Source organism: Melopsittacus undulatus, chromosome 3, assembly GCF_012275295.1.
Source record: "Melopsittacus undulatus isolate bMelUnd1 chromosome 3, bMelUnd1.mat.Z, whole genome shotgun sequence".
Classification (NCBI taxonomy): Eukaryota; Metazoa; Chordata; class Aves; order Psittaciformes; family Psittaculidae; genus Melopsittacus; species Melopsittacus undulatus.
This window is the reverse complement of record NC_047529.1, coordinates 86,112,035-86,256,213: the sequence shown is the minus strand read 5'-3', so window position 1 is coordinate 86,256,213 and position 144,179 is coordinate 86,112,035. Positions and strand designations below refer to the sequence as shown.

The 144,179-nt window shown below is 41.0% G+C and overlaps 4 protein-coding genes across 7 annotated transcripts; 2 read left to right on the top strand and 2 right to left on the bottom strand.

Annotated features, from left to right (window-relative positions):
• Positions 1-45,182: 45,182 nt before the first annotated feature.
• Positions 45,183-66,496, top strand: UNC93A (unc-93 homolog A). 4 transcript variants are annotated; one of them, XM_031048526.2, is made up of 9 exons: positions 45,183-45,207; positions 47,737-47,889; positions 50,243-50,424; positions 51,158-51,387; positions 54,365-54,484; positions 57,638-57,855; positions 58,983-59,118; positions 60,540-60,671; positions 66,024-66,496. In XM_031048526.2, exons 2-9 carry the CDS (start codon positions 47,803-47,805, stop codon positions 66,287-66,289), a joined length of 1,371 nt encoding a protein of 456 aa, XP_030904386.2. In that variant the 5' UTR covers positions 45,183-45,207; positions 47,737-47,802; the 3' UTR covers positions 66,290-66,496. The 4 variants fall into 4 exon arrangements, with proteins under 4 accessions (XP_030904386.2, XP_030904385.2, XP_005148665.2 ...); XM_031048525.2 differs by lacking the exon at positions 45,183-45,207 and adding an exon at positions 47,574-47,629; XM_005148608.3 differs by lacking the exon at positions 45,183-45,207 and having other exon boundaries at positions 47,583-47,889.
• A 5,107-nt stretch (positions 66,497-71,603) lies between these two features.
• Positions 71,604-72,567, top strand: TTLL2 (tubulin tyrosine ligase like 2; the record flags this gene model as incomplete). The annotated part of the gene is given in 6 exon segments (XM_013128924.2): positions 71,604-72,153; positions 72,156-72,204; positions 72,206-72,304; positions 72,306-72,415; positions 72,418-72,472; positions 72,474-72,567. Coding segments are annotated over 6 exon segments (957 nt in total), but the record flags the coding sequence as incomplete, so codon positions are not given.
• Positions 72,568-75,738: 3,171 nt separating this feature from the next.
• Positions 75,739-106,634, bottom strand: LOC117435931 (centromere protein J-like). The gene is made up of 15 exons (XM_034060765.1): positions 106,182-106,634; positions 105,776-105,872; positions 103,898-104,128; positions 101,931-102,069; positions 100,069-100,177; positions 97,631-99,050; positions 96,446-96,569; positions 92,239-92,404; positions 90,538-90,753; positions 81,802-81,960; positions 78,939-79,037; positions 78,009-78,149; positions 77,152-77,236; positions 76,666-76,786; positions 75,739-75,928 (listed from the first exon to the last, which is right to left on the bottom strand). The coding sequence occupies exons 1-15, from the start codon at positions 106,632-106,634 to the stop codon at positions 75,739-75,741; spliced, it is 3,750 nt and encodes a 1,249-aa protein (XP_033916656.1).
• Positions 106,635-118,035: 11,401 nt separating this feature from the next.
• Positions 118,036-119,127, bottom strand: CCR6 (C-C motif chemokine receptor 6; the record flags this gene model as incomplete). Its single annotated transcript, XM_031048481.2, has 1 exon — positions 118,036-119,127. A coding segment is annotated over one exon (1,092 nt), but the record flags the coding sequence as incomplete, so codon positions are not given.
• Between the last annotated feature and the right edge of the window lie 25,052 nt (positions 119,128-144,179).

Genomic DNA, 144,179 nt, shown 5'->3' with positions numbered 1-144,179 from the left:
TTTCTGGTCCACGGGTTGCACACAAACATCAAACTAAGTCCAAGGTATTTATTTTCTAAAAATCAGCAGATAATGTCTCTGGAAAGGTGTTAAATGGTCTAGATATAATTCTTATCATAGCACTTCAGATATGTAAATATCTGTCTTTGATCTGGGGAAATTAAGTTTGGGGGTGATGGGATGATGTCATGCTTCAGATTACAGCCTCATTTCCTCTTGGTGCTTTCCCTCACCAGGCACATACTGAGCCTTTCTATTGTTAAACTATGTGTGGCATGCTGGTGAGCAAACCAGCCATAGACCAGGATGAATTTCTATTTTTCCTTTGTCTTCTTGAAATGAGATTGCTGCACTGACATAAATAAACACAAGTATGTCCATAAGGCTGTGTTTTCAGGGTTTTCCCTCCCCAGTACAATAAGCAGCAAGTTATTCTTCTGTCAATAAGAAAACAAGAACACCCACAGCCATTTGGTCAAAGCAATTTCCTGCCACTATAATGCAGCACATGCTCAAAATGATGGCTGAGCTTGGGGATGTATTCATAGACCCCTAAATACCAGCTCCTGCTTCCAGGTGGGCTCTGGCAGCCCAGCCGAGGAACAGCATGGCTACCTCCCTCAGCTGCCCTCTCTCACTGACTCCTCCTTATCCCTTCTCCTCCTCCCTGCGAGGCACACATGCGGGCATGCAGCTGAGTGAGGACCCCGGTGTCACAAAACAATTCATTTGTTCAGAGCCACAGAACCAGGCTAATCTGAAGCACACTCGTGTTTGAAAGAGTCAGGAAGCATGAAGCAGAGCCATGCAGGTTACAGCTGAAAACTCAGACACAGAGCTGAAAATCATTTTGTCTTTAAACCCACAGCCGAGCGATAAGGCAAAAGAAAGATAAGAAAAAAGAAAGGTCAGCATGCAACCTCTTCCCTGGAGATAAGTAAGAAGGACAGCGTGTATCTCCCTCCTGAAGCTTTGTTAATTTGAGCAGGTTTGCTAGCTGGAAGATTTAGAGGGAGGGAGGGTTAGCAAATTCTTCTGCATCTCTGCTGTGCCAGAAATTTCCCTAGAAGCAGAAGACTTTGTATGACATCGTCAGCTTCACAGCAGATTTAAAAGAATACTCTGTGACAAGCACAATCAAATCCATGCACAATGAAATCAGATGTAGAGAAACTGGTTTATAGATGCACACTAACATGTGTTCATCAGTGTGCTGCAGTGCCAAAAAGCCTAAAGTTGTGTGAAAAGGGAGAAAAATCAACTCCAGAAAAGCAAAACTGTTACAGATTATGATCAGCCAGTGCCAGGCCAGTCTGTCCTGGTGCAATTTGCCTTCTCTGCAAGAGGAAAGGGTAACAGAAAATTTGTATCTGTAAAATAAAGAGGAGAGAGAGCAATTGGCTTGTGCCTGACAGGAATTTCTCCAGCAGCACGGAGAGACTCATTAGAATTTTTCCCATGACACATCACAAAAGATGGCTGGAGAAAACAAAGTGAGATGCTGGAGCTCAGTATATTTCTTTGTCCTTGAGAAGCCTGGCCTTGCTGAATCTCACGGGCTAATGCATGCATAATTTGGGGCAGCTGATGAAGTTTATTGTGTTCCTGACTAAGTCGAGAGGAGGGAGAGAGGGAGGGGGGAAAGAAACAAAGTTGGCTTTAATTAAAGTTCTGCTATTGTCTTTAATATTTACATAATGTGCTATCATAATTGCACCTGATTGGAGACTTAAGATGTGCAGAAGAAAATGACACTCTGGAAGTCTCCAGCTGAGGAAACAAAAGGCAGGACAGCCCCTTCCCTCTCCTCCGATCTCTTGAAGCCAAATCAAAAGCCACTGAAGAGGAATTGCAGTAGAGTGTTTTATAAAGCTGAGAACTCTCCCATAAGCTCAGCCCAGCACACCTCCTCCCACACACCAGTAGGCTGAGAGCAGATGGCTATGCTGGCAAAGACCATAGCATCTACTGACTTCCCACACCTGGCCAGATGTGTGCTGTTCCTCTGGCACGGGGCTGGATACTTGGCAAAGTTTGGGGAGAGATGCTAAACCCACTGAGGGTGTCTGGTGCTAATTCCCAGATTTAACTGGGAATTTTCCAGTGGGGAGGAGACTATGAGATCCACAGAAGAAGGAGCAATGCCACCTCAGTGGAAGGAAATAATTCCTTAATATCCATCCCACTGATGTCAGTCATGAGGAGTTTTTTAGGTAAGAGGTGAACATGTAATTCTATTGGAAATTAATAGATCTGTCAGTGTTGCTTAAACTTAAGAAGAATGAGAAATCTACCTCTGAATCAGATGGGGACCTCCTACAGCCTGGGGTTAATCTCCAGTCTGGGACCGAGTGCTTTGGGTCAGTCACCACCGCTATAGTGTCCCAAGCTCCTTCTGTTTGACTGTGGATGCCTGTAACAATTTGAGCATGCAGCAGAGGTAGCTCCCAAAGAGGTGTTTTAAGCATCTGTGTGAGGTCCCTTTTGACTTTGGATTGCAGACATTTTGTTTGTGATTACATGCAAAGGCAGGCTTGATTCTGATCTCAGTGTTGCTGCAACCACTTGGCAGGAAATATATTCGTTGCAGTCTCCTCCATGAAAAACTCTCTTCTGTTTTCCCATTGACCTTCCTCACAGAAAACAGTAAATAAATACAATTTATGTTCTTTTTGTGAAAAGAACTATGCCAAGGTTGATGGTGATAAAGAGGATTTCTTGAACTGGGAGCAACAATAAAGTTTCCATGACATTCATGTTCCTCCACTTTGTTACAGACCATGGTGTCATCCAAAAATAAGGTTTTGTCTCTGCATGTTTTTCTCACATTTAAGATTTGTATCTAAAAAAGAGTCACAGTGGGCTCAATGTGTTCCTGTAGTTTGTGCAGGTCCACAAGATCTTCCACAAGTTCACCTACTGAGAAAAATGCTGACATGCTTTCATTATTTAAAGTGTCATCATAGAACATCTTGCTACTGATTTTTTCCTAGCAGCCACAGAAAAACATAATTTCATAGATACATTAAGTGCCATAGTTCACATTTAATGGTTTAAGAGTGGAAATGCTCCTCCCCAATGGCTGAATGAAGGAGAACTGGCATACAATGTAGTGGCATTTCCAGGTTGTACACTGCCTTCATTACAAGCAGCTGCTGTCTGCATCTGCTGCAGCAAGGGACTGAGGGAGAGCAGAACATTTTTGGTCAGTCCTTAAGCCAGAATGCCAATTACAGCATCCGACATCTAACTGTACCTTTGCACTAGTGATCCTGCTGAGAGGTGTTTGCTGTATTGCAGAGATTCTATGCAATGCTTTTTGGCTGGATTGCTGTTTATAGTGATTTTTCTATAAATGGTATGATCTCACCAAACAATAGCAGTGAAGCTGCTGGGACATGGGAAATATACCTGCTGTTACCAGCCATTCTTGGAGTAGAAGCTCTCCTGGAGCACATGGATTAAACTGCACTAATCCAACTCACTTTTCTGTACTGGATTTTTTTTTTATGTGGGCATCAGTGTAGCTATTTACCAGACTTTGACTTTATATTTTTGGTTGGTTTTCTTTAGCTTTCCAATCACTGCATTACAGATAAACCAAAAAAAGAGTTTCTGTCCGTCCCTTCAGAGTATAGCTATGACTCATGAAGTTTGTGCATTCACTTGGAAATATGGTGCTGCATCATTCTCGCTATATATCAGCAATAATGTACAGAAACTGCACTGGTGCTTCAGGCATCAAATAACCTATTTACTGGCAGGGAGGGCCTATACTGCTGTTTTCATTAGCTCCTGACTCAATATGTTAGCGACCATTAACAGACTCGGGAACTGCTTAGTACCCTGGTCTAATCCACTCTTTACATTTTTGTCAGTGTAAAACTTGCAGTGCTAGAAGTGCATTAGCATCATTAGATATGCAAGACACTACAAAATGCCTGGGAAACTATGTACAATATCTCTCTAGATCCTGTAATATAGTCATCACAACAGTATCCAAAATAGTGCAGTTGCTGGTACAAGCAAGAACTTTTTGCTAGCAATCAGACCTCGTAGAAACGGATGCTGGTAGTAAAAGTTTTCCTAGAGGCTAATATTGCTGAAGTTCAAGAACCAAATATTGCCTTTCTCTTTCATATTATCCCATTTCAGTCAGGTTTAGGCTTCTCTCAGTGAGGTCACATTTTGCCTAAAATATGATCTGAACAGAAAGGTAATTCAACAAGAACATAGGCAAGTTTTCAGGGGAAATGCCAAGTGGGACATAAAGAACAGTGTGGAAGGAGTATTTCTACCCTAACCTGTACTGATTCTGGAAAAGGAAGTTGTAAAAGTTTGAGGTTTAGCACGGGCTGATGCTTTATTCCAGGCCTAAGCATTCACTCAATTCTATAAAAAAACCTGAGCATAAAATAAGCTTGAAAAGTTGCTGTAGGTAGGAGCCAAATTGTCAGCTGAAAGGGATATTCTCTCCTTTTGGTGGCATGCAGCCCATTTTATGCTAGCATATATTTGGACTACATTTCCAGACATGTAAAAGTTAGTAGCTGGACAGGTGATCCTTTTTAAAACTCTATTTATTTCAAAGTGGAGATGAACATGGATCACTGGTTGAGGTATGAACTCTTCCTGTAGCTCACCATCTGCCATTGCGCAGTGCGTTACATTTATTGGCTTTACTTAACTGTTAATGAAAAACTACCATCAACAGCTGCCATAACTCCCACTACAGATTGTAATAAATAATAGCCTGGTTGGCTCATAGCCCTCATTCTCCTGCTCTAGAGAAATAAGAGCCAGGGAGTCCACAGCTTCCTCAGGGGGCAAGAAAAGATGGCTAGAACTCTGTGATTGACTTGACTTTTATTGGAGCTGTGTTTGGTTGAAAACTATCTAAATACACACACACATATATGTAAATGTATAAATGGACAATTAATGAGATCCCAGTCCTGCTTTTTCCTGTAGTAATTTGCATTGGCTGCAGTGGGAGCAGGGACGGTCCACTGGCACATTATAAATATTATAAAACATCCACTGGCCTGTTATAAATGTAAAAATTTGGTATACATGCAATCTCAGACTCTAAATTTTTAATACTTTTTCTTTAATTCAGCTTTGGTTTACCCCACTTTTAATTAAGTTGTGAAATCCTCTGCTTCATTTGTTCTGGGGTTTACTGGCTAGATACTCAGAAAAGCTCTGTTTCTCTTTAAGCACCTCAAAGAATTCACCAGAGTCTGAAGGGTTCTCCAGAATTTCCACTGGAAATTAGGCTGATCAATATCATTTTGGCCAGTCTCATTTTCAGACTGAAGAAATGCAAGTTTTTGAAAACATATCTTTAAACATCTACTTGTAGAGTTTGTTTCTAATCCTAAACCGGAGTGCTTCCGTATTCACACTTTGAAGAGTAATATAGGTGGATCACTGTCAGTGTGATAAAATTATAGTGTTTAATTTTATGTAAAGTTGTTAGCAATGCAGACACATTCATGGCTCAACATCTCCTCCAAGTGAAAAGAAAGGCTCCACCCGTGTTCTTCACAGATCAGTAAGAAGATAAAAGACTGGATAACTGAACAACCAGCAGCTGTACAGTGACACGCACATGAGGATAAATCCCAACAGGGATGCAGACACAGAAAGCACAGAGCTGCAATAGGGTGGACTGTGTTTTATCCAGGCTTCATTTAGATCTCCTTACATTGTTGAGAGAAGTACATGGAGAGTTCATCCAGTAAAAGACTAGCCTAAGAATAGGTTTAGAGATATGGGAAATGAGTTAATATCAGATATATTCTAGAACAGTTAGCTATTTTCAGGTTTCTTGCCTTGTTTCCTTTACCTATCTAATATATTTTCATTTTCTACTTTGAGAAAACCACACCACATAATTCCAAGCAATTAGCTATATTTAGAACTAGAATAAAGGAATTTCCGCTTTCATTTCCATGGTTCTTGACCCTATACAATAAGAGAGGAGTATCTAAACAGAGGAGGAGTGAGCAAACATTTTTATCAAGAGAATGTGAGACTGGCAAGACCAGTGCTGCAATACTGTAGTCAAATCTGTTACCTAAGGTTTAAAAAGGTATTAAAAAATGGAAAGAAAGGCAGAAAATAGCCTGAAAAGTTTTCAGAAAATCAGTGAAAATGTGTTATAGTGGAAGAATGAAGAAGCTCATCTTGCTTAGGACAAGGAATTCAAGATAAATGACAAACATCAAGAAATGACCTGACAAAATATAAGGAAGTTATATCCCTAGGATAAATAAGCAGCTAGCAAACCTCTAGAGTAAAGGGCTAAACATTCAAGTCACACAGTTAGGTATAAATAAACCTTATTTTCAGTTTTTCTTCTTACCAGGCTCATCCCTAGCCCATCCAGTAAGAGATTTAAACTCAAAAGGACATGGTGACTCCTGCATCTTTGACATCCTCAAACTTGCATTAGCCAAGCAGAAGTTACTGAAATCGGTATGCAAGTAAACAGATTAAGTGTATTGGGCTTTTATAGGGAGGAAGTTAAAGCCAGGATATTCCATGGTCCTTTCTGGTTTAACACCTATGGTTCCCCACAGTCAGCATATTTGTATATACGTAAGTACTTTATTGATAACCTGAAGTGCTCAAAAGAAGTAAAAATCCGAGCTAGTGAGCACTAAACCCTCTGATAATTCAGACACCTCTAAGCAAGAGCTATGTCTTCCACTACAGATCCACTATGATCACTTCTCCTCATAACTTAATGAGCTTTGGTACCCATTCTGAGTTCCAAAGTTTCCAAAGTTCCCTCCTTTGGCACAGGACTCCAACACTCAGCAGGAGAGCAAGCTGAGAGCCCACTGTTACACAGCTGTGTCCAGCTCATTTGGCAGCCTCCACCTGCTTTCCTGAGCCTGGAACATCCCTGGACACAGGGAACATAGGGACCCTATTCCCACCTCTTCCGTCATAGATTTAGTGGGAAAATTATTCCTCGCTTCCCCCCTACCAGACCAGTTGTTTGTAGGCATGAACTACTTCATGTATCACAGTCCCAGCTCCACAGCTGGGTCACATCTGCCCACAGCACTAAGGAAACTTCTTATTTTGTGAAGTTGCTGTCAGTGAAGGCACCCACACATTTACTTTCACAACAGGGCTGAGGCTTTGTGTACCACTCTGGGGATGCAGCTGCTGTCAGACCCACAGATACTCCCTGGAGTGTGCATTAACTCAGAGTTTGGGTTTGTAAACATTTGAACTCCAAGCTATCTAACACAAAATTTACTTTTTTCAAAGGATATATCTGGGATGCCAATTGTTGCTAGAAAGACAATTGACACCTCGCTTTCCTCAGTATTTTAGTCACAGGTTTGGCATCAGAACTGTCAGAACATGTTGCAAACACTCAGATGACTAATACATCAAGGTATTTCTGTGGCAGAGGGCTGGAATACTTTCCACATTTCTCTTTTTGTCTTTTCAATAGAGGGAGATTATCCCTTTCTTTCTCGTTCCCTGTTAGGTCCCTAAAATGTATACTACACTGAAACACAATGTCCAAGGATGTTGAGAGCTATACATTATATACAGTACTCAGTGCAATCTGCCTTTCTGGGAGCTCATCATCTGATGATGAACCAGGAATCAGCTTATGGGAACAAGGCTCTGTATGTTTGTTGTCCCCAAACCAGCAATGCTTTAGTTGTCCAGCTGCAAAATGGGAAGCTGAGGCCAAAGACCTCTCAAATCTCAGAAAGTGTCTGACAAACTGGTGTCAGCCAGGATGGTGATGGTTGCCCAGGGCCCCTTCAGGCTTGTGGTGCCTAGAACAGGCAGCTTCTGAGATTTTTTAAATGCCAATACAAATGCCCACTTCCTCTCAGGAGGGATCAGCTCCACGAAAACATCAGTGCCTAGAGTACATTAAAAATGTTTATTGTTTTACTCATGTGAGAGCCAAATTTCATACATGCACCTAAGAAACTGAAATTCAAGGTCCAGCCTCAGCCCTTACATTTCTGAATAGACAACATATTCTCATCTCTTCTCTCTCAGTTCAGCACTGACTTCTGAAGACAGGGCATGTGTAAGTTGCCCCATAACAAGAAAGCCATGCTTATTTAAACTATTGCACAAACCTTCATTTGGTATTAGCTGTACATGAAGCACAGAAACCATCTCAGTTGTCTGAGGACCTGTCCTGACCTGTAAGGTAGGCCAGCTCCTACACCTCCTGCCCAGGTTAACAGCTTGCACTGACCTACTGTCAGTTACCCTCCCTGCCAAGGGATCAGCTGTCTCCCTTGTAATGAGGAGGAGATACAGACCTTGCAGGCTGCATAGCAAGGATTGTGGTTTATATGGTTTACAATTGAGCCAATTGGTGTAAATCTTAAACAGTCTCAATCTCACTTTTGGTATTTGAAAGGGCTATCATGGATTATCATTTTCATTTACCAGTATTAACCACTAACTAAGTACCACACAGCTGTTTGCTTGCATTCCCTCCTCCCCACAGTGGGATGGAGAGGAAAATCAGAAAAAACGTAAACCTCACTGGTTGAGATAAGAACAGTTTAGTAATTGAAATAAATAATAATAAGTAATAACAATAATAATAATAGCAATTAAAAGGAGAGAGAGGAAGGAATAAAACCCAAGAGAAAACCACAAGTGATGCTCAACACAATTGCTCACCACTCACTGACCAATGCCCAGACTATCCCTGAGCAGCAGTCGGTGGATCCCAGAGAACTACCCCCAGTTTATATACTGAGCATGACACTGTATGCTATGGAATATCACTTTGGCTAGTTTGGGTCAGCTGTCCTGGCTGTGCCCCTGGCTGTGCCCTCCTGGCTTCCTGTGCCCCTCCTCACTGGCAGAGCATGAGGCTGAAAAGTCCTTGATCAGGGTAAGCACTACTTAGCAACAAGTAAAACATTGGCGTGTTATCAGCATTGTTCTCAGAGCCAAAGCCAAACCACCACACTGTACCAGCCACCAGTAAAAAAGATAACTCTATCCCAGCTGAATTGTTCTTGCTTGGTCTTCTGTGGTTTTGCTCTGATGCTTCTCCAACTGCTTTCTCTGAAAAACCTCACAGAATCATTGCCTTCCTCTCCTCACCTTTTTGCTGGGCATGTGCAAAGACAATGTTTATTTTATAGAGGTGTGTGAGGTCACACTAATCCCTGTGGTTTATGTGTTACATAATGAAATCTATGATTGCTGAAAAGGCTTTGGCATGTGCTTCACACTTTTGGTTTCTTTTCCACATATTTGGTACTCTGCATGGACTTCTTTGTGGTGTGAAAATGATTTTTCATTCCAGTGCTCCTGCACAATAAGGCCCCGATTCCATAAAAGCTTCTGAACTCAGCTGGGTAAATCATCTGATAGATGCAGCATCCTGCTGCAAGTAAAGATAGCCATATGAACAAACACGTCAGGGCTTTACATTATTCTGACATATTTTGGGCACAACGCTGATCTCCTTTTGATATAAATCCAAAGTAAATCAGTTTAATAGATTTTTCTTTCTGTGCAAAGACAATGGAAATACTAAGCTGAGTGCCTAGCATAATATTAACTAATGCTATGTAGCTGAAAACTCTCACTTTGAAATACAGTGATTGATGTTTTTATTAGTAACTTCAAGTACAAATATTTCCCCTTTACAGTGATCAGCAGCTTCAGGGCCTTCTGATTATTATTGTTGTGTATCCTCTCTGTTTTAATTGCAATGTATTTTGCACTTCTCTATCAGTTTTTATCTGAAATTACTTTGTAAGCATGAATTCATTAAACCTCACCATGTTCCTCTGAGAAAGCTGTCTAATTAATACACCAAGTTATGGCTGGGCAAACTCGGGCACACAGATACTAAGTAATCTTCCCAGAGTCACAGAGTAAATTATGAAACAGAGCAGGAAGATGATTTCGGGGCCACAGGCTGCCAGGTCACATGGATATCAAGGTGGAGAAATATCTGTGAAGATAACATAGAGCTTGCAGATTCCCACCAATCTGAAACCAGCTCGGGGTACCCCCTCCCCTACTGCCTGGCAGACCATGGACCCCTCTTTCAGATTTAATTGTTTCAACCAATCTGGTCAAAAAACCATGCTGGGGTAACTATAGTGTGGCACCACTACCACCACAAAGTGGTTTAGGTCAAAGGAAAATAGGGCTTTTGGTTTTGCCTGTGCAAAAAGGAGCCCAGGATGCAAAGGATTTTGGCAGTGACAGATAAATTTTCACTGCCAAAGCTCTGTCTCTCCAATGGCAACAATGCTAGTACATGATCATCTGATATGCTGACAGGTTTTGCAGGTCTCTTTTGCTCAGAGCTCTTTTCCTTGCAGGAATTGAAATCCACAAGCCAGGCAGCAACACAGGGAGGGTGCAGTGACCATGCAACATCATGAGTGCGGTACATGCAGGGACACAATGTCCTTACAGCTGAGACAGTATGCACCCACATTACTGACTGAGATCAACGGGTCTTAAACTGGACCCCATATGCTCCAAACTGGATCATCACTGTCAACTTACTGTTTCAGGAGTAACTGCATCCATGTTAATAGAACCCCAAGCACTTTCAGAGCTTCACTCATTCTGTTTCTTTGAATACAATTCTGAGTTACAGTCATATATTTACAACATCTCAACCCTTCTTCCTTCCCTTTTTTCATAATTTTCCTCTTAAATGCTACAGAAATTGCTTCCCTGGGACATCAAAACTAATGTATGCAAATTGTTACACAGCATTACCACTGCCATGGTGCCACTATGTTGCTGAGATAGTTAATTACCAGGATAATGCAGTTTGTCTGCTCTCTATCCCCTTGTGCTGCTCCTAAAAGGAAACAAAGGAAACAACATCAGACAGACAGAGAGGGAATTCAGTCCCCTATTAATAACCACCATAAAGGAAATAAAGGATTAAAGGCCATTCGCAGCACACATGGCATACAGCTTTGTATGGCACAGATGCTGAAGAGGGTCTTGGAGCTGGGTCTGCACCTGGCCATGTTATTCATCAAGAGACAAACCTTGAGATCCTTGCTTAATTTACATTGAATTGCTTTTATGCCAAAAGGAATTTCACAGAAATGAGACCAAAGTGAAAACCAAGGCCAGTGGCAACAGCATTGTTTGGATTCACACAATGCCTCTAGTCTTGCTGCTTTCATGCAGCTATCACATTAGCAGGTGACATAAATTGCTGTTGCTCTCCTTGTCTGTAAAAGGAGAGGCAACTTTGACCCCCAGAAAGTACTTTCCAATTTACCTTAGAGCTGGAATCCTAATTTCCTGGTGTCTCCCAACACAGCAATATGTTCTCAATAACTGAGAAATCAGGTCCTCACAAGAGGTAAGGAATGTCATCACCAGGCTTTTCATGCTCACTGTAATCAGTGATGACTTTTCTGAAAACCAATGGCAAAGGGTGGTCATGAATAAAAATGACATGATTTAGCCTTAGGAAGTATACAGAGACCTATGAAAAAAATAAAATCCAAGAAGCCCTATGTATTCTAAGGGCTACATAATTTCAGAGCTGTTCTGTGGAATTTAATAGCAATTTTAAAAGGATTGTTAAAACTTCCCTATTGAATGCACAATTGCTCATTGCATTTAAAAGGTATTTTATTTATTTTTAAATTGTTTCTATTGATCTCATTCAATCCCTTTATGATCACATTTGGGCTGCTCCTCCCAGGTTCTATAGGACGCTTCCACAAAGGCAGGCTGTCCCTATAGGTGACATCCATTAAAAGGGTCAGTTTGGAAAGAAAGAGAAAGAGATAATGAGAAAATCCAGTGCTCACCAAGTGGGTAGGCACCAGCACCCCTCCTCCAGTTATCTCTAGCCAATAACACTGCGTGGTGATGAGGTAATACTTGCCTTTAGTACACAACAGCACTGCTTCCTTGGTTTGTAATTCTCCTAAATGAGACAAAACCGGGAAGCTTCTCTCTGTTATGCTGGTGCAAATAAGCATCTGAATTCAGATATTCACAGTCACAGGGAAAGGGAAGCAGCAGGGAAGCATGCCAGTGCTCAAGCTTTTCTTCCCTCTTTGTAACACATAAGTGAGTTTGAAGTGTTTTACTCACGTGAGTTAAAGGAAATCCAAGCAAGTGGTTTGGTTCTTGCTGCAGGCAAATCCCAGGAGAGACAGGTTCTGAAGGCTTCTGAGTAAATTAAGAAAACTCCCCTTTTTGTATCCCTCACAAAGCAGCTCACTCTCCGTTCATCATCCCAGTGCAACCAAGGGGAGGAAAAAAAGGATTTTGTGACTCAGTATTTAAAACACATCAGTGGAGGGAAAGACCAGAGGAACAGCTTTGTTTTCCTCAGCCAGTGTATGCTGCATGCACTTCAGTCACGCCTGTATATTTTCTTTGACAGGAAGAACAGCTTCTCCTGTTGGGGCCAGTGCTGCCACAGTATGCAGTTGGTATACGGGGCAGGCTCCCGAAACAACAGGGCATTGTCAGCTAAACCTTGGAAGCAGACTGTGTATTACAGGCTACACTTTGGGAGGGAGAGAATAATCCCTCTCTTCAAGCTTATGTCCCAGGCTTCCTCTGCAGGCTTGTAAGGTGGAATACCACATTCAACTCAGAAGTAACAGCAAGGAAGAGGGGTTGAACTCAACAAGCCTGGTCCCAATCATCAACATGGTTCCATTGACAACACCCAGAGCAACAGCCAGCATAGTGGTGTTTTCCAGTCACTCATCTGACAGCAACAGAGGTTTAAAATGAATTAACTGCCCTCTGTACTTGAGCATCACCAGCCAGATAATTGTCCTCGGCTGGCCAAACATTTTTAAGTGCTCATTTTTCTGCTAGAAAAAGTATTTCTTCCTTCAGTCAAGCACTAGTTCCCCAACAATCTCTTTTAATCATTTTCTTTAGAGAAGATATATTCCCTAGGGCTTTCTTGTCAATACAAGTGGATGTCTTATTAGGAGATTATATTGACCTGCTGGGGATGGTGGCCATCTTTCATTTGCAGCAAGTCACTGTTGAAACTTGATGGACATGGATTCTAGGATGCCTTGTGGGTATATGGAGATGGATGTGGCAGAAATGGAGACCCTGAAAAACACATGTGAATAGCAGTTGTGTCTCTTGAACTACAGCCAAAAAGCCACAGATGCCCAGCTAGGCAAGTCCATATGGAGACACTGGGGCTGGGAGCCATGGAGATGTTACTTATTTTTGAGATGTCTTCCAATTTAATCACTAAAGTAGCCCCTTTTCTTGATCTCAATGTGACTTACAGTGGGAGACCAGAGATACACAGCTTGGCTGTTATTCTAGTATAAATCCACCCTGTCAAGGGCAGTGGGAAATAAAAATTTGCTGTCACTTTACACAGCTCTTGGCTTCAGTTCTATCATGAAGAAGAAAAAAAGAAGTGGAAGCACATCTGTTTCAGTGCACTCAGATACATAGATAAAAATCCAGTGAAAAGACTGGAGTAAACATGAACTTAAAGAAATCCTACCATAAGCATGGAGCCCAATAGCCTTTAAGGAGGCAGGAGATACACTGGCTTTGTACAGTACATTGGGAGAATATTCAAATACAAGCAGTAGGCAAGCTTTTGTACAGAAAAAAATGAAGAACTCAGTCCTGTTCAATTAAAATTGAAAGATGATTTTGAACTTTTTTTTTCTATGAAATTTACATTACGGTAGACATATTAATGTCTATCTTTCTATTCTGTAATTGGCTTGGTAAAATATATATTTCATTGTACAGGGGTTTCTCCTTTACCCCTTCTCTTTCTCGACACTAAGTAGAAAAGGCTTTTTGGACAGATTTCTTCACCCATCTCCACTACAGTCGTTTTGCAACATGAATGTAGCATTACTGCTGGCAACGGCAACTTGCCCTAACTCCTCTTCACTAAGCAGTGCAGCAGAGATATGCAGCGCCATGATGAGCATGTTCTTCAGTGTTCACTGATATCTAAACAGCATAATTGCACATTGGTGAAAATATTTGTCAGTCTACCCTGTAGGACCCTGTTCTATAAAATGACTCCGCCGTTGCATGGATGCTGCCTTTCCAGAGATATCTATTTACCAGTTCAAGGATGTTCTAGCCTGTCTGTGTTACAGGGGGCTATAAAAAGCCACCAGAAAGATGGCAACAACTGGAGAATATAGTCAAACAGCCAAGTCTCCCTTCCTGTTGAGTTACCACCTTACTTGATCCTTATTCCTGAGTCCAGAAGGGGAATTGGTTTCTCTGTGCTGTAGAAAGAGTGGAAAAGAACGAAAGTGTATTGCAAAGCTGGATCATCTGAAATTTTCCTTGCTTCCAGCTTCATGAGAAGTAACACACCTAGTCTCTAAAATTCAGAATGGGATCCTGATTTTAACATATCCCGGTGGGTACAGGGTTTTGAGTCAGCAGATCTGTATCAGCTCACGACAAGGATAGACATAGACTCAGGTATTGACTGTCACTCAACATGCACTGATGTGCAGGTACCACACTTGATTTGGGCCCATGTTTAAGTTAAACTTTGCATGTTCAAGGGTGATTCCTCCTACAGAAGAATATTGTGAATAAGAGTGGAGGGTCAAGAGTATGATCCCTGGAACATATACAGGTATGTAAAACTTTCATTCTGAAGATCTGCAAAAAACTGTTACTGATGTTGGAGGAGGAGGAGAAGAAACAAAGCCTCCTGCAGAAACCGGAGTTGGAATAATGTCAGTCACAACTAAGAAAGGAACATTGAGAAGAAAAAGAGAAGTATTTTTTTGAGAAGCAGTGAGATAAGAACTAGATCATTCAGGCAAGGGAGCCAAAATGTATACAAGCTATTTAGAGAATAATGCTCAGGGAAAGGAGAATGATATGCAGACATCTAGTTGGCATGACCTAGAAAAGACACACATCAGGAGAAGTGGACTCTGTTAAAGAAGGGTGAAGAGTGGGAGAGTGAAGGGAAGCAGTGAAGTCAGTTTGTTTATCAAGGATCAGAGCATGCATCTGATGATATGGAGTACCTCACTTTATGGTTTACCCGCTTGAAACCTCTTAGTACAACCTGCTTCCCAGAAATGCATGAACTCTCAGCTCCTGATGGTCAGGGGCCCTTTAGAAAGGCAAACAAGAGCATGAGTGATTTTAACCTTCCCACATAAAAGAAGTAAAATTGCATCACCACTGCCCAGACTGCCTCTCCACAGAAGAGTTGGCTACCACTGCCTCAATGCAGAAGGAAATCAGGAATTGTCCAGAGAAGCTGTGGCTGCCCCATCCCTGGCAGTGTTAAGGGTCAGTTTAGATGGGGCTTTGAGCAACCTGGTTTAGTGGAAAGTGTCCCTGCCCGTGGCAGGGGGCTGAAAATGGATGATCTTTAAGATCCTTTCCAACCCAAACCATTCTGTGATTCTATGAAATTTTGATATAAAAAGAGGCTCCTCCTGCCTGAAGGAACATGCCATTTGAGGATAGGCAGCACAGCCTAGCACAGAAGTGGGAATCTCTAGGGGTTAAATTCCTGGGTGCAGATAGAGGGTGACATGGGAAGGAACCATGGACATTTATTAGCAGGCAAATGCCATGAGGCCATTGTCAGGGAGTCTAAGATATCGCAATGAGAAGGAGGAACAAGTCCAAATCCTAGGCATCATCTGCTTAGTGTGAGTGTAAGGAGCCTGCAGCTGCAATGCCTCTCTCACTCCATTATTCTGTGGGAAATATCTCCTGACACAGCCTCACACACATACATCACATGAGGAAGGAACAGCCATACCTTGTCTCAGCTTTTTATCACACCTGCGTTCAGCACTAGCTCTACAAAAGGTCTTCTAGTGTTTCATAAACTACAAGAAAATCTAAGCATTTTAGCTGTATGTTTACAGCATGGTATCCTCCTGTCCTTATTTCATATAACTTCTTTTGCCATTGATGATAATATTTTATCTTTCTTTATCCATACACCTTCAGCACTAAGTGCTGATTTAATGCACATCTTCAGAGTCTGTTCATTAAATGCTGAACTATGTGTGTGTTTTTCCTTCAGCAAAACAATCTACCTACTGAGATCCTTTGCCCTGCAGAGGTGACTATTGCATCCTTGAAAAATGAGGATATAGCACTAAAAGGAAAGCTAACAAGCAACAAGGGAAAACTTGGGGAGCACAGAAACTGGATGTCTGTAATGAGATACAAACTGAAAATGAGACAGCACTGACACTCTGCTCTTCTACAGACACAACATCATTCACGTTTCCTTATGATCAGAGTGCCACAAAATGGGCGAGAACTGGGATTCAGCTGCCCTGAATAATCTCTGGTGCAAGACACACTAACAGGTAAACTTTGTCTGGTAGAAGAGTGAACATACTTAGCAAGCACAGCAGAAGTAGCCCATGATTATTACACAAGGGGGGGGGGGGAATAAACTAAATTGCATTTATTTAAAAAGACAAAGACAAGAAGTCTTTCAAAATTCTTAAAATAATCATCCCTGTTCCATGGTTTTTAAGAGCTGCCTCATGCAAGATTGGGATTGAAACATGGTTCCCTAATACCTTCTGTGATTACCATTCAACAACCTTCACTTTACTTGCTGGGCTCTGCCTCTGAGGTCAGAGGAAGATATTTGTGCTTTGCACAAGCAGCAAGTGTTTTTATAGTGGGATGTTTCAGTGGCACAGCTTAATGGCCCCACAAACATCTCAGAGACAAAAGGATCAGTCACTGACACAGAAAACAAGAACATCCAGCACCAGAAATATTCTCAAAAACGATGCGAGAGCTTTGGAAGATGTGTACATTTGTAAGCTTCAGTGCACTAGGGAGCTATTAAATATGGTGGGATGGAAGGAGTCCTAGCAGCAATCATCCCACAACTAAATAATGTGGAATGAAGGATTTTTTCGCACCTTTCTTTTAAGTGGTTTATTTTGATCACTCTTGGATACACTGTACCAGACAACATAAGTCACTGGGCTAGCTAAATACCACAATTATATTTATCTTCCTACTTTCATAGTACTGATCTGTGCATCTGTAGTACCTTTCATGCCAAATTCCTAGAATGCATTACAGGTTTAAGGACAAAATCTTCAAAAGCTACCATACGTCTTGTTCTTGTTATGTGTCAGTGGGAGCCGGGAGCACACTATTGGCCTGCACAGGAGTGGCTTTGTGCCACTTGGTCTTGCTGACAATCATCAGGAATTCAGTATGTGCAGCACCATACCAAAAGAAGATTGAACTCCCATTAATGTTAATGAAAAAGCTTTTATAAACTTCAGTAGTATGTCCAGAGTCCTTGCTGATTCAGCTTTGCTAGGCACTGTGAGGCTGGCAACCCAAAAGGTAATGTCTTAAAGCCCTGCCCTGGATACAGCATGTAAGACAAGGCGCTGTGCTGGTGGTGGAGGGGCAAGCAAAGGAGAACAGCTCATCAGATTGAATCCATGGGGATAAGTAACAAACAAAATGCAATACACAAGTTGCAAATTGGCCAGAGCAACAGCAATATCTGTCCTGCAGGGGAAAACCACTCATCTGAGATTCAGACTAGATACCGGTGCAAGGCATGAGTAATAAGGTCTTACTTATCACAACTGTTTCATTCTTGTTCCAAAGGAAGGGAATAAAAACAGCAACTGATAAAGAGTAGCATTTTTGTGGCACTGCTAATTTCAAATTGCAAAATTGTAATTTGAACATTTTGGTGGAAAAGCTAGTTCATATATGGGTCACTGAACCGCTGAAATGCAGCCTCTGCAAGAATAACGCAGTTTGCAGTGACAGTGGGGAAAGGTTTTGGTGGAAAAATGATGGAACAAATAGCTGTTTCAGGGAACAATGTCAGGAAATGCTCTGTGACTGCACAGGACTTGGAAGCCCCAGATGCCCAAGCCAGCATCCAAAAGACACCTGTACAGTACGTCACCTGGCATGCCCCTCAGCATCCCTAGGAAGAAGGGAGGTTGAGTCACAGAGAACTCGAAAATAGTTCCTGCCTGTTGATGCGGTCTCTGAGCACTGGAATTAAATGAAGGGGAGACAGGCTTAGAAGTACCCAGATATGGGTTTGGGGTTGCTAAGCCTGTGTTGGTAGCAATCAAAGGACACTGATGTGTAGTCAAGGCCTGATGTGCTGCTCATGTGCACAATACAAAGACAGTGATTGTCTCCTTCTTAGCAATTACTGCATTACACTTATCAGAAAGTATTTTTATCTTCACCAAAAAAACCCATCAGCTCACCACTCTTCATTTTGTTGTGGCTTGCAAGACACTTGGTTTGAACAATGAAATTACTCTGGGCCAGTACTTCTACAAATGGAGAATGGCACATGGTTGAGGAGGGCACCTGTTTTCTGGCTTGTCTCGGAGCTAGGTAGCATTTCTATAGCCTTTCTGCTCCTTAGGGTGTACTTTAGGAAAAAAGAAGCAGGACTACATGTCAACTGTGCAGTGTGAGTAAAGAGGTGTGCCTTTTCCAGGATGTCTTTAAAGGACAAAGCAGAGAGCAGGAAGAATGGCTTCAAAGTACAGAATGAATTCCTAACACCATCTAAATGAAACACACTTCTCCTCATTTATGCTGTCAAGTTATTATTGGCTTTTAAAACTGGTAAATCCAAGAAATAACCAAGTGCAAAGAGAGGACTGTCATTGCTGATACTCCTTTTATCCTCCTATTTCTGGTCCTCTGACTACAAGCTGTTTCCTGCCAGCTGGAGGAGACATGTCAAATGGTACTAGCCCATGACTCATGGTGACTCAGCCTGCAGTGGGCTGGGCAAGACCTTGGTGGCCTTAGAAGCCAAGTTAAATTTCTTCCATCACAGGAGAGGAAAAGAGCTGGAAGACATCCCTGACCAAGGCATCACTCCACCCTTCTCCTGCCTGAAACACCACAGAGAAACACAGGGGAAACAAATCCTGAGGATTCCTTGGCAGAAAGCCCTCCTTTGGACTGCTTCCTGTAGTGGATGGACCATTGTTGTGTGCTACATGGATAGCAGGCACTGGAAAAGGACTGGCACAGATATTGGGCACAGGCTGATGTTCATGATGCACACAACTTCCCAATCTCTGAGGAGGTCTTTCCAGGTACACTCCCTTGTGGTGTCAGCAAACCCCACAGAAACACTGGTTGTGTAGAGCAGCACACAGACTGGAGGCAGCCATCACAGGCCAGTCCCTTGGAGTTTAGCATAAGCAATGTAGATTGCACCAGACACTACCCTACCCTAAGAGCTCCCTTGAAAAAGACTCTCTGCTTTCAAACTTGATTTAGGCATAACAAACCCCAAACAAGTTTTATCTTATTCCAGACTGGGTTAATCCTTGTGAGCAAAATATTTTGCATATATGCACAATATGTGTTTTATATATGCCTCTGGTAAGTGCCTACTTACCTGGTTAGTGACTCTGGCTAATCAGAAAACCTCTCGCTCTCCAGCATTGAAGGCTTGCCTAATACTGAAAGATGTCTGGTTGGCATCAGACAGTAATGATGTCCAAGACCTGTTTTTCTGCCAGAGTCCCTCAGATAACACGAGTATTTTACAATATTTCTTGGCACTTAAAAACCCCAGCAGTGCACATCGAAAGCAGTATTTGCACACATTTAAATGTGTCAGTCAGCAAGCTTTTCTTCATTTTCTCCCACTCTCAGAAATTAAACCTCTAGAAAATATTGGCAACTTTCATGTAACATTTGAGTTAAAAGAAAAAACCCAACACACCCAATGGTGAATTCGATAGTAGGAGGATTATTGTGTGACTCACCCCTATAAGTGTAACAAATGAGAATTTATAAAGTATGTATTTGGGATCTGGGCTGCCCACCTACACTCAATTTCCTCTGAATGTGGAATGTCCCTTGGCAGCTCTGCAGCTAATGGATACCCAGGAGTCTGAGGAAAACACTACAGCTTCTATGGTATTATTGGTCTAAATGCCATGGGTTCATATTTCAGCCAGCCAGCTCAAAGTTACTTGTAAAACACAACCACACCTTGTGAGAGACAAGAATTCATAGGCCCATGTCTGGAAATTGTGCGCTCAGATAGTACAGAGATTAATACATCAAAACTAGATAGATATTACACCAAAGGGCATCTGCAATTTTTAGCTTTTCTGCCACAGTCTTTTGGTTCACAAGCCAAGCAGCATTCTAGTTAAAGAAGAACCTGTCTGCTACAAACCCTGTACATGGTGTTGTATGAGGGCTGATGGAAATACTGCTCCTAAACTCCAGGCCCCCTCTTCATTACTGGAGTGCCACACCTGATCCACATCCATCACTCCTACATCATGCTCCCCACTGGCTGTGGCCACCCCTATAGAAATCCCTCGCTGGACATTCAACATACTTCTGTTGCACTTTGAGCTGCCCGTGACAGTGAGCAGATGCTGCTGCAACAGCACTGTTCTTTACTTCTGACATCCTTCTTTAGCTGGATGAGTATAAGCCATCCTAAAGAAGAGATCTGTGTTTAGCCTGCTTGTGGGCCTCCTCAGCTCAGAGGTGGCCCTCACAGTTATTCAATGTATACCTGGATACAATTTTTGGTCTTCTTTGGTGTTCATTGAAGCTATCTTATACCTGTTAAGCAGTTCAGTACTTCTCCTACATGCAGCTTTTCCTGGAATCAGTTCTGACAGAACCAAGACTCTCTCTCTATAGAGGCAAAAGCTTCTCTTCTTCTGTCAGTCTGGTACTGCCCCTAGCTTGTCCCAGCCACAGTACAGACATTAATCCTAAAAGCTTCTGTTTGTTTTTTAACCTCATGTCCAGTGAAAGGGAGGGGGATATTGCTTGATTCACACGTCAAAACACTTCATCAAAGCTAGTTCTGTATTTACTACCAAGAAGTCCTAAGAAGTCATTACAGGTTTCCCCTCTGTTTGTCAGAACAGTGGACCCATCCTGAGAGATACAGTCTTTATACTTCAGCAGCTGCTGGTCTGGCCTGGACTCAACGCATCCAGTAAAATCTCAAGTAATAGCATCCCGGAAAAGACACACAAAAATACAAGTATGAAAAATTCCAAACTAGGGACACAGTGAAACCAGTTTGTAGCAGAGCACTTCAGCACAGTACTTTAGCACTGGAGAGTCTGGAGCCGCAGGCCAGTAACACCCACCTGGCACACTCAATGGCTTATTTGACCTTAAAGAAAAACAAAGGTTCACTTCTAAATCTAGGCGCATGAAAGCACAGACTGATTCTACATTTAGATAGACATTGTGACTCTCACTTGTTTCTTTGCCATTAAAAATAAAAAGTAAGTTATTTTTGGTTTGTTTTGTCTTTAAAAGAATTAATAAGATTCCAAGACTGTTTTTTCCTCCAAGATACTCAGAATCATAAAGGTCTGTCCAGAAAACTGAAAACAGGGAGTGGGATGGGAATCCACAGGTTTGACCTTGCATCTCCTCTCTGCTTCTCCCCTTTCCTTCTGTAGATGGGCAGAGAAAAGGATGGTATTTCCCTATGTCTGTAGACCAACCGGGCTTTTTTTGCTGGAGGTTTTGTGGTCTCTAAAGTAAAGATTAGCACAACTTCAGCCCCACTCCAAACCTTGCAAAAAACCCAGAGCAGAGTCCTCTTCAAAAGCTACAGGTGCCACAGAAGAACCTGTACTGTAAGTGGATAAGGCTAGGGCATGCCTCTGCTCCCAGCATGGGAATTTGCCCTGAAGCAGTGCTTGCTCGGCAGGGCAGATCATTCCAGCTCCTTCCTGGGGTTCACCTTCCAGAGGATTGGCTCATGGCTGTGTCCTCTGCACAAACTCCTTTGCTGAGGTAAACCCAAAACCAGCATTTTGTAAATAAACAGTGTTGGGTAAATAAACACCATGTGGCTGGGTCCACCCATTTGCTTCAATGGGTGCAGCTACAACACATTAGGTGCTTTCTGAGCTGAGGGGAAACATGCTTTTCCCATGCAGCAGTTATTTAAAGTAACAGGTAAAGGGACAGATATATGTCAGCAACTGAAACAGTTGGATCTAAAATCCCTTGAAAGCAGTGGAAAAACTCCCACTGACTTCAGAAAGGACCTGCCTTAATAACAAAGTGAAATATTACAGTGAATGTTACACATCTTAGTTTATCTTCTTTATGGAACCAAGTTCCACCTTTTCTACACACTCCAGCAAAACTTCCCACGCAACCACCTTTAGTTTCTGTATCTCTTCCTTCCCTGCTTTGAAAAAATTATTTTTCAGTGCTGCAGCTTAGTCATGACTGCCACTTGCTCCAACAAAGGAAATCAACAAGCACTCCCCTCTTCCAGAAACCTCCATGGCAGTCATGTAGTGAGAAAGCACCGTGACATCTGCACCTATGTCATGGGGATGGAGCTACAGTGCTCAGCAGCAAAAAAAGCTGCAGTGTTATGTGAGGAACAGATCACCTTCTCCTATCACAGCCTCTGTCTGTGCAATGAGCTCAGAGATAGTCAATAGGCTGCCCATTATCTCCTCTGTTTCAGTCAATGCTAAACACAGTGCTAGTGCTTTAAAACACAGAAAGTAACAATAATAGACTGTTATATCAGTGTTCTGCTCCACTGGAGCTAACCAGACCTGTTTCAGAACAAGCAATAAAATTTAACGTGGGGATTATACTACCCGAGGACATTAAACGCTGGGGAAAAATAGTAAACCCCCTAACCACCAAACCACAAACCAATCCTGGAATCACCTGCAAAAAACCCCACTCTCATAATCTAGGGGTTGCTTTCCCAATTCACATTCAAAAAATAAAGAAACCCAAACATTATCTCTATCTCTTTCAAATAGAACAGCACCAAATGTCTGAGCACATGCTCATGTGCATGTACCTGCTCATGCTGCATGTGTCCCAGGATCACAGGACAGCTAATTCAGTGTGAAGGGCAGCCCATATGACTGGCAGAGATGTGAGAAGTGAGAAGCCGAACAATTCCAATTCTCGGAATCCTTTCACCTCTTGGGAGGCTGTAAATAAAAGGGGAACTATCATCTTTGCCCTGAAGATTGTGGTGTTGTGATAAACAGAAAATCCAATTAATCAAGAGCATTATGTCTGATTTGTGCAAACTTGTGGTTGAGCTACTATAAATTATATCACCATATTCAATTACTGGAAACAACATTTCCTGCATAAAGCAGCCTCTGCAGTCTGTAGGGAGATATCCCAATTTCAGATGTACATTTGTTAATCACGGCTTTAATTTTTCCACTTGAAAGGGAAAGAATAGAATCTGTGCAGAGCAGGAAGTTCAAAAAGTCTTTCAATCTGGAGTATTAAACTATTTGACTACTGTTGTGATCCTTGAGCTCTTAACAAATAAACAGAGTAAATAGGCATCTTAAAGATACCTTGATTGATGTGCACAATTAATGAAAACATTTTAGTTTTCAGACATTCTATAAAAATGCTGATTAAGTCCAAGCAGAAATGTTTCACCAAAATATATTTTTAAGGAAGTTTGTAACTGAAGTCTCAAAGCCCTAATGTTGGCTCTAGCCATTTCTTGAGAGACAGCGTGACCTGAAAACCTTATCTTTTCAATTGAAAAGCTTTGAATTCATTCCAAAGCAGAGAGGAGGCAAAATTTAGCACTTCAAAAGTTGTTCCAAAAATCCTGAGGTATTGTTTGGAGGCTATGCCCTAGCATTTAAGTCCACCTTCAGTGTATATTCTCACCAGGAATTCATTCAGGACTGTATATACATGCAGGCACACACATATGAGTGTGAGCAATGGCAGGCCTAATAAAAGGACTCAAATGGACATACCTTGAGATTACTTTATAAAGAATCTTATTATACATCCAGCCAGCAATTGCAGAACATCACCGCACCACAGCTAAATGTTAGAGCAAAAGCAGGAACTGACTGGCTTGCAAGTTGATGCCTCAATACAATCAGTGTCCCAAAAGGTATTGGCAGAATCAGGAAAATCATCTATCATGGTGGCACTTTTTATGGTGCCAGAGTGGATATCGTGGCAAACACTGTCCCTTAGCAGGATGTCATCCAAAGTAACCTCAGGCACAAAAGCTTATTATCCTGGCTGCTAAGCCTCCTGGTGTATCCTCTTGGAGAATGGACAATTTTCTTCAAGAAAGCAAAGCAGACAAAACTGAAGGTACAGGCCACAGAGGCATCAACACAAAGGAGCTTGAGCGCAGCAATGAAACAGGGTACTCTGAAGCCTGCTTTTATCTTGGCATCCTCAGTGCTTGAAAGTAAATCCTATCTAACACCTCTGCCACCGGTCCTGGGAGTCTGGCATTCCTACGTGCTGATGAGATCATCTCTGCCTTGAGTCTTGCTGTATTGCATTGCATGAGCCTTTGCTCTGGCTCCACTTCCCTCATCTCAGACTACCAGAGTCCTCTCCTTCATATCTCAGCACTTTACTGGTATTCACTGCACTAAAGCAAGTGAGACAACAAAGGCAACAAGCAACGGGTTATTGCAAAGACTTTGTGAACTGTAAAGTCCTATGCCTCTTTCTTCCCTCATGCAGTCTGTACTACCTATAACCTGTGATTGATATCAAGTTGCTCTGGCATGACAACTGGCAGTAGCAGGTGCTTTTGGTTTAAATTCCAGGAAAAAAACTGATTGCCCTTGTCTACTTTGGATTTATCTTCTTCAAACTTCTGAATGTTCTAACTCCAGCATTGCCAAGAAGGAAATGTAGTGTAGATAAGACACTGGCTGCTACTGTGCTACCAAATGTGAATTTGAGCAAGTGTATGAGCTGAGGTGGTTGAAAGGCTGATAGCTGACACCCACTTGCACTTGCACTATTGCCAGCTCTAGAATAGAGGTTATGGATTCTACTTTAGATCACTAAATGCTTTGGGAAAAAAACAACATTGTCACTGGGGCCCACGGTATCTTTCAAATAAAGGAAAAGGCAGGGAAGTGCAGTAATTTAGTAATGGGCAGTGAACTCCAGTGGTAAGACTCCTCGTACTTTCATTGAAGAAGAGCTGTCAGAATACACAGTCTAGGGAGAGAGATGGATCTGGCTAATTCATGCTTAGCAAGGCACCCAGATGGCTGGCTGTTTGAAGTTTGAAAGCACTGAGTTGATCTGAAAGGCCTGCACTACAGTCACTGCTCTTCTCCTAATCTTAAGATTTCCTACAAAACTGACTAGGAATGGACAAACTATTGGGAAGTGAATTACATTAAAAACCCAAGAGATAGCTCTTATCCATATCCAAGAAATTACAAGCTCAGTGGAAGACCCTTTACTCCTCAGCCAGCTCTGAACTCAAGCACTCTTCTAAATAGCACTGATTACTCATGATCAAGAGGGACTTTCCAAGTAGCAGGAACTTGCGGGGTCAGACAACAGCCTCCCCTTCTCTCCCTTCTGATGTTTTGGGCAAGGAACCATCAGGAAAGATATGTCTTGCTGGAGCTCCAACTTGGTTTCTAAAGCTGTGAATCCAGTATCTTTCATTAGCCCTGCTGTGGCTGACATACTCAAATTAAAGTAATGTAGTGGAAATAAACTGGATAGCAAACAAAGCAAAATACTGCCAGGGAGCGATTACAACAGCAGTTGAAGCTATAACTGGGCATTTATTAATTGCCAGATACTAATCACAGCAGGCAGGGCTGGGTTCAAAGCGTCTGTGCTTCTTATCCACTGTAATAGATGACACTGCAGCAAAAGGCCATGCAAGATCTGCAGGCAGTACTTTTCCTGGTAAAAATAGTTTGTAAGCCTCAATTTCTTATCTATTCATTCCTTAGTCTTTCCTTCATATATTCTACCATCTGCTGTTAGCAGAGTGCTACCAGTTTCATTGAGTCTGCCTGGGGACCATTTATGTTCACAAGGCAGCACCTCATTTGTACACTGTTCAGGTAACTATCCATTTTGCATGTGATCATATTAAAGCAGTTTGCCCCTCACACATAAATGGAGGGCTGGAAAGCCATTTGCCTACAACTACTTTAATGTGTCTCATCATGGGAATGTCATTGAGATATGCAGGCAGACTAAAGGGTCATGCTTTTCCCAGAACTGCAAGAGGGTGAAGATAGCCCTTGAACAAGTGTGGGACAGATCTTTTACTGGAGTGAAATATCTTATCCAACACGGATTTGGGAAATAAGGCTCTAACTATACAAAGAAAAAAAACAATAAATAGTCAGTGTTCCCTATTCCATCACTGTTTTCTTCAATATTCTGAGATTTATCAGCAGATCTTCAGACAAGTAAGTAAGTGCACAGAGGTACTTTTTTTCATGGATAATGAGTACATCGCTCTACTGCTGTCCTGTCCTTGCCACCCCAAATAGTCCCCCACCAAGCAGACCTCCAGCAGACCAGCCTTCCACATCTGAGTGCTGCCAATCTCCTGTCCTGTCAGTCCCATGTACTGCCTAGAAGTAGCAAGAACAGTATTAGTTACTGTCAGGTGACACAAGGCATGACACTGGGAATGAGGAGATAACCAGCAAGCAGGATGGCTATGCACATTGTGTTTTGCTAGCTGAACCCTTCAGCTGTGCAGTGAAATCTTAAGAGAGGCAGAGGCAAAGAGCAGACTCCTTCCTGGTTATGTTTCTCAAAAGGAGCAGCTACAGAGCCTGCCTTGTGCTTACAAAAGATGTGCTGGAACAACCCCTTCAGTGCAGCAAGATTGTAACATGATCTTCTTCCAGTAGTGGCTGAAGGTCAGGATGACCCTTCTCAGGGCTCCAGCCACTGCAGTGTGCCATGACTGATGGTTACATAAATACTCCCTACCACGGATGAGCATCTCATGGGCTTTTATGTAAGGTACTCTGATACACAGAAAGAGATAGTAGGAATTAGTCCACCTTGTCAATAGCTGTATATGACAAGCCTGGTTTTCACTCTGCTACTCACAGAAAGGAGTTCCGAGTCCCATGCAGTCTTACTATTTGGAGATAAAAAAGACAGAGGCTGTAGTAGACCTGTAAATTTTAGCTCTTAATAACCTCAGTAGCAGATTTCTTTATTAACTAAATACTTGCTAGAGCTTTATGGAAAGAAACTTCCACAAAAAATCTCCCAGAAACAGGAAAAAAGCCCTCGAGACCTGCTTTAGGAAAAAGCTTGGGATGCAAGACAAGCTGTCAATCTCCATTTTCAGCTGACCTCTGAGACAAAAATGAAGGCTTTAAAAATACGTTACTGAATCATTCAGGTGAGATCTACAACATAGAACACCTCTGGAGCAGTATGGCCATTGTGGGTTAGCGCTGGCTGGCAGCTAAGTGCCACGCAGCTGCTTGCTCTCATCCCCCTGGCTTCAGCAGGATGGAGAAGGGAATCAGAAGGGTAAAAGTTAGAAAACTCATGAGAGAGATAAAGACAGCTTAATAAGTAAAGAGAGGAAACAAAAACAAAACCAAGAAAAAACAAGTGAAGCAAAAATAACCCCCAGCAACTACTCAAAACCAGCTGACTGCTGCCCAACTTGTCCCCAGGCAGTAGCAACCCTGGCAAACTATACCCCCCAGCTTTTGTTGCTGAGCACGGCACCACATCATATGGAATATCCTTTTGGTCAGTTGGGTCATCTCTTCCAGCTCTGTTCCCTCCCAGGGCTTTATTGCTGCTCCCCAGCCTACTTGCTGGCACAGCACCATCAGAAGCAAAACAGGCCCTGATGCTGTGTGAGCACTGCTCAGCAAGAACTAAAACGTCCCTGTGTAATCAACGTTGTTTTCATCACAAATCCAAAACACAGCCTCATACCAGCTATGATGAAGAAAATTAACTCTATCACAATTAAAATTAGTACAATGGCTTTCATGATGGATAGTGCAATGTTGGCAGCGTTTTTACACCAATTTTTGCACCCTATAAACTAACCTTCCCTCACTTCAGAAAATGCTGGGCTAGGAGCAGAGAAAATGAATTGACTTTCTGCATATTTATCCCTTCTGCTTCTTATATTTGTATTTAGAACTGCCTGTGATATGCTTGAATGGCTGCTGACAGGTATGACAGTGTCTCTGATTATAGGAATGTTATCAGTTGAGGCACTGCCATCAAATGCTGCACAGCGAGTGCCTGCATTCAGCTGCCCTTCTAAGACTGTTTGTGTCTCACTTCTCTCACTCTCTCAGTCATTTACCTTTCAGGCTGATTTCAGCATCACTCCTTTCTCCTCCCTGAAAGGGTATTTTGGAACGTATCGCTGTCAGCTGTAATTCCTCAAAAATGTAAATGTGCTTCAGAGAAGAGGAAATACGGTATCTGTGACTCATCCATACGTCAGGCAAATTCTCTAGTTCAAGAAGGAAATGTAAAGACTGGTGCTAAAAAAAAATGGTAGAGGTTAGAATAGCAAAGTTAAACAGGAAGAGATATTGAATACAGTCAACAGGCTTCAGAAGTAGCAAATGTCTGATCCTCAGGAAAGTAACAATAGGCTGAGAAATTAATTATTCCAGATGTACTGTATATCCTGCACACAAACGGAATAGCAGACCTGAGCTCACAGAAACATACAGACTATTTTGGTTGCATGAGGACAGGCCATGTTCTGACACACATACAGTGAGCAGCACCTGGCCCCAACACCGTGCCATCAGCTGCCATGTGAGGCAGGGTATGAGCACCTGGCTTTCTACCAGAAACCCTCTTGGTGGAAACAATTGCGTGGCTCTGAGGTATTTCCTTTCCGTTTCACTGGTATCCCTTGTGTTGAGTCATTGAGGTCAGACATAGTAGCTTTAAAGGGCCACGAGCTGTGTGCGGGGTTGGTGCAGCAAACCCTTGTCATCCTTCCACTGCTGCTCAGGAGCAAGACTTTCAGCCCTGTGAAACAGTGTCTCTTTGTCACTGCCTGCCTCACTGGCAGCTCCTATGCACTCTCTGTCCCTGGACGTCCAGAGGACGACAGTTCGTGCAGCACATCCACTCTGGCTTCTGGGCAGCTGCTGGTGACATCAGGGTGTTTGCTGATGCATGCAGCATTTAGTACTGTGTTTCATGAAAGACATCAATAGTTATTAAAGCCAGGGTTTGGGTGCACAATTCTACCTGCTGTGGCATGAACAGAGTCTCATGTGATGCAGGGAAACTTGCACCAGGCTCTGCTAGCACGAGCAAGAGTGAAGGCAGTCTAATCCCAAGGCAGTGCAATACTTCACGCTTCAGATCCCAATGCATGCATCTGCAATCCACCAATCCACGTTTTAACATCTCTCTAATGACCTAACGGCAGTTGCTGGTGGGCTGGAAGTGTTTCCATGGCAGACTGGCTTTGCAAAAAGAAAGCATAACAGGTAGTTGCCCAGGGCAGCAAAATATTAGGAGCTGTACAATATCAGTGCGGCAGCAGGTCTGGAAAGGCTGGAACTTCTCCAGTCATGCAGTTGACTGCAGTGTCGGATGCTCTGCTTGTACACACCTCTCCTCAGTCCAAAAGGTGCAGTGTCAGTGAAGAGCTTTCACAGCAAAGATAATGGTTAGTGAATACACAAAAGGACCTATATTACTGAGCATTAATAGGCTTAAGGGGAAGCTACTGCTTTAACGGATTCATCAACAGAAATATTTTTTTTCCAGGCAACTAAAAAAGGGCCTATCCCCAGGGTATCTGCTACTGTCCCTTTCACTGAATACCTAGATGGAAGGCTATTGTATCACTTAAATAAAACTGATTCCCTGCAGAGAAATCTAGCCACACATCTGCATTTAAATGCAAGTTTTCACTGAATTTGATTGAATGTTCTCTGTGCTTAAGGAGGTCAGTCCAAGCATCAGGTTCAAATCTTCCTAAATCAGTGTTCAGGCCTATTTTTTTCAATATAAATCTATCTCTAGGTTTTGCTTTTATTAATCTATTTATATTTATTTTATTTTTTACTTTCCCCTGGAACAAGTCAATACTTTCCCCTGGAACAAGTCAAATTCCACAAAAGTGGAACAAGTCCCACTACCACCAATTATATTGCAAGTTTCCTAAGCCTGGGAATTTCAGGGAAGGGCTGACACACTGACACTGTGAGGGGGGAGGCTTTCCCTAAGGTCATGATCGTCATGGTGTCATTCATACCACTGCCGGTAGCCCACCAAGCAGCACCCATCCTACTGAGTGACTGTTTTGGTCTGGCACGAATGGTTAGTGTACTCACTGGTTCCAGTGCCCAGGGTGCCCTCACTGGGTCCCTGTGCAGCCTTGCCCCAGGAGCAGAGCAGCAGGAACAATTTGCATATTGATCCCCAGCCAGGGAAGGCAGTTGCATGACTGTCAGACAGTGTGGGATGCACCTTTATTTATTCATGAGCTACTTCTTCTTTTTACCTTGCTGTATATCTTTTCTCTGTGAGTACCTAGGGGGTGCCCGCAGGTCCTGGCAGCAGGCCATGGAGGGGGTGCAGCCACGGGTGAGGGGTGCAGAGAAAGAACAGGGCACTGGGGCCAGGGTGGGCAGCCCCAGAGACTTCATTGCAAATACTCCAGAAGTATAACATACAGGAAAACAGACTGCAACTGCTATTTCCAGAGGAGAAGGCAACAGCTACTAAGTAAGAACATGCAAATCACAGTGATAAAAAAAATATAAAGGCAAATGCTGGGAAAAACCATCCTGCCCTCAGCAACCACTGAAGGAGGGGGCTGGGCTGATGCCGTTCGGGTACCTCATCCTCTGCAATACACTGCCAGTTTCCTCAAGAACCTGCTGAGCAAAGAGTGAAGGCAGCTGGAAGGGAAGCCAGCTGCTGCCTTCCAGCTCCCAGAGCCCTGGCTGCCTCCCCACTTAAAGGCATTGCTGCTTCTCATTTTCTCCTGTGGCTTCCTCAGCCCTTGCATCTCTCCCTTAATTCTGCTACTATTCAAGTATTTATATCCAGAGTAAAACCTGAAAGGGGGAAAGGTGACTTCAAAGAACATGAGGGTAAAAGTTGTGCCACCCAGATGTGCGTTTTCCTCCATGTGTATTTTTTGCACTTAGTGTGGGCTTAGCAGCTACAAATGTAAATCACGTATTAGGAATTACTAGGAAAGAGACAATGAAGCAGAAAAAAAGAATGATTATGTTGTTACACTTTGGGGGCTAAAAGTACTTTTTTTGTACTTTTAGGGGGACAAAACACCCAAGCATGAGATCAGCTAAGGGTTACTAAAAGGTATTACGTCAGACTTTGGAAAATAACCTGAAAACAACTATATGCGGTAGAGAGCAGCACAGTATGCTCTTGTCCCAACCTTACTTCTTCCCACACCTCTGCCTATGGCACAGTCAGAATCAAATCGTGGGGCAGAAGGACCTGAGGCCTGAACCAGTACAGCTGTTCCTATGTCCTTACTTCTGTTCATCAGTCACACACAATGAACATACAGTTAATAATCCTCTGGCACTTGCCAGAGGTACACAGGGACACATATTTCTGTCAGTGTAAAACAGGGAGAAAACACCACATTCTTCTAATTCACACAAGCAGAAGTGGCGGAGCAGGTTGTGCAGGATTCTGCTCTCACCCCTGGAAATCTGCTGACACTCATGAATTCCTCTGCTAGGAGGCTCAAAATGAGGCTGGAGGTGCAAGGCATTGGCAGATTAGACCCAGAGGGTTTCTGAATTACTTGTTCTGTTTCATTCCTACTCTTTCCTGTTTGTCAAATTCATTCCAGTTTTGAAAGGTCAAAGAGCCTTGCAATGTTATGTTTGACTAATTGACCACAAAACTTTGTGTTCAGGCTCCCCAGTAGTTTGGACATGGTCAGGAGTGTTAGGCTGATTTTTGTTAACTGGAACACAATGTCCAGAATTGAGGGGCTTCCAACCTTGCTACTTTTAGCACTAGAAGTAGCTGGGGAGTACTTGAGCCTGGCTCAAGCAGAAATGTCTTTGTTTCCAGGCTGCGCCAGTGGCAGTTAGATCTGCTTTGTTAAATACAAGTATTTAAAGTCATAGAAGGTTCCTGCTGTTTCTTCCAAAGGCAAAGTTTTCCTTATTTGGCTCCAAGGATAATCCCCCCTCTTCTACCTGCTTGGGTAAAGTCAGACCTGGGTGCCTCCAGGAATCACAGATTCATAGAATCATAGAATTGTATGGGTTGGATGCAGACTGCATGTGGAAGCCTCTTGCCCTCGTGCCTTTCCTGATCCCTGCTCCCATGACAAAACAGTACTCCTCTCACACTGTACCTCCGTGTTGCTGCTTCTTCTGTCACCCCTATTGCTAGGTAGGATGGGTCATAAAAATACTCATGTTGCCAGAATACTTTCTGTAGATCTTGGTTTGGTTTATGTTTTTGTCTGAACAAAGAAGTGGCATTCTGATGGAGGCTTTTTTTTGACTCTTTCTCTCTCCCTCTTTCTATGTTATTTGCTATTTTTGTGAAGCTCCAGTTTCTAGAATTATGTAGAAGAATCTCAGCTCTCATTTTAAAAGACACAGTAAGCTGTTATCCTCATAACTATAAAAAGTGAAGCTTCTGTCTCCAAAGCCAAGTGACAAATGATAACTTATACTTCTGACTCTAGAAATTCTACTGTCTTGAAGACAAAATGGTGGTGATAGCAGTTACAGCAAGGGTTCTGGTTATAATTTCAAACACTTAGAATTGGTAGTGCTGTCTTTTGATGGGTGATTTCATGAGCACAGGGAATGGAGGACACTGAAAAATCTTTCCAGACAGTACAGTCTCTCCTCCAATTTATCAGCTGCTAGAACAGTATCCTTCGCGAATGCGGACTCCTGAATGAGTGACATACACTGAACCTGAATATTTTATTTTGCAACTTGAACAGCAATCAGAATGCGTATTTTGTACCCATTTCCATCATAGGAGAAAATTAGCAGAGACAACCCTATTACCGAAAGGCTGACACAAGATACAGGTCTAAGTAGGACATCTTGGGTTACTGAATTCAGTCTGACAGGTGCCATTTGTCACTTTCATAAGCGGATGCAATTAGTTTTTAAATTACCTGTATTACTCTCAGATCACTTTCTCTGATAGATACCCCAGAATGTGGGTCCTCTGATGGTTTGACAGTTTGCTTATATGCAGCCTTTACTCAACTGTGGCTTCTTTGTAGTTATTTGATCTTGCACCACCTTTGTCCTTTAACCTACATAAATCTCCTTCTGTAGTCTGTTTATCTGTAGATAGCAAGCACATGGCTTCTCAGCCTTTGTTTTGCAGTCTTTGTCTCTTCCTATTTCATACTGTCTCTTCTCTCCCCTCACTCCTTCTCCACCTCCTCCCTCCCTTTCCCTCCCCCCTTCCTTGCCTTTCTTTTCATCATGGTTGACTGGGATTACATATGATGTCTCCAAAGGAGGGGTTTGGGTTTTTTCTGAGTTGACATCAGTATTTTTCTAATTCAGCACATTGAGATTCTGGAGGTTTTAGGAAGAAAAAAAATAATCCCAGTTCACTAAACTCAGATATATAATAGCTCAGCATAAATCTGAAGTCATTAAACAAGGTAAAAAGGAAGGTATAATTTAAGATTTTAAATCATCCATCCCTAAAATTATGCAGGAATCTTTAAAGCCTAAGTACCACCCAACAGCCAATGAAGTTTATGGATAACTAAGCACTGTCTATGTAAACCAGAATAGTACCTGATTTTACACAGTACCTTCCAGACTTAGAAAATCTTAAAGTTTGTTAAATATACCACTCCCAAGATGGCTGCATTTCATAGAATATACCTATAATTAGCAATAAGACGATAGGGAATGCTTGCTATAGGATATATCTCCTCAGAGGGACTTTACCCAAGTATGTTAAGATGTACCTAATAAACCCCTGTAGGACTGGCTGTGAAAACAAATTCAGTTCCCTCTACTTTCTGCAGAGACTGAAGCCCATTTCTGCCACCTCCTGCAAGAAGGGTGCCCAGCCTACTAGCTTATGAGCTATACGATACACCTCCACCTCTGAAGACCCTAAGATGCATTAGATGGGGAAAAATAGCAGGCGTGTGAATGATTTTGTAATCCTTTGACACAGATATTTATGGGGAAAGAGGAAACAGGCAGACTGGATACTGGATCCTGTATTTTATTCTATGTACTGGTTAATATGAAATAGCAAATGGAATAGGGACTAGCTCTAGGTCTCCTCTCCCAAGCACCATAAGAGCAATGTATTGTGAGTTACATGCCTGGATCTGCTTCTAATTCTCCAGAAATAAAAAAAAAGTTTCATAATATGCTGTTTCTCCTGTGCTATGTTTTCCTGTCAAATACAAAAGGAGAGGACTGTTTACTCTTAGAATCATTTTGGATAGACTAGCAATACAGTACTCCTACACACTCATCAGGAAGGCAGAAGCTTCAAAGAAGATATGCCTGCCTTTACAAGTAATTCATACAGTCTCATTAATGTACTTTGGCTGTCAATGGATGCCAGATCAGGCAGAAAAACCCCACAGATTAATTGCATACAGGCAGTAAGGCTCAGCTATTGTAATCAGTCTAGATTCATTGATGTTAGTGAAAGTACACTGGTTCACACTGGTTCAAATATGACCTTTAAGACTGACTCTATCCTAGATTCTGCTCCTCATATTACAAATTTACCGGAATCTCTAAGACTTCACTCTGACAACAGTGGCTCTCCACAGAGAGTAACAGCTCATCAGCCAGCAATACAGCTTCCTGTCAATTAGCTTTTAAGAGGAACAGAGAGGAAGTGCCATGTATGACTCTGTGCATTTGGTGATGTTCAACCTACTTAATTCAAACTTGCTGGATTTACTGGCTTGCATATTATAAACACCTCAAATGAGTGTGGTCTCTGCAAAAGGATGTTGCAGGCAATCAGTAAAAACTCACCTTGGGGAGCATCTGAGTAAGTGTAAGATTACAGTGTGTAATTCCCAGAAGGTTTTAATATGTTTATATTTGGGATTAAGAGATCATTTGTATTTTATTTGCTTACAAAGCAACCTTAGATGTCTGCTTGAATTAGAAATTTGTGTAAAGTAGACTTTGAGTATTGATGAGCACAATTATTTCTAGAGCTTTCACTACTCTTTTGTGGAAAAACAAGGATAAAGAGAAGTCATACAATTTTTTTTGCTTTTAGCACTAGGTGTTAAACACTCCTTTGATAGTTTAAGTTCTAAATTGTGAGAAAACAAACAAATATGCTAATCTGTTGAAGCGGTGATTTTCCCACTAATTAGTAAAGGTCCAATGTTTGCCTAGGTAAGCAGGACCACCCAAAGCAATAGATACATAGATACTTACCTACTTTCATAGATCAGGAGTCTGCATGAGTATGTATTTGGGACAGCACAGATAGTGCTATGCTAAGCTATTGCTGCCCAGCTTCAGGGCCCAGACCATGTTAGATTCCCTCTGGCCCAATGTGCTCTTCTCCCCAAAGGGAAGCTGGAACTTCTGTCATTGGAAATGAAGAATGCAAAGCAGGGCATTCTTCCTTTTGTAGCTCCTTTCACAGCACAGAGTCTGGGGAGTTCCTCTACACCAGCTCTTTGCAGATCTCCTGGACAGTGTCTCTGTGGTGCAAATACATGATAACATCTGAAATACTACATGGTATTTCAGGAAACATTGGCAGAAAACAAGGAAACAAATGGAAAACTGCTACTTGCCAAGGAGGAGAGAGGGTTTGCTGTTAGCAAATACGTGCATAGCAAAGACATGCATCTTGTCAAATGATGGATTGCAGGGATCCTGCATATCTTTTCAATGCAGAAATGACTCTGCTTTTCAAAGTTTCATCTGAAACCTCAGAATAAACTGTCCTATAAAGGTCTTAAAAATTGCCTAGTGTTTTCTGATAAGAAAGGTACAAACTGTGCTTAAAAAAAGGTATAAATAAAATCCCATTTTTCTAGATAAAGTTGCCAATATCAAGATCAGTAACTTCTATATTCATAATTTAGCACTGATATCTCATGACCAGAAGTGTGGCTAGTACTTCTTTTCATGCTCTAATATACAGCTCTATTAAGTGATTTTCCAATAACCTTTACTTCAAAGGTTTACTCTACTAAGCCAGCTCTTTCCATCTGAAAAAAAAAAAGAAAACCTATTTTTTTTTGCAAAATATTTGTTGAAGGCAAAATGCAAATGAGTAGCAGACAGACTGGATTTGTTAAGAAAAATATTTATGTCACACCAGTAGAATTTCCTTCCTATAGTGGGTAACAGGCTTTGTAGCTAAAGAAGAGGCAGTAGGAGTCACATATCTTTATTCTGTTATGTTTCTGCCCCTGGTTCAGGTGATATTTTCATAAGTGAGCTTTGACGTAAGTGAGCTTTAGAGTGTTGATGAAACCAGTGCAGGTTGTGTGCAAACCCACAGCGAGATACACTCAGGGACTACATACCCTTGTTCATGACTGGAGTGGAAAGAGTTACTGTGTGAGGTTTTGTAGATACTGTCTTGGATCTAGTCCTGCTCAATGATTTCACTTATAAGCTGGAGGCCTGAATAGAGAAGGAGCTGAGTAGATCTGCAGAAGATACATCACTGGAAAAGGCCTCAAGTAAGACAGGATTAGAATTCAAGCTGGTTTTACAAGTGTCATCCAAGACTTCATAGACAGAGGTGCCATCTGCAGAGCATACAAAGTTACCTCTCTATTCTGCCTGGCATTTGTGAGGCTCCAGCAATTTGTTCCTACAGAAAAAAGACTGACTCAAATTGTACATTCAATGAAGTCTATAAAAGGTTTGAAACAGATTGCCAGAGGAGGTCTGTACTACATATTTATCTGGACATCTTTAAGAAGAGATTACACAAATATTTAAGAAATTACCTAGGTAGAGATGATGCTGCCATGGGACAGAGGGATAAACTGGAGGAGCTCTTTAAGTCACATGCCATGCTTCTTTTCCCTTTCAACTTTTCTCCTTGGTGCCCACATTCTCTGCCCTTGGGAACAACAGAATCCAAAAAAGTTATCTGATTGCCTCATTTCTAAATACAGTGCAATTTTAGTAGCCACACACAAACAAAGTGGTATTTCATGTTACCAAATTGTCAAATTCCTGCCTTGGTTTTTAAAAGCAGTAGCTCATCTAAATTAGATGAAAATGAGGTCACTTGATTGGTCTGGCCCCAGTTTATAAAGGGTTTTCTGCATTAGTTTATGAAAGTAGCAAGTGTTTAAAAATACAGAATGCCATGACATAGTACCTACACATTACTCATCCCCACCCTCCATCCTTTTGAAGCTGCATTGGCCCCTATGGATCTTCATGCTGACTTTGTAGCTTTTAACATGATGTGTGGCTTCTTTTTTCATGAAGTCTCTGCCAACATGCTTCTAAGGGAGCCTCTGAGCCTTTGGAAGACAGATTTTTTTTTCATTTTATATGCTTTGTGATACTAAATATGCCTTCACAGAATGTTCTTAAGGAAAAGCAGAAAGTCAGAGGCAGAACTCTCCAGTAATTTGCAATGCCTGGTTTTCATTAAAAAGCCTTCAGATGCTGAAGGAGCAGGTCAGCCATACCTGCTAAGTACAGCTTCTCTCTCTGTCAACTCATGGCTCAGAGACTGGAGGGGGGGAAGATGGTTTAATAAGCAGGGTAGAAGAAAAATCAGCCATGACAAAGGCAATGTTCTCAGCCTCTGAACAGATATAGAAGAATCAGTGAGAAAAATTAGTATGCCAAACAAGCCCAAGGAAGTTACTGAGGCAAGGTGTCAAATAAGTTCAATACCTGAGAACTGATCAGATGGAAGGAGTTCAACCAGACAGAAAAAGTACATCAAACCTGAGCAGCAAGTCAAACAGTACTTCTGAATTCTTGAAGGAAGTTCCTAAAATCCCATACCATTTGGAGCACCAGAATGCTCTACTCAAGGAAAAAGGGCCTAGTGGAAACTCTAGGAAAAGTATATAAATGCCACAAAGCCTAATGATAAGTATTCTAACTCTACATCTAGATCTGAATTCTTAGTCCTTCAAGAAGCAAGCTATTTCACAGGCCCATTACCTGTGAAAAAGTTCAAGGTATTAATCAAAATGAAGACTAAGACACAATTTGTGTCTATAAGCCTAATTTTGCACTACAGTAATTTGTAAGAAGTGCTTATATTACCATCTACTTACCATAAATTTCATAATGGATTCTGTAGACCAGCTACTCCTTTCTCTATGACTCTACTCTGTTCTTTCTGTGTAAGGCTACATAAGGTACCAAGCAGTCTAAAATAACAGTCTCTCTCTTTAAGTATCTCTTGCCTGAATGCATTGCTCGTGCTTGTCTCTGGGATAAGACTCAGAAGCAGGGCTTCCTGACAAAGGGGTAAGATCCATCAATAGATCTAGATCAACGTCTACAGAAAACTCCCACTACTCTATAATATTTCACTGAAATGTTGCAGTAGTCCTTGGTACAGGAACACTAACTTTGTAGAATGGTTTAGGTTGGAAGGGACCTTAAAGATCATTTAGCTCCAACCCCCTGCCAAGGAGCCTAAATTGATGAAGTTAAGCAGCTGAGATGCCTCATGGAAAGAAGTTTCCTTCCCTTTCCCTTATATTTTGTGTACATAGGACTTCCTTTCTCCTAAAAGAATAATATTAACATAAAATTGAAAATAAGTATAAACCACAAGTTACCACTTTTACATTACAGAAAGGAAACCTTTCCTCACTGGAAGAGTAGCACAGCATGGGAACAGGTTACTAGAAAGGCTGTGTAGGATCCATCCTTGGAGGTTTTTCAAGACCCAAGCAAAACAAATTAATGGCTGATCTGACTTAGTGCTGGTGGCAATAGTGCTGGGAGTGGAAGGTTGGAGTAAGTGAGATCCCATGGTCCCTTCCATCTAACACTTAGGTGATTCTGTGACTTTTACCATAAAAAGGTCCAGTTTACTTCTTTCAGATCTGCAGCAAACATTCATACAGTTTGATTTTTGCTTCTCTCAGATATACATACATTTTCAGCAGTCTCTCAATTATAAAAGTCGATTTTACAGCCAGTAAATGGTTTATTTATTGATTCTCATCTATTAAGTCCATGCAGCTCCACAAACAATATACTGGTGATGTACTGAGGGCTAAAAGAAATTACATTCACAGGGAGAAAAAGCACAAAGCTACAAATGGACAGTCTCTCTGTGGTACTGGAGTTATAATTTCAAATGTCAAAAACCTTTGACATGCCTCGTAGATGACATTTTTAGGAGAGCTATGCTTCTGTTTAAAAGCACAAAGCACTTTTACCTATTTTGAATTGTAATTTCAGCAAACTCTTTAGGCTGCAATATCTAGTCTGTTGCTGTGAGGTCTGCATTACCCAGGCTGCCAAAGAGCTCTGTTTTAGCAGAAGCCAATCTCTGTTGGAATTCTGCACCTACACCTGAAACTTAAATAGAAAGGAGGAAGATTTTAAAGTATAATTAACTGAAAGTCCATATCAGGACCTTGATTTGTAAAGGGTAAAAGAATGCTTGCAGCCCAAAACACAGGTTTAGCTCTACTCATTATAAAACCAAGCCCTAGATGCTTTCAGCCCTTGGGATTAATGTCCTGGTGGTTCTCCAACAGCAATGCAAAGGACAAGAAACAGATGATTCCTTCTGGCTGAGTTCTCATCTCTGCAGAGGGATTCTGCACAGGAGAGAGCTAGGTTATAGGCTGCATCATTGCGTATCAAACCTTGTCTCACTGCAGCTCCAGTTCCAGCCAAAAGCTACCAGGAATTAGATTCATACTGAAGTCACACTTGTGTTTAGCATTCCTCCTCACTATAAGAGGGCCTTTGGGATAAACAGCTCATGCACCCTGCACAACCTAAATCCCGTGCTAGTCTAAAGTGATTCCCAGGGACCATAGCTTAAAACAGCTTCAAGGCTTAATAAGGGTTCAGCTTACAGGAGATGCAAGTACTAGAGAGAACTGGACATATTTACACACAGAATAATTCATGCTGAAAATAAAAAATAATTGCTATTTATTACAGGGGTTTGTAGCATGGATTTTGTATGTTTACTGAAAGCCTCTTCATGTGTGATCTGCTAGGTGATCTGTGAGCTGTGAATGTGTATCTTCTGCCTCTGATCATTAAAAGATGTGAAGATTCTGATTATTTTAGGGTTTGGTAATCAGAAAAACAGGCTACTAGTTTGTCTGCTTTTCTTTAACTGCTGCAGTAAAGTCCTTACTGCTACTTCTCCTTATGATGTGGTTTTACTCCTTAATTTTATCCTCCTTCCTTGCAGACCAGGGATCTAACAATGAAAAGACACTGAGATTTTATGTAGTAAACTCTGAATTTCTTTCTATTTGTCTGTTTAAGAAAAACATTTATAGTCACTTAAAAGGCTATCTCTGAAAGAGAATATCTAAGATAAAACTTAATTAAGTCAGTATTTAATGCTTAATAATTAAAACTATCATGCCTCCAGAGGGCTGGTGTGGAGGAATATACGTTCAGCATCATTTTTGTAATTTCTGGCAATTAATCATATTGAAGTGTTTTTTTAAAGTAGCAGCAGACATATTAGTCCACTCTGGTCTGCTTGTTGGCCTTAGGGAACTGGCAAACAAAACAGAAATGCCGTTTCTCACAGAGAGCCTATTGAAGTTAGCAGTCTGTTAGGAACTAGATGCTGCTTCTAGATTTCCTGCCTGCTGCTCTGACAGTTTTTCCTCCACGTTTCTCCAGAGTTGTCCTACAATGCTCGGAAGTCTTTAGCCTCCTGCTTAAGCTGACTTCATCAAGTTCTAATTCTCTCATGTGGGAAAGCCAGAGGCATCCATCCACCAGTGTATGAGGACTGAAGTTGCTGATGCCAAAATCAGCAGTCTTCCAGTGTTTGCAGTGGATCCTGGAACAGACTCTGTGAATGACTGTTACTAGGAAAAAAATCAGGATGACTTTCCAGTGATGCAACTCAGGGTGAAACTATCTATATGCAGAGACTATTCCTGTGATACTGATAAATGACTAGATAACAGATGGTAAGAGGCTGCCACTTTTCACTTTCAGGTCCCCACTATGTGCCCACCACACCATGGTGGGGGTGACTGATGGTCCTTGCCATCCTGGTTGTGGGATGGCTTACTGTGAGAGTGACAGAGCACTGGAACAGGTTGCCCAGGGGGGTTGTGGAGTCTCCTACATTGGAGATATTCAAGGCCCGCCTGGACAAGTTCCTGTGTGATGTACTCTAGGTTACCCTGCTCTTGCAGGGGGGTTGGACTAGATGATCTTTTGAGGTCCCTTCCAACCTTTGGGATTCTGTGATTCTGTGAAATGGACAGAGTGACTCTGATTAACAATCTCAGCACTCCTCCAGAGGTGGGAGCACTTTGGTAGAACATTAACAGTTCACAAGAACTGGCTATGCAAGCAGGAATGCAAGCAAATAGTAATTACTCTTATTTCAGATAATAAGCAAGAGATGGAGTTGTATGTGTCCTGTCTTCCTAAATACTGTTTGCTTTTTGGTTCAAAACTTGCATAAAGACTGCCAAAATGAAGAGGAGTTTCCAAAGAAGGATGGGACAGTAGTTTTGCAACCCGAGCAAAATGGGGCAGTTTACATAAAGATCGATGCAAGATTAGAAATGCACAGAGAGCCTGCTGATCTCCCTAAAACGGACAGGAAATGTGAGGCTTGTTTAGACCAGCAGCCACAAAGACGTTCTCAGCTGGACTCCGGTACCTGTTTCCAGGGAGGTCTTTCACAGCTCCATAATTCCAAAGTAGAGGAGGCCACTTGAAAAGGTAATATGATTTGATTGAACATAAGGCAACGCAGACTTGCTTGTGATTGGAGGGATTTTTGTGGGAGAAACCAAGGCTTCTCCAGATGGGAGGAAGAGGGTCAGGGATGGCAGGTAAAGAAACAGTGTCCTGAATGGCTTCATGATTTACTGATATTGATACTAAGGCAAGGGAAGGAGTCTGTTTTTCAGACCTGGGGGAGACTTTCTGTCACCTTAGGGGAAAGCTATGGGGCTTCCCTATATTTTGTGTCACAGAAAAGGCCAGGTAAAACAGATAATCACCTGTTCCAGGCACCTGGTGATACCTACAGGACAAGGAAAAGATTTCGTCCTCAAAATTTACTAAATGAAGAAAAAACATCAAAATTGCTTATTCTGATTCATTCTAGTAAATCTTCTTTTTTGTCTTTAACAAACCCTTTCTCTGATGCTGTACTGCACAGCAGTCTGTACAGAACAGCCCTGGTTTTATGTTTCACTCCCAGGAGCCCTTGGTTGCACTTCCGCAGCTTGGTAGCTCCCGCTCCTATACACCATTATAGCATATTCAGTAACAGAAAGCAGAAACAAGTGGGAGCAACAGTTACAGAGGAAAAGACTCATGCTCCCTTTTCATTTTATCTGCCATAGATATTTACCTTGATGGCAAATGAGTGGCAAAAAGGTGGTAAATATTCCTCTGATGTCAATCTCCAGCCATGGGTGCAACCAATGGACAAATGAAACATGGAAGACACTGGGGAGTGAAAGCCTTCACATCCTGGAATGTCTATACCAATATACTTTCAAGGAGCCCTACCTTCTGGGATTGATCCCCATTCTCCTTTCCCTTTTATTTCCACAAGCTAATAAAATGGTCACAATTCTTTGTGATAGACTCTCAAAGGCAACAGCTTCCTGGCTGAGCATTATAGACCAGATTTCTGTGCTAGTTTGATAGTGGATATTAATAACATGAGCAATCACCTCTGAACCAAAAAAGGAAGGTGAAAGTACATGGTCTGGGTTGCTGAGTCCCATCCTCCCAGCCCACATCATGGGTGTGTGCAGGGAATTTCTGATACATGCTTACGTGAACAACGAGTATGCAGTCAAGCAGTTTCCAGTAAATGGCTTTTAAGACTTCAGTGCCCCTGCCACACAAATGTCCATTGTTCATATGCGGGATCCGCCTCCCTACCCTTTCATTATAAAAGCACAGATCACAACAGTGGCATGCTTATCTTAGCAGGGTGTTAAGTCTCACCAACTGAGTCACAGCCTCTGGTTGAGAACTGGAAAAAGGTTTACCCCAGATATTCTGAAACATCCAAAGTGCAGGGCACAGCTCATGTACAATGTCAGTGCTCAGGCAACAGGTTTAAGAAGGTAAAATATGAATAGGCTGAGTCTGAACCAAATGAAAGCACTTTTTTTTCATAAGAGAATGAATGCAAGACAGCTCTGGTGGAGAAACAGGATGTTGTTTATCAGCAGCAGTCAGCCTGGAGAGGCTGATCTGAACTGTCCTCTGCAGAGAGGTCAGCTGCTGCACAGAGCAGTGTCTTACCTTCAGAATACTTGAATCTCTCCTTAGGCTAGAATTAGTACCTATGAACACTCTCATAGATGCGTTCATGCATTGAAAACTCCAGCCAAGAGACATGCAAATCCCAGGAGGAGACTAACAGCTATAAGAAGTCCAACACCTAAAGGAACTGTTTCTCTGGCTAATAAAAACTAACGAAGGGGCCTGGACTGACATCACACCATTCTACCGTAAATAGAGTCCTTAATTTTCTGTAGAGACAGTATTAGTTATTTGAACAGCTGCATTCAGAGAAGTGTCCTGTGGGGAAAATCTCCTACATGTTCCTACTGATGGAAAAGTCACACCTTTATTCAGCCTATGGCTTGCACCTTCTTTGCTCCTTCTTCATTTGATCCTCCTTTTACAATGAGCTGGCTCTGAGCCCAGAAGGCAAGGCATCTCCCCCCTTTTTTAAGGGATAGGTAGTGGAGCTTGAAAAGGGCCTCATCAGATGTTAAGAACAGTGCTGAGAGGAATCTTGCAGCCAGTGAGGCTAGAAGCAGTGTAACAACCTGTGAGATGGGAATACAACCAGCAGTTTTCAGGTGACTTCCTTAAGAAGCAAAAATTCTAGTGGCACTTGGGACATGAAGCAAGGAGGAAGAAGCAGAGAGACAAAGGCAGGATAATGGCTAAAGAGCAGCAAAGAAGTAAGGAAGGACAACATACATCAAGTACATAAAGGAAGATTGAAACAGACAGTTTAGTGCCTCCAGAGAAAGGCAGAGGACATCAGCAGGTAAAATTCAGACAGAAATGGCATACTGATGTCTCTGCAAGGGTCTTGGGGAAACAGATTAAAGTACAACATCTGTGGATGCACTGCATGGTGTAAAAGGAGCAGTATATTTGAAAGGAGAGAAGGGAAATTTGGAAATGAGAGCTGAAAAGGAGGGGGAGATGTTTGGACCCTTAGAGGCACATAGGAGTAACTCTTACTGCTGGGATCCTTCATACAAGAACTATTTTCCTACAACTTTGTGGGCAAAAGTCAGTGTGATCTCACTGACTGGCAACTCCCTTCTCACCTACTTCCATGAGAAAGCAGCCTTAACTGCATGACCTGTTCAGCTCAGTGTTATGCATTTCACATCTGAGATTCTCTCAGTATGTAACAGCCTGTATTTTCTAAGGCCCCTGTCAGAACGGCTGGGGTTTGCAAGGCATGTGTGTCACATTTAGCCATTCCTGCTTCAACTCCAAAATCAGCAGGGAATCAACACAGGTGAAAGAAGATTGGAAGAACAGAGCAACATGGCCAGGCTTTCACAGCAAGAAAGGAATTGCTGTGTAGGCAGTCTGGACCAAACAGACCTGGATTTTAATTAGGCACTTTTGTTCTGAGGGGTCTAATAAAAATGGGGCACTTAGCCATTGGTCTGGCAGGTGGGAACATTGCAGGTGAGTCAGGCCAGCCTGATGTTCTGGGGGAACAGGACTTTGGAAAAAAGGAGTAGCTGTATTTGAGTCAGATGTGCCTGGACACCTAGTCAGCCATGCTTTCCTATGCCATCTGCAAACTGGAGCAGCACAAGACAGCATACAAGAGCTCTGTAGTACTGCTACAGCTCAGGACCATAGGCTCAGTCCTGATGTTCCCCTCTAGTACATCTGAAATGCCCTTACCATGGAAAAAGAGTAGGAATCAACTTAGTTTCTTCAAGTAAGAATATGAAACCTCTGTCTACTCTCTTCCCCATCCTTGTGTTTGGAGTCACCCACGGGCAAGCACTTGTCCTTTGACCAGCGCCTGTTGGGAAAGCTCTGAGAACAGTTCTTGCACGCTTGCTCATAATATGTGGGTGGCCAAGCCACTGCCCAGCTGGCATATAAAACTGCTCATCCTTTCTACAGATAGATTCAAGGGATGATATGTACCACCAAGGAACTAATTAATTAAAAGCCACCAGAAAATCCTGTGGTGAGTATTCTGGTTGTTGGGGGGGGGGGGGGGGGGGGGGGGGAGGGGTGTGCTGTAGTTAAAAGAACTGCCTAAACAATATGTTTAACCAGGAAAGAGTAAATAGGGAAATGATAATTATAAAGCACAATTCCACCCCCCACCCCACCCCCTCCAAAGATTAGCCTCTGGTGCTGTAATCTTTTGAGCAAAAGCTGCCCTCATTTACACTAAGAAAATAAGCACATGAAAACAAACATAATCAGCTGTGGGACGCAGTGATGAATTCAGCCAGCATCTTCTATCTCTCACTTTTGTGATTACAGTCTGACAGACATTTCAGTTTGGTGGCTGCAGTTTTCTATGTGAAAGCTAAACCTAAAATGCAGCGCACATCTCCTGAGGCTCACTTAATCTTAGTTAGACTGGCAGAAAGAATGAAAGAGGTGTCAAGGGTGATACACAGCAGGCCTGCTGGAGCCCCCCGCTGCCTGGTACCAAAGGAAGAGATTCTCGGCCTTATCAGATCTCCTTGGTAAAGACTCCACACATTCCTAAGGAGAGGCTCATGACCAGGCAGTTGGATAACCCAAAGCTCTGGGCAAGGGATATGGAACAGGTCGAAATGTCTTTGATCAGTTGAAAGGAGAGAGAAAAAAGAAACAAACTCCACAAAAAAACCCCGAAACACCCTCCCCCAAATGGTCTCCAATACTGCGCTACTGAGAGGCCAGGACTGAGGTAGGAGTTAACAATTCCTCCAGCGCAGAAGAGCTGATCAGGTAACCCGTCCACCACCACATGTTAAACATAACATCCAGTTAATGCTGAGTTTTAGAAGCTGTGTTGTTATTACTGCTGATGTCAAAAAAAAAAAAAAAGCACTAAAATAATTGCTTTTATAACTAAGTCTGCTTTGCATTTGCTTGGTTCTTGCCTCTGACAGAGCAGGTGATAATTATGCTTTTGTTCAGGGTAAGCATTGTTCTTACATTTTCTCATTCATTTTTTCAGTGATTTTAAACCTGGAAGGGCTCAGACCCCTACACTTTTGCAGGCTATTTCTGAGAGGTGCAAAACAGAAACAACCATATTATCACCAGGTGTAAACTTCTGAAATGTTTTCACCTGAAAACTGCAAAGGTCCATAAAACCTAAAGTCTGGGAAAAGTACTACCGGTTCGGTTTAGAAGCCCTGTAGAGGATTACAAACACCACAAAACAAGAGCAGCATTGTGATAGCATTGAAAGTGTTTGCATGCTGAGCATAGTAGCCTGTAAAATTAAAAGCCAGTATTTCACCATCTAGACTTGCAATATAGCAGTACCTTTAACAATAGAGAATTAAAAGATTATGTTTTCTGCATTATTTCAGTCAAAAAGATTATAAGACAAAAGAAGAAAATTAAAAGGCACACATTGGAATTTTCTCCAAAGTAGAAACTAGCTGCGACCTCTTTAAAGTATTAAATGAATTAATACGTTAAAGCTCACCCCCCACAATGTGCCTGCGGAAAGCAAAATTGTGCCATCTAGTGGGATTTAAACCAAGTCTTAGCTGTGTTTTCCCGCTAGAAACAAACGGACACCATACAGATCGCCTCCACTTGAATCTGTGTACATTACTGTGTGGACTTTTTTTGTATTCCACTTTGCTCCCACGTTCAAACCCCTCCTCTGCTACAGCTGCAAGAAGGGTCTGTTCACGCTGCTAGGCTTAGGGGCACAGGGGATGTTATACGCTCAGAAGTGGAATATTCAAAGACTCAGTCAGGACTTGCATGATGGCCAACGTGTCATGAACAAACAGAGGGTGCAACTTCACAAGGCAGACTCTTGAAACAGGTAAAAGTAGGGGCAAGCACAGCAAGGTTGGCTGGCTAGGGGGAAACTTCACTCCTTGAGCAGGCAGCACTGGCAAGGTAAAATAAATCCCACAAAGGCTGGGGTTGTTTTCCAGGAGCTGAAGGAGATTTTTAATTTAATTGGTGAATTTGGCACACCGAAACCACAGGGTTCACCATGGATTGAGACATTCCCTTTTGCCATGTAGCCAGCAATGCTGGTTTGCACAGCTTTAGGGCTGGTGTATGCAGACAACACTGTAGCACAATCCCATTTCCTAGTATGCTTTTGTAACCTCAGTTAAGCAATAAGCCTAACACAGATTTCAGTATGATCTTTTAATCTTTGCCCTTTATGGATTAGTGTACCTGTATGCCAGACAGTCGTTTCACTGCTTGCAATTTTTTTCTTCTGTGCTAGTCATAGGAGAGAATCATATAACATACAACTGCAATACTAAAATAAGTCAAACTGCTGCAAATGACTTACATACCTCTCTAATAAAACCTGCTAGACAGGAGTGCTCGTTATTGCCTCAGCCACAACAGCTCCATAACAGGAGTAACAGCTCCATAAGGAGTTTCCAGTATCAGTAAAAGTAAAGTTCACTGGCCAATCCTCAAATAATTAACAACTCTTTCCTCTACACATGCAGTGAGAAGTGACCTTTTCCAACAAAACATAAGCTGTTTTTCTTCAACTCAGATCATCCCCTGGAATAATTGGATCATCTCTGCCCACCGTCAGACCTTTTGTCTTGTATGAATCAACATGGAAAGGAATCTTAAGAATGTTTTGATCATTTCTTTCGGATTTTTACTTCTCTTCACTGCTTATGGAGGACTCCAGAATCTACAGGTAAGAGGAGATCATGTTACCGGTTGGCAGGACAGTTGGCATGGAAGGGCATCAGGCCAGCTGGCAGTGTGAGACCCATCAGTCTTTCCATGGTTTCTGAAAGGAAGGCATGCACAGTGGTTTTTTAAAAAGTGGGTTAAACCATCAACTTGCTACAGGTTAGTATTCCTCACCCTGATTCCCAGCATTTACTAACTGTTTTATTCTAGCACTTCTCAAATAGTTTGGATACTTGTGTCTGACTACTTTAGGTCTACAAATTAGTTGTTAGAATGAAAACTAAATTTCTCTGAGATTTTTCTCAAAATAAGATATTGCAAAATGGAAACCAAATCCCATTTCTGGAAAGGGTAAAAGAAGATATTGCAAAATGGAAAAGAAATTTCATTTCTGGAAAGGGTCTGTTTTGAATAATTCTCAATTTCCATAATTTTATTGTTATGCAACAATGTAAAATATAAAATGCACAATCCATCAAGTATAATAATTTAAGTATAAAATTATACAATAATTCTTGGCATCATTATATAATAATAAAAATATTATTTTTAATTAAAGGCAGATTTGCCTTGTATTGACATTAACATTTTAAAGCACAATAGCAGAGATGGGTTTATAGAATGACAGGAAGAGATCCCTGCTAGCTCTTTAAATCTCTTTCTTCTTTCCTTGAGCAGTTTCTCTTTGCTGACAGTGTCAAATTCCAAGTTCAGGAAAGTTCTGCACAAACAGTCCAAAAATGCATGGAGATCTTATGAGCTTCACAGACTGACAAGGCACGGAAAGATAAACCCAAGAAGCCACTAGTCAACCCACCATCTGAAACAGGGCACACACAGGTTAATTGCTGAAACATAAAGCCTCCGCAAACACTGCAGGAGGGAGTGATGCTGATTCACGAATAGCCCTCTTCTCTCTCCATTTTGTCTTGGTGGTTAAGAGGACTTTCTGAAACACAATCAAAAGTAAGTTATTTTATTGTATTGTAGCCTGCAGGAGAAGTATTAAATCTTCTTATGAGGAGAGATTGTGGGAGCTGGACCTGTTTTGTCTAGAGAAGAGAAGACTGAGAGGGCATCTCATTAATGCCTATCAATATCTCAAAGGCTGGTGCCAGGAGGATGGTGCCAGACTCTTTTCAGTGGTGCCCAGCAACTGGACGAGGGGTAATGGCTATAAACTAAAACATGAGAAGTTTCACCTCAACATGAGGAAGAACTTCTTTACATTGTGAGCACTGGAACAGGCTTCCCAGGGAGGTTGTGGAGTCTCTTTCTCTGGAGACATTCAGAACCTGCCAGGACACAGGTAACCTGCTATAGATGGTAGGAGGTTTTAACTCAATGATCTCCAGAGGTGACTTCCAGTCTCAACCACTCTGAGGTTCTGTGATTCCCCCCACTGAAAGAAACCCACAAAAACCCAAAGCAGAAGGTCTGGCTTCTAGCTTTTGGAAGCTGTAGCTGACAAAACTGGGCTTGTGGTATTTCAGAGATAAGACCTCTGTGATCAGGAAGCCTCTTTGCCTGTTTACAAAACAGCCATTCTGATTCTCAGATACATTGACCCTGCTCAGCAGAGAATCTCCTCACCTCCCTGTCTTGATGCCTGCTTCTTACTAGGGGTGTTGTGTGGCTGCCATCATGGTCCTGCATGGCCAGGCCATGCAGCCACTGCATGGCTTATAAGTGTTCAGTGCAACTACAGCTTGTTCTATAGCGCTCTCAAGTGCTACCCTCACAACACCCATTCCCCCTTCCAAAATCATACTGGATCATGTCAGCTTTTAATGGAAAGGAAAAGGAAAATGTTGATAAGCAGAATCTCAGTCTTCTCATTGCAAGTTTCACAGTATCCAGACAAGAGGAGAATTTTTAAGCATAAAAAATATAAAACTTGGTTAGATCAGTAACATGTCATTCCTCCCTTGTGAAAATATGTGTGAATCAATTACTTCCAGCTACAGAGGGCTGCTGTGAGCTGTGAGTATATTAGGATATTTGGACCTTGGCCTCTGAAGAATTAAGAAAATTTCAGACCTGTAGTTTAAAACAGAATCTTCCATTGTTGCTAAATCAGCCCTTGCAATGCAGATCTGGTGACATTACTGCCTGAGACAAAAAGCAAAGGCTAAGAAAAGAAGGTGTCCTTCATTCAGCTTGCTTTGAAAGAGAAACTCAAGTGAATTACATTAAATAAAGTCTGACTTATGAAAGCTTTGTATCTGAGCAATGCTCACCTGGTTTTGTATCATATTTTCATAAATAGGTTATAATTGTGAGGAAAATACAATACACAAACAGTGCGATGCCTGTGATAAAATTTGTCTCAGCTGCTGTTGTTGTCCATGCAGAGCAGCCTCCATTCAGAAGAAGGCCTCGGTGTTGCATCCTTAAGTGTTCTCTATGCTGCGCTCATCTTGTCCTCCATGTTCCTCCCTCCAATCCTCATCAAGAAGCTGGGCTGCAAGTGGACCATTGCAGGCTCTATGTGCTGCTACATCGCATTCTCCCTAGGAAACTTCCATGCTAGCTGGTACAATTTGAATACTTTAACCCTATCTATTGTGTTTGAGCAAAATCAGTAAGGGCAAAGTTTGTTCTTCTCTATGTCTGTGTTGCAGAATTTGAAGTTGGATGCAAATAGTGTTACCTGTAAGAAGGAGGTGAAGCAGAGAGGTGAAAATGTGCAAAAGGCCAAAATAAATGCACCCACCTGAAGCTGCTTCTCTACCTCATGTGTGTAGCAGAGATTCCTCTTCAGAAAAAAAAAGAAATCATAAATTTCATTTAAAACCCAAATTACCTTAAGGGCTGTTTTTGAGAAGATTGAAGAGAAGGCCATCTTCCAGCCAGTGGCTCTAGGAGCAGAAGACCACAGGAGGATGCTAGATCCTGCCTTGCCATTTCAGAGGTGGATGAGCAGCTTCTGCTCTCCAGTGACAGGGAATGCAGTTCTGCAAAGGAAGGTTATTTTGGTCCATCTTTTGAAGGGCAGGTGCAATTTGATTCTCAGTTACAAAAGGATAAGGCACACGAGCACAGACCCAGCCAGCCCAGTCTGGGCCTAGCACCTGGACACAGCTGGGAGTGCTTGCACATCCTAAGCTTCATAAGATTATCCCTTTCTTGGTTCAATGTAACAGATTTATTGAATCACACAAAGGATAAATATATTTCTTTATGTTTATTTTTGTGCCCGGATCTTTGGGCAAATTATTATTGTGGTAATGGATAATAACTATGCTAAATAAAGTGTTCTTTGGCAGGTACACACTAATTCCCACCTCTGTGATCCTGGGCATAGGAGGAGCACCACTGTGGTCTGCCAAATGCACTTACCTCACCATAGCTGGCAAATCATATGCTGAGAAAGCAGGAAAAAATGGGAAAGACATTATCAACCAATACTTTGGGGTCTTCTTTCTGATATTTCAGTCCTCCGGCATCTGGGGAAATCTTATCTCATCCTTGGTATTTAGCCAAGCTTCCACCAAAGGTAAAATATATTTTAAAATCTTGGCACTTTTTTCTATAAACATCAGCTGGTTCTAGATAGTTAAAAGGTAGATTTCTGTAGCTGAACTTTCACAGTCAATGGAAACAGGCACTTTTCTCTGGAAATGTCTATTTTCTATCATCTTTTCATCATCTATAAAGAGAATTCAGACAACTAGCTCAAAAATAAATGTCTATTTAATTCCTTTCGAATTCCACCTCTATGTTGTAATGCATAGATAACCTCTGGCAGCGGCAGTCTTTCACATCTGACTTCTGTTTAAAGTGGATTAAAACAAAAAGCAAAATACTGAAGAAGTTTTTTCACAAAGCTTGTAGAATTGGATTAATTTGCTGTTAAGCATTCAAAGTTGGTGAAGCTGATGCTGGTGCTTGTTGAAAATGAGTGCTTTACAGACTTGTCAAGAAGAAATAGAAGTTGCTGTTGGCAGGAGCTTGCATGCTAGAGCTCCTCTGCTGTATTACAAGCTCAGACAGCAGATGCCCATGTAGCTTGAAGAAATCGCTCAACAGTGCTGCTCTCATTTCCCATGCTTGTAATTGATATAAGCCTTAAAAGGGCAGTTGTGATGATGAATTAATACTTGGATGCCACTAGAGATTCAAAGTAGAAGGCTGTATTATCATTGCAGTCTTCAGTGCATTCCCTATCCTGTCGAAGTCAGAACAAGATGGACATAGAAAGAGCCTTCCATACACACTGCTACTATGAACAGCAAGAAGTTAGCTCTCTCCCCTGGTTGAGTTCAGCAGTATGTTCTCTAGAAAGTATTCAAATAGCTATTAGTTCAAAACTAAATGTCAGGGAGCTGGTATCAGATTTTAATATTTGAATTCTTGGGTTTATGGCAAAGTACTTGTCACAAGGTGTGACACTTACTTCGTTTAAACCTAAGAAACTACAAATGAAACACCATCAAAGCAGAATGCTAAAGAACTGCATGAAGTGTAGCAGAGCCCTGCTGATCTAATGATCTGATCCACATGATGTCTCGGGAGGGACTGTCTGTTCTATTTCATTTGCAGGACAGAAGCTGTGGTGCAGCTGTGGGGTCTGCACAGACTGCAACCATTTTATTCTCTTCTGCTTCACAGCACACATCATATTAATAAGGGGATTAAAATACTGGGTTGTTTGGGTTTTTTTTGTGTGTCTTGTAAATCCCCTCCTGATTTTACATCTGAGATTGTTCTATTAAATTCTAAAGAAAATATTTTAATTATTTTTTGCCAATTACATTGGATTTCAGGAAATGCTCTTTTCCTGGGAGGTGTGCTGTGAACAGCTCTCAAAGCCAAAGTCCTTGCCTATCTTCACAATGATGAGCAGTCATACCATAAGCTTTCCAACTGTGCCTCCTCAGTGAAACTCAGCTTTAGTGTAGAGAGAGCTGCTTGTGGGTGAGGGGGTAAGGATCTCCAGTTACTCACTTTTCCTTTCCTCTGACAGTGCAGCAAAGGCACCCACCTCTATTGCTCATATGCTTAAATGTATAATTTCACTGGGTAGTCAGAAAGATATGGTATGCACCTACAGAATCAAAACACATAAAATTCAGACATATACATACATTTGACATATTGCCTGCATCACCACATCCAGACACAGCAAGGCAAGCTACACCATGAGGTAATACTACAAAAGAATGTAAAAAACAAGAGTCATCCTTTCTTACTCATCAATATTGCAGTTTTATTTCCAGAGGAACAGAGCAAACCCTGTCTTGTGACTTCCATATCACTAATTGCATCTGCATCTTCATCTAGAGCATGCATGAACAGTGAGAAAACTTGTTTTACACACTTCCACACTCTACTGGTGCCACTAGCCTTTTGCATATGGTGATTTTGCTCCAAATCTGTTTGTTCAAAACTGCAGTGGTAGCCACTGGCTATAATAAGGTAATGATTTTCTTCATGCTATTAAGTTTAATCTGATGTTGATCCCAAAGTTGTTTATGAAGCTAGCTAAACAGCTGGTTCAATTGCAGCAGCTTTGATTGGAAGCAATGGAGAAAAACACACTAAAGGTAGTTACACAATAACCATAAATGCAAAATTACAGATCAAGTCCTGTTTAAGGAATCGGCCAAGGTACAGTGTATTGCCCTTTGTTATGCTTGGACCAGTGACAAATTCTACAGTGAAAGCATTTAAACAATTCTATGTTTTTTCAATCATTCTTCCCCACTATACAGCTTATTCAAGCTTACACTTTGGGTTAGTATTTTTTCTTTACAGAAAGGAGGAAGTGGGCATGGTATTGTGGTAACACAAGGTGCATGAGTACACACATGTGGCTTTGACATATGCTCAGCACAACACTGATGGGATTGAACAAAGCAAAGGTCTTACTACAAACCCTGCCAAACTGTTCTAATTTTAAGTACATTCTCAGAGAGTAATAAAGCCAGTCATAAAGTAATAAAGCCAGGGAAAGCTGATTTCTTGGAAGACTGTTTGTGGGCAATCATAATTTGAATTTATAAAACAAAAAGATGTCTCAAGGTGGCTTCCATTCCCATAATGCATACACAAATTATATGGAGAGGGATAATACGCTCTGGCTGTAAGAGCTGAAATCCATCAGTTCAGTGGTGGTGTAAACTGAGGGGCCTGTCTTGTGGGGTGTTATGGTTAAGAAGTATAGAGAGATACACACTGGAACTTCAAATACTTCAAATTGAGCTTGGATTAACATTTTAGTCTTTGGATTTAATCCATGTCTCCATCTAGCCATCAATTCAGTGCTCTGCCTTGATCAACTACTTCTGGTAGATCAAATTTTTATGTATTAAACTGATATTCTGAAGTTAATCAAATCTAATCAGGAAGAATTTGAAACCAGGACCAAACACCAAGCATTGGATTCCCTTCTTCTTCTGTCCTTATATATACACCATGCATTCATCTGATCTCTTCCCTGACCAGTGTTTCTTTTGGTTCTTATGAATTAGTGGAAATCTCGGAAGTGGCATGCTGTGGAGCATATGACTGCATGACTAATACCACTAACACCACTGGGTCAGCAGAACCCTCCAAGTCCTTAATCTACATTCTGCTAGGGATCTACACTGGTAAGTAATTCACACGGTCTTTAATGGATATCATTGATGGGGAACCTATTACTTGTGAAACCTAGTGTGACTTTGTGGATAAAGTTTCCAACTTCCTCCCTCAATCCAATTTGCTGAAAGGAAATAAGATATGTGAGCACTGTAAACAACTCCTTCCCAAATAGTTTCAAATGCTTTGTGCCAGTGCCTTATAAATTTTGTTTCTAGGAGGAAGATATTCTTTACACTCTCCACCTGGAATAAAGCTGAATCCCAGCATGGTGACCCCTCTGTTTCACCCAAAGTCTGTGTTGCTCTACAGACTAGAATCAAAAGTATGCCCATATTGCAATTAGAGGATTACAGCGGCTTATCCAGTTATTCATGAGATGATAGATAGGTTTAAATTCACTATGTACCTTCAGTATCATCAATAGTGAACTAGTTGCTGATGGCACTGGGCAAATTTATATACACATGCAAAGGTCCAAGATCCTAAGAGCAGCCCAGCTGTACTGGTACTTGAACTTACCAGTTTCTAGTCATCTGAGGATGCCTATCAGAACTGTCTGGTGTTCTACCATGTGCAAAACAGTTTTAGCACACGAACTGCACTGTGACTAGAGGTGGACTGAACCAGGGCTCCCAGAGCATGCAATCATTTTCAGGGAGGTTTTTGGATCCCCACTGAGACATTACAATTTCAGTCAATTCTCATCTGTGTTGCCTGAATTACAATACCTTAGTGTGAAAGGCAAAGATAAAAAGAAGCACTAGATGAAGTAACATATCTCCCCTTCAGTAACTACAGCTGCTATAGACCTTCCTTGCATAAGGTTAGAAAGGAATCAAAGACAGAGAAGGCTGATGCCATCCAAAATCAGAAAGACAAAAATAGATGTGCAATAGATTCATTCAGTGACGAAAGTTCAAAATGTATCTGGCTCAAAACAAGTTATTCTCTGGATAAAGTGGAAGTATCTGGAAAGGCAAAATGTCACCTTAGCTCTGATTAAATATCTTTGCAGTCTCTGCACACAGATATATCTTCTTTGCTGGGACAGATGCACATAATTTGCCATATGCTCAAACAGAATGTGACTCGGTCAAAGTCAGCCCTCACTGGACAGGGGCATCGCAGAAAAACCTCCTTCCCTCCCCAAGCTCCATTCCTAACTGGTGAGAAAATGCAAACAATATCCCCCTACTTCCCTTCCAGAATGTGCTGGAGCTGATGCCTTTCTGCTAAAGGCAGGCTTGGCTCACAAGTTTAAATTTAAATTTGGTGACTAACATATACAGCACTCCCTTAGGCTGGGATCATGCAAAATGAATGCAATAATGCTGTCTACTGACCCCACGTCAGTAGGGTTTCGTTTTTCTTTTAAGCTCTTAATAAAAGGTATGTCTTTTCCTACCTTGAGGGAGCCCAAATAGCTAACTATTTCATTCACAGATGTTTTTTAAATATTTCCTCTATTTGGTTGCTGAATGCATATTTTGCCCAGTGTGGGTGGAGACAATAATGAACAAGCCTTTTATTGTTTACTTTTCTCACAGACTGTGGATATCTCTGTTAATTTTCGTACTAACCAGTATTAAGTTATTTATGACCTATAATTGCTATTGATTCATTTGACATGTTTGTATGAATATTTATTTGTCTTGTAAATGTGGATGTCCTGCTCTCATCCATATAAGTAAGTCCTTCAGTCACTACATAAGCACTGATAAGCAACCTGGCAGAGCCAACAGTGATGAAGCATTTACGGCTCAGCCACAGTGGAGAACCAGGGCACTGGAGAATACAGTTTCACTCTAGGAGGCATGGATGAGAAATAATAAGCAATGAAAAATTGAAGTAATTTAATATAAATCTACTAACATATCTGGACATTAAGTTTGCAGAAGAGATCATACCCATACGTAGTAGCATAGGAACATGATAAATTGGCAATGTAGATGGGAAGAGGTGCCTCGTTCTCCTCTTACTCTGGATTTCACTTGTTTCCATGGATGGAATTCTAGTCTGCATAAGTAAGAGAGGAAACATAACCATGCCTTGCATTTGTAAAGAAGCAAACACTTGTGAATCTGTGGGTGCTCCATGTATATTATGAGACAGTTACCTTCTTCATAACATGAAAAAGATGGTATTGATTCACTCCCCAAGCAAGAAGCCTAGACTGATACATACATGATAATTTTCTGATTAACTACCCCATGTATTCTTTCATATGCTGCTTCTGCTTGGAAATTATAGGGTCAAAACTGTAATTTGCATCTTTTTCAAGTCCCCCAGGGTTACTCTCTGTCATCTTTAAAATAGCATAGAGAATCATAGAATAGTTTAGGTTGGAAGGGATCTTCAAAGGTCTTTGAGTCCTACACCTCTGCAATGAACAGGGACATCTTTAACTAGTTCAGGTTGCTCAGAACCACATCCAGCCTGGCCTTGAATGTCTCCAGCAATCAGGCATCCACCACTTCCCGGCCAACCTTTTCCAGAATTTTACCACCCTCACTGTAAAAAATGTCTTCCTCAAGTCCAGCCTGAATCTCCCCTCTTTTAATTTAAAACCATCACCCCTCATCCTGTCACAATATTCTGTGCTAAAAGCATGGCTCTGGGCTAACAAAGGAAAAAAAGAAAAAGAAAGAAAAAAAGCAGCATATACTGGGATCCAAGGCAGCAGTTCTACTTCTAGCCCTTTATTATTCTTTCCATGTATTTGAAGATCTCCCCTAGCCATGAAAAACTTGGCACTGGAAGTGAATATCCCTCTCTCGTGTTGATTTAAAGCCTTCTGATAGCTCCCGAGGGAGCTGTTTCTGGCCAGCTCCTTGTCCCCACACCCCTCGCTTGCCCTGGAAGGGTGAGCGATCACCCTCTGCGGCCGAGCAGCTGCCCTGGCGTCTGTCACAACAGGCCAGTCACAGCTAAGCTGAGGGGATTTGAGAGGTGCGCAGCTGTAAGCAGGAGATGTGGATGGAGATCAGGCCTTCTTGTTTACACAGAAATGGCCTTTACACTGAAGCGGAATCAGAGGCATCTGCCAAAACATCCCACAGAGAGCTAAGCACTAAGTCAGAACAATAACAGCAGCAAGCAACTTCCCATCATTCTTGCAGCATTCCTCAGTTTTTCATGAACTTTTTGTTTTGTTTTTACAGCTAGTGGTGTGCTAGCTGTGTTGCTGACTGTTACATTTCTGGACCAGATCAAATCTGACCAAGCAGAGACTGAGAAAGAAATACTAGAGACATCATCCTTTTGGTCTACGTTCCTAGCAACTTTCCAGCATCTTAAAGATAAAAGACAGTGTCTTCTTATTCCTCTGACAATTTACAGTGGTTTGGAACAGGGATTTCTTTCTGGTGACTACACAAAGGTGTGGATGACAATGAAAATCTATGTCTTTCTGACTGTTTTTTTGTGCCTTTGTGTCTTGCTATTGCATCTGATCTCTATTTCCTTGTTAAATGAAGATCTTTTCAATGGCAGTTTGTGGTTTGCTAAATTACTGCTTACTTCTCGAATGAACTCCGAGTGACATCTTCAAACAGGAGAGGCCAGCAATAAATATGTCCCTTGGAACAGCCTCAAAAAGAACACTGTAGAGAACTTAACTCACCAGTGGAGGCCACAGCAGAGAGCTACAGGTTCAAACTCTTCAGCTTGTTGTAAATAACAAACTGGGAGAAAAGCCAGCAGCCTGCAAAGCCTTTATATTTTCCTTCCTTCTGGTTTCCCTAGAGTTTGTATAAGTGCAAGTCAGCACACATACCACATATTTTATTTTGACAACCTTTACGGTAACAGGGCAAATCTTCAATGTGGCTGGCTGAAAGCCCTCACCCATCACTAGTGCAACAGGTCCAAACCCTGGGCTGAAATGATTAAAACCACCTCTGCTCCTTCAGTCTCTCTACAAACCTAGACACACAGCAGGTGTGTTCTCCAGACATTTGTTGAGAAAGTCTCCAAAGAAAGGGAACAATCTTCCTGAGCTGCTTATTTGACACTTAAGCTTTCAAACCTTGCTTATAAGCAAATGGGAGAGTGCACTTGCTGCTGGGTTTGAATGGATTGAATGGGGCACTCCATGGCCTCTTCCTTGGTTGTATACTCTCATAGGTGAGGTCCTTTTCTTCGAAGCTGCTCTGTAATGACAGTAGTGCTGACTGTGGATTTTCATCTCTTAGGCTATGAAAGGAAGGGCAGAAAATTCCCAGTGCCACTTCCAGGAGTTTTATTTGCACAGCAAGCAGTGCTCTGACTTCTGCTTGTTACTGCTCTGTTTACACGGAATCAGCCCGACTGGGAACTAGGTTAGGAATATAACTGCTGAAGTCCAACTATGTCAATACACCAGGGAGTTGTCAACAAACTCTGTAGTTGTGCTCCTTTGATCTTGCCCATGATGGCTATTTACTGAATACTCAGGCTAAGACCCTTGAACTTTAGCTGCTTTTTTTCACTGAAGAAAAGGTGGTGTCACTGTCTTTTCTCTTCCAGGCATATGTGACCTGTGCCCTGGGGATACATTATGTTGGTTATGTGATGATCTGCTTTTCAGCTGTAAATTCACTCTGCTCTCTGCTCTTTGGAAAGATCTCTCAGTTCACCGGTAGAAAGCCTCTATTTTCATTAGGTATGTAAAGGTCATTTGAAGGACTAATCACCTCATGTGATATATCAAACCCAGTGCTCTCCCATTTGCATGTGCTACAAAGGGAGAGCTCACTGTCATTTATCATTAAAGCCAAAGTAAATCTGGAGGCAAATTCCATCCATGAGAAGAGGGAAAGCACAGTTAACCACTATACTGAGGTCATTATCATTGAGATCTTACATTACTTTGCTGGTGGTGTAGTTCATCCTGCTTTTGAGGGCACTGTCTACTCAGAAAGTGCTCTGCAGCTTTAATGTTTTATAGCTCTAATGCAATCAGTGATAAATCATCTTACAATGCAGATGCTGAGGCCTACATTATGCCTGAGAAGGATTTCTCCATTGGGGTGAAACCTCCTCACCTTTATAGAGTTTTAAAGGTTGGCCTGGTGTTCTTTTCACTACTCATTGTATATGGAGAAAAAGAAAGTCATGTGACAACATGTCAGGCTAGAATAAATTGAGGGCTTGTATGGGATAGTAATTTTCACGTTGCTGTGAGGATGTGTATATTTAAGGACATCTCCCTCTCCAGGGAAGACTCAAATGAGTAACAGAGTAATGGAAGATTAAAAAATACCAAGAAATATTTCATTTGTGTCCCTGTATCCACTAAGCGTACTGAAGAGAACTAATACCTGACTTCCACTACAGAGTAACTCGTATTATTAGAGTCATCACTGACTGAGTCAGTGTGCAGCTAGGTATTCTAGGCATTTCCTCCACAGGAAAATTTAAACCTGGGCTACAGTCACGACTTCAGAGATTCTTCTGTATGTGTCTGTCCTAGGTGTATGTCTCACTCTATGAAATTCGCTTTAGAGTAAAACGAGAACAACAGCACAACTATAGTGTTAGCAATACAAGACCTCTGAACCTCTCAGTTCTATTTAAGGTCTTTGTATTCAATTGGTGAAGGTGCACCTGTGAAGGGAGCAATCATTTACAAACCACTTTCAAAAAGAAAGACAAAAAGTCACCAGACCCTCTATATATCCTTAACTACTTCCTTTGGCTGAAAGGAAACCTACAATTTAAGGACTTGATAGGGAGAGTCAAAGAGTGCTTCCTCCCCCTTGCACATGCCTCACATTGTGACTGCAAATCTTTCAGCTGCCCCTTCTCCTACTCAGTGGCAGTTTTTGTCCTTTGGGCTAATCAGTGATGAGGATCTCTCAGCACAGGACACTGCTCAGAGTTATTAGTTGGAGACTGCTAAAGGACTACATTGTTTGTATTCCATGTGATACCAACTCTGTCAGCACAAACCTCAATGAACCAGGAAGACTTTAAAATTGACTTGTGCTCTAGCTTGGGGAAGAATTTGAAAGTGTTACCTAGTACTATCTGTAGTGTTTGTAATTGTATTTATATTTATCTTCTTTCTCTTTAAATTAACAGCTGCAGTTACAAACACTGCCTGTATAATAGCACTACTGCTGTGGAAACCTCATCCTGAGCAGCTTGCTGTGTTTTTCATATTCCCTGCTCTTTGGGGCCTATCTGATGCTATTTGGCAGACACAAACTAATGGTAAGTCTTGGTGACAATGAAATGTATTCTATAGAGGTATAAAAATTCGTATGTTTACATTTATAAAACAAAGAGTGCATAAAAATTATAATCCGTTTAAAAAAGCATCTGAAAGAAACATGTTAGCTCATTGGAAAGTAAAAGAAATAAGAACAAGTTGGGAATAAAAAAGTAAAATATTCATTAAACATTTTTTTCCAAGATGAAGAAGAATAACACTGCAGAAGATGATAATGGGTACTCAGAATTAATATTCTGGAGGAGCATAAGTATTTCAAAGAAAATTGGAAAACTAAGAAGAATGACACATTTAGTCTGTCTTTTGCAATAAAGGAGAGCACTCTGGATAAAAAATCAACTCCAAGTTCAGCAACAAAAGAAGCAGCAAATTGGCTGTTAGGAGTTATTAGAAAAAAAGTGGAGAAAACCACAGAGAGCTACATTATGCAACCAAATAAATTCATGCAGCTCTGATTTGCTCTATTTCAAAAATCTTAATTCAATGTGATAAGACATAAAAAGCCAATAAAAGGAACACAGTCATGGGAGATTTCCACTTGAGGAAAGACTAACAGACTGGAACACAATAGCCTGGACAAGTGATAAGTAAGGAAAATAGTCAGTAAGAAAATAGGGTGGAAAAGTTGTTTAGAAATTCACTATTTCCCTTTATAACAGGACTAATGGTACCAAATAAAGTTATCAGGCAACAGCTTTATAGAAATCAAAATAAATGCTTTTTCTACACAATGCATGATTGAAGTACGAAATTTATTGCTAAAATGTAAATTCTTTTAAGCTGGAATTACATCACTTCAGGGAAAAATATTCGGGGGGGCGGAGGGGGGTTGCTATTAAAGCCTCGTAGTAAAGAGGAAATTTCCAACTCAGAAAGTCCCTGCAGCTTTGATTGAGTCAGGAGAGCACCAAGTGGGGAAAATCGCTGTATACTTACCTCGGTTCTTGCACTCTTAACCTAGGAGTCTGTTACTGGAAGTATACCATTGGACTTATATGATGTATTACTATTGTCTCTAGAATCTTTTATGTTCTTCTGCTTTGTGATACAGTGTGATTATTATGTACTCAGAGTTAAGATAATGAGCTGATACGAACTGACTTCTATAAGGGATTATTTAAACATATCCCTTAATCAAAACTAGAGGAAATTCTCTTCTAGATGCTAAAGACAGACTCTAAAATGCTGAAGAGGGCAAGAAAGATATATATATATATATATATATATATAGTGATGAGTTGAAGTAAAGTCTGCTCATGACTATCAGTCACACTCTTTTTAAATCAATGCCTTAGCCTGGGTCAGAAGACAGTTAAACACTCTCCCATCTGCTCTCATATTTTGCCTCTTATTTCATTAATATTGTTTTTTTCTATCTCAAATTCATATTTGGCAGATGCCATAGGAATATGCATGTGACAGAGCTAACTCACCTGGGCCCACATCAGGTTATGTTTCTTGGCTTCCCTCCCTTTGGTCCCTCTGGGTACTTCGGTAGCTTAGATGATTTTACGCACTAGATAAATTGTCATGCTCTTCCTAGACAGCCAAAGGGAAAACGTAACAGTCCTTTGCTTGGCACTGACAGTGATCTCATCTCAGGCATATGTCCCCTCCTCTACGCAGAAGGAAGTGACCAGCCAGACTTCTCTGTCCCTCCAGCAGCTCATATCCCTTGGAGGAGAGCTAGTACATATGTCAAGGGACACCCTCTCTTCTTCTCTCATCTCAACCCACAGACTTGTGCCTTTGGTGTAATTTTAAATCAGTACTCTCATTATTCAGGTTCATGGAAGGAGAATGTCAGTGAGGATTTGCTCTCTCTGAAGTAAAGCTGTTTCCTGCTTCTTCAGCTGCAGCCTTCCTGGCTGCTAATCAAGCTTCTTCCCAACACCCTTGAGAGCCATATCTCAGTCTCCCACCAGGATAAAGGACCTACCCTTTATCCTTCTTCTATCTTTTCTAGAAAGCCTAGTCCCTAGACACTTTGCTTCTTTCAGAATCACAGAAGGGTTGAGGCTGGAAGGGACCTCTGAATGTCAGCTGGTCCAACCCCTTGCTTAAGCAAGGCCACCCAGGCAGTCAGTTACCCTGGACCATGTCCAGTCAGCTTTTTAATATCTCCAGGGAGAGAGACTCCACACCCTCACTGGGTACCCAAGCCAGTGTTCAGTCACCCTCACAGTGACAAAGTGTTTCCTGATGTTCAGAGAGAACCTCCTGTGTTTCAGTTTGTGCCCATTGCCCTTGTCCACCTTTCTTAGACACCACTGAAAAGAGCCTCTACCCCCTTTGCACCTCTCTTCAGGAATTTACATGCATTTGAGATGTCCCGTGAGAAGGACATCTCAGTAAGGTCCCTGCACACCTGACAAAGACGGACCTGATGACCTCCTTTGGAAAGAAGTTGTGAGTGCAGAGAACCGAAGTGTCAGAGAAGGTGGCTGGGAAGTGATTGCAGTTCCCAGCCCCCAGATAGTGAACAATGCTTCACGCTTATTCAATGGCAAGTGAGGTCTGCAGCTATGTGACAAGACTCACCCCCATTCTGTAACAGGTCATCTTCATTCCCATATCCCTGAAAAATACTTGTGCAAATTCCATGTTTGCGTTAGCTGAGAAAAAAAACCAAAATGCTCCTTATGCTTGCGCAGTATCTTTTTTTGTCTGTACCTTCCTCAGCTGTTCCACAGCCTCCAGTTATAAAATCACACAGTTTGCTTTGTCATACTGTCACCCTGAAGTACCAAGTGATGACATAAAACCTTATCAGAGAGGTGCAGTGACATTACTCCATAATAGTGCATCCCAGAATGGGATCTCCAGTTTGACATACCCATTTAGAGCTAAATCTCTTTTTCCCTTTATCAGTTTTATACAGATACACATCACATCAGAAATTCTTAGCTCCAAAGGCTATCAGGTGAGATAAGACTTCTAAAACAGCACTGGGGACTAAGATTTCTGGTCCTTCCTTTGTCAAGCTCCCATAACTGCTGCTTGGGTCTCAGTAGGTTAATCGATGATTGAACACAATGGCATTGTGCCACTTACTAAAGGTATTCTATGGTAATCGAAGATGGCTCACGTTGGTCTGCTGTGGATAGTTAATACTGGAGTTCCCCCTAGAGGATATATAGGCTCACAGTAGGTGAATCACGATTTTTTAAGCTTTCCTAACATGTCTGTGTATGAATGTGGACACCCTCCTTTATTTCCAAAGAAAGCTGCTTCATTTAAGAGTGTGTAGTGTCCTTTCTTATCTAACCTGAACACAGATACTATTATTATTCCCCCAGCAATAACTGCACTTGGGGTGTAACCGTCGTATCTCGCAGAGCTAAATTATTGGGTAGACTACAGTAAAATAAAGTTCTTTCCAGGCCGACATGTATCTTTAGGAAGGATAAAAATCAGTCTGGAATGTTTATATACCTGGACTCAAATATTCCAGCAGTCCCGTTACATACCTTGTACATACTAGTACCAGGAGAATGAGTGGGAAAATGGGCATTGGCAAACAGGGAGGATAATTGCCATGGAAGTGAACTGCAAAAATTCAGACCTAGCAGCCTCTCCACTTGGCCAGCTCAGCAGGTCCTATTAAAGCATCAGCCAGGCAATTTGCACAGTACTGCAGTTGACTGTTAGTGATAAGGACAAATGTTTAGGTTTGAGGCAAAACCACCACTGCACTCCCATATAACTGCTAGCTAATACCACATTTGCGCCCTGGAAATGAAATCTCTCCTGCCAAATCAGCTTTTCCTATAGCTGAACCTTGGACTAGATCCTCACTCAATTCTAACATTGCTTTGAATGAAAAAGAAGGCTTCAAAATAGTAAGGGAAAACAGGTATCAACTGCAAGCCATTTTTTTCTCAACACATGGAATTGTCATGGCATCAGGAACCTTCCTGTAATAACTCTTCTCACTAATCCCTTTCCAGAAGATAACACAGGTCATATAATAATGAATTATTGTCAAATAATTCACACTACACTACACTCTGTGAGTTTAATGAGTTAAGTACATTTTGTGATGCACTTGTCCAGATTTTCCATTGTGTCTAAATTGAAAACTGAAGTAAATGTCCTTTTACACTCACCAGGATGCAGTAAGTTTTTACATACAGAAGATATCTCCCCCTTCTTAACAAAATTGAAAGGTTAGTTGAGCCAACCCAGTTTTTTAGAGAACTTTGTACTCCTCTGTGCCTTTTGGCTCAATGTGCCTATTTCACACAGATGTGTTGCTAAATAGAGAAGTGGATGAGAAGAGTTAAGGTTCATTATATTTCTTGCTTCCCCCCATGCATACCACAGCTACGTAAGTCAGTGGAAATGCCTGCTGCTTTATCACTCCTGATGCCAGCTCTCTCCCCTTCCCTGTGTGCCCAGCTATGTGGGGTGTGCAGCTGACTGGACTCAGTGGAAGCTTCCCAGTGAACACAAGTGCATTAGGATTACCAGTTTAACCAAGTTTCTATGTCAAGATCATTTTCTAGCTGCTGGCCAGAGTTTCTGTATACATCAAAGACTATTTTTTTTTTTTTTTGCCAAATCGTCCAGGACCTGAAAAATCTGAAAACCTACTTATCTCAGAGGCAAATCTCTGCATATATGTCACTACTGCTAGCAACAGTGTGTGAGCCTCACCTGGGGGCTTTCTGAAGCCAAGTTATGGTGAAAACAAGTGACACGCATTTTACGTGTGCAGTCTCTCCATGTTCTTGGGCAGGTGAAAGAAAACGATTTGAAGAACAGGTAGAGAGTGTAAGCAGGGCCCATGCAGGTTCCCCCCAGAAGTGGTGAAGGATGGCAGTGGGAAGTCCCTGTAGTTCTTTGATCCTTTCTACCCCACACTGACACAGCAACTCGGTCCCTGAGGACCATGTTGTGCCTAGACAAAACTACCTGGAAGCCTGTAAGGACTTGGTATAAGCTTCTCAATAGGTTACATGGAATGTCTGCAGTGTCAAGGGCCATTTCTGGCCACCTTCTCTTCTTCCTTCCTTACTTGCTCATCAGGGCAAGAACCTTCCTTTTTTGTGGCTGACTGATAGCTTGAGAAATTAACTTCCTGCCATCTCACTTCAGTAGAGCCCATCCTTCCTTTCTTTTGCTTTTTCTCTGATATTCCTCATTTTGTTATTTTTGCTCTGTTATTTCACTTACAGCAATTCACAGGAGCATAAATATGCTTCAAAACAAAGTTGGTGTTTTCCTTTCTCTGACATTTATGAGGGAGATTGTAGCCTATTTATTCCCTTTGCGGAAAATAAGTAGTTTCAGATTTAATCTCCAGAAGCCTTGTCTCTCCTTCATTCTAGGACTCTACGGCATTTTATTTGAGAAACACAAGGAGGCTGCCTTTGCTAATTACCGTCTCTGGGAATCGTTAGGATTTGTCATCGCCTTTGGTTACAGCACCAAATTGCAAATCTACATCAAACTGTATATTTTATTGTCTATGCTTGTGTTGTCTATGGTGACGTATGGAGTGGTTGAATACCTTGAAGCTAACAGCTCCCCCGGGTCACCTCCTCTTACAAAGAAGGAAGATGTAGGACCCCTCACCCAGGATACACATGTGTAACCCAACAGAGTCAGAGTGATGCAGGCAAAGCAAACTGGCTGGTTCCTACAGGCATGTCTCCAAAGGTGTCCCAACGTGCTGTCTTCAGAAAGATGGTAAAGGGACAGATTTCAAGGCCAGTATAATGCAAATGTCTCAGGAGTAAAACCTCTTTTGACATCTCAGTTTTATAAGGGAAGATTATCTGATCTCACCCTTTCATACATATGACCAACTAAATATTGTTTTGTTTTGTTTTGTTTTCAATTAATAAAGTCCTAATGAATATAAACAAGACTCCTGAGATCCTCACATTTTTGTTTCTGTGCCTCAGATCTAGTATCGTAGGGTTACATAGAATCATAGGATAGTTAGGGTTGGAATGGACCTTAAGATCATCTAGTTCCAACCCCCTGCCATGGGCAGGGACACCTCACACTAAACCATATCACCCAAGGCTTCATCCAACCTGGCCTTGAACACTGCCAGTCACAACCTCCCTGGGCAACCCATTCCAGTACCTCACCACCCTCACAGTAAGGAACTTCTTCCTTATATCCAATCTAAACTTCCCCTGTTTAAGTTTAAACCCGTAGCCCCTTGTCCTATCACTACAGTCCCTAATGAATAGTCCCTCCCCAGCATCCCTGTAGGCCCCCTTCAGGTACTGGAAGGTTGCTACGAGGTCTCCACGCAGCCTTCTCTTCTCCAGGCTGAACAGCCCCAACTTTCTCAGCCTGTCTTCATATGGGAGGTGCTCCAGTCCCCTGATCATCCTCGTGGCCTCCTCTGGACTTGTTCTAACAGTTCCATGTGCTTCTTATGTTGAGGACACCAGAACTGCACACAATACTCCAAGTGAGCTCTTACGAGAGCAGAGTAGAGGGGCAGGATCACCTCCTTCGACCTGCTGGTCACACTCCTTTTGATGCAGCCCAGAATACAATTGGCTTTCTGGGCTGCGAGCACACACTGAAGCTGGCTCATGTTCATTTTCTCATCGACCAACACCCCCAAGTCCTTCTCCACAGGGCTGCTCTGAATCTCCTCTCTGCCCAACCTGCAGCTGTGCCTGGGATTGCTCCCACCCAAGTGTAGGACCTTGCACTTGTCACGGTTAAACTTCATGAGGTTGGCATCAGCCCACCTCACAAGTGTGTCAAGGTCCCTCTGAATGGCATTCCTTCCCTCCAGCATATCAACCGAACCACACAGCTTGGTGTCATCGGCAAACTTGCTGAGGGCACACTCAGTTCCATTGTCCATGTCAGCGACAAAGATATTAAACAAGACCGGTCCCAACACCGATCCCTGAGGGACACCACTCATTACGGGTCTCCAGTCGGACATTGAACCATTGACTATGACTCTTTTCATGCGGCCATCCAGCCAGGTCTTTATCCACTGAGTGGTCCACCTATCAAACTGATGTCTCTCCAATTTAGAGACAGGGATGTTGTGTGGGACAGTGTGGAACGTTTTGCACAAGTCCAGGTAGATGACATCAGCTGGATGATACCCCTGTTCATCATTTCCGTAGACCCATCATAGAAGGCCACCAAATTGGTCAGGCAGGATTTCCCCCTTAGTAAAGCCATGCTGGCTGCTACCAAGCTCCTTGTTGTTTTTCATGTGCCTTAGCATGCCTTCCAGGAGAATCTGCTCCAAGATTTTGCCAGGCACAGAGGTGAGACTGACTGGTCTGTAATTCCCCTGGTCATCCATTTTCCCCTTCTTGAAAATGGAGGTTATATTTCCCTTTTTTCAGTCTCTGGGAGCTTCACCTGACTGCCATGATTTTTCAAATATGATGGACTTAGCAACTTTCAATTAAACAATTAAATTAACAATTAAATCTGAAAAGCCCAAGTGCAAAATCAGAAGATGACAGCAGTGGGAGTTCCGCAGGTGATTGCAGAAAGCAGGCATCATCTCATGGAACCTCTGATAAATATTTATATAGTTCTTATCCTGCATTCTTTAATACTTGCTGTAAATAACATCAAGTTGTAAACTGGCTGTAGTTTGCAGCTCACATCTGAACACCACAAATCCCACCAACTACTGAATCCATCAGCTTGTGTTAGGTCAGCAGACAACTGTGTTTCTGCCTATATCATCCCTCTATCCCAGCACACTTTCCCTTTTGTGTTTTCTGTCTCCAGTTTTGCATAACCGCTTACAGCAGCTTTCTTCCAAAAGAGATGCCTTTCACATGACCAAATACTTCAGTCATGATGAACTTTCCCCACTTGCCCATCCACAGACAGAGCGGTTTTCAAGAGAAAGAGTGGCCAGGGCATGTTACATGGGGAACTCAGACATGAAAAAGGAGATAACGGTGCAAGTCACAGAATGACTCAGTTATTAACCATAACAGGAGGATGAGGCACCATATGGTGCGACAACATGATAGAAATAAGTAATACAATTTATGTGAAAAAACATGAAACAAGTTGTTATGTTTTTTAAATAACAGAACCTTCCTTGCTACTTTGCTATCTCTGTAATGTTTCTTGTTCCCAAGCATCTGGACTCCACTCCAGACTTCACCTGTGTTGGTTCATGGCTTTTCAAATAGGAAGCTTCTTTTCCAGGTCTCATACATTAAGTAGAGTTCATTATGTCTTGCAGAAAAGAAGGTGGTAGGTGAATCCCTCACAGTTCCACCTTTCTCTTGAGCCTTTGCCCTGCCAGCTCAAAGGCATGCTCTTAATCTCTCTGTTGGAAATACAAATGGCAAAACTACTATTTCTGCAGAATCCTGATGGCCTCCCACCTGTCCAGAGATAACAGATGGATTTGCTAGGCTGCTGCTGATTCTCACTCTGCCCTGCTTCCATCTGATGCAGAAATTATATTTCATTGCAATAACAGGCAGTGAAACACAACACCAAATCCTCCTCCGATTTTCTTTTGCATAGCAATGTTCAACAGCAAGTGAAGCAAAAAGGATTTTGGAAGTCAACATCAGTGCAATCTGTATGAACATAATCATTTATTACTTGTTTGTAACATCCCAACACAGAGATCAGGATCTCACTACATGAGGTGCTATGCAATCTCAGAGCAAAACAGATAACCCCTCCCTCAGAGGGATCCCTTGATAAGCTTTTCTTTTTACTCCTGTACTAGGTCTGGTTGGGATGGGGTTAATTTTCTTCATAGCAGCCCATATGCTGCGTTTTGGATTTTTATATCTGAAAGAGTGTTGCTAGTACACCAGTGTTTTGGCTGTTGCACAGTAGTGCTTGCACAGCCTGCAGGTTTTCTCTTTTCCCTGCTCTGCCCCTTCAGTGAGTAGGCTGCAGGTGCTCAAGAAGCTGGGAGGTAAGGCAAGCAGGACAGCTGGAATGGACTGACCAAAGTGATCTCTACGGGGATTCAGAGAAATAAGCCCAGTGCAGTTTCAAACTTGCTCTTTTCCAACAGTAGCTTAAACCTGAGATGGAAAAGTACTGCAAGTCTGACAGTAAAACATCACTGATTGTATTCATAGGCATATTATTATTGGACTACAGAATTACATATTACTTTGGAACATGGAAATTCATTGTATATAGAAATATAAATTTTGGCCACAGTCACAGCCCATTAGTGAGGCTTAAAGTCTCTTTTGAATAGAAGCCTCATTCCTCATATCCTGGACCAAAGCTTGCTTCAGATCCCTTCAATTTTAGGTAATATTCCCTCACTAAAGGATATAAGGTGGTCCAGTGCTAGTTTTGACCTACATACTAGAGGCCTATGGTGAAGTAGTCACTGCCGTGCCTCCCAGCATCCCTGAAATACCTCTCAGTCCCTTCTCTAAAGCCCTCCTCCCATCAAGCCCCCGTTGAGACTCTCCTGGGTTTGCCCACTGCAGTGTAGAGCACTTGTCACAGACTTCACAGCACTGCTTGTAGAAGAGCTCTGTGACTGCTTTTGTGATTCCCCTTGGAGTCTGTTTGCAGCAGCAGCATGTGTTGGACAGCCAAGACATAGGTACATCCTATGAGAGTCACTCAATGTCGAGTGGAAAGAGAAACATTTTTACCTCCTGCAAGAATCTTTGAATTGTTTTTCACATTCAAATAGAATAATGATAATCTTAAATGGTTATGTGACTTGCAAAACTTGTGAATCGTGTCAATTTACGTTCTGGTAATTAGCTCCACATTTGGCCTTTTAGTTTAAAAACTAAGCATTTAAAAAATCAGAAACATTGTCATTTGGAAAAAGAAAATTAGATACTGTAGTAATTTCAAAACAGGGAAATTTAAATATGTTGTGGTTTAAACCAAGTCCGCACAGCTCGTTACTCACTCCCCCCCCCTTGCTCCCCCAACTACCGGAGAGTTAGGAAGGAGAATCCAAAGAATGTAGCCCCCACGGGTTGAGATAAGAACAGTTTAATAGCTAAGGCACAACACAAATCACTACTGCCATTACTACTACAAATAATGATGATAAAACCAATAACAAATGAAGAGAATACAGCACCTCACCAGCCACCGACCCACAACTCACCCCACCCTGCCCGACCAAGCACCGACCGATACCTCCTCCATCCCCCCAGAGCTCCAGCCCTTCCAGGTCTCTCCCGGTTACATCCTGGGTATGACGTGCTAGGGTATGGAATACCTCTTTGGCTAGCCTGGGTCAGGTGTCCTGTCTCTCCTTCCTCCCGGCTTCCCCTCCTCCCTGGCAGAGCATGAGCTCAGAAAAAAAGGCCTTGAACAAACCAAACATTTGAGCAGTAACTCAAAACATACATGCTATCAGCAACTGTTTCCAGCCCAAAAGTCAAAACACAGCACTGCACCAGCTACCAAGAAGGAGAAAAATGACTGCAACTGCTCAAACCAGGACAAAATGAAATAAAAAAGCTGGCAAAGGCTTACTTTTGTTCTCTGGAAAAAAAAGCTTTCCATTTCAACAAATCATGATTTTTCCACAGAAAAAGCATCCCTGGACAACTCAGCTACACACTGAATAGAGTGCTTTGCGATGTGACATGTTCCCTTGGCTTCTGTAGTTTGGAAGGCAGAGGCTACTCATTCTGGAGTCTAAAACTCATCCTGAAAAGAAAGTGGAAGTATGTCACTCTGGTAATAGGATATGAAGGAGTCTTGTGTAGCGTGTGTCCTGTCCATTTTGTATTTCTTTGGCCTGCTACTTTCAGAAAGGAGATACAGGTTAGTACATGGATAGTATGTCGGAATGGTCCTTGGCACACCCTTTTCTGGTCCATTGCACTCTCTGTTCTGAACATGGAGTCTAGTCCTCAGGGAGAAGCTCTGTGGGGTTTCAGGAAATCAAAACTGAGAGCAAGAACAACACTGGAATCTAAACACATGAAGAAGAGATTGGCTGTGTCTGCAAATGGACCTTCAGCAAATTTCGTTCTTACCTTTGAATATTTGGGGCTGATTACACAGTCCGCTGGCAGATCAGTAACAGAGTGATTCTCACTCTGCTTGATGTAACCCCCTTATCAGTGGCCTCCAATTGCTTTGAGATCTTTGGCTTTGACATCCTGATTGATGACAAATTCAAGCCATGGCTTCTAGAAGTCAACTACAGTACTGAACTGTGTTTAGAATGTTTCACTGATCTCACTGTGGAAAGAAAACTTCTTCATGGTATTGCACTGCTGAGCTACAAGCAGATCCACATTTTCAGGCAAAATCAATTTTGAGGCAAGCCTGGGATAAAGGCTGGCAGCAGGTAGATGCTCTGGAGCACAGCTAGTGAGAGTGCCATCGAGAAGACTCCTGGTGTCCTTGCTTGCGAAACAGTGGCTAAATGTACTGCTGCTTCTTCTGTACTGCCTGCCCTGCAGGCTGCAAGAGGATCAGCTCAAAAGGTGGCTACCCTGACAGAGAAAACTGCCAGAGCACATCCAGGAAAATGCTGACTTCTCAGCTGCAGGAAAGGGTGAGCAGGCCACCAGTTCCTAGGAGCTGGGCATTCTGCACACATTTCTAACCAACTCAGCCTTTGGATACCTACATCTGGCTTCTGCAACTACAGGTTTACCACATGCCCCTATATCCTCTGACAAAAAACAGAGGCCTATCCCCCATGTAGGAGATTTTGTCCTTGTTTTTGCTTTTAACAAAGCTGCACTTCAAGCTTCCAGGGAAAGGACAGATATAAAGGACTTCATAAGGAAATAAAGAAACTAGTGAGCAAGCAGTTACCATCTAAACAGCAGAACACAAAGGGTAGGCTATTTAACTTCTGTGGAACTTCATGACATTAGGTTATATAGACGTCGTGACAACTTTATCTGGAAGAAGGTACATGTATACTGAAATTGTGTTAGAAAGATACGTCAAACAATACACAATTTGAAAACTGTAATCTATCAGTTACTATGAGATTTTTTTTAATAATTAAAGTACTATTTTTTTAAAGGAATTCTTGCAATATTAAAGTAATCCCAGAATAAAACTGGAGAATTGCATTTCTCAAAACAGCCTCAGAAATGCCACCTGATGGGTACTGTGGTTAGGCATCTTTGTTTTGCTTGCATTAAAACTAGTGATCAGCTGTGCATACAAGAATACCTACACTGTACTGAAGTATTCTAGATGATGGGTGAAATACTGCTGTGCCCTTGTACATCTTTGCTGTCCCCTGCTGTCCGAATGGAAGTAACACTGTTCAGAAGTCATTGTATTCTAAATTTGAATCAAAACTCTGGCCAAATGCTGGCTATGGAATGTTTCCTCATGCCAGAAAAATATGTTGAAAGATAAGAAGTGGCATTTCCCACCTGTGTCCATCTCCCTGAAGGATTAATAAAAATTTGCACACCCTCTAGGACAAAAACCGTAGTAAAGTAGGTAAGTGTTCGCTCCTGCTCAACTATGTATGCAGTCGCACTTAATTTGGATTGCTTGTGTTCTTACAATTATGAGATATAGGTGGTAGAGCCATTACTGCTTCTGGCTAACTAATGCAAGTGGAAGGTGAAGATAGGGTGTGAGAATCAACCCGTGAAAAATAATGTGGTGTATGTCATAAGTGGTCTGTGAAGGACTCCCAGTTTTAACATGCTTGATAGAGCTTGTCATTTAAGTAGAAATTTTTTGTCTCCTCCTTTTCAAAACATTTTTTTTGCCCCTTACTGCAATAATTCCTTTGCTATTATATTATAAAATATCACTTGAAAAACATGCCTTGGTGAAAGCAATGGCAAGACACAGGTTGGCAAAAATACTGTGAAATCCTCAGTGATCTCACCCTTTGATTTCACCAACTAAAGGTTTGTTATTGATTTGCCAGAAAGTAAGGCCGCACGTGAAGGAAGCATTTTGATTCTGGAATAATTTGGCCTACACACCTGCATAGGTGTAGTGCACTGGGGATATGTACAAGTCAGTCTCTAAAACTATGCATGCAACAATGTGTGTGTGGAAACACCTTGCTGATGTGTGCATTCACCATGCTGATGCATGCAGCACAGTTGAGAATGCTTAACAAAGCAAGGAACAAGCAGCATGCAAACAAAATTGTTCCTTATTTAATTTGCAGTTAGAAGGGATAATATACACAGGTTATTGAATGGCAAACAGTGATTTAAGGCTAAAAACTGCAAACAAAGCCTGTTTTCTGTATTACTATAGAAACAAAGGGAATGTCAGCATATCAAGTGGTGAAACTTTTGCTAAAAGGAATTCTGGAAATAAAACCAGTGGTCCTTTACAAGACACTAGTATCACTTCTAGCTTCCCAGACAAACTGAAAACATTAATAACATTCATTTTTTTCATCATGGTTAACTAAGAAAAAAAATCAACATAGATTTGTTTTGGTCAGCATAATGCAGCACTGAACTGAAATTCTTACTGAAACACATGGAAAAGAATTAAATTTTGGATTTATTTTAGTTAGAGTTTTCTTTCACAAACCACATAATTTATATTAAATATTTCACTAGAGAAAAGCATAGGTTTATAAATTGTTCCTTTGTTACACAGGAGTGAAGGAAAACAATGCATTTTATTATCACATCAGCCGACATCAAAATGCATGGATGTTCCCAGCATCATGATCAAATTAATAAACTGAAGCATGTGTATGATCAATATTAGCAACACTTCTTGCTCTATTCAATCTATTTCTTCCAAAGATGCTCTGTAACTTGAATGGTGATTCATTGATAGTCCGACCCACTGGAAACTGAGGAGAAGAAAGAGCAATTCCATAATCTTGAAATTATTTTGCACTTAGGTGTGGGAAATGGCTGAAACAGCATGCTATGAAAGTGTTTGTTGCTACAGGAATTTATGGAGGTCATAAGGAGATAATTGGTCTTCTCAGTCAATGGGCAGGTAATGAGCTGAGCTCTGCAGGGGAAATGCTTCAGTTCTTCGGAAAAATTCAAGACAGATGATGGACAAGTAGTCTGTAGGGAAAGCAGATGAAAGCAGCATCTGATAAATGATTAATCCCCCTAGGTATCAAGTGCCATTCAAAGAGCCCTGAGGATGGAGAGAATCACTGACCAGATATATTTTTGCACTGCCGAAAGGATAAAGGCAGTATTGGGAGAGGTTAATTCAAATACAAAGCAATAAAAAGGAGGTCTGAGGAAAGACTGATGGAGGAAGAAGAAAGGGGTATTTAATCCAAAATAATGACCCGGATGCAATAAGCATTACATTTTGTCTTCAAATGCATGAGACAGAGTTCTCAGATTATGATCCTATAATTATTGAATAATTTAGGTTAGAAGGGACATCCAGAGCTGTGACTGTTTATTCAACACCTGCTCAGGTTTTGGTCTAATGTACTGCTCATGATAAGACCTGATAGATGCTGGTATCTTCTGCTCCAAAGAATCTAAACCAACTGAAAACGTTAATAATTTCTACATCTCTTTTGTGAGGTTAACTGAGAAAAAAAAACCCAATACGTAGATTCCTTCTACTTTGCATAAAATCATAGAATAGTTAGGGTTGGAAAGGGCCGTAAGATCATCTAGTTCCAACCACCCTGCCATGGGCAGGGACACCACACACTAAACCATGTCACCCAAGGCTCTGTCCATCCTGGCCTTGAACACTGCCAGGGATGGAGCATAAACAGGCATAAAGCAACATAAACTAAAATTCAAAAGCTTCTTATTCCATACTTCTTTGTTGTAGTCACTTTTGTAACTAATCAGCAGAGAAACAAGGGAAAGTGTGATCAACATCAGGAAACAAACACTTTGATGAGAAATACTGTGGGCATTTATTTTAATGTTACATGCACAAAGAGGACATGACTGCATCTCCTTCAAGTCATACTTGAGAGACATTTAATTTGGGTAAGTTTATTCTGAACTAAGCACCAGTCACTTGAGACAAACTGCATTACAGCCCTATGGTTCCACCCATTTATTTTTGCAAGGCTTAAATCTTCCTAACAGTTCTGAACTGCCAAGAAAATAGGTTGAGCTACTTACTTAGAGTGCAGCCCCTTGAGGGAAGGAATCATTTCTTATCTAGGATGATATTACCCTCCTCGTCTTTGATTTGAACCCGTCCAGTGGGGTACTTGGTTTCCTGTCTGCCATTGCAGTACACAGTTTTCACAGTGCCATCTGGGTACTCCCGCCTCTTGAACTGTACAGTGTGAATCTCCTTTTGGCCATTACTGAATACCACTATTTTATCTCCATTCCTGAAAGAAATAGCAATGAACGAAGTGGTGAGAAGGCACTGTCTGTTATTAAGCTATCTCACTGAGCTGTCTAATGTGACACAATGAAAGTGGAAAATAATGTCAAGTAGGAACTTTCTCAGATAGGCTATAATTCACCTCAGAATTTACATGGAATGGCACGATTTCAATACAAAATACTTCAGTGCATAGAATTATACCTAATGCATTGTGAGATCCACATTTTTAAATTACTTCCTCACGAGGGGATCTCAAGGCATTTTACAAGCAGGAAATCTGTTTTACAATGGGATCCTCCCTAAGCCCAGAAGAGGCATGTGTAAGAAAGTCTTATTCTTGATTTTCCTCATTTTACATGGAGGAATAGAGAGAAAATGAATGAAATGCTTTACCCAAGATCAGAAAGACAGACAAAAAGCTAGGAATAGAGCTCAGGAGTTCTCATCCTGAGTGCTTTAGTACCCCCATAGTTAACACAGGCAGCTGGTGAATTCCCAGCAACCTTGGTCAGTGTAAAGTTACATGGAACTAAATGAGGAAAATTTCAGTCACCTATCACCCAAGGGGGAAGTGAACAATTTTCAGTGCCTCACTGTAGCAAATCCCTCATTATCTTACAAATCCTTTCTTCTTTCATGTGAAAATTTCCCAGCCATGCAGAATCCAGACAGTTTTAAATGCTAGTATCTTTGTACCTGTGTCCAGTGCCTGGTACCTGTTACTAACATGAGACTTACTTTTCTACTTTTACTACTGTACCATCTGGGAAAAAAGTTTCCTTGAATCCATCGTTATAAAGGCATTTCACTGTGCGATCTGGGAACACAATTTCTTTTGTGCCATCAGGATAACGTTTTTCTGTCGAAAAGAAGATGTAAAAAATCTGTCTGGTATTCTTCCATGTTTCTTTACACAGAGGTAGATCAGATTTTTTTTGGACACTGTAGTGAGATTGGAAATTATATCCAGTGTACTGCTAAAGAAATCAAAGAATTGAATATTCAGATAATCAGAACTCAAAGAGGAGCATTTGCATCCCATTATTATCTTTCTTTTGTAGGAAGAAACTGAGCAGTAAAGTGATGGAACATACTGAAAGAGAAATACAAAGACAAAGCAAAATAGAGAGAAAATGCCCAATTTGCTGGAGTCAGAATAAGGCAACACTTTCAGAATAAAAATCTTCCAGAATGTATAATTCACATTTATGAGTTCTTACATACCTATCTGATTATTAGGGAACTGCAGCACCTCCAGGCCATCTGGATAAGCAGTGTGGGTTGTCTGTGCATCTGCATAATAATAAATCTGGAAGGAGAGTGAAGTGTTTGTAGCATGTTCACAATATTTGCATAAGCAGATTCAACCATAAAAATGTGCTTAAAAATAACCCATGTTAAAAAGATAATTTCAAGGTCATTTTCTGCCCCTGACCTCCACAGATGTAGCTATTTTTGTACTGCTGTTCCTTCCTCTTATTCACACACAAACCATCCCCCCCCCCACCCCCCCACGGCTGTGTCTAGATGATGCTTCTTTCATCTCTGCAGCATACAGGAGAACAGTGCACATATGAAAGTCATCTTCCCACCTCTTTGCTTCAGCTCCCAGCCATGCACTATTAATTCAAAACAGTTCTGCTGATGCCAAGGCCTCATTTATTTCCACTCTAGCTCACATTATTTTTAACTGTTTTTATTTACACAATACCAGATGGAAGAACCCCCAATGACGGTGATGGCTTGACTTCGCGAATGAAGATTTGGGAAGGGCTTTACTATACTACCTGTCCTACAAACATACAAAAACCAGTCCTTGCTTCAGTTGGCTGCCCCTGCCCTTTGCCTTCCTTCAATCTCCTTTAATCTGCTTCTCCAACTACCTGCTTGTTCCTTCTTTGCCAGCTACATTCATGTCCACTTTTGTCCTTATAAATGAGACAGTTTCACCGCTCAGGGTAGTTAAACCAACACCCTTCCTCATCAGTTTCTCCTCAGAATGATAGATCAAGATAAATGATAGGACATTGTTGAAAATCACTTAATAATTATATTTTACTTAAAACAAAAAAGTTACACACCACTCTTTGATCTGGCATGATCTTCTTTACATCTCCATTGAAAAAGCTAATTGTTGTCATTCTTTTATCAGCACTGATCTCTTTTTTAGTACCATTGCGGAAAGTGATGATTCGACGTCCATCAGTAAGCACCTCTTCTACCTTCAAACACATAGATCATCTAATATTAATTAAGTCAAAGTACCTGAGGTGTTGTGCAGGCAAGTTTACATAGCCACTCAGACACAAATTGTCTAGCTTCATGGCAAGTTGTGGAATACAATGGGAAGCCAGCAGGAGTTGCCTGCTCATCTCCTCCTGGAAAACAAGGACTTCCAGGAAAGGGATGAAACCAGCTGCCAAGCTGAGCTATGGGCCTTCATGAAAAGGGGCAGCTGGAAGCAATCTCTAGATGCAGCTGGGGAATCTCTGAGGATTTTGACAGGTGGCTTGAGCAAACAGGACAGGCTGCATTGAACCCAACTCCACTAATGCTACTCCAGGCGTAGCCAGATGTGTATAATGAAAGGCTTTTCCCACAGTGGTGTGTCCAGCTGGCACATCTCACTACCATTAGATTCACATCCAAGGAAAGAAAAGAACGGCCTACCAAACACCATCACTACCCCACTAGCACATTTTCATTTCTAATGGTAAGTATGTCATTCCTCCCAGTCCATAACTGAGATAAACAAAACAAATCTGGTGAAAGTCATAGAGTAAATCCATGTGGGAAACAAGAAAACAAATAATTTACTTGTTATTCAGCTAATCAGCTATAAATATTTCCTATCATTCCTGGTGTGAACCTTATACTTCAGCTCTCCTTTGAGGAACACACATTTAATTGGAGACATAATAGTCTATGGTTACTTGAAGCAGTGATTCCCATCTGTACTGCAGTCCTATCGACAACCTCTTCAAATATTTTTGCATCCTATTTTACCTCACCTTTCCATCACGATACTCAATTTTTTCCTGCACCTCTTCTTCACTTATTCTTCTGTCTTGATGTAGCATTGACCTTCTAGATAGTATTGATTTTGGAGGCTACATTATAAAAACATCACAGTGATATATAAAAAGAAATATTTTAAAAATATTTTAATTAATTTTAATTAACTGTGCAAAACCTATATTTACTTTCACACACACAGAGGAAAGCTGCCCTTCTTCCTGGTATCTCCTTGCATTTGTAACCAATTTTGGTCTTATAGTCATAACTAGAAAAGTTGCACATTAACTCCAGTTAACTTCGGTTAGCAAAACAAAACATAGCATAGAGAAAGTCCAAAAATGAGGTGACATGAGTGCATTCTGATGAAACTATGCTATAGGAAATTAAGAATGAACACAAGAACAAAGAATGGGTCTGTCTCTGAATATTGAGCTACTGATTTGAAAGAAATGTACCCATATTAGCTAAATTCACTCTTCCAAAACAAATTAAATGGTTCTTAGCTGTTGGTAATGCCAATTATGTAACTTAAGAGATATTCAGGATGCTACACTTTCAATTTACCACTACAATAAGTGCTCTTTGCACTGTCTGGCAGCATAAAATAGCCTTAAGTTAATTGACATCTGACACATAGCATCAAGAACGGTTACTAACTAATGTTAATTGCGGTTTGAAGATGTGGTATGTTTTGATTTGTGGGATCCAAAGGAACAGGCAATACTGCTCCCCAAAGGGCTATGATACACTCCAGTAAAAAGCTGTAAACACAATGCCTGAAGTTGCCAGGTCCATACCTAAAACTCTGTGTCCACTGCATAGCATTGGAAATGGGAATGGAAGTTTTCTTTCTCTTGATGTGTTTAATTTCAGTTCACAAATGGAAAAAAAAAAGGACAGTTGATGATTATAAAAGAGCCAGAATTGTAAGTTGCTCAAACCTTTGTTTCAGCATCCACAAAAGCAGTAGAACTGTCTGTAGGTACTTTGCTGTCATATGCAGTTATGCCACTTCTCCTGTGTGTGGTCACGAAAGCCACTTTATTCTGAGGTTTTGACAATTTTTCTGTCTTTTGAAGGTTAAGAGTCTCTTCTTTCTGAGCCAAAATAAAAAGGTAACTAGGAACATAAATCTATTAATATCCAATAGTTGTGCAGGAACATCTTGATAAAGAAATATATTTTTTGTAAGATATTGCAATATTGTTTTAAAGAGTGTACTTATCATGAGTAGAGGCAAGCAAATAAAGCCAGGAGAGTACTGTTTTCAGCTGGATGGGAGTTAGCATGTTGCATGCGAAAACTAAGATCACAGACTCACTGAATTATTTTATAGAGTTACATGATGAAATACCTCTGTTTCTTCAATGTTACTGCAGAGTGCAAAGCTGCAAGTGTCATTGCTGTTGTTATGGGAGAGGAGCATGTCTTCTGAGCTATATGAAATGGGTAAAGACCTGCCTATAGCAAAAAGCAAAGTAAAAGGGGTCATTGAAAGCATACAAAAATCGCTGAGTCATATTTCCATACCTATCTCAGTTTTTTTAAAGATGCTAGCTCTCAGATTCGTGCAACACATTGTTTCCTATACCAATTAGTTGTTTGCTAACAGCTTGCCCATCCTCCCTAAGGTCGTTTTGTCCTCAACCAAAGTGAAGTGCAGACCACATCCGTTCTCTCACCTTCTGAGCTTCCAGGACAATAAACCCAGTGAGTAAGCAGGCAACAGCACAATCTGCTGTCTCTCTTGTAAAATACAATATTAATAAATCTTCTAAGAATCATAAGAGTGTTTTAGTGATAACATATTAACTGTGACTCAAGAGTTGTGGACTAGCTTTTCCAAGTCATTTGCAGACTACTCTAGGCAGTCAGAAAGTTCCCACAGTTACCTTTTATATAGGAAGGTGAGTCAGGCTCCTTAAAACCAACACTCAGATGTGAGACAGCTCCAGGTGATTTCCTGTCATCTATTCTTCTCCCAGCAGGAGAAGGTTGATGTACAACCTGAAGCAAAATGGAGATGCCCTGACACACAGCAGTGCTTCACTGTAGCAGGGGAGCTATTAGTGACATGGACATAGCAGACTTCCCCTTTCCTAGGAGTTTAGCTGTCTGTGTGCTGATATGGTACTGGTGTCTAATCTCGGCTCAGACAGTTGGGGAAAAAGATGTGAGAGGAATTGCTGGAAGAAACCTCAGACAGATCCATCCCCCTACCTCCCACCCCATCCCTTCTCTTGGGAGCTGCATTTCAGCAGCTCTCACTCTCAGTCCATGTTGGGTTGTACTACAGCCATGCCTGTGCCTGGCCATGCACCTCATTGATCCATACCCCAACCCCAACCCATGGGCTGATTTCTTCTTGTGACCACCAATCTCATCAGTATGGGCTTTGATGACTGGGATTCTGGCATGACTCTGACTTTTATCCCCAGCCTGCCCTCTTCCCTGGCTGTGGCTGTGGGATGGGCCCTATCCTGACAGACTGCACTGGGAGACCCTGATGCTCCCAGCCCCTGGTCCCCAGGGAACTGCTGGCCCTGAGATGCCTTTATGCTTTGTGAATGGGATCAGCTCTGCACTTTTTCTGAGGACAAGGGGTGCAGTTCTCAAAGCATTCACCCATGATCTGGCCTGCAGGTGCCCAAATAACAAAATAAATATAACTATATATTGATACATTATACATGTATAAACAGTCTCTAAGAAAATTTCTGGCAAAAAAAAACCTGCAGAACCAGTGAAAAAGGACCAAGTAGCATCTGTGTGGGGATCATGATCTCAATCCAGCTTCTGAATAATACAGTAAAAAGAAAATAAAGGCAGTCTAAATAGATCTTGTTAGTGACTTACTTTTTCTGGTTCAAAAGGTGTCAGTCTTCCTTGGTGAGGTGTCTTCCTGCCAGTTGGTGTTGTGCTTCTGCCAAAAGAGCAGTTAGATGGTTTCTTTTCCTGATGTTCCTTTGTCATCGATCTCAAAGGATCATCCCTTTGCACAGAGCCTTTTATTGTCTAAAAGGTTTGAATGTATTTGCATTAAGTTGATATAAACATCTTCAAATAGCATTAAGATTTGTTCTACCACAGAGGCACTATTAAGCATTTAAACCTTTCAGGAAAATGTTTGTGTATATGGGCATACACACAGACATACACATATTTTATACATAAATCTCTATTTGGGGTCTTATTTTGCTTCTCACATTTGTAAGTCAAGGGTAATCCAAGGCTCACAGTGTGAGGCCAACAGCTGCTCTCAGGTTCTCATCCCTCAGTGCCAAGATCAGGAAAGATACCCATCTCTGGGATACCACAACTGAGCTGACCCTGGTAAAATATATTGCATGACAACTCATTTTTACTTGCCAGATGTCCACCCTTTATGCGTTTTGCCCTCATACTTCCCCATCAATCAAGGCTGACACAAGCCTTGCTAAGACAGATGTGAAGACACAGAAAGGAAATGAGATGTGACCAGTTTCAAAGAAACTATAGCAGGCATTTGTACTGGAAAGATCACAGTTACTCAAAAGTATTTCCTCAGTTTTTCTGGGGAGACCTTTGACCAGAGCACAGAGGAAACATAAAATATTCCTGCATGACCACCATGAGATATATGGGATTTGCATAGTTGGTCAGATGCAAAAGAATCGTTACACTGATATAACAGGAAAACTGAGGATGCACTCTTGCCTAGTCAAAACTTTTAAGATAGCAAACCTAACACAGAAATGACTGGCAATATGAGACAAAAGCATAGTCACTGCTCACACTGTGGAAGACACCCCAGAAATGGCAAAGGACAATGTCCATGTCTGACAGCAGAACAATGTCTAATGCACTGAGCTGGTGAATGGCTGGAAATGAGCACATGATGGTCAGAAAGAAAGAAACATTCAAAATCCCCTATGGAAATAGTAGCAGGTACTCTGATTTAGAAATGTCTCACACACTGGAGAGGGGATGCTTAGGAAGGTGAGTGTAAGCAGTCCATGCAAAGAAGGTATTTGCCATCAGCATCACTTGTCCAAATCCATGAGCGGCAGGTCAAGAGACATGGGACTAGCAAAAAACAAATGGGAAGACTGCACAATTCCTTCTCTGACAGCAGTCACTGTGGCTATTTTTTGCCAGCTGCAAATTTTACTTCCTTTGATCAATGAAAGTTGGGGGAACTGTTGTTGTTGCAGATGGTGATCTCTTATTCATATTAATGAATGACATCACAAATTGATGGATGGGCTTACAAGGAAGGAGACAATAAATCCTATTGCAGCACCAGAAAGCTGTAGAATTTTTAAAAGCTAAATCTTTTCCTCCAAGCGTAAAATGGTTCTGAGCAGGAGACAGGCAACTGATCAGCACTTTTGGACAAGGATACTAGAAGGTACATAAACTAATAGAATTTATTGGTAAAGGGATATGATATCTATTTTAAATTTGGAGGTGTCTTCTGCAGGCAGATTCTGTGGATATGCCTGAGTTCTTCAGATATAATCACGATTTCAAGTAGAAGTGAGTAGGCAAACTGTCAAAATATGCCTGGGATTTCAGCTTGAGACAAGTGGTATAGTACTGAAGACCTTTAAAACTATTTTTGATGAAGACTTATTATCTCAAAAATTGCAGGCTGATAGAATGAAAGGGCTCCTAATCCATCATTTTATTGTTAAAGATCTCAAGACTGAAACTACCAAGCAATTTCAGAGAACTTGAAAAGCCATCAGTGCTGTTTCACAGCAGCTGAAGCCAATCTCAGCCCAAATTACTAGAGTCCCACTCTTCTTTCTCTGTCCCCAGCCCTTCCTTTACATGGCACCAGCAACCACAGAGGGGGATTAACCCGGCTCAATGCGTAGAATCAGGCAAAAATGAGCTGCTTTTTCTGCCTGATTAGTTTTGAGCCAGCTAGCTCGCTATCATCAGAAAGTGCCAAGAGGGCCACAGCAGCTCAAATATTCATCAGCTTCAGTCAGACACTAACATGGGCCTTGGGACTTGAAAAGCAAGTCCTATGGTGACACAGTACCCCAGAAAGAATTGAGTCAGACAATGGGAGTCATTTCCAAAACAACCTCATAGACAATTGAACCAAAGAGCATGGCATTGAATGGGAATATCACATCCTCTATCACACACCAGCCTCCAGAAAACTCAAACAATACATTGGACTGTTAAAGACTACACTGAGAGCAGTGGGTGCTGGAACCTTCAAACACTGGGACACACATTTAGCAAAAGCCACCCCCTGAGTCACCACTAGGGGTTGGCCTGGTCCAATCAAAACTTTTTACATACTGTAGTATGGGATAAGGTTCCTGCAGTGCACATAAAAAATATCCTAGGGAAAAAGTCTAGGTTATTGCTGTCTCAGGAAAAGATAAATCAGTTTGTGGGATTGCTTTTGCACAAGCACCTGGATACACTTCGACTGTTGTTCAGTACAGAAAGAATATTACAATTCAAGCTATTTAAGAACTACCTATATAAGACTTGTAAATAGAAAATACTTCATTACAAGAGTTTTAACACAGAGCTGCATAGAAAGCCTATTTTGGAAAAGGAGGCTTCATGAGCCGCGTTTCAAAAGAACACTCAGAAGTCAGCATTTACTGATGCAGTGCAATGGATGATGCTGTAGCCAAGGGACAGAGACCTTTATATGCCTTAAAAATGTGACGAGAAGAAGCACATGCTCATTCTTTTTAACCTAATGAGCTCATGAAGTAGGATGTATTGGACTGCAAAAGTGAAGACGTAAGTTGAAGCCAGGGGGAAAGAAGAGCTCTTTCCGTGAACGTGGTTAGTTTCGTTCATGCTGTATCAAAAGAACACCCCATTTAGTTGAGGGAGCTTCCATGCACAACAGTGCTAGTAAAGGTTCTCCAGCTAGTTACATATGCCATTGTAAAAGCTGCTGTTCTCATATTTAATGCATCATACCTATTACACATTCTAAAATTATTCACTGGCATACCTATTTTTAAAAGAGTAATGTCAGATTAATCAAGATAGGCTTAGCGAGTTACATGTGGTCTCTGTTTTCATACAGATGCATGTCATTCTAAGAGGTTGCTTCATGAATCATAGCAATCACTGCAACCCTGGCAACCGCTGCAATTGAGCTCTACACTTTTTAAGAGACTCAAGTTGTAAGTGTTTGGGTTAATCACACATGATGAGGTTCTTGATAAAGAGTCTCTCTATTCCATCACTTGTATAAACAAATTATCTCCCTAAAACTTTTTATTTTTTTTTTCATTGGAAACACATTGATCTCCATTAAATGCAGACCCTTGTGATACAAAGGGATTGCAGGGCTGGAGACAGAAATAGCCTCCCAGCATGCACAAGATAGATCAGTTGTTTCCCATCTCCACTGAGCACAGAATAAAAATTAATCAGCTGATTAGCTGGTGACAGCAAAAGAGATGTATTTTAGTTATGAAGTAAAACTTCATAACTAAAACAATATGTAGGCAGCAGATGATGCCAGCTCATTTTGTATCTTCTTGGATCTTTGGATCATCTCCTATCTTTTCATGGGAGCTGGTGAAATACCGATTGAATAACCATCAGTGACAGTCATCCTGTTCTCAGTAAAAGGAGGACTGTATGACCTCTCAAGGTTCCTCCAGATCTATGCTATCAGGAAGTCAGAAGAGAGCAGGAGGATGCGGTTTACTCAGGGCCCACCTAAACTTTAAGAGTATGATGTTCCCCTTGATCCTCAGGCTCAACAATAACCCTTTAAATTTTCCAATGAGCTTTTTCTCCCAGATGTTGATACCTACAGTTCCTCACCATTTTGACACAAATCAATTCTCTCATTTGTCAAGTCCCATAAATAAGGATCTTTTCTAGCCTTCAAATATCACACTTTGTGTTCTGTAGAGTTTGCATCATGTGGAGTTTACACTTCCCTGCTTCAGAGTCAGTAAATGGACAGGAAGTATATTCATAGACAAGGAAATAACATGCCCAAAGGTCATCAAAATCCCCTGCAAGATTAAACAGCAAAATCCCTCTAATAAGATTCAAAGTAAGCACATTTGACCTTGGTTGAAACTTTTCCAGCAAAACCAGTCAGAAATGTTATCAGTATTATCTTTCAGTAGAAAGTAACTTTTCTCATAGAAATTACTAACATTTATCAATAGTATCACCTCAGGTAAGAAACTGGCAACACATTCCTGCTAAGTGATACATTCAGAAATAAGCTTGTTTGGAGAGAATTTGTATTAATAATTATTAATAAATAATAAATATTAACAATTTTGGCCAATCTGTACATCTTTCAAACCATATTTTGAAGGAATCACTAATGATATACAGTTAAAATGGACATCTATGTTGTCTCACTAAAGAACAGTTTAAAGTGACCAGTTCCTCAACAATTAGGTCATGTTACAGTGCAAACAGAAACTGTGATTAGAGGTATTACAGACAACCAGAAGATGTCTTTTCCAGAGATGTAGAACATCTCTCAGATATGTCTTGGTTTTCATATAATCCTTTCTTCCAAAACTCTGAATTTTAATCTCTACTGATTGTTACTCAGACTTGCTCTGCAAGTGGTTTTTTTCATATATCCTCAAATTCTATTAGCTTTGAAAGAAATAAGACAGAAATAAGTGTTAAATGTTGTTTTGCCTTCTTAATTGAAGCTGCTGAAACTCACCAGTCCTAGCTAGCTTTAACTTAAATAGGTTATATAGGTACACACATGTCCCTGTGTCATGCATCTTTTCTTCTGTTGTTAAAGGTTACCCCATTTACTGTGATGTGTTTCCATTCACTTTTATGTGTTCCCACATCCAGTTTCTCAATTCTGGACAGAAACAGCATGAGAAAGTTTGTTTTATCTATATCCTAAGTTTAGAATTGTTCATATTCACAGAATCTGTGAGGGAAAGCAGCCACCTGCTAGCTAAAGAGGTCAAATACAAAGGAAAAACAAGTGAGATACCATGTTCAGATCTATCACTATGACACAGATTTGGGGGTTCTTTTTAATATTCTGTTTACCTAAGCCTTCAATTCTGCATTCAAATAATCAGCAGCCACTCTACTTACTGCAAGTCCTTCTTCTGCCATCAAATCAGATAAAGAGCATGTGTCTTTCTCAAACATTTCAGAGTTCATTCAGGACATATGGGCACTGTGCCCACCAGTCTATATCATCCTGGTGCTGGATTCCAGTTAGATTGGTTCCAGTGCTGTCTAGATGGTGAAAGCTCAGATAACACAGAGTGTCCTCAACTTCCCCCTTCTCAGAACTGTTTCTGAAACCACACTGAAACTCAGTGGATCTTAAGGAGTCTCTAAGTAAGTAGAATAAATGTTACTGGTTTTAATTCATTTCAGAAGAACGCCTTAAACGTTCAGATAAAACAAACTCTCCCATGCCCTGAAATTTTCCAGAGTAAGCTACCAAAGATAGCTTTTTTACTTTACTAGCCACTTTAACTACAGGTAGCATACTGTGCATTACCTGTCTAGTTAGTAATTCTGTCACTGCAGCACAGAGGAATGGAGAGATCCCAGATGTAGAAGGGACTGGGGAGACCCAGCATCAGTATAGATCAAACAAAACAATTTATTTCAGCTAAACCATCCACCTTCTGCTTATAAACAACATATAGCTTAGAAATATAGCTATATATTTGTTTGTGAAGGCAGGCACATATCTGCATTCTCTTTGAAGCTACTATTCCACACGTAACTGATTCTGCTCTTTTAAGCATATTCAATTTAGAGTTGTTCTTAGCATTGTGCCTTTTCATGTCTGGCACCATACAGGATGCATTAAATTCAGTCTCATGATTTTCAAGACATACATTGTCATGATCACTGGAATGGAATAGTTGCCTCCTTTCTCATCTGACATGTTTTACATTTGATTACAGTCCCTAAATAGGAAGAAAGAATAGAGTGTTGGCTAATCTGAGCTAAGTTTTGCTTTAGCAAATGGATCTGGGAGATTAGTTTCCAGTAGGTAGGAGGAATTTCAGAGAGACTGTTCACTTAAATGAAGCACAAATTTCTGCTAAATGTGAACAAAAAGAAGAAAGCAGACTTGTTACAACCAAGATGCTCATAATAAGAAGCAAGAAATACAAAACCAAGAGAAAGCAAATCACAACAAAATGTTTAGATATCAATATATTCCAAGGAGTGAGATGTGTAAGAAATGTGGTAAGCTGGCTGTAGAGGAGTAGTCATAGAGATATCAGTCAGAAACAAGCATCTCACCTGACATACTGAATTAATTTATCACAACTTGTAAAAAGCTAAGTGATTTTCCCACTGACTTGATCAGGCAGAAGGACACTCATGTTTATTGGCAAGTAAAGCCTCAAATGACAAAATATGGCTTTCTGAGGCAAGGTATGGCAGTTCCCTGTAAAACCAATCTGTGAAGCAGCAGTTACAATGAATTCAGAGCATACCTGGAAACAATAGAGTTAGTTCTAGGAAAGGAAACAAAAAAAATTTGTCTTCTGCTGCGGCAAAATCATGAGAAAAACTACAAGCAAGGATATGCTGAATGACAGCACAAGCCTACTGCAAAAAAACATGACCATGCTTATACAGACACTCATTTGCAGAAATTTTGTTTCTGAAGAACATTTTCTCAAACAAATATTTGAAACTGTGGAAAACTGACTACTGGTAATAGGAATGCATACTTCACTATTTGCATCTCTGAAGAAATGTCTTTGCAAAGATGTCTTCTGTCCCATGTAAGACATACGGTAACTTTTGTGATTATCTCTCCATGATCTCTCCTCTTGTTTGGATGAAGATGCTGTCTCTCGCAGAATAGCTTCTGCAACCTAGTGGAGAATTTTTTATTAATATATTAAGTTAAGTCACAGCTTGAAGTCACAGTAGAATCAAACAACCCTCAAAGCCACTTGGCTTTCTCTTGTAATAAAAATTATCATATTTAAACACAATCAATTAAACTGCACATCTTGTTGTGCTGGGGACTGAAACTCCCCAGTATCAGACACAACAATCTTTGATATCCATCCTAGCAACTTTATATACAGCATCCTAATATTACTCTCACACAACAAAATCTTCAGTGGCTTGAGCAGTAATTATACATCATCAAATGCCCCAAAGCAGTAGAAATAATGCAGAAATCTGGCCTACAACAGAAATCAATCAATCAGCTTTCTCTAATCCTTGCTTTTATTGGATTTTTATATATTTTCATTGTGTACAAGTGACTCTAATAATTTTTTCTGACCTTCACAATCTGTAAAAGATGAGTCATATGAACATGTAGGTTTGGGAAAATTAAAGATATATTGAAATGGAGTTTCAAATTATATTTGCAATAGACCCTAACAGTGTTACGTGAAAAAAAAAAACAACTCATTAAGTAGTACATTAAAATCAAATAAAAAGATGGACCAAAACTTCTTTGCTCCATAAAGCAAAGGGCATGCTAATTGGTGGTTCTAACACCTGTTAAAGACACATTACTAGAAATAAGATTTTCAAATTAAGAAAATACCTAGGAGTAAATGGCTTGATTTTATTTTCTCCTAGGTTCAGCCACTGTGGAAAAGTAGGATTCATCTCACCAGTCTGCACCATCTAGAAGATAATTATTTGTTCGATGCCTTGACACACATAGGATGAAATTGATCCCTCTTTAAAGGCACATATTTTTCTCCCTTGAAGACACAGGGAGATGAAATGACCCCTCAAAACAGAATTCTGTCTTTTGAATTGCAGTCTGAAACATTTAATCCCACCAAGGCTTGCTGTGTCCTGTGTAAGAAGTGGGTAACAATATTTTTCTCTCTTCCTTTAACTCCCCTAAATCAAGTTACTTGGTTATATAGTAAGGTAACAAGTAACCCTATTAGTGTGGGATACTGAATGAGAAATGAGAAGAGAATCTGTACACCTGTGATTAAACAGTTTTGATTTCAGGAGATCACCACAGACATTTACACTAGCCAGCTACATTTTCTACCCTTATTGTCCTCCCTGTTCCACCCCCATGTAACACCCAATCAGGAGTGGAACTTGTGCCTTTGTAAGGCAGGTCATAAACAGCGTTGACAGTGTTTTCATCCCAGAAAGTTTACAGCACAAAATAAGAACTGAGATGAGATTAAATAAGAGGTCCCACTATACCTATTGCAGAAACCAACCTGCACCTGGCTGAAGAGCTGTTTCATTAAAAAGATTCATGGCATTACATACATAAAGAGTAGAATTAATTTCAGAATACTTTTAGTTGTCTAATTTATGTACTGATTTTAGATTATTTATCTAGAGGCTCTCCATAGTTAGCAGAGGGAGGCATCTGTCCTTATGTTAGTGTCTAAGACAGGTTCACTGAATCACCTTTTAGAAGTGCCCAGCTCATGGACAATAAGGCTAAGAGGAAGAGGACCACACAAAAACTATATTTTAACATGGCTTACTACAGAGCTGATTTCCTCCCCTTCAGGCTAAGCATGGCAGGAATGAAGGAATAGTGTTAGCATATGCCAGGTCCAAAGAAAAAATACCCCTTATTCTTTCAGACAGTATTAAACAGGTAATATCATCCAGTACCGGGGTCTCTGATTTTCTGTCCATAAAATTCACAGCTGCTGGGTGTTTTTCTTCTTTCCGCCCCTGATGTTCTGAAACTCTGAGCCCATCTCGAAGCTCCATGTTCTGCCTGGTCAGCATCTCAACCTGGTCTCTCAGCTTGTTATAGGCAGCATGCCAGCAGGACTCATTTCTCTTGAATTCTTCCTGCAATCCAGCAATCTGCTGTTTTAATATCTACCAGCAGAAAAAAAAAAGTGTGCCATATCACTGCCTGTTCTTGACTAGGCATGCCCACCTTATGTATCCAGAAGGAAGCATGAAGTCCTTTGTTCTGCTTAAATGTCAACAGTATAAAGGTCTTCAATATAAAGGTGCACAATATAAAAAGAACACATTTTAAATAATTCCTTAAAAAAACAACCAGTCAACCAAGCAACCAAACAAAAATCACTACTGTGCAAGCTCCTATGTTTAGACCAAATAAATTGTTACAAAGTGAACAGAGAGGAGTCCTTGGTGTGTGAGCGAAAATCAGGAAATGCAAACTCATCATGCAAACAAATACCATTAAATGGGAATGTTTTCCAAAACAAGGCAAAAAATGTCAGCTCTTTAGATCTTCATGTAGTGACAAGGGCACATGAATAGATAAAAAGTCCCTACAGACAGCAGGGGATTGCAAAGAAAATTTTAAACTGAGTTTAGGTAAATGAAAGTAATGAAATTTGGTGCATTTTGTAGAGGACTTTTCCATATGCATGCATCTCCTTAATTTTTCCCTTCTCCCTTCTTCTTCCCTCACCTGTGCTGATGCCAACACTGAGTCCTCTTCCCTCAGAGCACTCATGTTGGGTACTGCAAGTGGAATATTAGTGGAGTTAAACTGAAAATGTGGAGTTTGCTCTGTAGTCAACCAATTACCACATGCACCCTTTTACTACTTTCCCTTCACTTGTCTATCTGCCCACTTGTGTTCTAATCACCATCCTTTCTTTGCTGTGAGCTTGCTGGTCAGCATTTGGCACATCCATCGTCCACTTTCAAGAAGAAGAAGACTTCTGAACTTGTGGATCACACAGGTAGATAGTGACCCAGTGTTCTGTAATTTTTGAACCTGCACTCATTATGTTATCAGGTAAGAACAAAAGATTAAAACAATTCTACCAAATGTCACCTCTAGGGCTAGACCTAGTCAGGAAACAGAATTATTCCCTGGAAGAAATTATAACAATTTTTTTTTTTAAATCCAAACTGGAAATAAAGTTGAAACTCCCAGATCAGGGATGAGAGCAGAGAACAATGGCCAATACCTCTGTGACACTGTTACAATGTCTTTTTCTATGAAAAAGATGTAAACCCCACAATGGCAGGAGTTGGAAATTTTTCAAGAGCTAGCTCAGATCTGGGCAAATCAATACAAGAAGTGTGAGGAACCTGGGAACCTCTCAACCTTCCCTAAGAAATAGAAGGTGCAACTTAATTTTTCTGTATATCAAGAAAGTGTGGTACTTATATGCACTTAAAATAATACATTTTAAACCAAAGCAATGTACTATTAACAAAAAAATCTTCACTGTACGCACAACTGTCCTGAAGAAGTAACACGAATTATTGGCCACCTGTTTCAAATGGAAGGATTCAGGTACTACCTTAAGATGCCTGCATGGGAGGATATTAATTGATGAGAACTGCGTATTTATTCTACAGAAGACAGCTTACTTGTATTTCTTCTGATTTTGCATTTTCTTCAGCGACACTAGCTGCTCCTTTGAACTTGCTATGGTCAATGTTTTCTTTCTGCGGTGGGTGAATATGATCCCTGTTGTATTCCAAAGGGTGAGTCAGTTCCTGCCTCCGATCAATGTTGAGTTGGTCCATTTGTGTTCTGCTCAGAAGGTAAACAAAGAGTATAACTTCAGCATAAACATTATAATAAATGACTGTCTTTAGATGTGCCTTGTTTGGGCATGATTTTTGGTGGGCTTGGGCATACCCCCTATATGCTGGTACTGCTGGGAGTGGCAACAAGTTATCAGCACTTGTCAAAATTGAGATTCTTCATCACTAAGAACACTCATGTATGTGTTCAACTGCAAAATAGATTATACTGAGAAGATGGAAACAATTCTTACTGAAATTTTCTGATAATATAATGACCATGAACTTGGAGGCTTTTAAGCACATCTTCTGTTCACAGAGATAGCTAAATTAAGGTGGACCTGCAGAAGACACAGCAAGTTCCCTGGCATGGCACCTTTGAAGCACTTCATCATGCGGAGCTGGGGACTGAGCTACATATCCAGCAGTCATTACATTGTCGTTACTACAAATCAGGACAGCCATAGAACTGAATGAAAGGGCATAAAGTACTTTACTTTCCATAGGTAAGTATACTCCAAGAGTTAAATATGGGAGCTTAGTGCCAAGAAGAGATTTTTCCTTTGAACTCAATGTCTCAAGGCATGAGTGGTCTGGAAGTGCACTTAAAAACTTAACAAGATGGGGACAGTATAAATCTTTACATATCCTCAAACAGAGTGTGTTCACAAGACTATGATACAGCTGCTTAGTTAATATTTAATATTATACTAAATTATTTGTTAGCTCCCTACATCAGCTCACTTCATGACCTACAGCCACCAACTGGCTTTCACTGTGACTTGAAATACAACATGAGCTAGAGGAGGCAGTCATGACCCCATGTTTTCCTCTCAGTAATAGAGTTTAGCCCTTCAGCAGAAAAACATGAAAGTTCTCAAATGTACGAAGAGACAAATGAATTCCCCATATCCTAATTCATTACCTAGTTTTTATTCTTTTTAGATGTTTTCCATCCTAAATAACCCTAATATCCTGGTTAAAGTCATGCTGGAAAAGGTCTCAGCAATAGCCAATAGAAATATTAATTTTCCTCACATTAATACAGTTAAATTATCAAACATACCTGCCTTGTGTTATTATGTCCAGCCTATAAATGTTCCATATACAGACCAGATGCCCTAAAATACAATGTACTAAAACAAAAGCAAGCACAAGATCTGAAGATAACATCTTCCACTGAAGACTGAACAGTATTAAGTTTCTTACACCATGTAAAGTAAAATCCAGGTAGTTATTCCTTCCAGCACGTCAGCTGGTATTAGCCTCTTCAGAACTGCACAAGAATTACATCTGCACAAATAAACCAATAGAGCTGGAGCATGAAGCCAAGTGTGCAATTGCTCAGAACTCTGTATTGTTAGTATGACCTCTGGTCTTGGCATAGGCCATCCAGCACTGCACTAGGACATGCTAGGCAAGGTCTGGAGTTTAGATCAGGCCAGGGATCAGATCCAGCAGACAGTTCGGATGCAGCCACTCTGGTCTGCAAGGTAAGATAGGTTAGCTGTATGGAGGTGTTCTGCTGTTTACCACAGTGTGAAATATTCCCTTGGCTAGTTCTGGTCAGCTGCCTTAGCTCTTCTAAACTTCTTGTGCACTTACTTACTGACAGAGCATGGGAAACTGAGAAGTCCTTCATTTAGAGTAACCACTACTTGGCAACAACTAAAACATTAGTGTGTTATCATCATTGTTCTCACACTAAATCTAAACCACAGCACCGTATCAGCAGTTAACTCTATCCCTGCAGAAACCAGGACAGCTCTTTGCTTCAAGGCTAGAAAAAAGATCCTGGCCTGAGGAAGTGTAATAACCAAGGACACCAGGAGCACACACATTATTTCTTTGGAGCCTCTGATAATTACTTCACACCCCAACTATAAATTGCAAATAGGAGCTAGATGCACAACACAGATATAAAAGGCTAATCGGTCTGTGCTCAGATTTTTGCATGCAACCCAGTCACACCTCTGCCTGAAGCACACAGCAGCAGGCTGGTTGTGAGGCAAAAGCATACATGAAGCAAAAGTCTTTTTTCCAAGAAAAAGTCTTTTAGGGAAATATGCATAGGAGAAAAACCACAAGTTGTTGTCTACTGCTGACGGTCCAGAAAAAAAGTGCAGATTCAAAACTGCAAGGAAATTATGTATTAAAGAGTACACAAGCTGTTCTTGTTGAAGGAACAAGGAAATAACCATCACTGAATCCTCTGACTGATGCCAAGAGCCAGCAGCAACTACCTCGGTGCAGTAAGGGTGGAACCACAGGTCAGATCCCATTAGGTACTGGATACAGCATACTACATCCCAACTGTTTTCACCCTCTTGCCTGTAATTATTTGTGCCTGTAAAGGCCTGAAAACAAAGTGCTTGGAAATAAAAGATAGATTGGGCAGGTCCAGGCATGCCGTGTGTCTCTCAAGAGGATTTTCATTACTTCCAGCAAGCATAAGTTACTAACATGTGGTGGCCATCTTGTGCTCCTGATAGGGTTACTGGTTTAAAAATACAAAGCAGATTCTCAGATTGCATAAATCAGCATAAGGCAAATACAATCAAGGAGGATGAGCTGTCTTTCACAATTAGTTCTAGTTCATAATTTGGGAAAAGTGAGTGAAAAGATGTACACAATGTACTAGGCAGGCATTTTTTGATAAACGTCTCTGTGGAAATGCTAGGGGCTACTATGGCTAATGACGAATAAATACATGAAAGCTCTTTTAAAAATGTGCACTATTATGATAAAATCAAAGCCATTTCACCTGTGAAGCAGCTCTGGCAGCAGTCAGAGTGCAGTGCTGGCAGAGTGCAACACTGCAGTAGTTCTGCACCAGTACATCACCCCACAACCAAAATTTACAACAGCAAAAGTCAAACAAGCACCTAATCTCATTAGTAGCTTTATGAACTGCCAAATTCCGCAAACATACTCATCCAGAGCACCTATCACAGTCAGCTGGAGATCATCTTCCAATACGTTTGCAAGATCACAAAGTAGAAGGATCTTTAATGAAACAATTTAAGACATTGAAAGTATTTTGCTGATAGACAGCTGTAGGAGAAAAAGATGCCAACTGATAAATGTAATTCAGAAATACTTTTTGGCACTAATCCCGTGGTCTTTGAAAGCAAGAGGAATGGAGAAACAGATGTGAAAATGAATTTCTTATTTTACATTATATGTTAAAATAAAACTCCGGATCAATATATTACACCAATTTGCACTAGTTAAGAAACAGACTTTAAAGACAAAGAGGCAAATAATCTCTCATGTTAACAGTAGATGGCACCCGGTAATTTCTAACAGATCTAATCGCATTAAAAGTATGCATTTGATTTGATTGTAAGCATGTTCAATTTTTATGAGAGGGATTTGCATAACCTGCAATTGGTTATAGTTGTGAGTCACTTCCATTCTAAAATCCATAGTTTCAAAGCTTCTTGAAGGGATCTTGTGGAGAGGGACTTTTTTTTTTTTCTATGAAGATGTAAAAAATAAAAACCCCAAACAAAACAATTTTCAGCATTTAATAATTACAAATTACAAAAACAACTCTCCTGAATTTTCAAGTTATTCATTTATATGGAACCAAATACATCCTCAGTCTAGGGTGAAGACAGGTATTCCTGAATAGCAATGCTGTTAGCTCTAATGTATGCCATGCACTTTTTATTAACTTTGGAAATATGGGCTACCCTGATGTGAATGTGATATAAGAAGTTTATCCTTTAGTCCATCAGAGGCTTGATCCCATAAAACAGATTATCCTGAGCTCTTACTGATTTGAGTGTAATTGGAAGGTGTTCAGCAATTTATAAACAGCATTTGTCATTACTCAGCTTTAAGACCCAAACCACAGTAGGTGTTTTCAGAGTTGGGCCCCTTCAGTTAGCTGCTTTACTTTTAATTTAGCCAAATAAGTGTTTCAGTTCTGAGACAACATAGATGCCCTCAAAAAGAAAATAGTTAATAAGTAAGAATTTAGCAGCCTGATTTTAAGGATCCTAAAGGAAGCATTTGCCTCACTGCACACATACAGATTTACCTGTGCAAATGTGTTGCTTTCTCTTGTACTTCCTTCACCTTAGTCATTGGAGGGGTTCCTCTAGGATATATGCCAGTCTCTAATCCTCTGGTAATGATGTTCTGGGTTTCTTCTATAAACACAACTATGTTAGTACACATAACTTTGTGAGTATTTATGAACTCTCTCTATGTGTTTAAATCCACAAACTGCATAAGTGCAGTAAGCTTTATTGTTTAATCTATCAGGAAGAATGAATCTATCTCTACATAATTACACAGATATTCAGTTCCCATCATAGTTCTTAGTATGTCCAAGCCCTACAAATCATTACACGTGAAATGGATTTGGGGATATATCAGTGTTGATAGATGAATTCCTTTTCAGGAATGTGAATGCCATGTGATAATGCAAGCTTATTTTGAATTTAACTTTTGAAGAAGCCTCAGGAACCCTTTTTTAACAGGAGTCTGACATGGAGTGGGGTGTGCTTAGCAAGCTGTGACAGAGCAATTGAAAGCCGTCAGAAGTGATTATTTCTGCCAGGGGGATAACTGCAGGCAGAAAAAATGATTTTGACTGATCTTACACAAAGAGACAGCCAATGGGCTTGGGATGAGGAGTCAATGTAGGGTCAGTCCTTCAGGGGAAGCTAAGAGAGAAGAACAGTCAAGAACCAGTTTAACAAAAAGGACTAAACCTGCTCAAGTATGATACTATTTCACTGCCAGAAGTATATCACTGGGCCAAAAGGCTGGAAAGATTGTTTGACCAAAGAACTGGGACTGCATTAAGGACAAACTGAGTGAAGATGTTCATAGGAAATCACCATTTTCCACTGATGCAAAGAAAATGTGAACATCTCACTGTCAAGGGGTCAGTGAAAGGAGCACACCTAAGCTACAGGGAACTGTAGCACTGACTCCAGAGACTCACCGAACCTCTCACCCATGTCATGGGGTCAAAAGTCTGCACCTGAAAGAGCACCTCAAGCAACAGACTTGAAAAACATCTAGTGACAATGAAGAGCAAGGAGCTTGCAGATTTATCTCTCCCCTTTTCATTTTTTTCCCCAGCTTGGGACTGAGAAATATTGACAGAGGTGGGCATATACCTAGGGAACACAGGCAGAATGAGGCATACATCCAAGAGAAATTTTTTCCCCTATGGATAATAAATATAAATCAAAACTTGGGGACCACTTACCTAATCTGTCTCTGAACAGTTTTTTCTGTGGTTCCTCCACTGCAGGGGTTTCTTTAATCTTGAAAGCAGGAATCTCACCAGACAGTGTTGAGGGTGGCAAATGTAGGCTTTTAACATCCCTGGCACTATTCTCATTCTTTGATTCAGGCTCATGCTCTCTCCTTTTCAATTTTGTGGGATAATATAAAGACTGCTGAAGAGAAGAGCAAGCCTTGCTCTCTTTCAGCCTGGTAGCCCCAGTACTGGAATCACTGCTGCTTGTGCTGCAGGCGAAATCTTGCCTTGAGATCACTTGAATATCTTGTTTCCTTGGGGGTGACTTGCTGTACTTTTTAACATACTTTATTCTAGTTCCACTGGGCTCATCACTAGCATAATCACCATCAGAGAGATCCAAACGTCTGCCAGTGTGATCTACTCCCTGAGGCCCATTCTGAGAGGGATATTGCACATGGTGAGATTTGGAGTCATCATCACTGTTGGAGGATAAGCAGCTTGATTCACAAGATGAAGATGCAACATGCCATGCTGAGGCAGCTGTCCCCTTCCTTTGCCACTCCTGCTGCAAGGTTGAGGATGAGCTTCCCTTCCCCACAGCCTCAGGTGAGCTACGTGTAATTTTTACTATCTTATCATTGACCATCTTAAACCCAGTATGGATTCGTCTTTTGTTTTCTGAGCTCTGGCTCCCTGGAACAAGTTCCTGTGTGCATGCCTGAACCCACTTCTCATCCTGTGTGAAAGCAGGGTCTGCACTCAACTCTGACTCCTTGATGTGATCTGGTTTTAAATCCTGAAGTAGAGAATGCTTTTGCAGGACCTCCAAGGGGTTTTTTGCTCCTTCTGTGCGATGACCCCTTAGAGGCAAATCCACCCTACCTAGGTTCTTTTTCAGGGTACCATGCACAGGTCTTCCATCAGTTCTTCCTCTTTGCCCAAGAGAATGCATATGATGATTTTCCTTTTCCTCGCCTACTTGCAGGTTCATTTCTATTAATGTTTCTGGATGTGGTTGCAGAATTTCAGGCCACCTTCTCTGTGGTGAGTCAATGGGATTTTTCTTTGTGTTTTCATGTCTCCTGATCACTTGTTTTTCTTCTAAACTTTGCTGTACTACTTTTGCTTCACAGTCAGTCCGAGAATTTAGCTCCCACTCAGCTGAAGCATTGTCTGCCTTTTTTTCATGTGTACCAATCTTCATGGAGCCACTGACCTGAAGATTGAACTGAGAGTATTCCCCTGGCTGCAGTATGCCTGCATCCACTTGGCCAGGCTGGGACAAATGACCCCAGCAATCCAAACCAGCTCGTCCAGAATGCTTGTTGTCATCTTTTACAGGTTTCTGTTTATTTTTTTTGAGCCTTGCCGTACCGTCTTTCCGTTTCAGAAAAGCCTTCCGACTTGTTACTTTTGCCTTGCTCTGAAAAAAACCCACAATCCTGACAATCAGAGTCTTAGAATCTCTTTCCAGAAAGATATAGAATCATAGACTCACGGAATGGTTTGGGTTGGAGAGGAGCTTCAGTTCACCTAATTCCAATCTCCTTGCCATGGGCAGGGACACCTTCCACTAAATCAGGTTGCCCAAGGCTCTGTCCAAGCTGGCCTTGAATCCTACTTATGGTAACTGAAAAAGCTGAGACATCAGAAGGTTTAAAGACAGTGGCTGTGGATAATGAGAATGTAAGTAACAGCCCTGAGACTACAGGGGAAATTACAAGAACTTTTAGAAGCAGTTGCTGTGTGCCACCTCCACTAATTCATTAATAGAATCAGATGGTTAGGATGGTGCTAAGTGTTTATATGTTAGAAGATCATAAAGATCATAAAAGTTCTGTCTTGCTTTGTTTTTAGAGGAAGTTTGAGTGCTTTTTACCATGTGGTACAGAAATATATAAGTGCCTCAGCTGGAGGTTTTATGTCACCAGAGAGACATAAAGAAAATCCCTGAATGATGAGATGTTTGTCTTCCAAGTCAACAAGCCTAACAAAATGCTGAGTCTGATGCCTCTAGACATAAGATCACCTCAAACTGCACATAAGGCAAAAAACAGAAAACTATGTTTGTACTTGGTCCTTTATAAAAACTGTATTTGGAAATACCCTCATTCTTGCATTAATGGCACATGAGAGACTGCATGAACCATTTATTCTGAAATAAACTGACAGACCGACCTTGAGGTCTAATTTAGCTAAGTGACTTAGGTACAAACTATGACCCAGAAAGTATGCTGAAAGAGAGGAAACCAGTGGGAAAGTGAGGAGTACGTTTGTGACTGAGTTATACGGTTTATTTACTTCTGGGGAAAATCTTCCAATATAGTATGAAAGAACACTGAGAAAAAGTGCTGCCATGGAATGAGCCAAAACAGCCCACGCAATACTCAATGCCATGAGAACTTGCCAAAAGCAAAATGAATGCACCAATGGCACAGTACCTGCTGCTCCTTCTGCTGTTTTTCTAGGAGGTAGTTGCCTACTTCAGGCTGTTCTTCAAGAAATTCTTCAGAAGTATTCTGTTTAATACCAATTGCCGGTGTGATTGGCCTGGGCAAGGAACAAGAAGGTACTTATTTGTAAGGTTGTCCAATCAGTTTTCTTTTGATAATTCTCATAAAGCTGATGTTGAGTTTAGAATGGAAATGTTTGCTAAATGTGAAGAATGTTAATAAAAAGCCCACTATTATGTAACACCTAAGTCTCATTTTAAAAAATCCTGCCTACACTAAACATTAATTATGCTTTTAGCAAATAACATTTTTTGGCTGGCATCAGTCTTCCCCTAAAATTATGAAATCTCAAAAGGAAAAACATTTCAGGCATTTTCTCCAGACTAGAACTGACTACAGTCACAAAGAACTCATCATCTCTCTGACGGACTGTTTCGAATTAGATGGTGAAGAGTGACAGAGGAGAAAAATAATGTCTATAATGTTGTGGAGGCACAAATTGAACTCTGGCTCAAAATGAAGCATAATATAGCATACATGAACAGATCTTATTTCATTGGAAATGTGCTTAGACCCTTAATTTAGTCACTTGTTAGTAATTCCTACCAAATATTAAAAAATCTTGGCTTTAATAAAGGCATTGGTTATGCAGTGTATTACTGTACTTTCATACCCCATCTCTGCCTAACACCATGGTGCCACTCATAATTTTTTTTTGTCAGTCTGGCTCTGTCTGTTAGCATCAGCATGGGTTAATAGGATTAGATTTGTAGAGCATAATTGTTGTTGAGGACTCGGCATTAAACAATGCACATTTTGGGGAAGTTTATTTCAAACCAACTATACCCTGGTCCCTTAGTGAAAACGTCACAAAGACCTGGAATGCGTTCTGTGCTTTAGTTTCATCCAGCTCATAAGATGCTCATCCAACTCATCCAGCTTCATAAGTTCATGATGTGAACCAAATCACAAAAAGTGGGGATGACTGAGATACAGATTTCAGAAGCTCACTGCTGATCCAAAAAAGCATATGTGGACAGGCCTGCTTGCCCAGAATTGCTTATGGTCCTGTCACCCCTTCTCAGCCTTCAATTCTGAAGGCTCCTGTCTTCCTCCTCTGCCTAACTCCCACGTGGTTAATGCACTGAAACACACCCAGGAAAAATACTCTCAGTCTGTACTTGCCTAGAAAGTTGCTGCTTTTCCTTTATACTTGATGGAAAGCTTGGTGTGCCAAAAAGCTGCTGCTTCTGTCTTCATCAGCTGAGGAAAGGTAACAACTCTACAAGTATTTCTTCCATCACTAATGTCAACCTACTCATTCTTGCCTAGCCATGAGCACTACCTCAGTGTGCTGGTACAACTCCTCTCATGCAGTGATGAACCAGATCAGAGAATTGATCCAAGTTGAAAGGTACATCTCTCCAGATAACTTTAACAATGATTACTTTGGTGACGTGTTCAAGCACGTGTACAGGCACATAAAAATTGGTCTTGGCACAGATGAAGAGGCAGAGTAAGGACAAAAATGAAGACTGATGCTGCCATTACAAACTGACTGCCACAGCAGAAGAAATGATGGCATAACAAAAGATGTTACCTCTCCTCACCAAATTTTGTCTTACTTCATAGTTGCAAAGCCAACTGATTTAAATTGGCTAAACCTGCATCCCATTATAGAAGCAGATCAGCTGTGAGTCCATAGACCTGTCGAATCTCTGTCCATGCATACCTGCCACTCTCAAGCAAAAGAAATAGCCTTTGTCTTGCAGATGTAACAAATAGAGTATGTGTACAGTCAAGAAGACAAACTTTTGTAGCTTGACTGACTGCTTAAGATAACTTCTCACCTGTCTTCTGTGTTTCCAGTCTTCATCTTTACCTCTGTATCAAAAGGAGACGGAGGAATTTCCTCCTTTACTTGTTCTCTTTGTTCTTTGACATCAGAAAAAGTTTCAGGGAAATTCCTTTCTTTTAATTGACTGTTCTCTAAGCAGCAGCAAAAAGGTCAATAAAAACAAAGTTTTTATAGAATGAAAAATGAAAATAAACCTAATAAAATAAATTAGAAATGTTTATATTTTCAACAACATATGCAAGATTTTGATTTTTGAAAACAATTTATAGAATACAATTGAGTTAAGTAGGTAGGAGGATGCAACCCATGAAAAAAGAGGCACCTTATCCTCAAGACTAGTTGCTGGAAATAAGGAAAGGGTAAATGGCATGATTTATACTCCTTGTCTCTGTAAATTTGTATCTCCTGGTTAATGTGTTCACTGCAGAACATTGCAGTGAAGACACTTTTCTAGACAGTACTGAACTACTCATGTGTCTGTAATTGTGACCTGCAAGCCAGTTCATTAAACAGTTTAACAAGCAGTATTTGTACACATGAGCCTTTCTAACTGAGCATTTTCTACTCTATTTTCATTTTATTCTATTTTTCATTTCTATTCTATTTCACAAAAATGAAACTTGCCACCTGCTTTGCAGAGGTGATACAGCAGGTTGACAGCAGCAATGAATGTAGAACCCACGTGTTCCTCTTTACAGTCTCATGTGTGGGGCTATGCTGTCTCCACACTGTAATAGAAGTGCCCCAGCACTGTAATTTTTAACTAGTGCTTCCTAGCGCAAGGCAAGAAGGATGTGTCCAAGCAGCTGTGTAATTCACCTTTGTTTTCTTCTCTGTTTTCTTCTTGAGCATCTTGCCTGGCAAGTTTTTTTGTGGGGCTCTCAGTATGCTGAAGCAGTGGCTCGGTGCTTATCCCTTTAAATAAAGATGTAAGGTGTTATGCAGGTTGTTGGTACACTCATGTTTATGTCTCCAGCAGTAAAAACCCACACTTCTCACAACATTCAGGAAGGTCTCAGGTAAGCCCAGTCCACATGCACGCAATTAACTGAAGCACGTTTCAAAGGCAACTGCACTGACCAGCTTCCAGCTAGGAGTTAACCTGATGGACTAAGGTCTCTGAACCTTCTAGCCTTAGTTTAGCAATCATGAAGCAGATCTAAATTAGTACTGCTGCCAAAAAAAAAACAGTTATACCTCCCCCTGTCCTCATGTGTTCTTGCTTTTAGGTTCCTGCTGTCCTCATCTACTCCCCCTTTCCTTCTTTTGTGCTGCCAGAAGTATTCCTGAAGCTCTCTGATGAACTTCACTGAGCAACTGACCCAGGTTCAGGTTAACACAGCAAGAAATAATAGTGCCAGGCACAGAAAAAAGATAAGACTCTTTCAGTGAGAGTGTCAGTCCTGAGCTAGCTTAAAAAATGTGAAATTAAAGTTTCAATTGTACTATAGAACGGTCTCACAGCATCACAGTCAGGTCTTGCTATAAAAATTCAAAGGAATCAAGGATGCTGGTCTGATTTACATCCTCTTTCCATTTAAGTGGCTTCATTCCTACTTCTTTTTATTCCTCTTCCCCACATTTTGAAATCAACTTCTAATTTGCTGTAAATTGCTCTTTCTTCTTTCTCACCCTTTGGTATTCACTTCCTACTTCTTATTCTTCTCCCCCTAAATACAACATACTCCCTAGTTCGTATAACTTATCTTTTCCAATTTAATGACTTTCTGCTCCATTTTTATACAAGGCCCAGTTTCTCTGTTAGTGTGAGAGACAGGATGACTATGACTCAAAAAGCAAAAATAATCAAGTTTAAAATGCTTTTATAACAAGCCCTCATCAAGACAAAGCACCTTCCCCTGACCTGCAACAAAATCACTAACAATCACTAGCAAGTGCAAAAACTCACAGGAGTTGCACGATAGCCTTAGCTTCAGATTTCCAGTGCTTTTCACTCACCTGAATCTGAAAGCTGAACATGCTCTCCTGAGATCTCTGAACTGCTCTCATTTGGCATGAACAGCTGGGATCCGCTTTGCTGAGCAGAGCACATTGCCAAGAGAGAGGTCTGTAAGCGCTCCAGGCTCTCAACTTGGGAAGAACTTTCTGCTGGGAACTGGACAGGAATGGAAGTAGCTGGACAGCACAGAGTGGGTGGTATTGTGGCTACTAGGTGAGAAATAGAAAAGCCTAAAAATAATTACCGGAGAAGAACAATTAGGGAAGTGTAGGACAAATATTTTGCACCAACCTAGAAATCTTTTGCTGAACAGACAGTGTTGCTCTCTTATTTCCCTGGTGGTTTGCATGTTCAGAGTGAAATAACCAGATTCTGCAGTTGCTATTTTATTTAAATTGTAAAACATGCTTTCTGCAACCACAAGTCATTACCAAAATTATTGTTTTTTTACAGGGATGCTGAATTACAGAGAATTTATAAATTCTGATTTTGTAAAATGAAAATCTTCCCTAGAATTTCTTAAGTCCCTTAACAAGTAAAAGTGAAGCATTGCAAAGGATCTCTGAGGCACTCCTCAACGCAAAAGAGGGGAAGGTTTGCCTGGTTACACATCTTATTAGAAGACTTCCAAGTGAAAAAGATGTAACAAGTTCCACACAGGGTTCAGAGGCCAGCCTAACTACTCCCAGGAATGAAATCCCTCCATAAGGTTACAAAATCAGTCTCACTTCTTATTTTCTTTCTCCACACCATGATTCCTTTTTGTCCTGTGCTCTGTCTCCAACAAGAAGAGTAGAGTGTCTGCAACTGAAATTGCCTCATCCACAATTAAGGCGTGTTTTAAATGAAGGCTGCTTTGTGGATTCAAATGCTGTTAGAAACTATCTCAACAAAAACCCAAAACCGAACTTGCTACTTCTGGTCAGATGCTCTAACCACACAGCTAGCAGATGTGCAGAGTCACTTCTATTTGTGCTACTATGAGACTTGGAATTAGAGTGAGAAAACTGTTGCTAGATCAATGCACAAATGCAGTCAGGGGATGCCTTAGGCTGCTTCAGCTCCTACCACATGGGATAGGTGAAGCTGCCTCCCCAGCAGGTTATCCGAGGAGCAGCAGCAATCCAAGGATCACCTTTATCTTCCCGTGCCCTTATGATGCTCCTTGTTACGTAGAAGCAGCCCTACCAAAGCCAAGCCAGTGCTACCAGAAGTTTGCAAGATTTCCCTAAATACTCCTTTCACATTGGGGTCACACACTGAGAAGAATGTGTTACTACTGTGAACAGAGTGGGAAGGGAGCAGAGAGCTCTTCTTTTTCTGATTGCTGAGCAAGTAGTGTTTTCTAGCAATGCTATTGGTATGGTATCAGTAAAATGGAGCTGTTGAAGGTATCATATCATGGTGTGAGGAACAGGTGGCTGTACCATTCTGTATGAATCTACAACAGAAACATGGTGCATTGACTTTCTTTCACTTCTTTTTTCTATTAAAAGCTGTAGCTTTCATATATAGGTACAGGAAAAAAAAAGGCTACTTCATCCTTTCTATAATGCTCACCATTATACTACTATCTTCTGCAGTACCATTCAAATCTGTATTTGAACAGAAGTCCACACAAGAAGCTGTTATTAAACATAAAGGACTCCTTTCATGGTCTTCCAAAATTTCGATATACAAAGGTGCAAAGAAGTGTTTTATGGGGTTTACAGCTTGTGTGCAATGAAATCAATGTTTTAGCCCATCTGCCAGAGTCCCCAGCCACTGAAAACAGCCATCAGACCTTCTATTTATTTAAGGAACTGTGCATTTCACTGCTGGAGTGCATGCATCAGCAAGTGAGGGTGCTGCAGCATCAGGAGGGATTCCCCAGGTACCTGGGTTGTAAAGTGCAATGATTTTCTGCTGTTCAGCCACCAGCCTTTGCAGATGCTCCATCTGCTGCCTCATCACCTGGTCCTGCTGCTCTGGAGTCTGAAAATATCATGAAGATATAGTATCAAACTACATTTCTGGATGTTTTTTTAAATAGAAAGAATTACCATATCTGGACTTTGGGGATAGTTATCTCTTAAAGTGTATTAGTTTTAATAAAGAACGTTGACATCTGTATTTAAGTGTCCACACAGACGGACACTTCTGTCCCTTTTGTGCTGAAGGACACAGAAGAAAATGGTGACTGATGCGAGGCTGAGTAGCAAAACCTGGCAAAGCACATTCTGCCTGCATGGTGTCAGTGTATCCTTTAAGCTGTAAAATGGCAAAACATTTTTGCAAACTAACCTGTTCTGTGTTTTTGTAGGTGGAAGCACAAAGGTTCACTCCAGGGTCTGAGGCAGGGAGCAGAGGAGGAGTCAACATTTCCAAGGTGTCGTTTCCATCATGAATTCCAGCTTGGGGTTCACTGGAAGCCAACTTTTGAGGGAAAAAATCAGAGGTGGGCAAATAATTTAACCCTCTTGCATGCTGAAAAGCTTGGCTGTGGTCCGAGTTATCTGCTGAGACATTACTGTTGCCGTTCATAGCACTGGCTTCTGAGCTGTATAAAAGTGGACACTTCTTGCTGGAGGACTCACTCATATTCTCAGCCCAACCTGAGGTACAAGAAGGCATGGCCTTATCAATTACTACATTGGAAGATGGTACCATGCTTGCCAGATCAATAGTAGTCTGCTGTGACATATGGTCTTCCTCCTTAAAAGTATCTGCTTCCATGTCCTGCTTTCTGAAATCCATGTCAGGGATGTGCAATAAAAACCATCATGAAAAATGTGACATACTGACATAGTAAATCCTGTGATTTGTCTTCTTTCTTTCTTATCTTTTTTTTCTTTTATCCAAGAGATTATTCTTTTTAGGCCAGGCTGAACGTAGAATATCTTCTGACCTCAGAAACTGTAAAGTATACATATCGATGTATTTGTATTTTTATATATATTCATAAGTATATATAAAATATTTATATATGTGTGTATATATATATATCAATACTCTTAGGACACATGCAATCCAAGAAACCTATACAATCACAGTATTTCTGCCAGCTAAAGTGTCTTAGATGTACTGCCTCCTCTTTCACTATTAAATCCTAAAGTTTGGACAAACAGGAACAGATGTAAGACTTGATTAAAATAGAAAACAGAACTCATTCACCACTAGAGTAATCTGTCAAAGTGTCTTGATCTTGTCTTTCAGTTAGATCTTCAGCCTTTAAATCCAGAGAAAATGCTTAATGTCCAAGGGCGACTGCAGAAAGAAAGGAATAGAGACAACAGAAGGAAACAGGAGAAAACATGTGGCATGTGAAAAAAATCAGACAAAAACATCACTAGAAAATGCCTGATGTTTAATGCTCAGAAGAATGTTTATTTGAAATAGACAGAATGACACTGCTACAGCTTGCATCCATTCCCCTGAGACCAGTATGGCTGAGATGATTGCACAACACAGACATTGTGCTCTTTAGGCACCTTGGCTCCAGTCCTTTTGAGACAGGGGCCAGGCATCCACTATTTACCTTAACAAATTGGGATAGGGGAGTATATTTCAGCAGCTGAAAATAGTGAGCTCCTCATCTTCTCTGCTATGGGAGGATTCAAATGTGATTGATTTTCATTCTTTGAGAAATGTGGAGTCTCCAAGAACTTAATTTACTTGCAAGAAAATTACTCAATTCCTTCTTCCTGCTTTAATGTAAGTGATTTGTTTAAGTCATATACACACCCTATGGATGCATCATGCATAGCTAGGGGACATTATGCTGTTTGCAGGCTTAAATTCCCTTTAGAGGAATCTACAGTTCCTCTGGAAACATTTTGGAAATCTACAAATCTAAACCAAAGGAAGCCCAGGCTGTCTGGGTAGATGCTTATACACTAAAATAAGAACCCTACAGAATGGATCTTATAGGAATGAAAAGGGGGAAAAAAATAAAGATAGATCAGAAAGGATGGGCTAAGAAATCACACCTAGAGAAAAGAGCAGAGCTCATGACCCTGTATTGCAATTCCCTCCAAAGAATAAGAGGGAACACAAAGACCCAAGTCTCCCTTTTCCTCTGCTGTCAGCAACAGTACTGGTTGTATCCCAGTACTGCACAGGCATGGCTATGATAATTTGCTTCTGCTTCAGATCCCCACTTCAGGTCAGCTGAAGTGCTTCTGCTTCAGATCCCCAATGCAGCTGAAAGTTCCAGCCTACCAGGGGGGGTTCTGAATATAATGCTGTGTGCAAGTTGGTGGAGTCCTTTTTCTGTTTGTTTGATTTTCTTTTTTAAAACTTGGGAAACAACATATTCCCACAAAAAACACTAAGCTATTCCTGGGGGTACAAAGTTCAAATGCTGAGCAATTATCAGCTGCCAGTATGAAGGTTAGGGCAAGTAGCAAGAGGCAATACAAAGGCTGGTGGTGGCCTGTCCCACTGACATCACATTTTGCACTAGGTGCATAGAGACTGCATGTCCTGGTCATGCTTTCTCCAAAATACAAATGAAGGAAATATAATCTGAAGACTAAGAATGGTGGGATATGTAAATGGGCAATACTTGCCAAGAGTATCTCCAAACACATACTTCACTTTCGGCACTGCAGGGAATTAGTAAGCAGAAGCTCTCACCCACAGCCCTGATCCCTGTGGTTCTTCCTGGACTGCACCATTCAATCAAAGCCATGCCAAACCTCCCCATCTCCAGGCAACAAAGTAATCCCTCGGTAAATATGGCCAAAGCTTCAAAACTGCTCCCTGTGAGGTAGAAATGCCTTTGCACAGAGCACCTTGGCAGCTGGACAAAGCAAACAAGGAAGCACAGAAAAGGTTGATGATTGCCTTATGAAGTGTCTGTGGGAATTCTCCATTTTAGCAGACATTTTTCATTTCAAAACACTTATAAAAACATTAACCTGTTCTTTCTCAGGTGGTCTCCTAATAAACATTTGACAAAATAAATAAGCAATATACTTTGCACTTTCACAGAGCCTTCCATCCATGGAATTTTAAAGCACTCAAAGTGTTAACCGCTTGCATATGGTCAGTATGCCTATGTATATGTGACCTGATCTTTAACACTACTGAATCCTCACAAATTTCCCTGAAAACAAGAAGAAATCTAACTGAAAGCCCTGACAATTTTAATAAGAAATCTAACTGAAAGCCCTGACAGTTTTAATAACACTAGGAAGTTAACCATATGTGCTCAGGTCTGCAGATCTCAGCTAAAGCCTCAGAGCCAGCCTGGCAGCCATGCCAGAGCTGCCAGTGATAAAAATACATCAGGGAAGCCCTCTTCCCATGGCACTGTCTGAAAGAGTTTTGGGAGAAGAATTTTCCTAAACCCTGGAGCAGTTGCCAGTGTCTCCCTGCTGCAGACAGGAATGAGGAGTTATTATTTGTGAATTCTGCTTCTGCTTTTTAAAATTGTATTACTAAGAATGGATCAACAGCCATAAACTTGATGCATGTGGGGAAACAGAACAGGGAGGCCCAAATCAGTGATGATAATTTTCTTTTAAGCAGCACAGAATTTGAAATAATCAACAGGAATTGAAGTGCTGAACATATCCTTCACCCACTGCACTCTCCAAAATCTGATGTTTTTTTTATCATTCTATATCCGCACTGCTTTGATACCTAACAATCCCAGGCACGGATCTTGATCCTTCTCTGCTGGGAATGGTACAACCCATAGCAAAATTACAGTTATTTTATAATCTCATGCAAATAAGTTAGCAGCTGCTTCATGGGTTACACTTCTGTAAACATGAACATACAATATAAAAACCAACAATAACATAAGAATTAATAAGTTTGTCCATTAACTACCATTAACTTCTATATGCTTTGGTACATGTCTAAAGTGATACAATAAAAAATATACATCAACACGAAACATAAGTTATATTTTTCCTTTCAAAACTACTAAGCAAGCCAATTTATTTTATAGGGGAAAATAGCTATCAGTAATACCAGAGCAGCACCTAGCACTTCACACTTCAGAGTGATTCAAACAAAAAGTAAGACTGGTATCAACCTAAACAAAATGGATTTTCCAGATAGTCATGTTTAATTGCAATCTTCAAGCCTCTTGTTTTAAGAAATGTGCTGAAAAACACATTTAGAAGATGTATTGGATAATGATGTTTTTTAAAGTTATTAATAATTTTGTGATATGTTTATATTTGCTTATTTTTCATTATACTTTGAGGTTTTTTTATTCTTACGCAATATGCAATTATTTGATGATGTAATAGGAAACCATACATTTATTTAAGGTGAGGAACATAGCTATTTACTTGTATTCAGTTCTTACTTGTCCCATATGACCACAATGGCTGGTGCATTTGAAAGCTACTATTTGATGACTAATAAAACTCAGTACTGTGATCAGTGACATCAAACAGTGGCAAATTATTTCTGATCTATAGCCAGTTCTGCACATGTTGTCTCAATATTTGCTACTGGCACATTGCTGATGCCACTGAAGTCAAGAGGAGCAGCGCTGAAGCCCTTCCTGTGCGATGGAGCAGCATTGCTCCTCACCCCGAGAGAGCTACCGCCTCTGCTGTGACAATATCTTTCTGCAAAGTCTGCATACCTTAATATGGTGCTTCTAGTATTTTCCTTTCTTTCTCCAAGTGAATTCCAGATCTTCTCCCAGTAAGATGCTGCCAGCTGCCTCCCTAGCAAGCTGCAGTCTTTAAAAGCAGCAAAAATATACAGCATCGACTCATTTTCCTCTTGTTATTGTCCAAATCTCTCCTTTTCACTCAGGATCCAGCAGCATGGGCAAATGCCTGCTCCAACCAGCCTGTGCTGCAGTGTGGAAGCAATAGCAGTTGTATGACCTCCGTAATCAGATTCTGATACTTCCTCCTATCTTTTTTGGATAAACAGCTTCAGATTGAGCTCATGACTGTGCCAGCACCTTGCTGCAAAAGCCTAATGTGAGGGCTTGCTCTTCCTGAATCGGTTACTTGTTCATGAGGTTTGTTTACTAGCCTTCCCACTACCAGCAACTTAGCAACAGTACCCACAATTCCATGCAATGATCTAGTTGATATGAGTTACTCTCACTAAAGCTCATTTACCATCTACCATTTAGGATACTATAGGGTGCTTGAACTGCATATAATTTATCTTGGCCTCTGTAAAGACTCTCCAGGAGAGGTTTCTGTTGCCTTGCATACTTGCCTTCCGTTGCCTTGTTCCCATTGAAGTTTCCCTATAATAGAATTGCTGTCAGTTGAAAACTTCTGAATCAGTTTGTTTTGTTTTGCTTTCCCTTTGCAGCAAAAACAATACCTCCCTAAGACAGAACAAACAGGCATGGGCAATTCAGTGAAACTTACCCTCTGAATAGAACAATAATTAAAAGCAGCTTGAGAATTGACTTCAGCCTTCCTCTCCTGTCAGTCATTTCTATAAGTTAAGCCCTACACAGAAGAGGAATTCACCAAATAGCTTGAAATTCTGAAAGAGCTTTTTCCCTTCTACAATCTGATGCTGTGTCTCAGAAGAAAAGTTCATAGGTAGAGTTAAAAAGGGACAGATGTTAATGCTTTGCAGACACTGGTATCTGTTATGAAGGAAAAACAAGATTTCTGTTAACTGGAGTATGTCCTCACCACCTGAGAAAGAAAAATCAAGTAATTGGCAATGTGTACTGATATAAATCATAGAATCTAAAAGAGTACAAATTCTCCAGTTACACAAAGACAATTCAAACCCACAACAATGCAAAAAGACTTGTATTTGGGAAAAAAAGTAAATTGTATGACTGTATTGTGTTCTGTAACATGTCTCTGTTCAGTCAGGCTGCAAATAAGCTTTGATTACATCTACAAAGTGATAACATCTATTTAAGGTCTGACATTTCCGTGCATCCCTTGTGATCGGAAATCAGTACAGGTACTGCAGTATGCTTTCAATTTGCACGGGTTTTAACCACTAGAGGGAAATCTTGCACTACTCTGGGTAACCAAAAAGACTAAAATCGAAGCACATAGATTAATTTCTTGAATGTAACAATAAAAATAATTTTACATCTAAAAGAAATGCGTGCTTTCTGAAATAATCTTAATGGCTTCTTAGGGTAGTATCTGTTTCTCACAATCTGTTGGGAGACAGATGATTCCAATGCATCGTAATTCACCTACAACACATGAATAAGACTATTTTAACTTTCATAATGGGTCTTTCTTAGAAATCAAATTCACACATTCTAACAAAGAGTACATTATCTGTATCTTGTATTCCCTTTTCCATTCTGTATTTTAATAATGGAATATGGAACATAGAAATTGTTTTTATAAAAACATACTTGATGCTATCAAAAATAATAACAGATTATGTGGACTAGAAGCAAAACGTAATCTGATATCTACTAGAAATTCATAGGTTAAAAACTGGATACCAGAAGAATATAGACTAAAAAAATCAAGGATAGCAATTAGAGTTCCATTTGTAGCTACTTTAATGGCTCCTTATTGCTGTAAAAGTTTTTCAGAAATGAGACGGAAAGCACAACAAAACCATGTTTTGATGATCCAATCCAGGCTAAGAATTGAACAAAGAAAGAAAATCACACAATTTGCTGGTAGTTAGATAGTTTTTTTCTGTTATAATTCCTAACTACTAGGTAGCACAAATTCTTCACAAGTAAAACTACAATGTACTGTACTGAAGTATCGTGACTATGGCTGATGTCAATCAAGATCACAGATATTCTCTATTTTGAAGAAAAGGTCTTACTTCAATGTTCAGCATTATTTCTTTGAAAGGAACTGAGCGTTCTCTGCTTCCCCTAACCCTCAGTGAATCACAAGTTTATCATAGAATAAATTGGAAGAGACCTTAAAGATCACCTACTTCCAACCACTCTGCCCTGAGATGAGATTACAGATTAAATACATATTGTTAAATTCATTTGTATCAACTAAAAAAATGTATAGGAATAGCAAACCTATGCTAAAACTGAATTAGAGCTTTAAGAATTTTTGATGGAAGAATATTAATTTGACTGGTTTAACTCAGCTTTATACATATAGATCAAATTGATAATGCAGTAATTCAGTATGTATCTAATAACAAGGCAATGAAAATAAAGGGAAGATGATGACTCCACTAAAAATATGAATGGTGCATCTAGATACACGGTTGGCTTACATAATACCATCAATCCAAAGAAAACTGACTATGGATATCAGTGACAAGGTTTTCAATTTGTGGGAAAAAGGATCCTGAATTGGTGGATAAAAACTTTCACAATCAAAATAACTTTTTGTTTTCTCGACTAAATAAAACCTAAACTCCTTTCAACTCAGGTTAGATAATGGAGTTCATTCAGCCAAAAATGGGGAATTTCTGTTAGGGAACTTGTCATAAAAGGGACTTAACTATGTTCAAAGCTGCCCAGAGAACAGCTCCTTGTTTAGTAGTCACATCTTTATCACCAGGTTCCATGTCATTCATGCACACATGTCATTTAATTCTCCCTTCAGCCTGAAGGACCTGCAACTACACTGCTCAGAAGAGAGTGGAGAGCTACTGGTGCAGTACAATGTAAGGGTGAAACATCCTCCTTTTTTTTTTTTTTTTTAATTATTATTTTATTTTTATTTTTTTGTTTTTTAGAGCTGTATATTGCATAAACAGCTTCAAAGAGGCTACAAGCTCCTAACCCACAGGTGGTGGCAGGAGGTGGTAGGACGGAATAATATCCTGACTGCTCAGTAACATTAAGAGCACAGATTATGAGCCTCTTTCAGTGGTTTTGTGAAATCATTTCCTTGGGTTTTATTATAGCATTTGGAAACTAACCAGAAATGTCAAAGCATTTTAGATGTTTCATGAGACAAACTGTTTTAACATATTTAAAATGTTATCATTTTAACTTAATCTAAAACTATTTTTTCTAGTTCTGAAAGCTATGAGTACCATCTTCTTGCTACTTCTGTAGCAACACCCCGATTTTCACAATTCTAGTTAACAAGATTGCCCTACAAAGATCCAAAGCAGAGATTAGTCTAAATAATGAAATCAGTTATGCATGTACTTGATGTACTTAATCATGTACTTAATCATTACCAGTAGCCTTCCCTGACAAAGACGCTCCTCTTTAGACTAGTTTTTTTTCCTGTTTCTCTTCAGTTTCCACTCATTATCTCCAGCTGCTATTTACCTTTGCATGTAATGTTCATTTTCTTTCCTCTGCCTTTCCTTGCTAGTACCAAGGCCCAAATGACTTTGATCTCCTCTGTCCACTGTGACTCTCTTGAAGGTTCACCAGCTTATAGTGATCACTCTTTTAAGAAAATTAATAAATAAATAGAAAAGGTAGCACACAAAGTTTAATTGCCATGGGAAGAAAGTTGTCACTTTTTATGAGGAACTGATTAATAAATAAGGTCCATTTTCCAGATGATACATGCTAGAAAACAGATGTAGCTTTAGGCTCCCTGCACTGAGATACTATGTCTGTATTTAACGCTGTGCACTGATAACCTGCTTCCTTCTGAACTGCTTAAATGGGAAGTGTCAAGCAGGGCCACCATGGAGCCACCAAAAGCAGAATGCAACCCACTAACAAGCAGAGAACCTGTACGTGCAACTAATACCACAACCCAGCCCCCAGCTGAAGGAAGATATGAATTGCCTTCTCAAAGCTTATCAACTGAATCTTCTGTGTGTACGACATGACACAACACTGTATCTGTACTTCTCTCTTTAAATTGGTATGAAATGAGGACCTGTATAAACCAAGTCTTTTGTCTTCAAAAATAACCAATGGAATGCATGCAACAAAAAAGAATATTTCATGATGCATTTTCTATGCAGTGTACTGCACAGCTACCACAGCATGAAAATAGTAAAAAGCAGCACCCATAGCAAGCTATGAAGTTACTATGAAAGAAACACTCAAGTTCCTATAAATCTGTGCTGTTTTCATGTCTTAAACTCCCAACACTAATCCCAGTTCACCTGTCAGTTCTGTTGACATGTCCTCCAAAGAATATCTGAGGGCCCATAAGCAGCACCCATTAGCCAACTTGCCACTGCAGTCACCTGCCACTGAACATTGAGCACTGGGGTTCTTCTCTTTCACTGCTTTTGTTCTGAACTGGTGCCGTACTTTTACCTTACAGTAGATTTCACAAAAAAGTGGTAAGAATGTTTTGCATGTAAATTAAATTTTTAACTACCCGCACTTCTGGCCTGTATTTGCACTCGAAATTTGAGTAAGAAAGCTAGCACCTTATGGACTGGAGCTGCAGTTCTGCCTGCTCATCAGCCCCGTGAGAGCCCATCCTACCTTTCACCCTGTTTCTCCCAGAGACAGGGTGATCATTCGTGGCAATTGAGATTTTGGCTGTACCTCAAAGTGGGATTTTTAGCAAGAACCTGACAGCAGCACAATTCATACCTCAAGTCCCACACATGCACTGTGTTTCCCCTTCCTTTAGCAACACTTCTCACCCATGAGAATTGGGGGACAGCTAGGTACATTTTCCACTTTAAACATCATTTCCAGTGAGCACTTTTCTCTCCCACAGCACAGTGGCCAGGGAGCTATGTTGCCTCCTGTGTGAGGCAGATATCCCACCACTGCCATTCCTAAGTTGCCAGTGTCCCTCATGGTTACCAGGGGCTGGTAACCCATAAGGCAGCCTCCTCCATGGGTAAAATATCCTTTACAATGAGGGTGGTGAAACACTGGCATAGGTTGCCCAGAGAGGTTGTGGATGCACTATCCCTGCAGACATTCAAGGCCAGTCTGGACTTGGTTTTGGGCAACATGGTCTAGTTGAAGATGTCCCTGCTCATGCAAGGAGGGGTGGACTAGATGACCTTTGAAGGTCCCTTCCAACCCAAACTGTTCTGTGGTTCTATGGTCTCCATCAGACATCTGTTGGCAAGTTCTCCCCAGAGGGACAGTGACAGGGTCAGCAACAGCCTTTTAGTCACCATCTCATCCCCCAGCTCCACCCCAGTGGCCAGTTCGCCAGTGTTGGGATTGTTCAGTGACTTAAGGCCAATGCAGGTATGGCAGCAAGACCAGCAGGAGGGTGGGCATATGCTTTGGAGCCTTGCAGAACTCTGCCCAAGAGCCACTATAGAACACACTGGGCTTCAGTCATCAATTTCCTACCCTAGGGCACACTCCTTCATAAAGCCTCTGAGGGAGAGAGCTATGCTGTTTAGATATGACTGAACTTGCACTGAATGAGAGAATGTTTTCAAAGCAATACATTAGCAAGAAACTCTTAGTTCTGAGGGTGTTTTCCTTTTCAGTAACATTGTTTATTGGTCAAATTCTCTTCCAGAATATTATCAATGCTATATACAGCAAATGCATGCATCTGCATTTACATGATTTTGTACCATATTATTGCAGAAGTTGCTATTCAGTTATGATAAATATATGCAATCTTTATCACACCTGGTGCTGATATTTAAAAACCTCACACTGCACTGTAAAAAAAGATGGATTGCACCAGCCGAGGCAGCACTAGTTTTGTGTCATGCCATATCAATGCTTTTCCTCCAGAAATGTTTAACTCCAGCATTGTCCTTCTTGGCCCTTTGGACTGCCACTAAACAATGTGGTTAGTAATCCAAGCTCTTCAGCTATGAACTTAAAACAAAACAAAACAACCAAGTTTAAGAGCAATCTGCAAATTGCATTAATTTACACAGCATAGGAGTGCATGTCCCACACAACAGCAAATCCAGACATATGGTTTGTAATCCCATCAGAACAGAACTGTGGAGGACTGGTGGGTAGTTCAGCAGACTCCAAAGAGTGGTGCTCCTCTCCTCCACCTTGCCCCTCTGCCCTCCAGTTCCTGCTCCTGTCAATCTTGCCATCCCACCATGACTGCTACAGTGTGGTGAAGCTCACTCAATGACCAGAAGACCCACTGAGGATTTGCTGAAAAGTCATGCCTAAGTAGAACCAATTGCATTTATTATAAATTTTCCTATATTCAAAGTGAGTCAAATGCTGACTCAGTAAAAATTCTGATCAAATTAAGTCAGACTCTGTTCTTATTTATATAGTCCTTAATAATTTCTGAAGCTAATAGCATAGATTTTATATATGCATATTTTTGCTAGTAAATCCATTCCTAATGAACCTCACTAATAGTAGCTAAATACCAAGAAATGCATCATACTTTGTCACTAATCAAGTTCCAACAGAAAGTGTTGGAAATCTTGCAGTTCTGTACAGTTTGCTGCCTTTTAAAAAGTGGAGTGTGAATTTCATCTAGAAAGAAACAACTTTTCACAAAGAGACATCCACCAGGTCACCAGCTATTCGAGAACTGGAATCCTGTGTCTAAAGATGAGAAGAATCTCTCAAGCAAAGCCCTATTCTCTATTCAGAAGACATTCTCAGGAGATGTCATAAAACCTTTTTAGTGATATTTAAGTGTTCTCTTTAATTAATAATTTTCTTTTCGCCTAGTATTCTCTTTACTAGACACTGTTGGCTTTGACTAGCCTTAGCCTTGATTTAAGCAGGTCCCAATGAGCAGGGGGAGTGTAGTACTGGGTCTACAAGACCTAACACCTAAGACCAGCTATGTCAGCAGCCTTGAACCTGTTTGTTCATTTCTGGTTTTTTCCTTGCCATACTTTGCTCAAAATGCCATCTCTTTAGGTTAGTATTGTCACAGCGTGACCTGTCAGCAGCAAAAGCAGAGTGTAGATCTACACTTAAATAGGATTTCCAGGAGAAGTAATTGACAGAAACAACAAAAACATAAGTAGAATGAGCTTGGACATAAACTGATTAACTTACTTAGCATTTTGGGGATATTTCAGTGATGTAGGACAAATGAAATGCAACTTTTCCTTAGAAAACAAGGGAGGTTCCTCTACAAACTTCATTTTGCTGATAATTCTAACAGATTGCATTTTAGGAGATTGTGAATGTTAGAGAGGTGAATAAGAGTTCCATTTTCCATATGACTGTGTTATTCTTTTGTTGTAATTCTTTTTCTGAGAGGAGCTGTAGATAATGGCAGCTCCCTTAAAGGTCAAAGAAGCCCAAATGACTTGCAGTCACAAGCACAGTGACACTGGTATGGGTTGCTCAGTGAGAAGAGTCCTTCAGTAGTATGGTGTTCAAATTGTATTACATAGTAAAAGATGACCCATTGTCAGTGAGAGTTTCACTAGTCTGTCTTGAATGATAAATATCAGAGTTTGTCCTTGAACTACGCTTATAGTATTTCTTGTATCTCATGCAACATAGGTCCTTCATTATCTTCACAAAATAACTTCTGAACTTCACCCCAATAAATGCATAAAGCACAGGGTTAATGCAACAGTGTAAAAATGCTATAGCTTCTGTGGTGTATTTCGCATAGGCCATTATAATGTCACTTTCACAAGATTTGTCTATCTTGCCCATATTTATGGCTGTCACAAGAAGAACAATATTATAAGGTACCTGGCAAACTAGGAAAACTGCTACAATTAATATAATCACACGAATTGCTTTGTTTTTCTTGGAATTCTGAGCTTGTTGTAAGGATTTGACAATGAATGTATAACAAAAAATCATGAACAAGAAAGGTATGAAAAATCCAAATCCAACTTGTAAACACAGCAACAGTGATTTCAACATTGTGCTTTCAGACATTCTATCAAATTTCTGATCACAAATCTCTTTGGTTTCATTGGTGGAGAAGCTGTAACTTTCACTGTATAGAAAAGAGGAAGTAGAGATTAAAATTGATGATACCCACACAGCCAAACAAATGAGTTTACTGTATGCAAGTGTTCTCGCCCTGAGTTTAAACGACTTTGTTGCCTGTACAATAGCAATGTACCGGTCCACGCTGATAAAGGCCAGAAGCAGCATGCCACAGCTGAAGTTGATTGCATAGATACCTCTGGTGATTTTGCAAATGAAATCACCAAAAATCCATTCATCAGTAGCATAATTCACTGCCCACAGTGGAAGAGTGAGAACAAACAGTATGTCTGCTATGGCCATGTTGAGGAGGTATACATCTGTCATGGACTTAGTTCTTTCATATAAAACAAAGGTCATCACTACGAAGATGTTACCAACTAAGCCGATGATACAAATTAATGAATATGCAACTGGCAGAAACGCTTTTGTGAAGTTCCTGACTTCCAGTTTAGAACAAGGTTGTGTGATTAGAGAAGCGTAGTCTGAATAATACGGATATTCTGAGGTACATGAATCTGTCTGTAAAAGAAAAGATCACCAGTTAATACCAGAGGTATTAATCTCTATTTTCTATGTAGTAGAAAGGTGATAGATAACAAAATCATACAAATGCAGTACTTTGGAAATCTTTCAAAACTTGGTATACAAACATTATAGGGCATGTTGATTTGAAATAGAAGTGAAATTTCTCTTATGATAACTGTAATACTTCTATTCAGTCCTTCTCATGTCTCAGCTTCAAGCCTATATCACACTCATCTAAAGACAGTCCACATTATTTTTCCTTCTGCCCGTTTTACACTGTTTCCACCAACTACACAGTGAGAAATACAAATCACAAATCTGTAAAACCAATTACAAATGCATTTAACACTGCAGAGGAGACTAACTCAGGAATTTAATAAAATCTGAATTAAAATATGAACATGGAGATAACCTTTTGGGGTGAACAAAAGGTTTCCACCTTAAAATACATTATGCAGAAAGGATTAGTCTGCTGTCACAGAAGACTGTACAGTATAAAAGTCTGAATTTGCAGTTGGGATCTAGACTTCCTTTAGTGTCACAGGATGGGAACAGGTCCTTCTAGCATGTTCTGCATTTCATACTAATGTAGCTTCTATAAATCAAGCCCCAGAATGATTACTTCTCTCCAGTCAGCTAGACAGGCAAACCAGGAAGGCTAACCTGAGACACACACCACAAACACCAAACCTGTAGTTACATTAGGGGAGTGAAAACCCCATAAACAGAATGCCTTGTCAGCAAATTCTCCTGTCAGAAAGATCTCTTCAGCTAATCACTCCTGCAATTAGGGCATTTGAACCAGCAGCCTGAAACAGTTGGGATTTCCAGATCCATTGTTTCGTTGAGTCACTAACATAGTTTATCAGTTAAATACTTACACAATTCATTTCAGCAGTACACCTCTCAGCAACTAAAATATGTTGAGAAGAACTTCAAAATACTTTCTCAAGTATTTCTGAAAAGAAAATAAAGTAGATCAGATCGGGAAAGCAGCATAAGAAATGTGAGCAAGTAGAAAAACACAACTGGAAATAAAACTTTCTTCAAAGAAGAATCTCATCACTTCAACTCTATCAACAATACAGAGGAGCATCTCAACAAAACACACATTTCTGAAGCACAATGTGCAGTTGTGGAAAGTGGCTGGTTTGTATTAGTATCATTAAAAGCACAATCTTACATATGGAATGTTTATTTATAGAGGTAATAAACAATACATGAGAATATGTGACTCCTACTTAACATTGACTGCACCACAAGAAATTAGAGTAAATTCTATTTTCAGAAATTCTCCATGACAATGGCAACCAGTGTGCTGAAGGAAATGCAGAACAAATATCCATAACAGTAATAGGGCACTGTGACTTTTTTGTTGTTTTTTTTTTTTTGCTCTGGCATTTTATCAGTGTGTCTCAGCACATTTAACATCACATTATTTGATGGTTTTCATTACACTACTGAGGTAAAACCAGAGTGCCAGGATGATTGCATTCTACTGTGTAACATACGAACAGACTAAACTCTAGCATTGTTTTTCTTTTGTTCAGCATTCAGGTCTTTGTGTTATAGACTGAACTCTATAAAAACAATTTATTTCTTCATCACTGTGACACTGAAGTATTTTACAAATGGTCATTAATTTGCACAACATCCTCTGGTGAGAAATTATTACCTTTATTTTGCAGGGAAGAAATGAGTCATTAGTGTAAGTATCCACTTGAAATGTTCAGTTTAAGATGTCTGTCCCCCCCCCCAACATCACTTTTAAGAGGGATTAGCATTAGGAAGGACTTCAGATATGTAAAGGATTAAATCCATTGACTGTGGTTGCAGCCAAGCTCAGACTTCTGCAAATCATACCACAGAGTCTAAAGTCACAGACAGACAAAATGCAGAACATGACATTGTTGGCTACATGCACAAAGCTGGGCTTGAATGACTTGTTTAACCTTACACAGGAACCCATGGGCAGGAAATCTAGTTCCTTGGCATTCCCCTGCATGGGTTTGGTCCTCCTTTCCATCAGCTACTCTGCGAGACTGACACATGCCAGCAATTCAGTAATTGCAGGGACTGGATGACACGAGGTCCCATGTTTGCTAAGGCTGTGAATAGCAGTTTTGTCTAGACTTTGTCTGCTTTTTGTTAGTTGTGCTGCTAGTTAGGAAGTGTGCACGGGACAACTTTAAGCGTAGCTAAACTAATTCTTCCTGTCTGGGAATTACCTGAATTTTGAGAGAGAGAAAGACAGATAATCTGTGAAAGTGGGGCAGATGCAGCCTGGATATGATTGGGAAGCTGGGGAGGGAAAGCACCAAACACCCTCCAAAAGCACATGACTCCTTTTGGGAGGCTGGCTCGTGACAGAAGACTGAAGATGGGTATGCTGGGTATGAGCCATGCTATATGATTTTGCTTAAGCATCACAAGTTCTCTGGTTCTCTGCCTTTTAAATAAGTCTTTAACCACCTCTCCATCTTCCTCTGCTGGTTTTTCAAAGCTGATTTTCAGAAACTGCAGGAATATGACAGCCTGAAAGCACTTGAACACCTTCTGAAGCAAGCTTTAAGCACTTTAAAGTGTCTCTCATATGTAGAAAGGTAAGGCAAGCAGGTAAGTTGTACAGTTCCATTGGGGGTATTGTCCCTTCAGCCCATCTTTGAGCAGCTCTAGTCTCTGCCTGTTGCTTTACGGCCCTCTGATTGCATCCAACCAGATGCCCATGCCCTTGCGTGGTGTTTCTGTTACCCTTAGCACCTGGCTGCAACTAGAGTAACTCTTCAGTGAGACAGCACTAAATGGGCACTTGTCTAGGTTATTGCTTTCAAAACTGTTATTTTATTGTTGTAAGAAAAATATCTTTCCAGGTATCCAAGATTCATATCTTTCTAGGACGTACATGGTTAAAATATACAAAGAGAGCCCTGAGAGCATATATTGTCTATAAAACAATCATCCTTCATTCCACTCAGCCAGATATTAGTATAACATGTAGAAGGAAGAAGACAGAGTAAAGGCATTTACAAGAAGTGCCTGCAGCTTGCAAACAGGGCTAAGGAAGCAGGTCTCTTCAGATTAGTACTGAAGAAGGGCTCTCTAGCCCTCAGGAGAGCTCAGCAGAAGCCTGCAGTGAACAACAGCTACACATCACAGGAGAGCTCTGAGCTCTCCCTGATGCCATGGAAATTCACAGAGGCACCACCAGTAACACATTTATTCAGAAGTACTTCCACTGTCTGGCAAACTTCATGAGTACAGTTGATATGAGAATAGTAGAAAAAGACTCAGCTGAAACCAGAATTGCAGAGATCAGATTTAGAACCTGATTTAAAGCTCTTGAGCTGATTTCCTTTTCTGAATTTGAAGCAGCATTCATTGAGGTTATTAAGATGCACTGGTTGCAAAGGAAGTGGAATCAGAATTCTATAAACACAATTTTCTTTTCAATTTAAATCTTTCTAACAGTCTTTCAACATATACCTTTATAGTTTATAATCTGCATATTTATGGCTTTATTTAGCATCAATGTATTAGAAAATGATTAAAAATAAATTTCCACGTATATATGGTGTGTGTGTGATCTAACATTGTTCAAATGCTACATATGGGCACACACCTATATGTGTGGACACAAACATACTTATGTTCTGAATATTAAATATATAAGTCTTGCTTTCTTTTTAGCTTATTATTTTTCCACTTTATCCAATTTATCATATTTCTTTTCACTATGAAAGCAATATGTAAGTACTTAAAAGTAAGACTAAACTACAGTCTTAAATATGAATACATTATTTGAGCTATACAAGCAAAAGACAATGGATAAAGAAAGACCTCAAGAAACAGACAGAATTCTGTAAGGTAGAAAACTCTCACTACTTGGAGGGAATTTAGAAATATTTTGTAAGCACTGTCCACCATTGTAAGTGCAATGTGACTTATGTGCTCAGTTTAAAACATTCACCACATATACATACATTATAGATCACATATTTCATTTTGGTACTTACCAGATTTGAAAATGGTCTGAAGATTGTGAAAGAGGATGTGTGATTCTGTTACATTCTTTTGTGGCTGCCTCAAACACATTTACCATCAGCCTCCACAGGAGCACACTTTAATTTGAAAAACAAGAAATAACAGCAATAGTTAAAGGTACAGAATTAAATTGAAATAATCACCACTTCCTCCTGACAAGCTGTAACAGTAACCTGTTTTTTTACGTAAAGGAAAATATTTAACCTTATCTATGCTGGAAGGAAACAAGCTGGAGGCAAGTCATTTAGTCATTAGGCTACCTATGACTAATATGCTAGCACTAGAATAATAAAAAGTAGGGTGCTAATTGCACTGTGCTCAGAACACACACTGAATGATGGTCTATTTTTGCAAAGGGTACACTTCATATCATGAAGATGAGCAGTTTAATCATTAGTGACTTTAATCAGCAAGATAACTTACAGTAGTTACTGTAACTGAAACAAGTGTTAGTTACCAAATTAAATAACTGCTAGTTTTCTAAATAAAAACATAAGAATCTGGTTTCTTTCAAGGTGCACATTGTCCAAACATTTTGTCTGAACTGTTAACATAAAATGTGCAAGGGGAGGAAGGAACATGCAATTGTATTTGTCTGTTTGGCACAAACATTTGCTGTTTGTGTACATGCTGATTACATCTATCCTTAAAGTCAGCTGGAACTAGACAGGAAAATACATTATTTTATGATGCTTCTTTTCCAGACCCTGGTTTCTGATAACTTAATGCAACTTAGATTTTGCATTAACAGGAAAAACAGAAATAGTAATAAACCACTTCAAACGATCTATTTATTTTAGAGATCGTGTGTGTGAACCTTCAGTTGGAGCTTGAGAACTTGTTAGAGACACCAGACAGCCTTGTGCGATTAGAGTGAATTAATAGAACGTTGAAGCTAAAGAAATGCGAGGTGATAGATGTCATAGTCCTTTTTCAAAACTGAGCATATCACAATAGCAGTGGCTTCCTAGAAACTTCGGTATGGCACTGCTTTCTGCTAACCATAGCCAGAGAACAAAACCAAAATGCTGCATAGTGTCAAAATATGACTTGGTAGATTTAGAGTATCATGCCATAATAGTTTCTTCTAATTTGAGCAGGCACATTTCATTTTCTCAATGGCTGATTTTCATAGGAACCAAGACCTTGGCTGCAGCTATGACAAAATCCCAACATATTTGCATAGATCAATACAAAGATACTTAAAAACCCTGAAATGTGAGGGGTTTTTTTTCCTATATGTGTAAGCGTGTGTGGATATGGTGCAGGCATGCTTGGATTGCTACTGCTGAAAAGCCATCTTCACTGTCTGATGCATACAAAGCCAAAAAAAGCATGAAATTTATCTGGGTTGTGGTTCAGATAACACACTATAAGATTAATTTGACCTCCTTATTGGTGTTTGAACTAAACTGTTTCCTGTCATTACAGATCTGGGGAAGGTTATAATTAAATCCATAATGTAAGCAAGTATTTGAAATATAGTCTGCTAAAGTCCAGTTACAGGGAAGAAAGAATATGTGTAAGCTTCAGTGCAGAAAAGGAGAGGTAAAGACAGAAGGCCAAGAGAAACAATTGTAACAGATGACTAAGGTTACCCCTATTTTAAATTTCTATTGATAAATAAAACTGGCAGGTGCAGTTAAAAGACCAGGATGCATCAATGGTCAAAAGAAAGGTACCTAAAAGCTGCAAGGATGAACAAGTCCTGAGGCAGATGTTTTTCTCCCCTGGTGTCTGTATCTGTCCAACTCTAAAAGCACAACATGACACTGAATGGACCTTTGTGGTCTGTGGGACAAATTTTGTAGTCTTAGCAGCCACCATGCTCACCACAGTGTCATAACTGTCTGAAGCAGTCCAGGTTTAGTGACTTGCAGCAGTTGCTGAAGGACACGTATGTTTTAACTAGCCTATGAAAATAAGCAAGGAGGGCTGAGCTGTTGGTCAATGTGAAAGGGCAGCACAGAGTCAAAGGGATGAATGGGAAAGGTACATGAGCAGTGATGTGGTGCAGGGTGCTAAACAACTGCCAACTGCACTGTGTTTTGGTTTTGTGCATTGAGATGATTGGAAAGGTGCCCAGACCTTACGATTCTTTCGAGACATCCTTAATCACAACAGTGATCACTTAATCACGATAGTGAAGTTCTTATCACTATATGATTTATTTCGTAATTTATAAAAAGTTCCATATCACATTTTCATCACAGTCTCTGACATTTTGAAACATGGGTTCAAATCTTGTTAAAACCAGCAAATTCAGAATAAGAGCACTTTCTATGTTGGTAAAGGAATTTGCCAGTATTTCCTTGAGGGCCTTTTCACTGTGGGTCTTTTAAGAGCTTCTTTCTCATAATGCTGGGACTAAAGAGGTGGATCTACATCTTGTAAAGCAAACTTCATTACACAAAGACAAATCTAGCCGATGGCAGTCATATAAGCAGCAAATAATGAGTAAGAGAAGTAGAAAATCCTCTTGTATTACAAAAATTTATGTGACTTCAGGTCACCGACTAAGTCCATGGTGACTGTACTCCATGTTCAAAGAAGCACTTCTGCTACTAGTAACAGACTCCAGCACTTCACTCCAACAACAGCCTACTTTTTAATACTGGCAAATAAGCCTGGGAAGCAGCTGAATACTATCAACATTGATTCATTGAATGAGAGTCATTAAAAGATAAGTGAGAATTCTAATGCTTTATTAAAAGATAAATCAGAATTTTAGTTTATCCATTTCAAAAACTTTTGGTTATCTTGTTCCATAAACAGGTGTTTTCTAAGTTATGAGTTATCTCATGCTTTTAGTCAGCAATATATTAAGTATCATCATGAATAACAGTCTTTCAGAGGGTGAAGAATTCACCATGTAGGCAAATGCCCAAGTTAAAACTAGTTCAACTTACCTTCTCGCTACGTTTTCGTTTGACCCAGTTACAAAACCCGAACAGCCTTCCTTGCAGATGCTTTATTCTTCACTTCACTCTGTGGCAAATGGAAAGGGTTTTTTCTTTTTATCACAACTATTTGAAAACCTGCATGTTATGCAAATGGAGCCCCCACATGTAGCTAGTTTTTCTTCATATGTTAGAACCCTGACAGAAAATCTGTTCTCGTTTAGCTAATGGTTATTGTGGTTTCTCAAATCTCAACACGTTAGTTTTCTGCCACCACTAATTAAGGAAATAAAATATTGAAAGATAAGGAAAACAAAACCATCATCTGGATTATTCCAGCACCCACATGCTGCTTCTGGAATGACGTGGGGTTTTGTTTGAAATTCTAAAAGAAAGTAAGCACACACACACACCCCCCACACTGTTCCGTCCTACTTTAATGTGCGTTCAGTTAAATTTAGATCAGTCTAATCTGATTCAAAAATCTAGCCATCTAGTTGAGGTTCTAGTCTCTCCAGACTACAAAATATAAACTATATATTTACATTCAGGGTATGTTACCTATTCTTTTTTTTTAATCTTATCCTCCTATATTGCCAATCTGTTTGGGGTTTTTTTCTCATTAATTCTTCAAAACTTCCCTCTTCTGTTTGCATCCTGCTTTTTTATTCCCTGACAAACATGCCTTTTTCTGGTTTTGGAATTTCTGTATTTAGTTTTTTATTCTCCCTATTTCTTCCTCTTTCTTTGTTTAGCTTTTCTAGATTTCTCTTATTTCCACCACTTGTGTTTGTACTTTCTCTCCAACATTGAATTTTGTAGCACCACTCGCTCTCCTTTTGGTCTTTTTTTGTTCACATCTTCAGCCTCACTCCTACTTGATTCCATCTATCCCCTGATGTCAGATTCAGCCCTCCTCATGCAGATGTCAGGGACTGAAATAACATGATCCCAGCACTGACTTCTGCCCCATGCTGACATCTATCAATCAAAGTTTTAATTACTTGATCTCCTCTGCCAAACAAGTTGGAAAAGACAGAGCCTTCTTAAAGGCTTTCTACAGGGCTTCTGCCATGGGAGCACATAGGGCTCAGGAGATTAAATGGACAGTGGTTCTAAGCAGAGCTCTTGGGAAGGAGAGAGACTGCATAGCCAGTGTTTATGTCTCACCCTTAGCCCAAGACATATGACTGCTCTTGTAAAACCTCACAACCTGCCAGTTTTCTTCAACCAATGCACTTGCTATTTGATTTGAAAATGGAGAAAAACTGAAAAGAATTGATGGGAAACAGTTTGCAAGTCATGTGAAAATGGTAAAGGTTCAGATATTGTTTCTTCTTATACTGAGCATGGAATTTCTGCAGGAAGAGCACAGTCATATGCAAAGCACTCCTCTGCTTCACTGCAGCATCATTTCTTAGAATCAACCTAGCTCCCAGCTAGCCTGGCTTCCAGAAAGAAGTGTAAAGAGCAGGAAGAGTATCCTCCCACTGATAATCACTGGCTTCAGAAAGCTGGTTGAAAATATTTCCTTGGAGAAAAAGTTTTTGAAAACAAAAGTTTTAAACAAAAAATGGATGTATTTTTGACGGAAGTTTGTGTAGTAAGGATGCCAATTTAGAAAACACATCAAGATGCACAGATGAGTTATTGTATGGTTGTTTATGATTTTATTCTCCTTTATAGTCTGAGCTTACAAATGAGACTACATTTCCTAGCTTTGGGTAAAACAAGTAGGAAATGAGCAATATCATTCCATATTCTAAGGTCTCACAGAAGCCTAGACAGGAAAAGGATTGGAATTCATAAAGATTGACAACCCCCCATGAGATGTAAGAACAGAATTTTCTAGTTAGCACATTTCAATTTTTCATCAAAATGTTACTGGGATAACTAAAGGTATTCTGAAGGAATAGATATGGTTTATTGAAATCATGCTTTTTTCCAATGTGAAACAACTTGAGCAGACAATTTCCTGTTCTTTAAGAACTTTCACCTGAATTATGTTGGATTTGGTCTGTTTCCTACCATTGCCTTTCAGCTGCTTATCTCAGAGAAGTTTAAGAACCATTTCTGGTGAAAGCGTCTCCCAAGGTTATGCCAGAAGCAATGAGCTTTTACAGTGATGAACAGAATGATACAGTCCCTGTATTGCCAAAGGGCAATTGAATGAACATGTCAGATGCCTGTAATCTCAGTGATCTACCTTCCCTGACCACAAGAAACTGTTATATGTACCAGAAAATACATGTCTGCTCCTGAAATCCCAAGGAAGAAAGAACAACATGAGTCCAAGTCCCTTGCTCTCCACCACCTGCACAATGCAGTGGGAACAGATTGCTTTCATTGTAAAGATCCTTTCTGAGGTCATGGAAGGGGAAAGAGGTTTCATTCCTATGTCTCTCCTGCCCAGTGGGGATTTACATATCAGAAATACCTATTACAACATTCATTGATCCCATCTGGGAAAACAAATCCATGCAACCAAGCCCACATTACCACAGCAGTTGCACGATACATCATCATGAGACCAAGCTTAACACAGCAGCTACACTGAAAGGCTTAAAACCAGATTCTTCCTAAAATTGATCTAGTTTGGTTTTAATGAAATGTGTTGCAACAAAGAAGACAGAATATTGTAAAGTATTTCCAAGTAACTGCTGCCTTTTGAAGCAAATGTTCTAAGACAGAACTAAGAAAGAACTAAGAAAGTTCTGCTGAATTTGACTAATTTACACTAGGCTGTAGAGGACAAGTGAGTTTCCGTATCAGAAGTGCTGCAAACACAAGGCAAAGAGGCAAGCAGAGTTAAACATGCAGTCGCTGACATAATCTCTATATTTTTGATGCTGTAGTCAGACCATACCCATTGTGGTTATGTTTTGGCTGGGTTTGTTGTTTTTTTTTTTTTTTTGTTTCTGGCTCAGTTTCTCACATGGTTTCATGTCTCATAGAAATAACTACCAAAGTAGTTTCTCAAAGCTTGTCATCAGCCCATACTCCCAAGCACTGACATTTCAAACTATGTTGAATTCATTAACCTGATTTCCTTTTAGAGTTAAACTTTCTTTATATGACTGTTTTTAGAAGAGTCCCACACCATGGAATGCCCCAGTTACTTCTCTTTCCACAGCAGAGACCTTCAAGGCCTGAGTAAGAGCTGAAAGAAGTTAAAAGGTGCTTATATACCTAATGAAGCAATTGGTTGTTCAGTATGGTAATTTCAAGGCATCTGGGATCCTGGCTCCTGCCTAAAAGCACAAAAGCTGAAATGGAATAGTTAAGTATGAAATTGTATCTGCACAATATGCAGCCACTGCATGGGCTCAATGTAGCTCAAAGTTTTCTTTCCTTCTGGGTGGACCAAGAGGCAGCATGTGTTTCTCAGCTCTGCCATTTTCCCAATTGTAAAGACAAATTGGAGGGGTTGACTGGTCACTTCAGTGAGACAGTAACTCTCTCATTTTAGCTCTACACCACGGTGCAGGCTGTAACCACTAACCACAGTGCTGATCTGAGACAACCCAGAGAAAAACTCCCACAAGAGATTGCTCTGCAAGGAGGAAAATCTTCTAGGTCTTCTGCACAGTGGGAATTACTACTCCTGAACATGCACCACTGAGATACTACTTGTTCAGATTCGTGTAGGAAGGTGGTTGTGTTCTAATCACACATCCTATCTATGGTCAGATGTGGAACAGTGAGATAACCAAGTACATGTTTAAATCATTCTGGTTTTAATAAGTTTTAAATGTATTGGACACTTAACTCTTACTGCAGTCAATAGAAGCTAGGTATCTCAGTCTCTTTAGAGACTTAAGAGTACTCCTTAATTTCCATGTGGATTAGGAGGGAAAGCAAATTGGGGTGCTATGCGAAGCAGATGACAGGGAGAGCAGTTGCTTGCACAGGATTCTCTGCTGCAAACAGCTAACACAGCTCTTGGAATTCATATTGCAGTGTACAGTGATAATTTCTCTTCCACTTCCCTTCTAAGAGCTGGCAACTGCTGTAATCATTTGATCTTAAGGTCTTCATGCATGCCGTCACTCACTGGTGGTTAGCGATTTGATAAAATTGATTTTTCAGCTGTGATTATACCCTGTTCTGGTGCCTGGAGCACCTCCTCTTCTTCTTTCTTCACTGCCCTTGTTATCTGCAGAGCTGTTTCTCTCACATTTTCTCACTCCTCTCTATGACTGCAGTGGTTGTTGTGCAGGGCTCTTTCTCCCTCTTAACTATGTTATCCCAGAGGACATAGAAGGTGGCTACCACCATCACTGATGGGCTTAGCCTTGGCCAGCAGCGGTTCTGTCTTGGAAACACCTGGCATGGGGGAAGGTTCTAGCAGCTTCTTACAGAAGTCACCCATGCCTATTGCAGAGGGGATTGGACTAGATGACTATTCTGTGATTCTGTATTCCTATGATTGTGTTGTACAGCACAGACATGTTCTTTACTGAAGGGAAAAAGCATGGGTCTATATGAGGACACCCTTGAGAAAGCTGGTAACTGATAGCTACCCATGCCCCCTCCTCCCCAGGAAGCTTTGTTTGCCTCCAATTGAGATTTGGGAAAGTGTGCTAATATTAACCACTTCCTGCCTCACTGCAGCTTCCTCCCTCTCTGTTGACCAGGGCTGGCAAACATCTAATTTCGCACTGATCCACCACTCACCCCCAGTGGGCTTCCACTACCCTGAAGCTTTAGGGCCTGTCACAGGTATCTCCAGCTAGATCCTAGCAGGGACATCCTCATCAGGATCTGCACCTGCCCCCATGGCTCCTCTCTGTGTCCTCACACAAAGCAGTCTTGACTCTCTCTGCTTCCTTCTACGATGAAGGACAGGGAAGAACTGATCTTAACATGTCCCCACAAAGTGCCTCACTTCAGAGAGGACCATCTGACAGATCCGTTTCTTTCACCCTCAAAGCATTCTTTCTATGATCAACATCGTTTGGAGTCAGGATGATACCCCAGCTAGGAATATTTGGGCCAGCAGTCTTGTTCTTTCATTACTTCACAGGGACAATATTCCTTTTCCTATTTCAAAGCTTGGTTTCTCCCAAAATACTTCTGAATATTGCTAGCTTTCAGTGAATTGACACCTGACCCAGCCAGTCATTTTTCTCTACCAGTCATCAAGTGGAGAATTTTGCTGAAACAAGAAAGCAGCTGCCACAAATACAGGACTTTCACTGCAATTTTCCCAGTAATTATCTGTGATAAACACTGTGCCTCAGTTGTGCTGGTGAAGGGGATAGACTCCTACCAACTGAGCTCAGATAGAAGGTTCCTGGAAGTCCTGAAGTAATCATATGGGGATGCTCAAAATATTTGATACAAACAAACACAGCAAAAGAGCTTGCACTCTGATGCCTCAATGTTATTACTGAGCTTAACTGTGAAATGAGAGCCACTGTAGTTACTAAATTCATGTTCTCTGTTACTGAGATGCTATTGCCTGATAACCATGAGCTATACCTCAGAAGTCAGAAATAACTGCTGCTCTACAGAAGTGGAACTGATGGCAGGATTAATGACTCAAAAAACAAATTCTTCTTACATTATGGTGTTACAGAAGCAATTTATCTCCTTGCAAGTTCATCATCATCTGAACCAGCTGCAAAGTTTCAGTACTCAGATGTTGAGGACCATCTTAAGAACACAATGCAGCTGCATATGCAAGACTAACCATTAAGTGCTGCCATATGTGGACCAAGGAGAAAATTAACGTTTGTTCCTCATAGCCTGTTTCAAATGGGAAGCTCTGGGAGCAGAAGATACCTTGCACTTAACCGCCATGTAGTCATAAAAAGAAGCATAGTCTGTAACAGCTATGATTGCTTAAGCAATAACATAGATTGCTACATCTAAAGCACATATCAGCTAAAAACAATAACAAAGAAATGGCTACAAAAATGGTGATCAAATAACGAGTATAGGAATATTTGTGTGGCTGGTTTTTTATTGGTTATTTGTCATAACACCCTTGTAAGCTTAAAGTATATAATCAAGCAACTTTGTTAAGTAAATGATTCTGCACCTGCATGGGGTCTGTGACATCATACACCACACTCTCATACTTCTCCATGCAAGATGGTTTTAGGTAAAGAAAGACTGAACTTCAGAATCTATCCCTCTGCTCAGATGTGTCATCTGCCCACAGAAGGGGAAGGAGAGATCATGCCAACAGCTGGAGAGAAGCCCTCAAGCATGTAATGAAGATTCTTCTTGGTTAAGTAAAATGGAAGGTAAGCGCGAGGCCATTCCACCCTGTGACAAAAAGTGCGTGGGAAAAGCCAGTAATTTTGCTGCTCTCCCTAAAAGTTTTCTCACAGTGTTGCATTAACTTTCTGTTTACACTAATTTTCCTTTTCTGTCTCAGCTGAGTGCAACAGACTGTAAAAGGCAAGACAGAATGTTAGACTGGAAGTTTTTTGGAAGCAACAGGAGATCAGTGGTTATTGCTTACTCCTGCTGTGGAAGATGCCCCCTCGTTGAGGGCAGCACAAGGTTTTACTTTTACAAGCTCCCCTCTGATCATATATTAAATAAAAAGCTGCTATTTGAGTGAAGCAAAAAGAAGCTTTGAAATAGTTCAATTTGCTATAAGCCATGTACTGAGGATGCTTTGTTTTGGAAATGTCTTCAGATGATTTTCAATGAAGTTTAAATCTCATCATTCTCATAATTAGAAAAGATCAGAATCAAACTTGTTTCTTCTAATAGCCATAAATGTAGAGATTGCTCACTGCCTCTAAATTTATCTTGTTATATCTAATGTGATAAGATCCTATGTTAAACATCTTTCATCTTCTCTCATTCTGCTGCTCTGCAAAGCCCACAGTGTTTTTCAGTCTCTGTTAGAGTACCTTAGCACCCAAGGCTTTGAAGCTCTTCTAGACAGCAGCTTATTCCTGGGGTAGTTGCAAGCCTGCTCTCTCAAGGTGGATCTTGTCTGCTCCTATCCCACTCAAATCCTTTGATCTTCAAACTAGATTCTGAAGCACTGCCGCTGCACTAGGACTTCTAAGCACTTCTCTGGGGTGCCAAATTCTGCCCAGCAGCCCCTCCTGAGTGTTTAACCTCTCTGTCTGCCTGGTTCCCCTGTCTCCTTCCACAGCACCACAGCTTTAATGTTTCACTCTACCCCACCAAGAGTGCAGGCCTTTACTGTTGAGCTTTTCAGGAATTACAGTGTTCTTAGGGGGAAACAAGATCTTCTGCTTGTGTTGAAGACAATTCAAGAGTTTTCTTCCAGCACCCTGAGAAGCCCAGAAGAGATATTAGCTAGGTCTCCTATACACAAAAGTATGTCAAACTGTCTTCAATCCCATCAGGAGCCTGTTGTTTCTCTTTCTCCCCTCCAAATTGCTGTAAAGGCTAGGATCATCAATAAGGTGGGTTTCTTTTTCTTCTAAGCCACAGCACTGTAGCCTCTTCAGGCCTATCCCATACTGAAGCAGCAGGCCAGCTGCAAAACAGCTCACTTTCAGCAGGAAGTCATTGAGTTGCAATGACAGGCCATTGCTCTGGGTCGTAAAGGAAGAAAGTGATCAAACAGGCACCAAGCACGGGAGAAAGTCCACGAGGGCAGTGGTGGTGCTGGGGGTTGTAATGGATTTCACAAGCTGTACAGTTTGACAACCTGCAGCGGGTCCATACACCTGCATTTTACAGATGAGGACTTTGCACACAGACTCATTAAACAGCTTAACCAGAGTCACCCATGAAGCCTGTAGCAGACCTGTGAACGTACCTTGGGAGATGCAGGTCAGTGCCATATGGGACAGAGGGCCCTTCCTTGGACCACATTTGGCCAAAAGTCATCTCTCGTAGTGCTGGGAGCAGAGGTGGATGGTGGGAGCACAGCTGCATCAGTCAGGATCACAGTGTTGCTCTGCAGAAACAAAGTGCAACTGGGAGACAAGGAGAAGGTGGGATGAGCAAGGGCAATGCAGGGACAGCTACAGAGGGTGAGAGATCCAGTAAGAGACACAGGAGAATAAAGACAACAAAGTTGGTGAGGAAAGTCAGAAAGGAAACTGAAGAGGAAACTGTATTCAAAGGGAAGGTGCTTGAAACAATCAATCAGAGGACTTATCAAGCCACCATCTTATGGGTACTTGTGCAGTGGTCAACATGGCTACATTCCTGGTCTGACTGGCCTCGGGAATAACAAAGGCAAAAGGCATTTCTGAGAACAGTGCTTTTTACCTTTCACAACCCATCAAACTAATGGGAAGGAAGAGTACCCCAACCCCTTGCTAACACCACTGCACAAATTTGACAGTGAGGAAGGTTCTGCACCACACAGCCCGAGTATGCCTCACCATGCTACACAAGGACTTCAGCCCTGGTCCCGCACTGCATCACCACTGCCTCCAGTTCAGAACTTACACCAGTTTAGGCTCCAAATACACAGCAGAGAATCCTCCACTGTCCTTCATTGCTCCTTTCTGTGCCTAACTGAGACCAGATAAGAATTTGTGCTTCTTTATGTGCAGTTTTCTGCAATAAAGGTTAACACAAGGCTATAAGAGACATCAGTGTCCCCATGCTTTTCCATTTAGGTAGGTTTAATATCACACAGTTACCTTTCCCTTCTCCATTACAACCAGGTCCTCAGTAGGGACCCTCCTCTCGGCACCTTGTGCTGGTGGGCAATACCTGGAGTGGCAAAACTCCTGGTTTCCCCAGGGTTCTGGCAAATTCTCTATGTGAGATTTTTCTGCACTGCCACAGCTTTGAGCTGGAGTATTCTATGAGATATCATGTTTGTTTAAATAGTGACCACAATTCATTAATGATCATTTCAAACAGCTATGTGGTCCAGGCTGGTAGCAAACAACAAAATCCTGTGGTTTTAGATTAAACCCTGTGGTTATGAACAAAAGCCAGGGGAGGAAAGGGACAGTCATACTGCAGGAAGCGGTCTGTCTTTACCTATGTGGTCAACTTATCACAGCACAACTTTCAGACTCCTCTACTCTTGGAACCCAAGATGAAGAAAATGAGCTCTGACTTTGATTAGGTTTGCTTGACCTGAATGGTCTCTTCCATATTCTTAGCTGTTGCAAGTTTGTTTCAATTTACATCCCCAATGCCTCAAGGCAGCACAGGGAAGATCAAGTAACAGTAAAATTATTCATTAGCACAATTTGGATCTAAAAATCAGTTGACCTGAGCAAAAGCACATAAATGACAAGAAAATGTACAGGTGCTATTGGCTGCAAAAGACCATGCAACTGAACAGCCTTCAGTTTGCTTCCCATGACCAGCAGATCCTTGGTGATCAGAAAGAACAGTTATACAAAGGTGTGAGTCACGATGAGTCCTTTTCTCTTTTTCATTTTGAAGACCACAAAAGTAAACCACAGTGGGAGAGAAGCAACCAAAACAGAAAAAAGGCTGCTCTGCAAGGTTTCTTGTTCCGTGATGCATGGGTAAGTGGCCTATATTTGTGACCTCATTTTTCTCTCAGGTTTGTAGCTGTGCTGCAGAGATTTGATCCATTGGCACAAAGCCTGCACTGTGCAGCAGCAGGAATGGTCAGCTCTGGGTACACTGACCGCTGAATGAGGCACGTGGCCCTCTAACTTTTATGCTTTCTAACTTCCATACAGCCCTAAACCTGAACCAAAGCTTAAATGCTGCTCTTCAGCAAAGGGACAAAAGGAGATGTAGAAACAGACAAACACCAACCTCGCTCAGACACCTCGCTCTGAATTGCCCCCAAAACCCCAAGCTAATGGGTAGAGCAAAGCCCCTGGTGTGAAGGGGCTGGCTGTGGCTGGCTGTGGTGGTGAACATACACTGCAGTGCAGGAAGAGGGTCTCTCTGGTTCTGCTCCTACCTTTAACAAGGGAGAGGAGAGTAACCAACATTTATAGAGCTGCCCCTAAAAACCACACCTTCCAGGGGCAGAACAGCTCTTTACATGGTTTGCACTGCAGACAAGCCATGCCTGCCCTGTGCGCTGCTGGAGCTGTTGTGTTATGAGTTATTTCTGTCACACAAAAAGCAGTGGGCCAAGTTATGAGGTCATATAGTCTATGTACGCAGCTACAGGCATGCAACTCTTCATCTCTTCCCAGCAAACGTATTTTCCAGCATGTCCCTTACACCAGGTCACTGCCAAAGCCAAAGTTCACCTTCTAGATTGTTGTTTACAAACAGGATTCTCACTTTCTGCTTCAAAACCAGAGTGCTCTTCACAGTTAACCTCATCGTGCTGCTGTTACTTCTTCAGACTTTCTAACTTTTAACACAAATGAATCCCTACATCTGCTGCCCTGAGGCCTAAATTGCAGCAATCAGAAGCTGCTTCACTGCCAAGAAGACAGCCATGCACCCCAGGGAAGGGAGCACAGCTCCAGCCATCCCTTTGGCATTCCAAAGGGAGTTTCTCACACCAAGCCGTGGCTCTGGTGCTGACTGTGGGTACTCTCACTGTTTCAATCAGCTGTATGCAACTTGCTCTCTGCTACCACCCCCTGCCTTCACAGCTTCACTGTGCCTTGGGCTAGCCTCAGTTCATGGGTTTGTGCTTGATTTCTTCTTCTTTGTATAAACTGCATTAGCTTGGCTTCCTTCAGATTAGCACTTGGCACTCATTTCCACCTGGATTTTAGTACCTCTTTTCTTACCTAGCTTTTCTGGTTAGATGAGATCTATGGACCCAGTGCATTCAGGCTTTTTGTCTGGTCCTTCCAAGTCCTTCAAACAAAGTTACAACAAATTAGCACACACTGACTGAAACCAGAAACTGGTGGAAGAGGAGGTATTAACGAATTTTAATTTCTCTGTCATGGAAGAAGTCCATGAGAATTTGTCTTATTTCTCTTTGGCAACATCAGCTTTCTAACGTCAGCACCTCCCTGTGTCTGTAACCGCACAGTGCAAAAACCTGCTGAAAATGCAGGCTTTCTCACAGTTCTGTTTAATAGTTTCTGTAAAGGTGCCTAATCTAAAAATTCACTTAGGGTTTAATTAACCCAGTCTGCTGACAGGGTATAACTGAGCAGAACCACTTTTGCAGTGCTGCACTTAACAACAGCTGGGGGGTTGTTGCTTTTTTATGGCAGTGTGTTACTTAAATCTACAATTTGTTCCCTAAAGAATAACTTTCATATTTCTTCCATTAATGCATGTTAAAATATGAAGCTTATGCATACATAATTCTGATTTCCAGGATTGTTTTAGTCTCTGAAAACTAGAACTAGTATTTTGGAATTTCCTCTTGATTTGCTTGGAATCTTTTTAATTACTTATCTCTCAATTTTATCAGTTTCCTTTTAATGAGCAGAGCACAGCCCTCCTACTTTACAGTTCCGAGGAGATGAAGAAAACATCAGTCAACATGTCAGCCACTCACTTGAGCCACTTTAACACTATAAGGGTGCTTTTAATTACAAAGGTTGCCAGAATAATTCTGTAAAAAAACAGCCTCTGTAAAACATTTCTTAGGTAGGCAAATATCACACTGACTTCAAGGAAATGCATGATTCGAGATTTTGCCTAAATTCATTCCTAATTCACCCACAAGCCAAAATTATTTAGATTGTTCTAAACATCTTTAATCGTGTTTAGAAAGGATTGGAAACACTGCTTAGGGAGGAGACAGGAGAGGCATCGATGATCAGGGCAGGCATGGCTGAACAACCGGTTTGCACACAGCCATCCCCTTTAGTTCCCTTTGCCATCTGTTTGACCACGCGTACTCCTCCAAACCACCATGACCCCTCCCTTTTCCCCTTTTAGGTCCTGGTCCTAAACATCTAACAGAAAACGTGCACTCCCCAAAAGATCCTCCTTAGCATCCCACTGCCAGCCTATGTAGGTCCCTCATCCCATGGGCACCATGGGATGGTGCCTCTCCTGGGACAGCCCAGGGAAGAAACAGGGGGCTTCAGGAGCTCCAGCTTGGTATGGGGGTCTCCCTGCCCTGCATTCATAAGAGTTGAATGTTAATGCTATAGCCTAACATTCACCTACATAAAATTAGGCGGACTGCACCATCCGCTCTCCTCACACAACAGTTCCCAGCCACATTTCATCTCCCAGGCAGACTGCACTGCACTCTGAGCAGGAGGTTTGGTGTCCCTGAGGGGCTTGTTGGCCTGTATGGCTGAGGTGTGCAGAGCTTCACAGCGCCAGGCCTCAGGAAGGGAGCTGCAGGATCAGAGGAGCCCACAGCAGCGACCACTGGACCTGCAGGAGTTACCTTGTTCTGCCTTTTCCATTTGTGGAGACGTGCTTTTAAACACATCTAACACAAAACATGAGAATTATATGCCTAAAAGATAACCTGAACATCAGTTTAAAAGAGATTCTACCATGATCACCTAGGCCAAAAAATGTTGCTGGAGACACTGCTCTGCTGCACACCACCCCTTTCCCAACATTGCCTCTTGCAGCATGCCCTGAAGGACATCTGCCAGCCCAAACAGACCATGTTGTGAGCACAAGGTGGAAGTTTTCCATTTCAGAGAAAAATAAGCTGAAGAAGGTTCTTGCTCTGAAGATGCATGTGATGATAGTTGTACAGGGGAACTGTGCAAATGACCTGATTTTACTACCTTGTATCTGTTGTGGTTACCCCATAGCATAGAGCAATTGAAACAAAACAATTAAAGCTGCTAGGGAACTGAAAAACAACTTCTAGTGATCTTGTGGCTTGGTTTTTAAACACAGATCCAAGTGTGGGGATCATCTGAAGTTACTCACACAGTGCACTAATTACATTCTAACTTCACCATTTGTAAGAGATTCCTTCAACAACATATGATTTAAACCATTATAGCAGAGTGGAGGTTAAACTACATTTGCAAATGCTGGCCTTTCTTCATGGGACAGTCTGTGCACACATGAAACACGAGCAGCAATAAACATAGCAAAATAGTTTCTACATGCAAACAAGGTAGTTTGCATGCACACAGGCAGCCAGACGGGATCTGTCTACCCCCATAGTAACTCATCTTCCATACAAAGGTCTGGTTTGGTAGAATCACGGGATAATTTAGGTTGAAAGTGCTCTCTGGATGTCCAGCTGCCTGCTCAAAGCAGGCTTAACTTCAAAGCTAGATCATTTGCTCTGTATCTGTCCATTTGAGTTTTGACAACTCCGGTGATGGATAATTCACAGCCACTCTGAGCCCATGCTCTTGGACTATTCTCATTGTGATTTTTTAGGCTTTATTTCATATATGCAGCTGGAATTTCTGAAGCAATTTGACTATGATCCTTTCACTGAGCACCTCTAGGAAAAGTCCAGGCCAGATTTCCATACTAGTCCCCCATAAGCATGGAAGACCACAGCTTAACCACCCCACGTTTACCTTCCCTTGTACAGACAGAACAGCCCCAGCTCCTCAAAGGACACATCCTCCAGCCCCATCACCATCCTCTAGTCCCTCTACTGGGCTCTGTTTTATTGGCATCTTTTTTACCAGGGGAGCACAAACTGAACACAATACTCAGGGTATGGTCTCACAGGGAAGGGGATATAGGGGAAATAACCACTTCCCTCATCCTGCTGGCTACACAAGCATAGCCACAGGCTGACTCACTCTTTCAGGCTTTCACTCTTTGCAGCTTCTCCCAACCCCTCTTCTGCAAAGCTGCTTTTTACCCAGCCCATCTGCCTACAGCTTGGCTACATAGATGCTCTAGGAGAATTTGGCTAAAGCCAAACAAAATGACATCCATGATCGCCGTCAGAGCCATGACAGAAGGTGATCACATTGGTCAGTCACAATTTGCCCTTCATAAACCCACACTGCCTCTTCTCAGTCCCCTTATTTCCTTTCATGTACTTAGAAATGACTGCCACAAGGACTTGCATCCCAGGAACTGAGATAAGACCACCTGGTCTGTACCTTGCCAGATCCTTTTTCTCACCTTTTTAAAAGCTACCTCAGTTTTTCTTTACCTTCACCACTAGGTCACCCCCTTCCATTCAGCAGCAGGCCCACCTTTTCTTTCATCTTCCTTTTACTGATGTACCACTTGAGGAAACCCTTCTTGCTGCGTTCACATATCTTGCTAGTTTCAGCTTCAGCCAAGCTTTGATGTCTCTTGTACCATGCTTGTACGCCTGTACAGTTCCATGTCCATCCCTTGTAGCCCATCCTCACTTCCATTTTCCACACAATTTTTTGCTTTTAAGCGCAGTCAGGAGTTTCTCAATAAGCCATTCTGTCTCCCTGCTATGCCTACTTGTTGCTTTTCCATACCAGAAGGCAACCAGCTATGGCTTCCTTCAGGGCAGCCTTCTAAAGGTTCCTGAACATGATAGAGTTCACTTCCCTGAAGCCCACATCTGTTCCTTGGCCACTTGTTTTCCTCTCTGCTGTGTTTTTAACTCTGTCATCTCATGGCCACTGTAGCCAAGATTGCCATTGACTACTGCATTTAAGCACTTCTTATTCCTGGGCAGCAGATCTAGAGTACCTCTCTTGGTCCCATCCTGTTGTGAACCCAAGTAAAAGACAGTCCCTAACAGACTCTAAGTCTCCTGACTTGTTTGTCTTCTGCAATGCTGGCCTTCCTGCAAATTGGAAGTGGTTAAAAATCCCCATGAGAACCACAGCATGCAATCAGGAGACATCTTGAAAGCGTTTAAGGAAGGCTTCATTCTCTTCCTTTTCTTCATTGAGTCATCTGCTGCAGATGCCGACCACAATATCCCCTTTATTAGCCTACATTTCAGCCTTGACAGCAAAATCTTGGTGGACTCTCAGGGTTTTCTCTATTTCAGTTATGCTCTGCACATTCACACTCTCCTCTATAGACCTTCCCCCTCCATTTTTCTTCTGTGCCCGCTCGTTAAACTTGTGTCCATGCATTGAGCACTCACTCATGCAAGCTCTTCCACCAGTGTTGTCATCCCAGCGATACCACAGTTTAGTGACTGCACAGACCGCCTCACTTTCTTGTTTATTCCACTGCACATTTGTTTGTGGAAAAGAACCTCCAATTTCCTGCACTGAAGGATGTCCTTCCCTCAGACTCTCCTGTATGCATTACCTGAAGGCATGGGTGTCCACACCCAACAAACCTAGTTTAAACTCCCCACAAGGCCAGCAACCCTGTCAGCAAAGATAATAATCTTCATCAGATGCATCTCGTCTTTTCCTTGCAGACCTCATTCCTCAGAGAGACTGTGACAGCAGACACATACTAGATATGGGCTGAGGCAAGGAACAAACAGGTCTGATGGGCAGAGGGTGCCTTCATCCCTCTGCAGAACTCTGTGACTACTGTTTTCTGTCACTTTCTCTCAGCCTCACTGGCTCTGACAGCATGGCTAGATGCATCTCCTGCCGAGATCTCTCTGTAAGCACCTGCAGCTGGAGAAAAAGCTTTCATGTTTTTTTCCTCCATAGAAATTCTAGCCCTCCCCTGGTTAAACATTGCCTCCTTCCATGCAATGGGGGATTGGGGTTCTTGCTTTTTACAGTGGCCACAAAGTACCTTTGCCCTTCTGTTGGCATTCCAGATGCCATCCATCTTGCTTCACCTGGCAGCTCAGTGTCGCCATCAAAGCACAGCTCCAGCAGGTGAGACTTCTGTGACCCCAACCCCTAAGAAGCCCCAGGCAATTCCTGCACTTGGACAGCCACATGCTCTTCAGCATTGTGTCTGGGTTGAGGTATCTCATATGCTGGGGTAGTTGATCTCACTAGCGCTAAGGACTGTCTTGCAGCTCATCACCTATCATCACTGTGTCCTCTACTGGTCTCAAACACCATCTATGGCATTACTGTTCAACTTCTTTCACCAGCTCCTGCCTATTTGCCCAAGCTAGTAACAGTGACCCTCAGGTGTTCAGAAAGACGAACACAAGCCTGCTCTGCTCCCCTGCAGCCAGCAGGCACCCTCTCAATCTCTCATGTCCTAGTTGCATCTCTTCCATCTTATGAATGCTGGCTGGCTCCCCTCAGGTAGGCTGCTTCTTCATGCACTACACACTGACCAGGCAAGAGGAGCCTAACACCTGCCTTATCCCCATTAGATTTCCTGCTCAGTGTGCAATCCCCTCACACTGCTTTTTTTTTTCTCCCAGCTGCAGTTCATTCAACCTGTATCAGGTCTGCATTTCTTCTCCTGCACTGTGCTTACAGAGCTTTAAAACACCTTTTTGGGGAGATTACACAAAGCATGCTTTTCCCCTAGGTCAAGTGACAGGGCAAAAACCTCAACACAGAAAGCAAACATGCAATTCCTGGAACAAGGCAAGTATTCCCCAAAATACCCTGTAAGTATATGCTCAAAATTGTTGCGATCTACTGTCCCTCAGCTACTGTATCCAAACAATGCTCAAGGACTGCTCTAGTACAAAAGAATGACTTTCCATCTTTTTCCTGTACTTACTCATTTATTGACAATTTTTCCCCTCAAATGATACAATGGACTTAATGAAAGTGATGTATTTTGAGGCCTGAGAAAAAAATAGGCACTTCTTTGAACAGCAAGATATATACTTATGTTTTGCCCTCTGAAATATATTAAAAAAATAAGTGATTTGGGAAAAGTTACACAACAACTTTGGACTGTGGTTGATGCTAAGACATTATGGACATATTCCCAAAAATGACATATTGTACACACGTTTTTTCCTATTATCCTGTACTAAAATATATATGTATATACAAAAATTAATCACAGCAGCAACAAACATTAGTACACCAGTAGACCAAAACCAGAACCTGTATGCTAGAGGTTACTGGGCTTTGGGGATTTACCCCCCCCCCCCCCCCCCCCCCCCACATACTCACCTGTTTTATGAGAATTTAATACTATTCATGACATAAACAACAGAACTGCCACTTTTTAATATCCACTGCATTTCTTAGTTTCAATCTTTGGGTATCTCAGTGACCTTGAAGAGCCCAGTTCCTTTTGTTTTTGGTAGAAATCCAAGACAGTCAGTCTTACCTTGCAAGTTTTATTTTTGCGGTGCTGAATTAATTATAGGTTGCCCATAGAGGTAGCTTTAAGATGAATGAGAGCACTTACAAATCTACCAAAACTGCACCTCCTGCAATTCAGTTCAACTTCTCTTTTGGCTCTACCTGATAACAAAAACATCAAACCAAAAAGACCTATCAAAACCAATGTATCTAGCACTCATTCCTGACATGAACACAAAGCAGTCATCTTGGCTGCTGCGCAAACAATTCTAAAGAAAACAGAAGTTAGCTTTTAGCTACAATTGAACTCTCCACAGATGCAGAAGGCTGGGCTTTGTAGAAATTATTTCATCAGTGAAAATTACAATGCTAAAAAGCAAATGTAGTAGCCCCCCTTCCTTATTATCATCACCCAATCACCTTGTCACCTACACTGGCATTTAGGTTGCCTCAAGAGCTAGATATATAGTGTAAATGAGGATTAAATTATCAAACTAGTCTGAAGCTGAGAATGTTTTCATTACAGCTGATGAATATATCACTCATGAGGAAATTTTATCAGATGTACACAGTTTCTCACTTTGCTTAAAGAAAAAAAGAGGAAAAAAAAAAGATGGGTGGAATACAGTAACTTCACTACAAAAAGACAGGTAAGTTTTCATAATCCACTTTCATTACCACATTAATAAGGAACTGTCAGCCATAGGTTAGTCCTGAACTTTTTACTTCTGGAAATCACAGGATTTGTTAACCAAATTTTAAAGTGTGTTTAGCAAAAAGCATGCTTCTAAGCAGACCTAACCAGCAGAGAACTGCACAAACCAGTCTTAAGTGGCCCTCTCAAACACTTCCTTCTCTGTTCACAGAGATGTCTGCAAAAAGGCAGAAGCAGTACAGAACAGCTAGACAGGAACATTCCCATTTTTTATTATGAGGTCCATAAAGACAATGTCAGGTATTAATTGCATTATGTCCTTCATGGACAAGCCTAATGTAAAATACCAAATAATGTGATTTGAAATGTAGAGCAATGCAAGCAAGCAAGAGAGCTTAGCTTGCCAGACATGTTTAAGTAACTCAGACTAACAATTGTAAACAACACAAAAATCTGCAAATCAAGATTGGATTATTTTTTCCCTTTGTCTGTTAAATCATAAACCATTTGATAACTCAGACTGACACCCAGTAATCC

Bases quoted from the DNA above. Each gene is read 5' to 3' on its own strand.
- LOC117435931 (XM_034060765.1), bottom strand. From the start codon at position 106,634: ATGGATTTCAGAAAGCAGGACATGGAAGCAGATACTTTTAAGGAGGAA. The intron at 102,070-103,897 runs GTGAGTGAAAAG...GCTGCTGCTTAG, and splicing joins TGTTCAGCTTTCAGATTCAG to AGAACAGTCAATTAAAAGAA. The intron at 78,150-78,938 runs GTGAGGTAAAAT...ATGTGTTTGAAG, and splicing joins TTGAGTATCGTGATGGAAAG to GTAGAAGAGGTGCTTACTGA.
- UNC93A (XM_031048526.2), top strand. From the start codon at position 47,803: ATGGAAAGGAATCTTAAGAATGTTTTGATCATTTCTTTCGGATTTTTA. The intron at 57,856-58,982 runs GTGTGGATGACA...TTTCTCTTCCAG, and splicing joins TTTCTGGTGACTACACAAAG to GCATATGTGACCTGTGCCCT. The intron at 59,119-60,539 runs GTATGTAAAGGT...TTAAATTAACAG, and splicing joins AAAGCCTCTATTTTCATTAG to CTGCAGTTACAAACACTGCC.